This window comes from Cheilinus undulatus, linkage group 16 (genome assembly GCF_018320785.1).
Source record: "Cheilinus undulatus linkage group 16, ASM1832078v1, whole genome shotgun sequence".
Classification (NCBI taxonomy): Eukaryota; Metazoa; Chordata; class Actinopteri; order Labriformes; family Labridae; genus Cheilinus; species Cheilinus undulatus.
The window spans coordinates 10128563-10267979 of record NC_054880.1 but is presented as its reverse complement, the minus strand read 5'-3'; the positions used below and the strand labels follow the sequence as shown (position 1 = coordinate 10267979).

The 139417-nt window shown below is 37.8% G+C and overlaps 11 protein-coding genes across 15 annotated transcripts; 7 read left to right on the top strand and 4 right to left on the bottom strand.

Annotated features, from left to right (window-relative positions):
- The first annotated feature begins 12716 nt into the window (after positions 1-12716).
- Positions 12717-28673, top strand: flot1a (flotillin 1a). Of its 3 annotated transcripts, none has more exons than XM_041809530.1 (14): positions 12717-12859; positions 13045-13147; positions 13348-13411; positions 13712-13787; positions 16326-16416; positions 17754-17897; positions 18201-18320; positions 18617-18712; positions 19020-19172; positions 20976-21157; positions 21338-21383; positions 21553-21690; positions 23579-23743; positions 24248-28673. In XM_041809530.1, exons 3-14 carry the CDS (start codon positions 13369-13371, stop codon positions 24266-24268), a joined length of 1275 nt encoding a protein of 424 aa, XP_041665464.1. In that variant the 5' UTR covers positions 12717-12859; positions 13045-13147; positions 13348-13368; the 3' UTR covers positions 24269-28673. The 3 variants fall into 3 exon arrangements, with proteins under 3 accessions (XP_041665464.1, XP_041665463.1, XP_041665462.1); XM_041809529.1 differs by having other exon boundaries at positions 13045-13190; XM_041809528.1 differs by lacking the exon at positions 13045-13147.
- A 1046-nt stretch (positions 28674-29719) lies between these two features.
- Positions 29720-48052, top strand: znf384a (zinc finger protein 384 a). 2 transcript variants are annotated; one of them, XM_041809201.1, is made up of 11 exons: positions 29720-29848; positions 33141-33208; positions 33888-34212; positions 36561-36683; positions 39119-39288; positions 39836-39912; positions 40071-40295; positions 42564-42731; positions 43888-43966; positions 44286-44444; positions 45467-48052. In XM_041809201.1, the coding sequence occupies exons 2-11, from the start codon at positions 33146-33148 to the stop codon at positions 45875-45877; spliced, it is 1800 nt and encodes a 599-aa protein (XP_041665135.1). In that variant the 5' UTR covers positions 29720-29848; positions 33141-33145; the 3' UTR covers positions 45878-48052. The 2 variants fall into 2 exon arrangements, with proteins under 2 accessions (XP_041665135.1, XP_041665136.1); XM_041809202.1 differs by lacking the exon at positions 42564-42731.
- Positions 48053-50336: 2284 nt separating this feature from the next.
- kifc1 (kinesin family member C1) lies at positions 50337-60132 on the top strand. Its single transcript, XM_041808124.1, has 17 exons — positions 50337-50414; positions 51279-51359; positions 51744-51843; positions 52114-52167; positions 52442-52525; positions 53942-54140; positions 54267-54432; positions 54701-54868; positions 56160-56273; positions 56531-56617; positions 56762-56959; positions 57729-57893; positions 58000-58138; positions 58242-58381; positions 58525-58598; positions 58822-58897; positions 59656-60132. The coding sequence occupies exons 2-17, from the start codon at positions 51282-51284 to the stop codon at positions 59698-59700; spliced, it is 1887 nt and encodes a 628-aa protein (XP_041664058.1). The 5' UTR covers positions 50337-50414; positions 51279-51281; the 3' UTR covers positions 59701-60132.
- A 3366-nt stretch (positions 60133-63498) lies between these two features.
- On the top strand, positions 63499-80332 carry zbtb22b (zinc finger and BTB domain containing 22b). 2 transcript variants are annotated; one of them, XR_005993042.1, is made up of 6 exons: positions 63499-63644; positions 66631-66864; positions 67803-68549; positions 69228-69506; positions 73100-74372; positions 74495-80332. XR_005993042.1 is itself a non-coding variant. In XM_041808068.1 (5 exons), exons 2-5 carry the CDS (start codon positions 66631-66633, stop codon positions 74180-74182), a joined length of 2343 nt encoding a protein of 780 aa, XP_041664002.1. In that variant the 5' UTR covers positions 63499-63644; the 3' UTR covers positions 74183-80332. The 2 variants fall into 2 exon arrangements, 1 of the variants encoding a protein (XP_041664002.1); XM_041808068.1 differs by having other exon boundaries at positions 73100-80332.
- A 3645-nt stretch (positions 80333-83977) lies between these two features.
- Positions 83978-98702, bottom strand: daxx (death-domain associated protein). Its single transcript, XM_041808322.1, has 11 exons — positions 98373-98702; positions 96593-96847; positions 95075-95539; positions 93844-93975; positions 93626-93742; positions 93124-93355; positions 92826-92995; positions 91698-91851; positions 90499-91060; positions 88015-88150; positions 83978-85259 (listed from the first exon to the last, which is right to left on the bottom strand). Exons 2-11 carry the CDS (start codon positions 96827-96829, stop codon positions 85200-85202), a joined length of 2265 nt encoding a protein of 754 aa, XP_041664256.1. The 5' UTR covers positions 96830-96847; positions 98373-98702; the 3' UTR covers positions 83978-85199.
- Positions 98703-99226: 524 nt separating this feature from the next.
- On the bottom strand, positions 99227-109376 carry tapbp.1 (TAP binding protein (tapasin), tandem duplicate 1). Its single transcript, XM_041808323.1, has 8 exons — positions 109191-109376; positions 106506-106694; positions 105070-105318; positions 104602-104961; positions 102339-102662; positions 101703-101804; positions 101167-101195; positions 99227-101017 (listed from the first exon to the last, which is right to left on the bottom strand). The coding sequence occupies exons 1-8, from the start codon at positions 109249-109251 to the stop codon at positions 101006-101008; spliced, it is 1326 nt and encodes a 441-aa protein (XP_041664257.1). The 5' UTR covers positions 109252-109376; the 3' UTR covers positions 99227-101005.
- A 1693-nt stretch (positions 109377-111069) lies between these two features.
- psmb8a (proteasome 20S subunit beta 8A) lies at positions 111070-115182 on the bottom strand. The gene is made up of 6 exons (XM_041807931.1): positions 114893-115182; positions 114452-114593; positions 113959-114070; positions 113288-113417; positions 111582-111786; positions 111070-111413 (listed from the first exon to the last, which is right to left on the bottom strand). The coding sequence occupies exons 1-6, from the start codon at positions 115040-115042 to the stop codon at positions 111325-111327; spliced, it is 828 nt and encodes a 275-aa protein (XP_041663865.1). The 5' UTR covers positions 115043-115182; the 3' UTR covers positions 111070-111324.
- A 790-nt stretch (positions 115183-115972) lies between these two features.
- On the bottom strand, positions 115973-120653 carry psmb13a (proteasome 20S subunit beta 13a). The gene is made up of 8 exons (XM_041809523.1): positions 120521-120653; positions 120193-120280; positions 118675-118772; positions 117651-117791; positions 117416-117531; positions 116835-116893; positions 116432-116583; positions 115973-116321 (listed from the first exon to the last, which is right to left on the bottom strand). Exons 1-8 carry the CDS (start codon positions 120580-120582, stop codon positions 116210-116212), a joined length of 828 nt encoding a protein of 275 aa, XP_041665457.1. The 5' UTR covers positions 120583-120653; the 3' UTR covers positions 115973-116209.
- Positions 120597-124696, top strand: psmb12 (proteasome 20S subunit beta 12). Its single transcript, XM_041809524.1, has 6 exons — positions 120597-120727; positions 121203-121273; positions 121558-121689; positions 122026-122155; positions 122266-122410; positions 124223-124696. The coding sequence occupies exons 1-6, from the start codon at positions 120680-120682 to the stop codon at positions 124348-124350; spliced, it is 654 nt and encodes a 217-aa protein (XP_041665458.1). The 5' UTR covers positions 120597-120679; the 3' UTR covers positions 124351-124696.
- A 1324-nt stretch (positions 124697-126020) lies between these two features.
- Positions 126021-130212, top strand: psmb9a (proteasome 20S subunit beta 9a). The gene is made up of 6 exons (XM_041807942.1): positions 126021-126312; positions 126457-126524; positions 126726-126857; positions 128259-128388; positions 128600-128741; positions 129557-130212. The coding sequence occupies exons 1-6, from the start codon at positions 126262-126264 to the stop codon at positions 129682-129684; spliced, it is 651 nt and encodes a 216-aa protein (XP_041663876.1). The 5' UTR covers positions 126021-126261; the 3' UTR covers positions 129685-130212.
- Positions 130213-130590: 378 nt separating this feature from the next.
- On the top strand, positions 130591-136838 carry tap2a (transporter associated with antigen processing, subunit type a). Its single transcript, XM_041810038.1, has 11 exons — positions 130591-131147; positions 131435-131549; positions 131979-132109; positions 132336-132541; positions 132928-133125; positions 133231-133359; positions 133764-133952; positions 134107-134280; positions 134659-134818; positions 135162-135298; positions 135801-136838. Exons 1-11 carry the CDS (start codon positions 130634-130636, stop codon positions 136005-136007), a joined length of 2160 nt encoding a protein of 719 aa, XP_041665972.1. The 5' UTR covers positions 130591-130633; the 3' UTR covers positions 136008-136838.
- Positions 136839-139417: the final 2579 nt, after the last annotated feature.

Below are 139417 nucleotides of genomic sequence, written 5' to 3'. Positions count from 1 at the left end.
CAATTTATGCAAATTTCTTTTGAAATGTTAAGCATAAGAAGACATATTTTTGCAGGCTTTTGTTCATGAAACAATTAAAATCAATGTTGATTTTTGACAACAATCTATCACTTTTTAATTCCAGTTGGTCTCAGAGTCAGTTTTTTGTTAGATACATTTCAAGGGAAATATGGTTAGGAACCACACACACTGGTGGGCCATGGGAATCTGTAAAATCAATTGTTAAACTATACAAGAATTTGTGCACGTAGCGTTACTTCTGGCAGACCACGGTGTCAAGCACTGTCTGTAGCATCCCCAGCTGGAGTAATGGGAGACTCTCGAACTGTTGGTGTAAGACATCTTTTATTTTCCTTTTAAGCAGTGGAAATTGTCAAAAATACACCGTAAGAGCTGTGAGAAATAGAAAATGAAAATAGGATATTAGAAAGCTGAATAATGATTAAACATAACCCAAGAAAATGTCACATTTCCTATCAGTTAAAGGATTTACAAAAACTACATTTACACAATTATCTGTTAAAACCATAAATAATCATAAATAATCAAATCTATACGAAAAAGTGAATACAAAACATTAAAAAGCCTAATTAGTTGTGTTCAGTAAGTTGTAACAAAACAAAATCCACAGGCAAACCTACAGGCCTAGAAACAATGGGCAATGTTACGACAACTATACATGCACATGAATATATATAGGAAAAGTCACAGAATGCCACACATTTAAAAGATTACACACCATTCCTTGTGCACCTTCCAGCTGGTTGCTAAAGTGGCATGAGTTTTCCTTCAGTTAGTTCACTCTGACCACCTGCTGGTCTCTTTATATCCTGTTTGACCATGACTCACCTTCAAAATAAAAGCCCCCACAGAAACAAAAAAAAAATAAACACCAACCCTAGACCTTAGTAAAACTTGTACATTTTTTTCCCTCTGAAATGGTCCTTTACACCGTCATTTCATTGAGATCAGCCGACCTCCGGCAAAGCCCTCATCAGCTGACTGCCAGCTAATTCAGGCTAAGCTTCCTATTGGCTAAATGTACTCATGCTGCCATACTTAACTATTATGGCTGCCTACTCGAAGCTGTACCCACTGCAAGCTGCTTATGCAACCCTCCTCCACCCCAGCTCCTCCTTTCTATTACAACTGACTGAATCAATGTCGTTCTGCTGTTACCGATGCCTGCTCTGCTTTGGGATTTCGCTGCTTCTCTTCCTGCCTCAGGCTTTCCTCGTAGGCACAGGAAGGGCAGGAACACAATGCTTTTTATGAAGTCTTGTGAAGGGCAGGGGGATCACAGAACAGTTACAGTACTGTGAAAAAGTATTTGCCCCCTTTCTGATTCCTGATGTTTTTGCATATTTATCACATTTAGTTGTTGTGGATCATCAAACCAATTTTTATATTTCACAAAGACAACCCAAGTAAATAGAAAATAAAATGTTTTTTTTTTTTTGGGTGGGGGGGTGGGGGGTGGGGTCCATACCGATCTGGCCCTATGTAAAAAAGGATTGCCCCCTTGTTAAATCATGAGTTAGCTGTGATTAACCACAGTTCTTGGAAAGCTGAGTTCAGTTTTACTGGCCACACCCAGACCTGATTACAAACAGATTTGTTGATCAAGAAATCACTTAAATAGAAGCTGTCAGACAAAGTGAAGTAGGCCACAAGATCTCAGAAAGAAACACATCATGCCATGAGCCAAAGAAATTCAAGCACAAATAAGAAACAAAGTGATTGAAATCTATCAGTCTGGAAAAGGTTACAAAGCCATTTCCAAGGCTTTTGGACTCCAGCGAACCACGGTCAGAGCCATTATCCACAAATGGAGAAAACTGGGAATAGTGAGGAACCTTCCCAGGAGTGGTCGGCCAACCAAAATAACTCCAAGAGTGCAATGATGACTCATTCAGGAGGTCACAAAAGAACCCAGAACCACATCCAAAGACCTGCAGGCCTCACTGGCCTCAGTTAAGGTCAGAGTTCCTGACTCAACCATCAGAAAGACACTGGGCAAAAATGTGACCAAAGCTGGTAAAAAGTCCTGCAAATCGTCCGAGGTCATTTTTGAGTTTTTTACACATTATGAAAGCATAGATTCCAAGCTTTCAAATGGTGTATCATAAACCTTAATCTGGTCATATTTTACAAAGATATGCTAATATGAATGTTAACTTCTAGTTCCTGTTTGTTCTGAGAAAAAACAGGCTCAAAGTTTCGGGACTTCTCCTACCTTCAGGCAGACCGGGAGTTGGGCGTGAACAATAGGGCCACATTTACATAAAGTGCACCCAAGCCAAGCTTCTGAATTGACTGGTGACGCTCATCAAAATATTCCCACAGGAAATCCGCCGTCATCAAACTTGCCCTGTCGAGTGATCCTGAAGTTGTCCGAAGTCTGTTGATAATTCTTGCTGCTTCTTCATCGTCTCCTCTACTTTTCTTTGCTGCAGGGTGCATCTTGAGGCTTGTTGTTAAAGGTGATAACTAGAAACAGCTGTAGTTTCGTGCCAACGGGGGTTGGAGTTTGAACCATGCAGTGTTTGTTATTGTCCATCTCAATGGGTGAAACTGGGAACAATGGCAGACTGAGCGGCCAATTTTCACCCCGCAGTTTTGCTTTCCCCTCCCCTCAATATCCTTGCAGCAACTATGAAAATAGGGCATTTTAAAACACAAAATTAACGTTTTTAAATATCACATTTGTGTTACTTTTTTCATCAAATGAGTAGTTTAAATGTCAGACTTGCATAAAATGAGAAAAAACGAAAAATGATCATTTTGAAGAAAACGACTTTGTGTCCATTTTTCTCAACCACCGGAATGCCGACTTGCAGGAACTTTATCTGGCTTCAGTCACAAATGTCATCCATGGGAGAGTTCCAAGGCCAAAACCAGTGCTGACAAAAACGAACACAAAGGGCTCATCTCATTTTTGCCAAGAAACATCTTGATGATCCCCAAGACTTTTGGAAAAATATTCTGTGGACTGATGAGACAAAAGTTGAACTTTTTTGCTTTGTTGCTTCAGGACCTGGACCACTTGCTGTGACTGATGGATCAGTGAGTTCTGCTGTCCACCAGAAAATCCTGAAGGCCAATGTCTGGCCATTAGTTCATGCCCTCAAGCTCAAGCAGTCTTGGATCATGCAGCAGGACAACAACTCAAAATACACCAGGAAGTCCACCTCTGAATGGCTCAAGAAAAACAAAATTAAGGTTTTGGAGTGGCCAAGTCAAAGTCTGGACTTAAATCCAATTGAGATGCTGTGGTGTGACCTTAAACAGGCAGTTCATGCTCGAAAACCCTCCAGTATGGCTGAGCTAAAACAAAAATGCAAAGAAAAGTCAAAATTCCTCCAAAGCGGTGTGAAAGACTCACCGGTTATCACAAACGCTTGATTTCAGTTATGGCTGCCAAGAGTTATTAGGTTCAGGGGGCAATTACTTTTTCACATAAAGGCCAGGTTTGAATTTTTTCCCCACTTTAAACATTAAACAATCATTGAGACACTGCATTTTGTATTTACGAGGGTTGTCTTTGTGAAATCTAAAAATTGGTTTGATGATCTGAAACATTTAGGTGTGATAAATATGCAAAAAAAAAAAAAAAACAGAATCAGAGAGGGGGCAAATACTTTTCCACAGCACTGTACATCACCAAATAATGGCAATAAAGGCAAAACAATAGCTGCTACTAAAAATATGTTATTATAAATGCAAACTATATGTGTTTTTTGACTAAGTGGACCTGACTGACCTGAAGATACTGGTATGTGTTTTGAATGGACATGGATACGGTGTGCGTGTGCCCAGAGATTCTGGCTTGATCGTAGGTGTGCCTAGGGCAAGAAAAGGTTGAAGACCACAGATTTAGAGCATAGACTCACAGAGAGTTTTATCACTTTGTGTTTAGTTTTCCTTATCTTTCCTCTCGGACTAATCCAGTTGAGAACACTGGTTGATAGTCACTCTGGGTTTCATTATGTGTGTGAATAAAAGTGCATTGTTCCTGATATGTCCCATCTAATGTTGTGAAGGTAGAGTTTATTACCTACAGTATACTGCAGACAGTCAGCAGGGGAACTCCACATATTCTGGCTGAGCTCCTGTCCAGCTTTATCTCAGTCCTGACTGCACCATCATTTGGGTGAATGCAAACCCTGAGAGTGAATATTTTATTTATTTGTTGTTTGGTTTCATTTATTTTTCAGGATTTTAGCTCTTTAAATCAGACCTGTTTCCATATCTAAACTCAGTCAGCAGTGGTGTCAGGCTTGTTATTGCTCATTCTGCTCAAATTAGTTCTTATATATTGGGTTTTTATCCATACAGGGCTTTTGTCCACTGTCACTTTAAATGACTATTTAAGAAAACGTTTGACTTGACATTTAAACCATTTGAATAAGAAATTATTCCTTTTTACACTTCAGAGTTTGATCAAAGTGAAACTAAGCTCATATGTAGTGAGTCTATGTGCAAACACTTGTCGTCACACCCATCACAGTGAGAACGCCTGCATGGCGCCATTTTGAGAGTTTGTTGTGTAAAATGGCAGACACACAAACATCGACACTGGAGAGCAAACATGCCCCCGATATCTGATTATTATCATCAGATTTTATTCATCATCACATTAAATGATAGGAGACACTTCATGGCTTTTGTCTCAGAATCTTGTTTGAACTTGAGGCTCTTTTATTACATAATCTTGACATCAGATATCAGCATTCGACAGTACATTCAAGCAGACAGGAAGCTGCACTGATGAAACCAAGTATGCAGCTTTGTTTACACCCTTCTACTGTTTCTGTGCCGAAGTGCTGCTCCTATTTCAAGCATGAAGTGGATCAACAAAGAAAAACTGATAAATGCTGTGGCTGTGGAAAGATTTCTACTGCTGATATCTTCAGGAGTAATGTTCAATCTTAGAGCTCCCCTACTGGACAAAAACAGCACAACTTCTCTGAGCTGTTTCTTGGAAATCACCTGATGACTGAGTTTGGTTTCGTTTTGGTGAGATCTGGCATGACTCTTCAAAATTACCCTCTCCTCTTGTCCTCCCTGCTTTTCCACATTCCTCTAGTCAGGGTGAAAATAGTCTCTAGAAAAATAATCAAAGCTGAACATCAGTTAAACTTCAATGTTGACAGAGAGGAAAAATCACAAATGAAGAGGACAAACTTAGCCTATTGGAAATATGCCCAGCTTATGTCTAGTTTTAAATGTTGACAACATGAGAGTTCTTTTAAAATAACTCGATGGATGGGGTGATGATTGTAATGCAAGGCAGCAGACAAAATCAAAGGTCATAAGCGGGGGTCAAAGAACATTAGAGTCCACAGCACAACAGTTTCTTGTGTTGGCATCATACACTCACTAGATACTAGGTTATGGGTGTGTTTTATTGTGATGAATGTTATTTTGAAGTCTTAGCGAGCGCCAAGTCTGTGCAGACCATCAGGTTTTATGTTTTTTTTGTTTTTTTTTATTTTAAGTTCACAACTGTTTTTTTTTTCCATTTTTTGAAGGTTGATAGCTTCTCTGATATCCAAATGTAGATGCAAAAAGGTGGTTGTTTATGATGTTCCCGTTTCAACTAGAGGAGGCGGGGCTTATGGCCTACAGCAATGGTTCTCAGTGCAATGGTGGGTGGGGACCCAAAAGTAGGTCATGGAGCTCTTTTTTCAGAATTTCTTTTAGGAAATAAAAATTGTGCAAAAATTCAAAATCACTCTTTTAAAGCATGCTTTTTTCTTTTTTTGTACATAGCAGATTCAGAAGAGTTAAATTTGTGGTGTAAGTGAAATTTCAGCTGGTGCAGAGTCAATCATACTCTGGCTGGAGTAAAATCTCTCCAAATACTCTTTAGAGAGAGTCATACGGTAAAAATTCAGTTTCAGTCAGTCAGGTCTGTATGAGGTTTAAACTGAACCATTTTTATTGAACAAATTGGACTGATCAAAAAATAACCTTGCAAAGAAAATGGATTGGCTGTATTTCACGTCCGTCAGCAGGAAAATCCATCAAGCAGGCTCCAATCATCATCGACTATGCCAGGTCCGAAAACGGACCTGACCAACCAGCATCTTCTGGAGAGCAAGCTACAGGCAGGATTTAGTTATACTGAAAACTGATTGTAATGGCTGCCACTGGTGTAGTGATTAGCTCAGATAGAGCCATAGTAAGGCAGAAGTGTTATCAGAACGGGACCACATTTCTTTGATAAATAAAGACAAAAAAACAGCACTGAAGGCTTTGTGTAATGGAAAATTTGCTTTTGCTCTCTTCCCAACCTGCTTCAGCGTGAGTTTATGATATTTATGGGCCGAGTGTGTTGTACTGTAAGCCAATACCAATAGCTGCCTCCTCTGTAGCAATTTGCTGGGATGTAGCCATTATATGGCAGCAGTTTTACCTGAACCTCACCGCATTTCTTCATTAAAGTATAGGTGAACCCCGGCTCAGAGCTAACTCCGCCCACCTCTGTAATTCAAAAAATGCACAGAAAGTGGGCAGTTTGGTTCTGAGAGGAGGGAGGGGAAAAGAACGGGGCTTTCCAGATGATGCGGGAGTGACAGTGATGTCCCCTTGTCAGAGAGAGAAACAGACAGAGTCCCACAACACTCCTGCCTCATAGTGAACTTTTAAAGTGGAGGAGTTTTCCCCTCTAGAGTCCGCCTGACGCAGGCTATAGTGTCGTGGTGGACCGTGATGGTTCTGACCACGACCTGTTCGGTCCATCGGCTCCAGCAGCGGCGTTACTATAGTTGGAGCTCTCAGAGCCGAGACAGTGCAGGTGCAGGCAGGAGAGGATGGGAGTGGTCTCTGAATGGTAAAGTCAGTTAGAGGCGGTAACGCTGTACTTTTTATACTGAGTTTGTGACGTAGAAACCGATCGGTCGGTTTCTATGTCACATAAGCCCTACCTTTTCAGAAAAGGTAGGCTGCCTTTTCAAGGCAGATGTCTGTTTGAGCTAATTAAAAGCCGTAAAATCTGGATTTTTATCAGTTTGGTGCTAATTTCAGCTATAACACCAACACTGATGTGTTTTATTATTTGTTCAGTCAGATACCTCACTGTACAGATGAAAAAAAAATGTTAAAGTGTTCACTACCTCTTTAAAAAAAGAGCAAAGAGCCATGCTTAAAGCTTTATTTGGCAGAAATGATGCTTTTGCACCGCTCCCCACCGACATTAGCTTGAGTTTTATCCACCAATAACTCCTCTTTTCAAAAACAAAAAAAGAAGTAAGAAATTCCTCTTTTGTTGTTCTTCAGAGTGGATCAAAGTCAAATGAAGCTCCTTTTCACAGTGTGGATGCAGGTCAACATTTGTTTCAGAAGACCATCACACTGACACACCTGTATGGTGGTATTTATCAATTTATCAAACTTTATTTATATGGACCTTTTCATAAAAAACAATGAGAGTGTGTTTTACATACAAACAAGTGAATTAAAAAAGAAAGGAAAACAAGACCTCTCCCCCACTCCACCATCCCTGATGGCATATATGTCCAAAATAACGACTCTGAAGGAACAGGAGCTTAACTGAGAAAATGTTATCTTCATAATGAGGAAACATGAGTGATTGGGTTGAAGAATAGGAACAAAAAAAGATGAATAAGATGAAGTGAAACAAAGAATAAAAACAATGCTAAAATAATAATAAAACATTCACAGAGAACAGTTAAATATTATAACATGAGAAGGAATACGGCTTAAACATCATCTAGACATTAAAATAGGACGAGTTAAGATCTAAACTGATAAATTCAGATGATGACGTAAAATGTAGAGTAAATCCAGACTCAAAGGTTTGGTCTTGAGTTGCTTTTATGACTTTATTATTATATTATGACCCATTAACACTGTCTGTGTTGGAGGTCAGTGCTGAGCAAACACAGCCAATATCTGATTCTTATCACTCAGGTTTTTATTTCCTGTCACTGTAAATCATCGAGGATATTTTATGGATGTTTTATCCCCCATTGTGTTTAAATTTTGCTAGTTTTGCTTCATAAATAAATCTTGATAACAGATATGATCATCCAGTGGTCAATTTGAGGAGGCAGGAGGCTGAGTCCCACTGATCCAGCAGAGATTAGAGCTTGGTTTACACCCTTCTACTGTTTCTGTGCCAAGGTGCTGCTCCTATTTCAAGCGTGAAGCAGATCAACAAAGTAAAACTGATAAAGGCTACAGCTATGGAGGGAACTGTTCTGTTCTGTTCTGGTTGTGGAAGGATTTCTAATGCAGTTGTCTTTGTAGGAGAAATGTCCAGTCTTAGAGCTCCCCTACTGGACAAAAACAGCACAACCTCTCTGAGCTGTTTCTGGGAAATCACGTGATGACTGAGTTTGGTTTCGTTTTGGTGAAATCTGGCTTTATTTTCTAAAAATAACCTTCTCCTCTTGTCCTCCCTGCTGTTCCACATTCCTCTGGTCAGGATGAAAATACACCAAGCACGAAAACAAACAACTCTTAACATCAGTTAAACTTCAATGATGTTAAAGGGGAAATATCACAAATAAAGTGTATAAATGTTTCCTTTACTCCATAAGAAATGCCTCCATGAAGGAGAACTGTCACATTTGGTGAATGTTTATGGCTAGATTTGCTTTTATCACCTATATGTTTGACGTTACATGCCTGGTTACAATCAAACATGCAGCCCAAGTATCCGTCTCTTTAAATATGGGTCATGGTCTTTGTGTGCTATTATTAGTTTCATATCCTGACATCATGAAAGTTCTTTTAAAGGTACAGTCCCCTGTGGAATAAGTTAAACCTCTGTGCCACATTCTGGTCAAAATATAACATGGATCAAAGACCAAAGGGGGTTTTTGACCCTATATAAACCAGCTCTTTATCATGTTATAATGCCAGTCTTCATTCAGAAAAATCCTAATTTTAATGTTTAGCTCACTGGCAATTGGAGTTAGGCTCCCACTAACTGTACAGTTCTTGTATTTTAAGCTTTTTAATCTCTAATGACTCATCTTTTTCATTTACTGCAATTCATTTTGATGGGGTAGTTTCCCCCAGTCAGGGATGGGACAAGCATGACTTGGGGAAAGTACCCAGAAGAATAGCTCTTATCAAAAGTCCATGTGTCAAAACAGCCTTTAAGTATTTTCTGCATGCCAACATTTTATCATAAGCTGCATGTTAGACATTTAAAATGATATTTTTCTTATGAAATAACACAGACATATGCACAGAACAAAAATAAGCAAAGAGATAGACATTTTGCCATCATGAGAGATTTCAAAACATTAATTTTAATGATGAGGGAGGAATGTAGAAGGATAAATAACCTTATATACATGAGCGTGCCAAATCTGATTTTCTTTTCATAAATAGAGGTGTTCCACAAGGGTCCGTTCTGGGCCCCCTGCTTTTCACTCTGTATATAAATGAAATTGTTGTTTCTGTGAATGGTTGTCGTACCCATCTATATGCAGATGACATTATTTTGTATTGTGCGGCGGACTCTGTACAATTAGCTGTCAAAAACTTACAGCTCGCATTTAATTCTGTACAGGACTTTTTAATAAATCATAAACTTGTACTTAACGCAAGTAAAACAAAATTCATGTTGTTTTCCAGAGCCAGAAAGCGTGATTATGATGATTTGCACATGTATACTGTAAATGGCTTGGAAATTGAGAGAGTCACAGAGTATAAATATCTTGGCATGTGGCTTGATTAGGACTTTTCTTTTAAGTTCCATGTGAACTCCTTGACCTCCAAGCTGAGGCAGAAAATTGGCTTCCTGTACAGAAATAAATCAAGTTTTCCATTGTCTTGTAGGAAGAGAATAGTTGAAGCTGTGCTCCTTTCAGTTATTGATTATGGAGATGTAATTTACAGGCATGCAGCAGCTTCAACGCTCAGGCCCTTGGACACTGTCTATCACGCTTAGATTTATAACTGGTGATGGATACAGCACTCATCATTGTGTCCTTCATGAGAAAGCTGGTTGGCCCTCCCTTGAAAACAGGCGCAACAGACATTAGATTTAATACATTTTTAAAGCCTTCATTGGAAAACTAGCACCTTACATCTTAGACTTGTTGGAGTGGAGTTCAAGCTCTCACGTGACCCGCTCCACTGATTGGTTAGTTCTTACAGTTCCCCGAACTTTTACTGAACTTGGTAAAACTGCATTTTCCTTCGATGCTCCAAGCTCATGGAACAAACTCCAACAAACTCTAAGGATTGAAGTCCTACCCTCTCTTGCAGAGTTTAAGACCTTGGTTTTCAGTCTTTTTGTTTCCAATTGTGATTGTTTTAATTGATTCTGCTGGTTTTGACTGTTGTTTTTTCTTGCTTGTTTTAATGTGCTTGTAATCTCGACGACATTGGAAATGAGGGATACCTCAATGTCCTTTCGAGAATAAATAAAGGTTTTGAACGAAATTGTTGTTACCCTACTGTTAAAGAAAGAAAAACCCACAATGATCACTGAAATAACAGGAAACTGACAAAAGTAATAAGAAATGAAAAATGACTGAAAATGAACAAATGAAAATCAGACATGCGTTTGAATTGTTGTTCAGCAGAATCACTTTAAAATCGAACTAATGAGACTGACTAAATGAACTAAAAGATGGTACCCCTAGAAAAGATATAAACTAATATGACCATAGAGACATGTTAAACTCAGGTGTAATTAGCATCACAGGTGTGTTCAAACTTGTCATCAGTCAGTCTATTTTAAGGGCGAATAGTAGCCACTGTGGTCTTTGGTATCATGGTGTGGACCACACTGAACATGGACCACAGAAAGCAATATCTGATTTTCATTACTTAACTTTTAATAAATTTGATTTATTATTACTTTTGTCACTTTTGAGTTATTTCAGTGACCATTTTGGGGTTTTTTTTCTTTAATGGAAGAGTCCCAACAATTTTGTCCACCTGTGTACCTGAATCAATGTTTTACTCACATAGTAAAATCAAATATTTATGAGATTTTTTTCAAGGGGAGAGAAATATGGGGAGAAAGAGTGGGGGAAGGCATGCACCAAACACATGCTAACTACAAGAATTGATCCAGAAACAGTGCACTGAGGACCAACCTGCTGCTTTACCAGCTGAGCTAAATTAGCACTCATTTTAATGAGCTGAAAAAAGCACTACTAGAACCATTCATGTATTAGTATATTAGAATAAGAACATTCATCTTCCTAGTTGCATTAATTGCATTCTTATTTTCCCTCTCAGCACACTTCAGTATACCACTGCACCTTCTCCCTGCAGTCACAGTGATGTAAAATAAGTCCACCACTTCTCCCTACTGTTCCCTTGATTTCTTATCAATCCATAACAAGCTCCTTTTTCTATAGTTAGGCTTATGTCATAATCTTCAATCTATTCTAGGTTCCTTTTTTTCCTTTCAAAATAAAAGCAGGTCCATATCCAGCCAGATGGATGCTAAGATGCTGCAAAAATCCAAAATAAAACAAACACAATTATAAATGCAAGGGTGGAATTTCTCTCTCTTTTTTCAGGTCCATAAATGTTGTAACCAATTATTGCAAACTGCAATTGCACTTTTCAAGTTTTCTAATTACTTTAGTTTTGTCTGCTTTTTGTCTCACATTTCATTCCTCCTCCATCATGTGGTTTGATTAAATAAATCCAATCAAATGAAAACCAATTTGAAGACTATGAAACATGTCTGATTATCTGAATTTGGATGATCAAGAGAACATGTTATAGTGATCATATTATAATTATAAATATTAGAACTGCTTTTTGGATGTTTTATGAAGTTTTTTGAAAGTTGCTCTTTGGAAGTTGCCATCCCAAAAATAATTTTTTATAAGGCTGGAAAAACTACTCAATGTAATCAGATATCTAACTGAGTAGTTTTTCTGGGTACTTGTCCTTTTTTGAGTACATCTTAGAATCAGCATTTTTACTCCTACTTTAGTATGTTTTAACCAGAGTAACTTAAAAACAATACTCTTGTACTTTTTCCACCTCTGCTGAACACACAGCAGCATAAAGAGAGAATGAGTCCACATCACATCCCAAAACAGCTGTTGTACACAGCAAATGCTGGAGTGTTTGTATTTCTGGGTTACACATATCAGAGTTGATTTTTTTACAGTATTGATCCAACAGTGTGAGTTCAAATCTGTAAAGATTTAGTAGTTCTAAGCTCCTTCTTTAGCTCATATTTCTTGTGGATTGTTGTTGATTTGTGAGACACATTGCACCACGAGTGGTTATCAACTGGGTAAATTTGCTGCCTGTGACTAAGAGCTCTTAAGGGATGCAGAAAGCATATTCATCAGTATGCAATGCCTTGCAATGAGGATGACTCTGCTTTGGTATTGATAGAAGATGGCCATGTAGCCAAAAATGTTCAAGTTACTGTAGCTCTGTTATATCAAATATCTAACACTTTCTAAAGTATAGCTGGGTGAAGTGTAGTGTGAACTGACATTTCGTTCGATCTAAAAATTACTCTATATTTTTAAGGGTTTATCATGTATTTTTGTATGATTTTGTCTCTTTATAATTACCCTTGTGTGTTGTGTTGGAGCTTTCTGTCATGTTTGTATTCTCAACATCCAGTATGGTGCGATTAAACCACAGCTCTCCACCAGGCCACTAGATGGCGGTGTAGGACAGTTGGATTTATGAGCATGCTCAGTCCACGCCGCTAAGCTGCAGCAGTCACTGTTGTGTTTCACTGGCTGCATCAGCTGGTATCTGACGGGAATATTCGTCACTTGGGATAAAATTACATTATTTTTAACCAATACAAACCGCTTCTTCTTCCGCCATTTTTTCACCTTACTTTACCTGAACAGCATCGTTTATATACAAACCGGTAAGTGAGTGATTATGTTCGCCTTTTTCCACATTCATTCTCGATTGTAAACACAATGTGTGCAATATTAATGGAGTTGTTCGACGAATATCCGCTGTCAATTTGTTCAGAGTAATATTGATACACATTTTAAAGCGTTACTATCTCTGATATGTGTTTGTATTGTGTTTTTTTAATCCATACAGCTTTCTTGTGGATTTTACTGCGCAACATTTGTGTAAATTAGATTTAAGCCCTGCTGGTGTGCTGTGCTGTCTGCTGCCCACCACAACCCCTCCCTCCTCTTTGGTATCAGAGACAACATCAATATTTGGGGGGCTTCATATCAAAAGTAGGGGGATAAAATTAACTCCTACGTACCGGGGTGGTCTCTGTAGTACACCTGCCAGATTGCGCCTGTACTTCCTAAAGAAATTCTTGATTGATCAGTGAATTTTCTGGAAAGACCCCCTTTCTGTTTAATAATTTGCCTTTTCTTTGGTTTCCAGTCTAAAGGAGGAACAGCAAACATGTTCTACACCTGTGGTCCCAACGAGGCTATGGTGGTGTCAGGTAAAATTATGGCCTACATAATACATGCAACACTACATCAACAAAACAAAGATTTGTTGAATCATTGTTGGGAGAGTCAAGACAGTGTTTGTATTTTGTAAGCAGATGCAGTAGTGTTAAACTCTGTACACAAACCACATGACTAGTTTTCTGCAGTAAAATAAAACTAAAATGTTATCAAAGTTATTTGATAGTGTAGTATTGGATTAAATAAACAGTAAACTGCACCATTCTGTTCTGACTTTAACAATAATGTTGTTCCACTCCAGATTCACGGCTCTTTTCCTCTCTTCTCTCCAGGTTTCTGTCGCTCCCCTCCACTGATGATCCCTGGAGGCCGAGTTTTCGTCATCCCCTGCATTCAGCAGATACAGAGGTTGGCAAAGGAAATACTCACTGTTGACTCCAGATCTTTGGCTCAGCAAGTTGCTGTCTTACACTGTCTGCACACAGTTTTGACATTTGTCAGCTACTGTTTTTGTTGCTTTTATTTATTTATTTATTTATTTTTCCTGACATTTTGAAAGATGGGCAAGAGATGACAAGATTAACAAGATGGCCAAGGGCTAATTTGAAAACACAAACTTTGCACTTTTAAGAATGTGAAGATTAGATTTAAGTCAGACAGTGCTGCTCTGGGTTGCAGGCTCCATCTTTAAAGTGACACCTTGGTTTGTTTAAGGTCTTTACCTGTCATCTTTCATCTGTCCTTAAAAAATGTCTGAATGGCATACATATGAATCAGAACAGAGGAAATGGAGAAACTAAAGTTGAACGAAAATGGACTATATAAGGAAAACTAAATTTCAGTGTGAAACAAAGATAAATAAGAAATGCTCATGATAAATGATAGATCATATGAATTAGGAATTAGCAGCTCAGGACTAGATTACAGCCTCGGTGAACCACCAGCCACATATCTTGATATTTACTACCTTGTGATTGGACTGAGTCCTTACACTTTGCTGAGTTTAAATTATAAACTGTGAAAGCTCATGAGCAGTTTTGGAAATAAATCAGCAACCTCACAAACCAGAGGACTGCAAAAGCACAGCTGTATTCTCAAAACTAAGTTCACACTCTTTGTTAGTTAAACCAGACAAAATACAAAGCTTTAAACCCTAAACTTCTAGCAGAGTATAGGTGTGTGTTCAGTGTTTGAGTTCATGCATCTTTAGCTCCATGAAAAGGATAAAATAATTCTTAATTGACCCCCAGATGGAGAAAAATCAAGTGTTGCAGTGGCACAGATTCTCTATGTGTAAGAATAAAAAGCAATCATAAATATGCTTAAACTGATTGATATTGATTTTAAGAAATGACGTCTCCTCACCTCAAATTAATATCTAATGTCCCTGGGTACATAAACTATGTCTACATGGAGGAAAACAACCGCTTTGTTAGAACGCTTTGAGTTGTTGGTAGAGGCAGCAGTGTTTGGTCCCTTGGTTGGAAACCACTGTATTACTGTCTGGTTGCTGTACAGGAGCTTTATGTGTGTATCCCCCCTCACTCTGACACCTTTTCATTTGTTCTTGACCACTTGGTCCTGTTAGTGCATGTGTGTCTATCCCTGGTGTAGAGGTTGTATAATCTTTCTTGTTTTGCGTGTGAAACAGGCATAAACTTTAACTTTTGGCACCAGTACGCCATTACTCTGATGAAAGTTTCTCCCAGCCAATCTTGTTGTTATAAGCTCAAAAATGCTAAAATATAGAAACAAGTAATTTAGGTAACTGTTGGTTAACAGTTGCTGCACCACAGAGTTCAGTAGTGAGTCTATGATTTTAGCTGCGAAGCACAACAATGTGTGCTTGAATTACTCAAAAGTTATTCAATATTGTCACATAAATGTTTGATATTGATATCCAAGATTCTTACAAACATATCACATGGATAAATATTACTTGTACCTAGAAAAACAAACATCTTTCAAATTATTTTAGCAGAGTTATTTACAAATCAGCTTACCAAAGGGGGGCAGCCTGGTGCAGACTGCCTATAAGACATAGGGGTCAAAGCTTCAGGGGCTCCAGCAGGTTTAATGTAGGACAATGTACCATATATTAACTTACATATATTAACTTACATATTAAATACTACTTTAATATGTAAGTTAATATATGTACCATATATTAACATACATATTAAAGCAGTATTTACACAACCAAAATAGTACAAAAAGGGAAATGAGGGCACACTAAATCATTACTGCTGCTATGTTGGCCCTAGCATGTTCAAAAAAACAGGATGAAAAAATGAAATTCAGCTTTGAGGTTAATGTGATATGTATTCTTTTTCTTCTTTTCTTCTTCTTTATCTTCCAACCCTGTTGGTTAAATATACTCGACCTCCTCGGATACTAGATTGTACTTTGTGATCTTTTAATGCAAAAAAATATGCTAACAGTTTTGTTTTTAAGCTTAAATAAAATGAACTAAACTCAGAATACAAATCAAAGCAATACATAGAGCATTTAGTGTTATTTAGATTCATATTACTAACTTTTTTGTTTGTTTAACAAATGCACATATAACATATTCAAATTCTCACGGAAACTATCACTGTCAAATAAATCTCTGATTTCTTGCAAAGAATGAAACTTATATTAGTAGTATGGTAATATTTCTATTTTTAGTGTTTTCATTGCATTTTGGTAATGCTTAAAATAAGTTGATATTTGCAATGGACTTACAGGCCTTGAGGATGGGGGTCGCATGTTGTCCTCCATTAATTCTAACCCACTTCATGTTACCAGTCTTAATGTTTTTCTCTGACTGTGTGATGTAGTCGACCTTGCTCCTGCTCTCATAACATCCACCACTCGGTTTCCTTTGAGAGTGCATCATTAAGGCTCCAGGTAATCAATCAATAATCCCATTTCCTCTGTATTTCTTGCTCTGCATCTTTACAGGATTTCTCTCAACACTCTGACTCTGAATGTGAAGAGCGATAAAGTCTACACCCGCCACGGCGTTCCCATCTCTGTCACTGGGATAGCGCAGGTCAGTTTGCATGATTTACGGTAGTTTCTGTGACAAAAAATATACCATACACATGTAGCTGGAACTTTTCTTGTATCTTTTAATGGCTGATAAAATCTCCTTCGTGGCTGGCCCTCATCTCTTGGTGTTTACCGGACAGGGTAGAATGAATAAACAAAGCACATCTGCCCTTCACATATCCTTGAGTGTATTAATGTAATGAATCAGGCAGCCCTGGGTAGAGTATCAAATCTCAGCATCAGTGAACAGCCTTTTAGTATCTTAAAAATGTTATCTACATAATCCTAGTCTCTTCTATCAGTCCAAATGTATGTTCAGACACAACTGGTAACATTGAATGTTTTTTTTCACAAAGCCAGCAGCTGGGTTTTGTTTTTTTTACTTACACTCACCAGCCAATTAGCTAATTAGCCAGTTACACAGCAGCAACTTATTGCATTTAGGCATGTAGATTTGGTCAAGATGACTTGGTGAAGTTTGAACCGAGCATCAGAATGGGAAAGAAAGGGGATTTAATTTACTTTGAACATGACGTGGCTGTTGGTGGATGGGCAGGTCTTAGTATTTCCAAAACTGCTGATATACTACTGAGATTTTCACTCAAAACCAACTCAAGGGTTTACAGAGAATGGTTAGAAAAAGGGAAGATATCCAGTGAGCGGCAGTTGTGTGGACGAAAATGCCTTATTGATGTCAGAGGTCAGAGGAGAATGGGCAGACTGGTTTTAGACGATAGAGAGGCAACAGGAGATAAAATTTACCACTCGTTACAACCAAGGTATGCAGAATATCATCTCTGAACGTACAACATGTTGAACATTGAAGCAGATCGACTACAGCAGCAGAAGATCACACTGGGTGCCACTTCTGTCTAGGAAGAACAGAAAACTGAGGCTACAATTCACACAGGCTCACCAAAATTGGACAATAGAGGACTGGAAAAAACATTGCCTGATCTGATGAGTCTCGATTTCAAAAAGACATTCAGATGGTAGGGTCAGAATTTGGCATAGCCAACATTAAAGCATGGACCCATCCTGCCTTATATCAACGGTTTAGGCTGGTAGTGGTGTAACGGTGTGGGGGATGTTTTCTTGACACTCTTTGGCCTTGTAGTACCAAAGTCACCAGATCTCAATCCAGTAGTTTGGGATGTGGTGGAAACGGAGATTCTAACAATGGATGTGCAGCCAACAAATCTGCAGCAGCTGTGTGATGCTGTTGTGTCAATATGGACCAGAATCTCTGAGGAATGTTTACAACACATTGTTGACACTATGTCATGAATAATTAAGGCAGTTTAATCTTTGTAATAAACCAGTTGCTGTTTCTTGCAGATGAAAATCCAGGGTCAGAACAAGCAGATGCTGGCTGCAGCCTGTCAGATGTTCATGGGAAAATCGGAGGCTGAGATCGCTCAGATCGCCCTGGAAACACTGGAGGGACACCAACGGGCCATCATTGCTCACCTGACTGTAGAGGTGAGGGTGCCTAACCCTACGCTAACTTCAGGGTTTTAAGTGTAGTCAGTAATGAAACCATGTTGACCTTTAAACATTTTTCCTGCCTTATACTTGACAGATTTTCTCTGTTACAAATAGCTAGTTCTTGCAGTTTTCAGTGACTCTAAGGGAAAGTAAAAAAGTGAAAAGTTAAAGGATGTTAAAGGATTGTTTATTGTTTAACATTGGCTACTCGTCTATTAAGAGGCATTTCACCAACGACAGATCAATGACCTTATAGAACTGATCTTCCGTAACAAAGTTAACTTATTCCTCTTGCAGGAGATCTACAAGGACCGTAAGAAGTTCTCTGAGCAGGTTTTCAAGGTGGCCTCTTCTGACCTGGTCAACATGGGCATCAGCGTGGTTAGCTACACTCTCAAAGATGTTCATGATGACCAGGTATCAACACTTTCCCACTGGTTGTTCTCAGAAATTATTCTCTGTTAAACTGTTTCAAAAATTATAAATAACTTCGATGTGTATTTATTCAACTCAGCAGAGCATTTTATTTTAATGTAACATCTAAAAACACAATTCACGGAGCAAGGCGCATGTTTCTCCCACCTTTACTTTATGGCTTTTATTTTCTTTTGATGGATGAAGGAGCTGCCGTGAATACATCAGAAGCACCAAAAAAGTTTTTTGCATGTTGATTAAATCTTACTTTACTTTGTTTACCTCTTTTCGGTCTGCAGGATTATCTTCATTCACTGGGGAAGGCTCGGACCGCCCAGGTTCAGAAGGACGCTCGAATTGGAGAAGCCAAAAACAAAAGAGATGCTGTGATCAGAGTGAGATTTATCCCATTGTCTCCATCCTTCAAGATACAGTTTCCCCTATAAAGGTTGATAAAGTCTCACATTTCAACAACAGCCACAGCACCAGGAATCAATAGTTTGTTCAAATGTGAACTTTATTGATTGAAAAACTATGACTTGCGTGGTTCATGGTATGTTTTCTTTATGCACTTTTCCTCCTAGAAATATTTGTTTGAATTCCTATCTAAATTACATTTTATCTTCTTTATTCTTAGAATCTTAATTTTCTTAAGTGATACCCACTGATCCATGTTTCTCTTTCCTCTCTTTGTCTCTGCAGGAGGCTCACGCGATGCAAGAAAAAGTCTCAGCCCAGTATAAGAACGAGATCGACATGGCAAAGGCTCAGAGGGACTATGAGCTGAAGAAAGCAGCCTATGACATCGAGGTTAACACCAAGAAAGCTGAGTCAGAGATGGCTTACCAACTGCAGGTACACAAGAGTAGATAATAACGGTGTAGTGCTGCATAGGGTTGATCAGTGTCAGGCTGACTCTCCTGCTCACAGAACCAGAAACTGGGATAAACTGGTCAAACAAGAGAGCAGGGACTGTGAATAACCAGGTTTATACTGTTCAGTTACAACATTTTTTTAATTTCCAATCTTCTACAGGATTCTGTGTGGCAGAAACATTTAGTATGTTTTTAAAACATATTTATTGAATGCAGGAAGGAAAAAATAGCAGACTTCGCATGCATGCATTTGTTCTTTTTGGCTTTACAGACCCACCATCCTCTAAGAGCAAAATATCTCAAACCAGCTGCAGAAAGAACACATGGATGCTTTAATGGCTGAAAACATTTTTCATATCTTTAGGATCGATTAAGATAATCTAAGTTTAATGATTCATGATTGTTCTATGTCCCTTTTGTTTGCATAAAACATGCAATGAATGCATTTGCGATGGCATCTGTACAGTACAGAAAATGTATACATAATAGAACAAGGGGAACATTATACATTTGATTAGAGAATTCAGTACAAGTGTTAATGTAGAAAAACAAATTTGCAGGACTTGATTTATTGTTGACAGTAATGATGATTAAAATCACGGTGCTGGTAGATTACATGCAAAGAGGCTGTTGTCCTTGATGTGGGTGGTCCGGTTTTACTTTGAACCTGATGCTCCTGTCTTTCATGTCATTATTCAACACTCTCTATCTTTGTGATCTGGTCTCTTTGCCCCATCCTGTCTTTCTAATAGCAGCTTAGCTTCTCTAAACTGCACATTGGGCAAAAATCTTGTTTTTTATTTGAGAGTCTTTGTTTACATTTGATATCTCCTCTGTAGTTCAGAATATTTTTTCCAGCTTAGACTTTTAGCAAAATTAAACTCTTATGTTTGTAAAAGTGACTTTGGAAAAGCAGTTCAGCCTTCATAAATCAAGGCTGAGCTACAGTAGTTCTTTGTATTCTGGTTTAAACTTTTCTTGTTCTGTTGCATGTCTCAGTGTGACAGTGTAACTCCAGTCATAGCCTCTCTTCATTGGCTTTCTGTCAGATTTAGGGGCTGTTTTTTAAATAAATATATTTTGGGGCTTTTTTGCCTTTATTTATAGCAGAGGAAATGGATAGAATTGGAAATAGGCACAAGAGATTGGGGGAGAGATATGAGGTAAGGTGCCACAGGCTGCCAGCGCGCATGGAGCACAACCTAACCACAAGGCAGCCTGCGTCCCAAGGACTGATTTTAAGATTTTTCTGGTGTTTTAAGGTTTTGAATGGTTAAGCACCATCATATCTTGATGACACCCTGTACTAACACACTCAAGCTCAACCTCTCAGGTCAGCTGTTCTTGAGTGTCCTATGATCAAAACATAAAAACTGAGGTGATGAAGCCTTTGTGAGGACTGCTCTGAAGTTATGGAACAATCTTCCCATGAAAACCCTTATCTTCTCGATGGCAGCAGCCCAAACCTACCCTTTCCCCTCCTTTTACTCCCATTTTAAATGTTTTTAAATGACCACATAATCTTTTATCCGTATTTTTTTTTTAGTTTTATCTTTGCTCTTACTCAATTTTAAAGTTTTTTAAATTCTTTATTGTATATGCATGGGCTTTCTTACCTCAATTTATCGTCTCTTGGTTGTACAGCACTTTGGTTAGTGTATGTTGTTTTTCAAATGTTCTTTATTAATAAACTTGACTTGACTAAGGAATAAAAAGTCCAAAAATAAATCTTCAAAGAAGTAATAAAATAGATTATGCACACTCTGTATTTTCCCCCGACCAGGTAGCGAAGACGAAGCAGCGCATCGAGGAGGAGAGAATGCAGGTCCAGGTGGTGGAGCGGACGCAGCAGATCATGCTGCAGGAGCAGGAGATCACCCGCAGAGAGAAGGAGCTGGAGGCCAAGGTGAAGAAACCTGCAGATGCTGAGAGATACCGCCTTGAGAAACTGGCTGAGGCTCAGCGGTGAGTGAGTCCAGTTGTAAAGAAAGTCTGCTCAAAAAAATTAAAGTTTACGCTCTTCATTGAATATCAGAAGCTCTGCCTCATGCTGTTTGATTCTTCATGGTAAGCAGTATTGTTCTGTAGTCTGTTTTGGCCTAGCTGTCTCTGTCTTACTCTGCGTTTTTCTCTCTCTCTGTCCAGTCTTAAGTTGATAATGGAGGCAGAGGCCGAGGCCGAGTCCATCAGGGTGAGTTATTCGTCACAGCAGCAGAATCTCAACCCAACGGCCTCTAACAGACATCATTTTGATTATTTAATGAAATGTTGTCTGTATATCCTCAGGCTTTTGGGCATTGCTTTCTCATTTTAGGACATTATTTAATTGTTAAAGTAAACCCATGCTTTCCCTACTGCAGATCAAAGGTGAGGCTGAGGCGTTTGCAGTGGAGGCCCGGGGCCGGGCTGAGGCTGAGCAAATGGCAAAGAAGGCAGAGGCCTTCCAGCAGTACAAGGATGGAGCCATGGTGGACATGCTGCTGGAGAAACTGCCTCTGGTGAGAGATAAGACACTGATGTTCATAACAGGCTTTCATACTTCATACACAAAGTATAGTTATTTACATCATTGCTTAATGTGGCCAGTTTCCATCTGGTCACGAATCCTTTCCAGGCTTCACCTACTGTCAGTTTTTAAGTCAATATATTCAGTGCAGTTTTTGCAAAGTCTCATGAAAGGAATAAAAACAATCAAATACATAAACAGAAAGGCTGTTTTTTACGATAACTTTTCGTATACAACTCTGAATGATTCCGACAACCATAAACTGTAAAATGGCACGATATTTTCCTTTTTTTTCCATGTGGGACAAGTGTTAGAGGTCACGAAAAGTCATTTTGAAGTGTATATATTAATTGTTTATGATAGTTGGTATTAATATATTTATTACTTTTATTGTTTAAGTTTGCTCATTTGATTACTAACATATCTTTCCAAGCGACTTTTCATGTAATTACCATCACCTTTACATAGGAAGGTGCTACACACTTGTCACTTAAGTCTGATGAAGAGCAGCAGTGTTCTAAACGTCACTACTTTGATACAGTATACACAGAGTTTTCAGAAAAAACTCACACCCCCTTCACTTTCTTCAGTTTTTATATGTTGCAACCTGATGCTACAGTGGAAACAAGATCATTTTTATTATCATCAATCTATGCTCAGTACCTCATAATGACAAAGTGAAAACAGAATTTTTGAAATTCTTGCAAAATTATTACAAATAGAAAAACTGAAGAATCACATTGACATAAGTATTTGGACCCTTTGCCAAAACACTTGGCCATTTCTCTCAGTCATTGCTGAGATGTTTCTACACCTTGATTGAAGTCCACCTGTGGTAAATTAAATTGATTGGACATGATTTAGTAAGCCACACACCTTTCCACAGAAGGTCTCATAGCTGACAATGCACATCAGAGCAAAAACCAAACCATGAGCTCAAAAAATCTGCCTGCATAGCTAAGAGCAAGGATTGTTGCTAGGCACAGATCTAGGGCTATTTCTGCTGCACTGAAGGTTCCCAAGAGACCTCCATAACTCTCAAATGGAAGAAGTTTGGCACAACCACGATTCCTCCAAGAGCTGGTCGCCTGGCCAAACTGAGCAATCAGGGGGGAGCAGGGCCTTAGTAAGAGACGTGACCAAGAACCCGATGATCACTGTGTAGGTTGAAATCAGTCGTGTTTTCTTTGATTTTTTTATTTATTTATTTATTTTAAGGTTTAGAAGATATGCCCTGAGCTAACAAAGGCTCTTAAAATTCATCCTTGACTCAAAAACTGAAAAATTATAAAATTCTATTCTCACTCTCTCATTATGCAGTACTGAGAGAAGATTTATTAGAATAAAAATGCTTATTTTTTAAATGAAGCAACAGGCAGCAACTTAACAAAACTGGAAAAGTAAAGGGGGTCTGATTACTCTCTTAATGAACTTATATAACTCATTGAAACACTGCTGCGTGTGAGATTTTTTTTTAATTTTCTTCATGTTGTTCTTATCGACTCGGCACCTTTCAACCATGGCTTGGATGTTCAAGTTCAGATCCTCCTCTTAAAAAGGATATTTTGATATCTTTACTTTATTTTGAACATGTATGCCACATGAAAGGTTAAAGAAACAAAAATAAAACAAGAAAATAGAACAAATGTCGTTGTAGATTTTCAAACATAAACAAAATCATGCCAGATTGAAAAGAACAAATCAATATTTTTAATACTTTTAATTTTTTCAGTCCTGTATGGTGTGTGAAAAAAACTACCTAATGCAGTGATTTTAAATTTCACAGCTAAGCTTTCACACAGTTATATCGGTCTTTTTTTCTGAACATTTTAAAGGTTTGATGCCTGCTTTGTTAATTTGATATCTTTTTCTCCTACCAGATGGCAGAAGAGATCAGCAAACCTCTGTGTGAAGCCAACAAGGTTACCATGGTGTCCAGTGGAGGAGCAGATGTGGGAGCAGCCAAACTGTCTGGAGAGGTGCTGGACATCATGACCCGTCTGCCTGAGGCTGTGGAGAAACTGACCGGAGTCAGCATCTCCCTGGTAATACATTTACACACATATAATACAGAATAGTTTTAACTTGAACTGCTGTCTTTGGTCTAATAAATGTTTCTGTTGTATTATTGAGGGCACAAGAATAGAAATAGTATTCAAGCAGCTTCTTTTTTATCCTCATTTTACAGCATGTCTTCTGTGACAGCCGTGGCCACAGACAGTGGTTTACATTTATGTGTCTGTCCTTTCCTGTAATTCTCAAGAAAAGAGTGTTTATTTATACTTTTGTTTGATTTACCCTGTCTCTTTGTTCATCATGTTTTGCCATTTAGGGTCTAAACAACATTTTTTTTTTTTCAAATAAATTTGAGTGAACATTTTTTTAAAATGGTTGCAATTTCCCAAAGCAAGTAGTGGTGGGTCCTGATGCCTGTCTAGTTCAGAACCACTGGTCTAGTTTGTGTTGATAACACTGACCTGGTGATTAGCCACTGCTCTGCTTGCTCTTACCTCTGACACAGTCTTTCCCTTTTTCCCTCTCTTCCTCAGGCCACCACTCGTACAGAGTGAAGAGAATCATCCACTCAAATGCCTAGGCAGATTCACTCCATCACCGTCTCATCAGATCCCAGGACTTATGTACGAGTCTTAAAGCACTAACAGCCTCTTTCCTCTTCTCCCATCTGTCTAACATCATGCATAAATCTGTCTCCCTCCTGTGTCTAAAGTACTGTTTGGACTGGACTAGTATTACCTGTGGACCTCTGATAATTGTGAATTACCCCCCTGACGCCAGTGTTTGGTGTGGTGCGTTCACACAGGAAAAGAGAAGTCTGTAAAATTTACAGACATTTCTGAAGGAAAACAAGGGTTCTGCAAGGCTGCAGCAATGAAAATGCAGAGTTGATTTTATTTCTAAAATTCATACAAAAAATTAAAATGTCATTCACATTGCTTTCTGCAGGTGAAGTTTCCTTCATGTGTCCAATACATACTGTTAACCAGAGTTTCCAATAGACAACACCCACTTAAGTGCTTTTTCCTCTCTTTGTATATATATATTCTAAATTTTTTTTAGATTTATAGCAAGCTGTCAATGACTGATAAACTAATAGAAAAATCTCCTCTAGTTCTCCCATAATGCATTGAGGTGGCTTAAGTCACAGGTGCATATCGCAATTGATCCGACAGAGGAAGACAGAGAACGTTGAGCACTCTTTCTGCTAATGTATGAGAAAAGGAGACATCTAATGTGAAACATGAACCTCTCCTGTTACTTTTAACAGTTTTTTGTGCAGTCGCTGCTGGTGATGTTAGTCTGCGCTCTATAAATCTGTGATTATTACGCACTTACAGCGACCTCCTTGTGCAGATCAGCTGTTGCACCGCTGACTGTTGAGTGACACATTTCGAAATGTAAATTGTGTTATACATAAAATATCCAGCTAAATGGTACTGATGTAAGATCAGGCACTCACAGAGAGAAATTGTCTCTGTTATTTTTTCAATCAGAAAAAGGCACACAAAAGAAAATAGACCTTAAAAAACAAAATTACCAGCCTTAATTATAGAGATGCTGATTTGCAAAGGATTACAAATTAACTGTGGACCTATGTGTGCGCTGCAATATTTTTGGTTATTTGCCCTGAAATTTTTACGCCACAAATCATTGACATGGTTCATTCACACTGGATTAGAAACAGACGTCCTGCATGATTATTACAAATTACCAGAGGTCCCTAGGTAATACTAGTCCTGTGCGAACAGGTCATAAGACTGCTTTTTTCTGTGACATTCTTGTAGTCAAAGTGACAAAACGTTTTCCTCTGTTTTAATTATTTGATTGTGTTTTTGTTAGTTTTACCCGACTCTGTCTGGGCTGAAGTATTGTACTACTCTGGCTACAGTTACAGCTGCTGTATGTCTTTATAGAACAAACAGAAACATTTAAAGTACAATGCATCCCACATTTTCCATGAATCAAGCCCATGAGCAGAGTTTAACCAATCTGCAACAGTGACAGTAGCCTATTGGTACTCAGACTTTAAAATATTTCTCATTTTTGTTTACAGTCTTGTCCTTTCCTTGCTCCTCCCTTCCACATTTTGTCACAGTCTGTTCATTATCAAAGTGTATATTTGTCCGTCCTCTCCGTCTGTGTTTACATTTAATGTAACTGCCTGTGCGCTGCCTTGCTGCCAAACCTTAAGTGCATCTTAACCAGAGCGTTTAAAACAAACACCCATTCAAAACCTTAATTTACAAATAATCCTAACATTACCTGGTGTAATATAAGGTGGCTCCAAACTACCGCATGTCTTCTCATTCCTATCATATGTTAGACTTCATACTTAATTTATTAAGGTGTGCTGCTGACCTCATGGCCAGGTCACCATTATAAAAGAGATCTTGATCTCAGCGGGTCTTCATCTGGTTAAATGAAGATTAAACTAAAAAAAAAAAAAAATACGTTTTTAAAGCTTTTATGGACAGATTAGCCAAACATCTTTAAATTGGTATGACATAGCTACCTGAAACATTTTTTTTTATTTTGCTTTTTTTTTTGTTTCCATGTACCTTGAGGGTATTAAACCTAAAAACTGACTAACACAGTTCTCACTTTGTGTTTGCGAAAAAGTATAAGCTAACGTTGCAGATGTTAACTAACCTTAAACCCATGTTATCTTCCTAAATAAGCACTTCTCTACTAACATCTTTGATATTGTACTGTCATAGTTAAAACTATTATTTTGACACTACACGTCATAATTCTTAACAGATGTTACCATTGTTATAAATCAGGGAAATCTGCTCAATTTGCAGTTTATCTGACTGTCAGGATTATATAAATAATGATTTTATGCAGAGAGTTCGTGGGTGCACATAGATAATTCCCACTCTTCCCCTCACACCATTTTTTCATACACTTTGCTGGACGTGTAGCTTATGAAAAGTGTTATTTTTGTTGTTATAGCGGGTTATGTAGCAGCTCTGTAGCAAATGTAGCTTGTGCAATCACTGGGAAATGAAAAACAGAAAGCTTTGCCTTTCTGTTGTAGCAGAGGGAATACCACAGTGTAGTTGAGTGTTAATGTTAGTTGAATATTATTATAAGGAATAAAGATGAAATGCTTTATTAAAAATATGACAATAGAGGGAGTAAAGTTGTACTGAATATCACCACGGCTGTGATTTGGGTGTAGACACAAGACTGCAGGCTGAGTGCTGAAGATAATCACTACATCTATTCCTCGATTGTGATATTACTTTTATACAACAGTTCTACAGGCGGAAACAGCAGTTAAAAGGAAAATCAATTTATTATTTTAACTCTACCAACTCAACTAATTCCACAGTTTAACTGAAACTACAACATTTCTAAGAAACCCAAATGTTCTCCTGCACTATTAGTGCTTTGAACTCCAGGCTGAGGCAGACTGATGCATATTGTGAATACTGTCACTTATGGAATCCCCCTTTCTTATCAGATTGCTTATTTGGAACTAACTAGGGATGCACAATGTTTGATAACTGCCTATATCCAGTATTAACAAATCAATTTTAGCCGATATGATGTTTAAATGTAGTTCAGTCTTAAAACTTCAGTCCTGAAAACACACAATGTAAATATTAAGCATGAACGAATTACAAATTTCTGTCCTTAAAACAGGCTTGTAAGAATGGATAATGAATAAAGTGAAACACTAAAACTTTGAAAATTATTTGTGCACACAACGGGTATTTATGCCTGATACCGGCTGATGTCTATTATGGGTTAAATATCTGCAGAAGTTTTCATATCTGCCCATACCAATAGTTCGCTTTTAAAACTAAGATCTGCTGATGCAGATAATATGCCAATAATATTATGCATCCCTGTAACTAACTGTTGTATAAAAGTAAATAATACTTTGGTTTTAAAGATTTTGTTTCAGAAGAACTGAATGATTGTTTTTAAGGGAATAAAAAATCTTGCCCATTCACCATTAAACACTCCTCTTCTTACAATCAAACATCTGACACCAAAAATAAAAAGTTGGTAAAGCTGTACAAGCTTTATTTAATGTGTCAGTTCCTAAGAGTACTTAATCTTGCCTTATATATGAGCCCTATCACACCGCCACCCTCTACCTCACCATCATCCCCTATGGGCTGGACAGTCAAACATGTTTTACTCGATTTTTACACTGTTCACAGAAGATTTCAATGCATCAGAACTTGAACATTTGAGAATCACTACAGTCATTGTGTTATTTTGTCTTTATGTGGCTTTATTCTTTGCACTGCTGAATATGGTACAGCCAAATGTGTTTAAATGGCTTCTGGGATAGTTTTATTTATTCAAAGAAGATAACTACTGTTACCGTGCATGTATTAATATCTGCCAGGCTCAAAATACAACTATTCTATTACCAAAGTAGAAAAGGAAATGTGATCTTTATTCTCCTGTATTTGACTGTGTTTAGTATAGTGATACTATGAAGGGGAACTAGATTCTATGTAGATGTATTTAAACAGTATATATTTGATACAGCTGCACTGCTTGCTTCACTGTTCACAGCTCTACTAACTCTTGCTCACAGCATCTTCAGTGTTTCATTATACATGTATGTATAGTCTAATAAATGGAGTTTTCTGTAATATTTAAAATCCTGCTGTAGTTTGCTGATGGGTTTCTGCCAAAATAGTTGGTAGCACTTTGCTGGTCTGCTGTAGACTAAAAATGTGTAATTAAATTGCAGAGGGGAAATACTTGCATCCATTTTTACCGGTATTCTGGATATATGATTTACCACATTATTTCTGTTTACACATGTGATTAGTGCATGTTCCTGACTTTGTAGATATACCCATTCTTTATGTCCTCTAGTGTTGCAGTGTTGCTTTTGCATTTTTGACTGAACAGCTTTTTTCTTTGTTATCAGCTTTTACCTGTATAGTTTGGATCATAATAAACTGTTTTTCTCTGCATTTAGATCAGACAAATTAGATTTGCCTTTATTTATTTTTGTCCAAGGATTCCTTCAGCAGGTCTCCTCTTTTCACATGAATGCTAAAGCAATGACAAATGTTTGACAAACCCTGAAATTGGTGCACTATAAACCCCACACACTGACAGGGATAACAAACTCACCGGAAGGCACTGCACGGATCTCAGCAGGTGTGTCAAGTAAGATAGACATAACTGAACTAGTACAGGAAGTAGGACTTTTTTTGTATAGAAAATAAACTAACCCACAAACATCTAGATACTTAAAGATGGCTGACTGGAATCTGTCACTGCGTAGTCACCAAATATCACATAAGTCCTAGGACTGGAGTAAATTGAATATTTCTGATCTTTGTCATAATCTCCACATAAATAAAATCTCATTTGCTAAATTAAAGTGTCAGAAGCAAGTCTAAATCTATCTAAGTGTATAATGAATGTAATTTTTTTTTCACTTTTTACTGAATGAAGTTTCTAATAGAGTTCTTATATATGATCCCCACTTTGATTCTACCTGTGGGAGAAAGTGTTTCTTAGTGGTTTTGTTACTAACTACAGTCATAAAACAAAATATGTATTGTTATGAACTTGTAAATTAATGTCAGAGGGGTAGAATTATTATATGCTGATGTTTTTGAAATTTACATTTATGGTGTGATCACATTTAACAATTTTATTATGGTGCACTTGTCAAACAAAGATCAAATCAGCAAATTTTGACTTTCTCAGATTAATGCATCAACATTGCAACACTGCACATTGTCTTTGGGAAGACAAGAGCCAGTTCTTACCACTGAGTCGCTTTTGTCTCAGAATTCAGTTTTCCCCCATCAGCATAATAAAAGGGGATTTCATTTTTCTAAGTGGCCCCTCTTCTCTTCCGTATTTTCTAATTCAGGTGGAATTTCCATCATTTCTCTTTCTGATTGAACCACAAGGGATAGCAAACTATGAGTTTTATTTTGAAAGTACTGGCCGGAAACGTCATATTGTAACGGTCCAACTTGACTCAGCGAAGCCGAGCTGGAGGGAAAAAAAGGAAAAAAAACGAAGAAAAAAAGGCACATCTGAGGGGTTTGAGGGGCGGATTTGGACAAAGTTTCCCAACTGTCCCGACCCGAGGAAGCTCCGGGGGGGTTGACGGGGAATCGATTTGACCGGTAATTAACACGGGAGTTATTGGTTGGTTGTTAATTATCTGATATTTTCAGTGTGTCTGAGAGCACTGTCGTCCCAACCGCCGGAAGTCTGCATGAAGCTGCGTCTCCAACAGAGGCAGCGGCGTCGACGTTTTTTTCTGTCTTCGTTTTTTTTTATTCGAGACTTTTTTTTCTCTTTTTTTATTTTCTCACAGCGAGATGAGCAGGGAGTGAGGAATGGAGGCGTAGGCAGCGAGGATGTTTGTGTTTACTAAGCGACAAGCTAGTTAAGCGTATGAATATACAGGCCTCCTTGTAGCTAGAGCAAGCCAGCGAACAAAAGGAGAAAATTAATGGAGGCAAGTGAGCTAGCTCCCCTTGTCTTGTTGCGTTAACTAGCTAACGCTAGCCATGTTTGTTTACAACCCAGACAGCCTATGAAGCTATTGACAGCTGTTAAGGCGCATTGTCACACATGCTGTGTATTGAAGGGACCCCCTGCTTAAACCGATATCTTCCAAATAAGCATTTTAAAGATTTCATCAATCACAGCTAACGTCTGCTCGCTGCTAGCAGTGCCACAGTTTGGAGCCAGCTTGTGCCCCTCGTCAAAAATGGCTCTCAGGGCACTGAAACATTGACTTTGTGATGCACTTTTAACGGCCCCTAAGTTTCCAGACAGCTACAGCCTGTGTGATATGAAGTGTTTTGCTCTTAAACGTGTCTTTTAATTTAGTATTAGCTTGTGCTTCTGCAGAGGGGAGAGTGGGTTCATAAAAACACAACGTTAAATATTTATTAAACTATCCAGTGGAGTGTTTTTGCATGAAATATCTGGTTGCCTCACTTTTGGAGATTATTTACTCCATTGCTGTGTTTTTCATGGATCTACCCTGCCCTATTGGGCTTCACAATAAAACGCATGTTAACTTCAGCCAAATTCAATTATCATGTTATTACATGCATGCTTTCTCTGTACCAGAGCAGTTTGATTATGCATGGCAATCACAGTGTGCACATGCATACAGAATAAACGTCATTAACCATTTGTATGAAATAGTAGCAAAGTATGTGGCAAACAGTGCAAATGTATGCAACAAAAATGGAACCATGAAACTTCCATTTTTATGCAACAGAAAACATTTTGCCTCTCTAAGTAGAAGGAAACGAGGTGGGAGGTTTGATAATGAAAAAGTATACAGTAGTTGTCTTCAACAAGGGATGCACGATATCATCAACATAATATCTATATCAGATAATAGCTTAAAAAGTTCATTTTTGAGAATTCGTGGATATAATATTTAAAAATGTACAATGATACACGACCTTATAATGTGAAGCTGTAAATTTGTTGAGTTTTGAGCAAAACCAAATGAGCTACGTCAACTGAGCATGTTTTTCTTTTTCATCCTCATTACTCTACCTTAAGTAGCTTCCAAGGGCTGAGGTTAGGGCCGACCTACAGTTAATTTAACTTTTTTTGCTCTTGAAAAGAGTGTCTTCTGTTTATTTCAAGCATTTCTGTCAGGGTTTTCTCAGAACCACCCTACAAAGTTTAATCAGGAGAATTGATTTTAATTTTTATCTGAAAGTAGAAGCACCATACTTGTGAACATTGCTGTAGTAGCCATCAAGAATAAGAAGCTTGGTTTTAAAATTACTGATACAAATTATTCATGCTACTGTGGGCATATGATCCAAAGAAATTACTTTTAATTTTTCCTTACTGAATGTCTGAGTTGGAAAATAAAACCTATTTTAGGGCTGTCGTGGTATACCGGTATTGACGATCACCGTGGTATTAAAAAATAAAATTCCAATATGTTAAAAATGTGCATATGATAATATCGTGTAAATGATCCAGTGCCACTTGAACACAATTTGGAAACAGAAAAAGTAAAATATGCCAGGGATTGTTCAGTAGACAGTGGATTATTCCAAAGTTATTAGTTGTCATTCTTCAGTTACACACAAATACTGTGTCCACTGCTATCCACAAATGATTTTGTTTCAGTTAATATTGTAGTTATAGCAAATGTTGCACCTTGTGGATTTTCTGTTTATCAGTTCATCTGGTTACCTTTTAACTAGCTATTGAGTGTAATTGCACTTTTTATGTGCACTTGTATAGTTACTGTTTTCATATTGTCTCAGTATCTCCTTAGACAGGTATTTTGAGTGTAATTCATCTGCCACAAAAGAGAACACAACATAAATGAAGTCACAGAAAAATTTGATTGTCCAACTATTATTTAAATTTTTATTGATATCCTGATAATATCGTTATTGTGACAATTTTTGCCCACGATAATCGTGAAGTGAAAATCTGATATCGGGACAGCCCTAACCTATATCCTTTATTGTAGAATTAGATGTTGTTAATATAGTTTTATGTTTGTTTGTAGAACAAATAGGGTGTTACAATATGAACAACAGAACAATTCAAGCAGAGGAGACACTCTTTCTCTGTACAGTGAAAAAGTTGTGCATATATCAGTATCGGCTAAAATGAGCGTGGAAATTTCTACATATTGGATATCGGCAAAAATCCAAGATCGTGCATCCCTGTTTTAAACAGTGCATTTTCACTAAACCATACGCACCCCTTTGAAAGATGTTTCCATATGAATTAGAGAAGATAGAAAGGTAGCATGGAATAATAGAATAAGCATCTGTTTGACTTTTAACAGCAGTAAATAGATATAAATGTTGACATAGTGCCAGATTGCTGTCCAAAACTGGAGTCATAGCTGTAGGACAGTGGGGTTTTTTTCTTTTCAAAGTTATCACAACACGTCAGGGACTATTGAGGACTTTCATGGGCTTTGTCACAAGCCTCAAAGATTAGTATTTTCTTGACTCATGCCTCTTTTGTCCTCCTGTGATTTTTTTCTTAATTTCATCTCTCCAGAGATTGAACATCTTTACATGATTCCTTTCATATCCTCTTCTCCTCACATTGATTGATTAAGGTTAAACAACCCTAAAATCAGACACCTAAAAGCTCTTCCCCTAACATTTTAAACATACATGTTTCACTTTTGTAATGGCATTCCTAGAAATAGACAAGTTGCTGATTTTGTAAACACATCAATCAGCCACAGCTAAAAATTTGCCTGTCTTTGATAGTACTGCGCCCCGATCCTGAAACTGACTGATGGAGGAGAGGACACATGGAAAGGAAACAAACTAAGATGATTGAAACGCAGCCATGCATGGTCTCGTTTCATATGACAGTCATAAAAGCAGAGCACAGTGAAGAGGAGGAGGAGGAGGACAGGTGTTTTCTAAGTGTGTTGCTTTTTAATTACAGAAATAATGGACGATTCCCATTTCAACTCATCATACTTTTGGTCTCCCGTCCCCACTGTACAAGGACAGGTAGAGACAACCTTATTGTTGGAATTGTCTTGAAATATAAATGGTGTAGTGTTACGATCACAAGATAAACAGCATTAATGATCATTTTTATTATTAATGGAGATACTTTTAACATTATATTGTACAAAGTTTCACCCTGAAGAATGTTAATAACAACTCTGCAAAAATGTTTTCTTAGTTGGTGAAGTTTTTGCACATTAACAATGTTTGACTCTTGACACAGGAAGAGTTCACTGGTTCACATGATCATTCCTGTCCCTCTCCTCTCTCATCACCTCAACCCTGCTTTCTTATTTTTTATTTTCATTTACTTCTTGCATCTCACCATGCCTTCGTTCTCTGTTCTCTCCGATTGTTTTCTTTTCCTCCTTTTTTCCCCTTACATGGACCTTACCCATTGACAACCCCCACCCTCACTCTTGTAATCTGCAAACTCCAATCACTGCTTTTCTTCCCTCATATCATCCTTCTTCATCTTACAATTTACCTTGCTGTCCATCCATCTCCACTGTTGTTCATGATACCACTTTCTACCTCACCTTTTGTCACATTCCACTCATCTTCCTCCTCTCTCCATCCTTACCCTGCTGTCCTCTTACATCCCTTGTTTTACTGTCATCAATTCTGCATCCTTTTTTCCTCCTGCCACCATTCCTTCCCTCCACTCATCCCGGTCTAGATTGAGAACGCCATGTTCCTGAACAAGGCGAAGGAGCAGCTGGGTCCAGAGAAGGCCAATGCACCCTCCTTTCCTCACTCCTCTGCGTCTTCCACTTCCTCCCCGCACTATCCCACCGCTGTGCTGGCCATCCCCGGCTCAGTGGACACAGGGGCCGGGGTGCGAGTCGTACCCAAACAGGAAGGAGGAGGTGGTACTGCAGGAGGAGGTGGCGGTAACAGCGGCAGCACACCTTTAAGTGTAGTTGGGGGACACCTGCACCAGTCGCACACATCACAGAATATCACCGTTGTGCCTGTTCCCTCCACGGGTATCATGACTGCAGGTAAGTGAACTGCCTTATCCTCTATTGTGTCAAGGTCATTACACTTAGATTTCAATATAAACATAATCAACAATAGAACCATGCTATAGATCTGGGGTGTTAAACTCAATCACAGAGGGGTCCGGATTCTGAATTAAGGTCTAAACTGAGGGCCTAACAGGGTCCACTTTTAATCAAACTGTCAACCTCATTTTCGCCGGTAATACATTATGGGGAAAAAATTAGCACTGATGATAAATGATTTTGAGATCTTAAAAAAGTCAAAATGATGTTAAAAGGCTCAAAATCTGAGATAAAAAGTCAAACGAATTAGTGCAAAGGGTCAAAACACAAAATCAAATGTTAAGATAGTGCTTTTAAAAGGCAAATATATAAAAAGAAAGTCACAATTATGATTTAGATGTGAACCTAAAAGTTAAAAATATCAATAAAAAGTCAATTATAAATATAAAAAGTCAAAATATTAGACAAAAGTCAAATAATAAATTGACAAATATGAGATTAAAAAAAGAAAAAGCTTAAATATTAGCTATAAGCTCAAATAATAAATGTAAAAGGTCAAAATATCGGCTAAAAAGTCAAAATAATAAATGTAAAAGGTCAAAACATAATATAATGGTCTAAATAATAGAAGTCATAAGTGTGCTATGCAAATTCGAAAATATGAAATGAAAATAAATGAATTTCCCACATTCCTTTTTATGAAATTATTTTTAAGCTTCATATTTATCACAGTTTTATGACTTAAGGGTCTTTGATATCATCAAGGTTAAGTTTGCATTTTTATTCTGGAGGAAATCTGCAGAAATCATATTTTAGGGCCAGTTACAATAAGAATATGATGTGATCTTGCAGGCCAGGTATAACTGTACCACGGGGTGGATTTGGCCCCCAGGCCTTGAGTTTGACATCCTTGCTATAGATCATAGACTACCAAGCAATGCGAAGTGCAATGTGGAGTTGTGCAAATGCACAATAACAGTGCTAGAACAAGAGAAAATGCACTGGGAATAAATGAAATCTGGAGTCTTTAGTCCTCCGCACAGGAGCCCTAAAATGACAACCTGAGGACAAATGGGCAAAAAGAAGAGAGTTGCTGAAATCAATCCAGGCAGTGAGCAGAGTGTGAACTGGAGTGGTGTAACTGCTGGCCGAGTAACATTATTGGTATGAGATTGGAAAGATAGTGTGCTACGGAGAATGAAACCCAAACTCTTAATGTTTGAGGGTAGGAGAAACTGAAGAATGATCAGTTGTGTTTAAAGTGTATGTCAGGCCAATCAGAAGAACTGAAGTTACATCAATGTTCAGTCTGAGGACTTTGTATGAGAACCAGGATTTGATTTCCTGTAAACATTCACAGAGGGAGACGGGTGGGAGGGTGGATCTGGCTTTGGTAGAGCTGGGTGTCATCCACATAGCAATGAACGTTAATGTTAGAATTTTTGAAGATATGACCAAAAAGAAGTCAATAGATAATGAACAGAAAGAGGCCCAAGACAGAACTCTGGGGAGCACCGGCAGAGCCTGGAAAAAGGATTTGAATGCTTACAGTTTTATGAACTGTGTAGAAGCATTGCTGGGTATTTGGAGTAATCACAAACAGAAGCTCTCTGCATACTGGGTCTGCACAATCACTGGCACACTGTAGGATCATGTAGGAATAAATTACCTTTGCATGGCCACATTTATCTAGATGTAGCTTACTGTACAGATTTCAACCAAACAAAGTCTTTAACGGGGCTACTGTCTGACATTATTTTTGTTTGTTCCAGCTGCAAATGTAATGATTTTTTTCTGTCATTTTTCATGAGAGCGATACATACTTCTCAGGGGTTTGATGTTGTTTAATCAAAAGAAGAATGAAACTTAGCTACTGTGGATTGGAAGAAAATTGAGATGGTGATTTTGCACAATAGTCATTTTATAGACCAATGAATTCATCATTTAAGCAGAAAGTGATCAATATTTTGAACAATTAATGAATAGTTGGCTACTAAATCTGAAAAAACTCAACAAAAATAAAATGGTTTGTGTCTAATTAAGTCATTTTGTCATATCAGCTTGATATGAGCAGGTTATAAGCAAGTGTTTTTAAAGAACAGGTTGTTAAGTCATGTAAAATCATTTAAAAATGAGCTTTTTATAAGATTTCTGCTGTGCTGTTGTTGTTGCCAGGACCTATAGACACCTTAAGAACATTTTTCTCCTATGATATTGTTCGCTATTTTGGTCAGTGCACATATTTTAAACTTCTTTTTTAGGGAACCTAGATTAACAAAAAGATCAGTTTTAAATGTGTATTTTGACTAAAGGACCCACTGATAAAAGCCTCTCTTTCTTGTTAGCGGGGTTAGTGATTACCACCCCTCAAGGCACACTACTGCCTACGGCCTCCACGCAGTCATTTGTGACCGGACCTCCTACTGCCACCACCATGATAGTGTCTGCATTGCATCCCTCCAATACAGGTAAGACACAGATACTGTTCCTTTAATCTTGTTCTAAATCTGTGCACCAGTGCATCAGTTTAACATGAGTATCAGCTGTTAATGGCCCTGTTTTAAGGCATGGAGCCTTCAGCAAATAATGCAGCATGAACCAGTGTCTGTAGCCATTTTTATTTGTTGTGTTGCACCAATTTAATGCTGGTATTCAATACACCTTACTTCATATTCAAAGAAGAAGTTCTTGTATTGGGCAGAGAAAGTCACCTTTTGGACAAATTTTGATCTGTTTTCATGGTTGAACATGAGAGGAAATGTTGGCACAATGATTGCACCTCTAATTCGATGTTAACTTCAGATTGTTTGGTCAAAATTGTACAGGCATTGTCAAAAGGTTGCAGTATCATTTCAAACATGTATTGGTTGGTTGTGTTATAGAATAGCTGGTATGACATGTAGGGGTGTAACAGTAAGGAAAATTTTCTATTCCGTACATGCCTTGGTTTAGAAGTCACGGTTGAAGTCAACTCCTTCCAAAATGTCTTCAATTAATATAAATACTGAAATATGTTTTTTCGAATACAAAGCAATTAATTTTTTTGATATATTGCCGTATTGAAACCCTTTCCTCCAATCCTCAATTTTCCCAGCCAACCATGAACACATCATAATATAATGTGAGTTAGCTTGCTAAGTGCGCTAATTAACGTCTGTCCAGCTGATTAAAACACGGACTTAAGCACTGGATTACTTTTTTAATTGATGGGGTCTACTACAAAGTTTGGGAACTCTTTTCAAAGCCCGTCTGGGCAGAAAAAGAGGGCAGGGTCTGTCTGCAGTCTAAAAATAACTGTTACTATTGCTATGACACAGCTGTAGACATGACAGAGTCATGTCCGAGGGTACTGCATTTAGGTTTACTTTGATTTGTGAAACCAGAGCACCAGTGTTATAATAAAAGAGACCTCAAATCATTGAGAGTTCATAAAGGGCTGTTGAGACTTTTTGAAGGGTGAAGGATTTGAATTTCTTTACTTTTGCTTTGTAAACTTTATGGATGTTGAATCCCATTTCGCAGCAACTGACATGGTTATAGATTGGCTGCTTTAAAAATCTTTTTTATAACTTTTGTCCCCTTAAAAATAGCCAGAAAGAGGCTGTTAAACTTCCAAAAGAGGCTGTGTTTTTTCTCCTAGTCGTAGTGATGTTCATGTTGGTGTCGTATGTTTCAAATGCTTTGATTGATCTGATGGACATGCTGTCAGTGACGCACCTGCTGAATAATGTCTGCGCTACTTTTGTCTCGTCCTTGTCTTTGTCCAATGTTGTATTTCACTGGGAAATAAAGTGTTCCCAAAAAGGAGACTTCTTGCTGGGAATATTCAGGCTCGATGTTGTTTACTATGATTGTGTGGTCGCCAGGATGGTGTGGGTTGCTCTCCCATTTTCCTGTCTGTGAATGAGCTTTGCCTCACATGTATTCGTTCGGTAAACGTCTGTGCTGTACCAAAAAGCCGGTACCAAATCAGTACAGTATGAATACATGTACCTCAGCACCCCTGATGACATGGCTCTTTGATCAAGGGCACCATGTCACAAACTGTCAGTAAGACCAACCAGAAATATGAGTGTATTGTTGTTTAAAAATATATTACCAAAATTAGCATTTGCAATAAAAGTTGATGCATTGTGGCACGCTGTATCCTCCTCACTGCCATTTGGTCCCTGGTTCAAACCCTGCACAGACAGGGCCTTTCTGTGTGGAATTTCCATGCATGCTTGCATTTTCTCTGAGTACTCTACCTTCTTCTCACAGTCTAAAAATTGACCGCAAGTGTGACTGTGAGCATGGCTGCTTGTTTGCCCCTGTATGTCAGCCTTGTGATTGATTGGTGACTAGTCCAGGGTATACCCCACCTCTTTCCCAATGGCAGCTGGGATTGGCTCCAGCCCTTGTGACCGTGAATGAGATAAGCAGTGTAAATGATGGATGGATGGACATCACAAAAGCCTGGAGATAAATCAGAAAAAGAATATTATATGCAAATTAGCAATGCTTTCCTACTTAGGTTGTGTACATTTTATCTGCTATATTAATTGAAACCTTGCTATCATAATTGTGCTTCTTATAATGAATTACTCACACTTACAGAATGATAGTGTTATCATAATAATGAAAAATGCGCATTCATATTAAATGTTTTCTAATGTCTTACAGTCATAATCTCTTATGGAAACATAAGACTGACAGTTTATCAAGTCCTACATTTTTGTACTGTTCCATCAGTTGATGTCTAAGAATATGTCTGAAATTTTTAATAAGGCTTGTGACTGCTCATGACAAAGACCCTCCCATCATCTAGGCGATGTGCTGGACTAATTACCTCACATCTTTCCATCTAAATCACATGGTGTCCTCCTGACTTCCTTTTTGTTCTTTGCTTTCCTCTTGTTTCCAGACAAGAAGGAGGACATCACCATCCCTCCTGCTGTTGTCATGCCGACGCCATCAAAGCGAGGCAGGAAGAGCAAGCAGGTGATGGGCAGAGTGACAGGAGTGGGGGTGGGAGGGGTCCTCCCTCCAGGAAGTGACGCGTTAATATTGGCACACCTTGCTGCTGGTGGACAGGTGAAGTTCATTTTCATTTCTTTTCCATGCAGAACATTTGCAGACTCAGCTAATGCAGTTTTGTAGTATTTATGAGATATTTTGGTTTATTTTAAAGCTAAATATATAGGATATAATCATATCTTATTGATATAGTTTATGTTGCTGTTGTTTCTGCAGAGGACTGATGCCAGGCTCAATTAAAGATGTATTGTGTAAAAATCACTAATAGTGATATGCGTACTGACCACAAGCTAATCATTAAAAATTTTGAGTCTTAATAGGAAAATATTTCATTTATCTTATGTAAGGAACTTTATTTTTTCCACAAATGGGTATTTCATACTGTATTTAAATAATTTTTCATGTACATGTGAACATTGTGCAGCTGGCTAGAATTAGACTTAGAACTGATGTATGTCTTTTAAGGGAAGATATATATTGTGTCGCGTCAGCCAACTCAAAACTATTTTGATATGATATTTTGGTCCATATTGCCCAGCCCACCAAAATATATTGTCCACATGTGATCTTTTGACATAATTAATGTCTTATCATTTTATTATAGCATCACTCTGCTGACCCATATGATCTGTCCAACGATGAGGATGATCATCCCAGCAAAGAAGGCCCCAAATCCTACAGGTAATAAAAAACTTTTGAAATTTGAAATTAGACAAACAGTATTGTTGTTTGTGATATTTTAGATTTTATTGACCATAAACAGCTTTTGGCTCTTGCCTTGCCTTGCCTGCTCTCTGTGCCATAAAGGCTTTTTTCTCTCTCATTCCTCACTTGCTAAGGTGTCGGATGTGCGCAGTGACATTCTTCAGCAAGTCTGACATGCAGATCCATGCCAAGTCCCACACTGAGGCCAAGCCCCACAAGTGCCCTCACTGCTCCAAGTCGTTTGCCAACTCCAGCTACCTGTCCCAGCACATCCGCATCCACAGTGGGGCCAAGCCCTACTCCTGCACTTACTGCCAGAAAACCTTCAGGCAGCTCAGTCACCTCCAGCAGCACACACGGTACCGGGCTGGGCTTTGTCAAGTTTGTGTGTTTGTGTGCTTGCTTGTATATGGGGTCTCTTCAAGAAGCGTTGTCAGGGCTTTTGTCAGACTGCTGAAGGAAGGACTGGTTGTGGGATGCATGAGGGGGGTTTGGGACAGTGTTGACAGTGTGAAGCTCTTTTTGCTCAGTCGTGATATTTTCTAAGATGTTGCAAAACCTTTACCAAATTTAGATTTAATCCTGGGTTTGTTCGCGCAGAACTTCATGCCATGTCCTAAGTTTATCAAAATTAGCTTCTCTCTGTTGACTTGTTAACTATCAGGACAGAAAGTGAGTCTCATCATTAAATTTGACTGTTGTTTTGATCATTTAGAAGCTTTTGATATCACAGTATGTATAAAATTCTGGGTGGATGCATGCTTTCAGTGTTTGGCTTCTTCATTTAACAGGTCATTAACCTCTTCTTTTTTTTCATGTCAGAAGCTAAGCGCAGTCCTGCATGTATTTGAGTTATTCTGTTTTCTTTTGATTTTCTCTGCTTATGCACAGCTCCTTCATGCATCCCCAATTTGGTTTGAACCACCTTATTATTTCACTGTCATAGAAGCAAGTTGTAAAATTCTAATCCCCTTTAAAGTGAAACAGAATAGTGAAAGGTAAAATTCTGGTCGAATCTACATTTATGAGTTCTTAGTGCTGACTACGTGTACAAAAGAAAACATTTATAATCAAATATTGATACCATTGGTGACAGGAATGTCAAAAATATTTTAATCACACATGCTTAAAAAACTCTCACAAGCCTAAAAAATATCCAGGCCGACCCCCCCTAAGCCCATGGATGTCCTCTCTGAGTCTGCCCTGGCCGTTCCCATTACCTTTGTTTATAATTCTGAACAAGATTTAAACCCAGCTTTTTTGATAAGTTCGCTGTTATACTGTAATTAAAATTTTAACCTACAATTCCTTGTAGTACATTTCATAAATTGATGAAATGTTGATAGTTGGAGCATTAACAGCAGCTTATACTGCATTTAAAGGTTTTATAGTTTATAATAAACAAAGCAGTGAGGATGATGACTGGACATGCAGACATTCATGCATGCTTATGGCACATCAGAGCATTTTGTCAAGCATTAATCTGTCAACAGAGACTACAGTCAGCAGTGTTATTCAAACACTTCATCGGTAAACTGAGTTGCAATACACAATTATTCAATCGACGTTTTATTATGCCCAATTACATGTTACCTCTTTATGCTCATCCTCAATGTACTGTCACTATGTGCTCTTAGAACAGACCAGACTGTCAGCACCACTTTTTAATAGCTTCTCTCACTCATAACGCCAAAAACTAACCTTCAAAACAAACGGTTATATTATGCATAGCTAATAAATCACATGGAGCACAGTTTTTGTAAAGACAGTGTAATTCAGGCCATGTGAGTAGAAGACCTTGGCTGTGCATCTCTAATTGCTCGTACCTGAGAAGAGGGGGGCAGATCCTTGTCTGGCCCAGATCCAGGCCACAGGCCGAGTTGGAAACAGTCTGGGGCTCAGATAATCTAAACTCTAATAATAACTTTGTGTAATTATTGGCTCCTCTAATACTATAGAAACTCGTGTTTTTCTTCCTTTTACTACATTGAACCTCCCTGCATGTTTTAATCTTAATATCATGTTTCCAAAGCATATAAGCTGTTCATCAGATACTGACAAGAGCTTTGTTTGTGTCAGTGTAACTAAGTGATAAAAGCACCTGTCTACAGTCCATGCCATCATGAATTTTATGTTTGACCCTTCATTCACCTTTGTGTTTTCATTTACCTTATTGTCATGCACTTGGTTTGTCTTTCTGAGCTTCAGGACATTCATTTTAAACAGGAAGATGTGCTCCACTGACCTGCCACTTATCCTAAATTCACATTAAAATCTGACTGTAGCAGAGCAAGACAGTCATAGACACTCTGAGTCCACTTAAAGCAGGGCACACCAAATGGAGAGACTGCGAGAGAGAAAGAGAGCGAGAGAGAAAAGCGTGACTGTGCTTGCTGTATGTTTTTGTTCTGTGTTTTCACAACTCAGACACAGCACAAAGAGCACACTGTCAAACCTAATGATCTCTGATCAACGCCACTGATCGTAGATCTTGTTAACTTAAACGCATGATTTAGTCTTCAGTTTGACGGGAAGTTTGGTCATGCTGTAGCTTAAAAATCTCTCGCTGTTTCTCTCTCTGTTTCTCTCTCTCCTTCTCACTCCTCCAATCCCGTGTCCCATGTTAGAAACCACACTGAGGCCAAGCCCCACAAGTGTCCCCACTGCTCCAAGTCGTTTGCCAACTCCAGCTACCTGTCCCAGCACATCCGCATCCACACGGGGGCCAAGCCCTACTCCTGCTCCTACTGCCAGAAAACATTCAGGCAGCTCAGTCACCTCCAGCAGCACACACGGTACCGGGCTGGGATGGGCTGGGCTGGGTTTGAATGGCTGGATATGTGTGCATGTATTGGTATAAGTGAGTGGTGAATTAAGGCATTATGCTTTTTCTTTTGTCTTTATATGCACCCAGGTCTTTCTGTGTGTTGAATTTGGTGGCATATTTCATCTGTAGGTAGTGTTGTCCAGAGACTTAATGTTTTTAGCTTCATAAGAGAAGCACATGTGCTAGTGTTGTATCCCTGCATTCTTTTAAGTGGCCACTAGGAGCAATTGCACTGTTTTGTAAATAAATGGGCCCTACCCTTCACTGATTTACTCCTTTAGGACACAGTTTCTTAGGAGCTTGTGTCTCAGCAGTTTGTTTTTATTCTTCTTCAGTACATCATGTTGTGAATTTTGTGGACTATTTTTCTATTTACTGTGAAACAACTGATTAAAGAATTTGGCCACTTGTGATTGTCTGGTAGCTACCATGTTCATCTGGTCCGAGGTGAAACGATATGAATCAATCCTGCAGTCATCATGCATTCACTTGTGGTTCCAAGAAACTAAGATGACAAAGTGCACAATACTGAATTTAGGGTTTCAAAACAATAGTTTACAAACAAATGAGTAAAATTATTGTAGTCACTTTTGTTACATGGTCCAAGGGTCTGCCCCAAAATCTAATTTTTAATCATTTTAATCAGAATATCAGCTGTAGCATGACTTTTTCCCTCCACAAACATGTGTCACAGTTTTGTTTCTCATTAAAAAACCGTCTGAAGACGGGGTAAAGTGATCCTAAACCTTTGAGGTGGGAAAAAATAACCATATGGTCTCCTAACTCAAATCAGGAGCCATAATGAAACCACATACTCAATATTTCTTTTTATGGAAGTTTCAAGCATAATGGTAAGAAAATAAATGAGAAAGATGAGATACTACACCCGGCTTATAATCTCATGCAAATATAATTCCAGGTTGATTTGATTTGTGCTTGATGTTAGATGATGGGCAAATTTTATTTGACTAGGCATTGCCATTATGTGTTTACAGTATTTTGTCTTCAGTAAGATAAAACAAACTAAATACTCACAATGAGGCACCTACATGTTGATTAAATTTTCCTGCTGAGACTTTAGCAATAACGTTAAGCTGATATAACTGTGTTGTTTTTTTTTTTAGGATTCACACTGGTGACCGACCGTACAAGTGTAACCATCCTGGCTGTGAAAAAGCTTTCACTCAACTGTCCAACCTACAGGTACAGTTATTCACAGGCTTAATCTGACGCTAATGGTGAACAATTCTGTTTCATACTTACCTGTTTTATTTTCTCGTTGTTGGCCAAAACAGCAGTTTAACATTTTTATTTATGCTACATAAAGCCCTTGAAAATTACACAATTTTCTACTTATGCCACCCAAAAAACTTGTAACAGAGTGCGTAATGAAATGGCCAATAAGCATGAATGTACTTTCATGATCATATTTTTAAACACTATGTATTTGGTAAAAGTCTTTCATTAATGATTTCAGTCCAGTCAGTAATGATTTACACATTCAACTTTGCTCTCCCTACAGTCTCACCGTCGGCAGCACAACAAAGACAAGCCGTACAAGTGCCACAACTGTAACCGTGGTTACACGGACGCTGCCAGCCTGGAGGTGCACCTGTCCACACACACCGTCAAACATGCCAAGCTGTTCTCCTGTGGCCTCTGTAACCGATCCTACACCTCGGTAGGACTTGAGATATTTTTCAGTCATAAATCAGCCAGATATTCACATTTTTTACACACACTACGGATTATTCACACCTAACCTGTTGGGTTCAGCTGAAATGGACTTGAGTCTTTTTGCCAGTTTGATGCAGTTTGTTTTTGCTGGTGTGAAACCATTCAGTCAAAAACTGGTGTGGACCAAATTCCCACACAGAGACTTGTAAAGGTGGGTCTTTGTCTGCTTTTAATCAGACTTTGATGTGGTTGTAGTGAGAACATCATCCAAAGTTCAGACCAGATCACTCGAGCTATGGTGTGAAAATGCCCGAAATATGAAGAGTTATAACGATAGAGCTGTCTGCAAATACAGGCCTGTAGGTCAGCTTTTTCCATACTAAGCACAAGTACTCAGATTTGGGTACTCACTGTTACTGAGCACTAATATGAATACTTAATAATACCGTCAAAGATCTTAGAAGTATTTAAAGTTTGTGTTATTTTTTTATTAGATCTTCCTCACCCCTCCTTTAAAAAATTGTGTGTTGTTTGCAGTATGCAGCCATAGCTCCAACTACATATACCTACTCAATTAATGAGAGGCTAATGTCAGCCTTGAAATGATATTGAGTACAGTATCTGTAATGGTTTTGGTACTTTGGCACTTAGGTAAACTATCATGGCTGTAATAATCCACGACAGTTTGTAAAATCAAACTGAAAACATCAGTATGTAATGTTCAAACTAAAAACAACTGCATAATAAATTAATGAAAACTGTTTTATTAACACTACTAATGTTAATGTTTGGAAATAAACATTTTTCTTATAAGGGACATCCAAATAATTCTAACAAAGGAAATTTCTCAGTCAAATACTCATCAGCTCACATGAAACACAACAGCTGAGTTTGGCTTTACTGATCCTGTATACAAGTATTGAATAGAAACATTTTTTTCATATCATCCTTTTTTTAACAGATGATTTGATGCTGCTGTTTGTTTTCCCTGCCCTCATGTCTCCCTCCCTTCCTCTCTGACTCCAGGAAACTTATCTAATGAAACACATGAGGAAGCACAACCCTGACCCGCTAACAGTGGCCGCAACCGTTGCTGCTCAGCAGGCACAGGGCCTCACACCAGGTGGTAGGGGCCGAGGTCGTGGTCGAGGAAGAGGAGGTGGCACTGGCGGGGGCAGAGCGGGCCAGCTTCAAAACCAGACGAACCCCAACAACACCCAGAACCCAAACCCTGGACCCCCAGGCAGCTACCAGCCCCCCCAACAACCCACAGAAGCTGTGGTTCAGTGTCCATTTGACCTTCACCAGTACAAGACAGTGGCTGCCAGCGAGATCCAGTACAAACCAGTCACTGTGGGAGACCTACCAGTGACCCACAAAGACCTCTGCCTCACTGTCTCCACGTCAGCCATACAGGTGGAGCACATGAACTCATAGGTTGCGTTTTCCTACTCTGTTAGAGGGATTAATAATCATGTCTGAAGTGTAAAAAAGGTCCATAGAAGCAAGTAACTTAACTGCACTCAGTATTACAGCTGTCTAAAGCTAGAAAAATGCTGTTTAAGCTATACAAACTTTCCGGTAAACAATACAAGTGGAGTTTGTTCTGATTCTCTCCCTGTGATTCTGAGTTATCCTTTATTTTTAAAGGGGTTGATGCTCAAAGACATGTGTATTTCAAAAATGAACCCAAGGTCAGTTTTTTCTTTCTTTCAAATGAGCTTTAATGCTGAGTGCAACTTTAACTTACTTGTTTTAATACAGATATTTTACAATGTGCTTCTTGGTTCCTGAGCCTTCTTGTGCCAAGTATTCTCAGTAAAATACTGGTTTGTGTCACTGATTTAGCTGTTTACTATTCAGCATGGAGCCAAATTCGTTTAAAAGGCCTGGGATCAGATTTAGCTTTTATATCATTATGACTGAAATTATGAATCTCGAGTCTAACCAGCAGCTTTTCTCTGGCTCATTGTGTCTCTTTTTTACTGTATTATTGGCAGCAGGCATCATTGGAGGATGAAAGTGTAAAATATCTGTAAAGTAAGAAATGACACCATTGTCTGCACATTGATGATCCAGAGAATGGTGTTGTTTTTGACCTATCCAGATCACATTAATCTGAACATTCTTCACTCTTTAGTTCAAGCCAAAACAAGGGAGAGCAATGCAGACAGAAATCATTGATGGAAGACTGGAGTTTGGAAGAGACACAGAGAAGGATGGACAGAAGAATTGTTTCAAAAAAAACGGAGGAATGCCTCGGTAAAAACTTTTGAATCACATTTGAATGACACCATCAACGTGCCGTGGAGGAGAAAGGCTGAGTGAGTTAAAGCCCGAAGAAGACAACAAAAAAGAAGCTCAGCAAGAGAAGGATGTGGTGTGTTTTGGGATTAGGCTGAAACTGGACCTGAATCTCAAAGTGTGCATTTCTCAAATCATGATGTCCTTATTTACACCCACCTCCTTTCAAACAGAGAAGAGCTGAGAAACTGATTCCTGAATGGAGCCCAAAGTTTTTGGAGAAAAGAGGTTGAAGAATGCACTAAATGTGAGGAGTCTGCAGCAAAATGAGATGAAAAGAGGAGAGAAAAAGGGGGCTGGTGGGGTGGGAGGGGTCCTAAAGAAAGCACTTGATGAAGCTCGTACTTCACGCCTATGTTTGTCATCATTGTACTTTTTTTTATATATCATATGTATGTATTTTTCTACCAACAGAGGAACGTGTGAACAAACTCAGAGAGAAAGCAAAGTGAACGCATGAATGTGAAGGGAACAGATAAAAAAGTCCTAAGAGTGTTTTTTCCCCATTTTTTCTTATTATTCAAAGAGAGACCGTTTACTATCCTCCAATGAGTACAGACAGCCCAACTCTTCATTTGGTGGGCAGTTGTCGGGGGACTAATGATTGTGTGATAAAAATGGCTGACAGGTACTGTTATCAATCTTTTTTTAAAAAGAACTTTTCATACATATTATTACTACTTTCATTATTACTGTATTGCAAATGTTATCCACATTATTATCAATCTGAGGCATTATTGTATTGCAGTATGCTGTACATAAAATAGATAGAAAGTACTTTTTCATCCTTAAAAGGGAAGTTTGTCTCATGTAAAGCTATTATGGAAACTCAAAGGAACTCAATTTGACATGTATCAAAGCATCAGCTGTGTCCCTGGTCACCTCTATTGCCGATTCAGCTCCACTGAAGGAGTTTGGAACATTACCTACATTTTTATGAAGAAGTACAAAACTTTTATTATCATATCGTTCTCCACTTTTCAGACAAAACTGAAACTGAAATTTCATGCCAGATTTATTATGTTAACTTTGTAATAGTCATTCACAGTAACTATTTTTAAAGGACAATTTTAAAAGGTTGTAAAAGCTGCCTAAAGTCTTCTTCTCTAAATAAGTGGAAAAGGATAAATCATCCCCTTATTTAGAGAATCATAATTACCATGTTAGCATAAGATATTAATCGTATGTACAATGTACAGTGCTTAACAAATTTATTAGACCACCCTAACCCTAACCAAAGTAAAGTTTATGCCACAGCTGCCCTAAATTAACAGCATTGGTAATTACCAAAATCATTTTTTATGTTTCTGCAATGGTTAATACACCAATATGTAGAAACTCTTTAACCCAAATGATATTTTTAATGCTGAAATATAATTTTTATTGTTAGCCATGAATTTTCAAATTTACTGATTTACAAAAAAAACTGAAAAAATAGTAAAGAACATTAATATTTCTTGGTTAATATGTCAAATTATAGTTATTTACTTGCATTCCTGAACAGAAAAAGTAGTTTTAGTGGTTGAATGTTATGCTTGATTAATTTCTGACTTCTCAGAGAGGCCGAGTGAGCCGGCTCAAATTTGGGTGAATTCAGTTTGAAATCCCTCATTCCTGTTCAAAATGGTAAAACGTGGAGAGCTCACTGAAAATGAAAGAGTCCGTATTAAAGCACTTCATGATGCTGGATGGTCTCTGAGACAAATACAGGTGGTCTAATAAATTTGTTAAGCACTGTACATGTAACCTGAAACAGCTTTGCCTTATTGACTACATTTTAACTTTTAGGATTTATCAACAAACTTTGTTTTTTTTTATTTGGTTTGAAGACCACAATCTTTATAGGACGCAAAAGTCTGTTTGTTCTTTAGACAAAGATTTGATATTGCAGGACATCAAAAATCTGTTGTGATATTTTTTCTGTTTTTAAATACAGTGGCCTGTAACCTTTGAGACATGATATCTTAATAACTAATCACTTAAATATAAATAGGTAAAATAGAATTGATACATTTTTGTCTGAATTTTTATGTTTTAAAGCTTTTTAGGTTCTGAAAAATTAACAAAGCAAAATCGGATTTTCCCGCCGTGTGCTGTAAATCACCTAATATAACACCTACCACTTGGTAGCATTTACAGGCACATCTGGTTACTCTGTAGTTCTGATCAGCCTTTGGTGGTTTGGTTTGATTTTGTGGCTCATACAGAGACATCAGTTTTCATTTTAGTCTTTTTAGTAGGAAGCTAGAGCTAATAGGAGCTTCAAACAAAAAAAAAATTATATATATATATATATATATATATATATATATATATATGGACTGAACAAAAGCTGTCATCTTATATACTGGTAAGCATTTGTTTAGGATAAGATTTGAAGTGATGCTAATTTTTAACAATGCCACTGAACTGTTAATTACTGAACATATTTATGGCTCCATGGTGATAAATAATTCCCCCCTGATGTTTGGCCCACACAGCTGCTGTAATATGTGCAGAAATGATCAGCTTCCACTTGAAAACCAGCTCATATATATTGTAAAATAAGAGTGGGACATAGGTGACCTGGGACACTGCTGCCATGTTTTTGTGCACAAGCTTTACTACCCATTCAAAATGTTCAAGCAGCCTGTTCTGCTGTCTAATAGTCTTCATGTATACTCCTCCTTGTATTTCATTGTGTCTTTTATGGAAAAATAACACATTCTCAGTACTCTTGTTAATGTTATTACTGATGCTCCTGATAATAATACATTCATCATCTGCCCTCTTATGCTACACTCTTGCATACTGTATGCACAGTTACACCTCTTTGCTCATCTGAACAGACTGTTTCTTCCCATAAGGAGAATAAAGTTCCAAAACAGACTATAAAGAAATAAAAAACTGTGATTTATTTGAGTAAAATCCAGATTTTATTGCATCAATAATAGTGTAATATTTTCACATCTAATTCAGTGATGAGACTTCAGCATCATTGCCGTTAGTAAATTGGCAATGGTTGTAATCCAGCATTTCAACAAAACAAGTTTTCCACCATAATTTGACATTTTGAATTTGTTTCAAAACAAATACAAATCTGCAGTAAGAGATAAAAATGTACAGATAATAACCCAACAAATATCGAGAGACATTTGATTTTACAGTGAAGAAATGTTGCAGCACAGAAATGCTGTTAAAGAATTAAAAGTTATACCGTTATATTCTTTTTATTCAATATTAAGCAAAGAAAAACATACTTAATCAAAAATTTTTACAAAAGAAGTTAAAACGTGAGTTCTGGCATTTGCATCAATTAAAGTTGTAAGAGAATTTAAAGGCGTTTAATTTGCGTTCAATAAAACTATCCTTTAATTGATATCGTTTCTGAAAAATATCAAATTTAACCCATACCTTTATTTAGATTATTCTTGATTCACATGGATAGACTATAGTTGCATTCAGTAAATGCATTTAACACAGACAACTGACCGACCAGCGTGCCCGCCCAAGCAGGACTCTCCGGACAACTTATCAAGCACACCCTTAGACATAGGCGGGCTTTTACCTGGTTCAACCAATCACAGTCGTTTATGTGCGGTACCCACCAAAACATTTCAATTTGAAATTCAAACGGCTGAAGAGACGGTGGACTGAAGAGATCGCTTCAGAAAATAGAACTCTACTGAAGGTAATTAAGATAGATTAATGTTCATCAGTTCAGTCTAGTACTATGTTAAAGCTGAGCTGTTCAAAATGGCTCGAAAACGGTATAAATCTAGTCGTGCGTTCCAGTTAACAGTTTTATTGTTGTGGCTAACGGCAACGTAAGTAAACTTTGAAGGCAGCGACTGACTTCGACAATGCTAATGTTAATACAGATACACTTGATTATACAGCGTTCAGACCCTGTGTATGCCTGATTATGAATAAAATAGTTAGGTTTACGTATTAGTGCCCATGGACAGGATCGGCACAAGACATCTGGTTTACACTGTAGTATTAATCCCAGTTTGTACAGTGGTGGGTGGACGAGCACGAGACTGAGAAATGGTGACCAACGATACTTTCCTCAGCATAAAGTAATAGTTTACATTAAAGAGTCTCCATCTGTGCTGCCTGTATTTGCGCTTGATTTATTTGAGATTAAGCTCTGTTTATAATGGAAGAAGACACTGAGATTTACTTCATGCCAGTAAATGTTCACCAATGTTAGGGAATTTAACATGTTTTAATCCCACACAGTATACAGTTCCTGTACTGTAATCAAAATACTGCAACTTTTATTAAAGCCCACAGCTGTCCCACATCTGTCATCTACTATTTGTTTCTTAACGAAATCAGATGATAACTAATATAATCTTAAATCTGCCTTTTGTTATCTACTCTTCCCTTATTTGTTACTGTCAGCTACTACCTGTATATTTGATGGACAGATGGATGGATGACTTTATGCATCCCGTTTAAGAAACTTGAGTTAGAAGCAATGATGCTTTTGTTTTTTTTTTTTTATATTAGTCTGTGTTTATCATTATTTACCTCTTGACTCCACTAGATCATGTCTCGCTTGCCAGTCAGCAAGAGGGTCTTCACAAGCAGCAGCTCAGAGAATGGCCAAGACATGGGACCTGCCCAGGTTTGTACCAAAACCATCTGCCTGTAACATTTCATTAGCCTCAACACTTGTTGTCTCTGTCATGATCCCTAAACTTTATACAGTTTTTCTCATTTTGCATTGACAAAGATTGTTCAGGTAGATAATGTGAGGTATAGGACCTACCAAGTAAAATTAAATTGTCATTAAATGTGGTATAGATGGTTGGTGTGTTATCATTCAATATAGTTTTTGCTGATGCTCTGTGATTGCTTATTAGCATCAATCATTTATGTTATTGAAGAAGCAATCTAACACGCTAGGTAATCATTTCTTTGTTTCTAAAATATTTAGATCTGAAAGGTTAAAAAAAAAGATGATTTAATCAGAGCTCTTGTTTCATGCTAGTGTTTTGTGTATTTACAGAAAAGGGTTCGAAAGGATCCAGAGCCAGTCAGACCACAGGCAGCAGCTACGATCATTGGAGGCAGACGACCCCCTGTTGTAGCATCTAGGGCACCCATTTGTACGTAATTTTGAGTTTAGGTTTCTTTTTTTTTTTCTCAAAGTAAAAAAACAAGACTTCTCTGCAGTACATAATGACTATAATACCTTGTTCAGTCTCTGTGTATCAGTTTTTTATTTTTTGATTTACAGTACTTTCTCTGAGTCGTTCACAATATTCCATGTGTCTGATTATTTTCAAGATTTTTTTGTATGCTTCTGAAAATTTTTTGTGACTATCAGGACAAAACACATGAGACTCTTTTTCTTTCATACTTTGTTCCTCCTACAGCCAAGCCAGTCAGAAGTGTGGGAGCTGCCACTGTGGCTACTGCTCCTTCTAGAGGTAAGATGAGCTGCCTTATGGTGATGGAAAGTGCTTAACTGATTTTATTTTTTATTTGTGTGTCAGTTGCAGAGATGCTTATTTTATTTATGCTAGAATTAAGAAGAAATGACATTGAAGTGTAAGTAAAGATTGGAATTAACAGTCATTTTATAATAGATTTCATACAAGACTAACAACAACAAGCAACGCAATGATATCTAAAGGAAGAATTTAAGTGTTGGGTTTAACATGGACTGTTTTTTTCATGCATTGTCCTCTCTTTATGCATCAGGTGTCCTGAAACAATCTATTGCATCGACTGCGGCAAAAGGGGGCAATGTCAGACCAGCTGTTGCTCCAGCTGGCACAAAAGCAGGTGATACATCTGTCTTTTTTTTAATGAACAAATCCAGTAAATGAATGAAAAACAATGCTGCTCTTCAGCATAATAGCATTTTTTATGAGAGACCCATTTCATATAAGGTAGTAAAATGTTACAAACATAACACTTTCTTTGCCCAGAGTGTCTCAGTAGTTTATAACAGTGTGGAAGTGAGCCAGCAGGCACAAAAGTAGGCTGATTATCCATCTAAATCTTTAATTTGGTTATAAACACTTGTCAGTCTACATCGAATTTCTCAAAGTCGGACTAGATCGGTTGGAGATGGATTTACTCTTGCATACATGCAAGATTGAGAGTTTTGTGCATGCTTCATAGTTTCCATGCAGGACTTTGACCTTGAAGTCAATCTGCTAATAAATGCATAAGCTTGATTTATACTTCTACACTACAGGTAGGTCTACTTAGCCCTGAACCCTACATAGAGGCCTACGCACATAGCTAAAGTGCTCTTCCTCAAAAGTATAACTATGTGTTGAAACAACACAGACTGCAAGCCCTGTGATTGGTCTGCTGGGTGACACTGAGTGACTGCCAGTCTCTGAGTGTGTCTTCAGGCATGTTGTGTAAACTCTAGAGCGAAATGAATAGCAGAAGACTGCAACAGAACCAGCCAAATGTACTTGCTGCCATCCTAAAATGTCCAAATGGTATTTCCTCGTCTGTGTCTCTTGGTCATAAAACAAATTAAAAAAATCTCCCACACCCTCTGCTGATTCACCAGCAACAGATTCCATCTACTTTAGTATTTCTCTCTTTTCTCTCTTACAGTAACTGTAATCCAATGCTGTTCAATATTTATCAGCTCTAACTCTTTAACACACTCAAGCTTATTTGTTTTCAGACATAAAACAAGTCAGAAGTGTGGCTACAGGACAGAGAACTGGCATAAAAATCCTACTGCCTTAAAATGTTTGCGTGGAGTGTTGCAGAGCAATGTGAGCACACCAACCCACACGTATGTAGTGCTCAAGATGGCATAGGTCACTAAAGCGTAGATTTGACAACAAAGTATATCCCAGTCTTAATTATAGCAGAAGTGGCATAGTCAGCCACTGTCAGATGTCACCGTGAGCTAGAGAAATAGTATGCATCACATTAGTACCAAAAGTAAAGAGTGGAATGTCTAAGAAATGTACAGAGCTGTGAAGTTTAAACATTTTTCACTGCTCCAGTACGAAGTGTTTACATCCTGCAACAAAGACAGTAGTCCTCTTAAATATCCTGACTGTGCCATAACAATAGCTTGACTTGACTGCATGTAAAATACTTGATTATGAAGATTTCATCTCTAGAAAAGGTTTCATTCTTTAATAACCTGAAATGAAACCATGACAGATTCTGAGCAGTGATCAGAGCTCTCATGTATGGTTATGATGCTGTTGTTCAAAGGTGGGGGCGGTGTCGTCAAGCGAAATAAATGGGACCTTAAGGGGAAGGTCAGCGACATGGAGGACAAGCTCCGAAACTACCAGACCAAGGTCAAATCTGCCAATCAGGAGAATGAGGTTCTGAAAGGTTCGGTGGCTCAGAGCCAAACAAGAGTGATTGAGATGGAGAAGGAACTTCTGAAGCACATGAAACAGATCAGGTACAAAAGTCCACTCATTCAACACTTAAACTTCAAATGAATGTAGCTGTCATTGTGCTTTAATGGTACTTACATGTCTGTTTCTTTATGTTTTAATGTCATGTCCTTGTTTTACCATGACATCAGCGAGTATGAAGATGAGCTGCAGGCATTGTCAGGAGTCCAGGCTGAGTTGGAGAGAGTTTGCAGTGATAAGAGCACTCTTCAAAAGGAACTCTCTAACTTAGAGGAAAAATATAAAGTCATGGAGACACTCCGAGACAGCCAGGAGATGGAGCTGCAAACTCTGAAGGTATCAAGTCTGCTTGTGGATATCAGCTAAAACTGTATGTTTTTTTTTTTTTTTAAATCCTCTATCCTGGTCACCTAAAGAATATAAATCATAATGAAACAAGTGTCATATAATCAGTTAATGCAGGATGTTTGTTTGCAATAACTCAGGAAAAGAAAGGAGCTTTTTTTTCTAAAATGCAACAAAGATTGAGGTAGTTTTAAGAAAGAAAACATGGTCATCAGGTTTTTTTTAAGACAAGGATTATTTGTTTTTGTCTTTCCTTTAGATGAAGCTTTCAGTGCAGGAGTCAACTCTGGCTCGTGTGCAAGCGACCCTCAGAGACACAGAGGAGGAGGTCCGTTCTCTCAAAGAGACTGTGGCTCAGCAGAAGGACGAGCTTCACGCTGGGGAGATGGAGCGGAGACGGCTTCACAACACCATCCAGGAGCTCAAGGTGGGTGGCAGTGTTCACTCACAGCTCAACAAAGCAACTGTCTCGTTGCCCTTAAAGGCATTTCATCTGATCCAGGGGGTTCAGTTACCTAAATAAAACACTCAATACATACAATTAGTCCAAATAAAACTAACCTTTCAATACACATTAACATGATTTTAGGCTGAAATCATACTAAGTAGAATCCCTTTAGATTCTAATACACCTAAATATTGCACTTGGGGATTAATTTACTCTTGTGTGTATACACCTCAATCAGATTCAAATTGGTCCAGGAGTTTTGCACAAGCTCCACAGTTTCTGCGCCCAGCTTTGACCCCAAGGTCAAACAGCATAAATGCTAAACAAAGCTGCAGTTGCATTGCCGTTCAAGTATCACCATAAACTAGAGGAATAGCATACATCATATTTATACCAAAATTTAAGTGTACACTCATTATCTGTGAAATATATGAAGGGCTTAAGTTTTTTTTTCCCACCATTTGACATAGGAAAATACTGCTGTTTTCACCCAGAGTAACAGAGTTAAACCTGATTTACATTTACATTTTTATTTATTTATTTATTTTTTTATCTTTTTTGCGCATTTGGATACTGACTACACTTAAGTACGTGAGTCCAAATTATGCAGATAGATACCCCTACCTGCTGTGTGCATTGAAGCTGCTGGTAATGCCAATGACTGGCAGTGAGTAAGCCAGGAACTAGGAAGCTAACACTTCATTTTTCACATTTTTTTCACCCTAGTTGTCTCACAAACTGAGCCAAACCAGTCTTTTAAAGGGCTTGGTGGTATACTTTTTTAGTGTCATTTGTGGACAAGTGTGCTCTTTTTGAGAGCTCCTGTTTGAGAGGCTGCTCCTTTTTGTTTTTTTTTTTGTTGTTTCAAAGATATTAATATAAAGGCAAAATGGCACCAAAGGAAGGGCAGTTTGGAATGTTTTCAGTGAATTGTAATTGGTCTTTCCTCACAAAGTATTAAGGAGTTCCACTTGGCAAGAAAGATACAAGAAAGATATAAATCTCTGTTGGATGGATTTTCTGAACAGCGTATCAGACATACTGCAATCATGTAATTGTTTCTTACCTACCTACCTACCGTTAAATATCCTGAGTGAGCTATAACCCTTGCTCAGCCTTACTGTGTATGCAAATGTACTGAATGGTCTTTGAGATTATTTTGTGCCTTATTTCATCAGCTGCTGCCAACCAAATGTATCTTTTTCTTTTCTAGCAGCCACATAAATGTCTATGCGACAAATAAGTTATTTGTATCATCTTATTTTTGCAGGGTAATATTAGAGTGTTTTGCAGAGTGCGCCCACTGGTGGATGGAGGCATCAGCAAACACATTCAGCTCTCAGCCAGCGACAACAAGATGATAACACTGGCCAAAACAGAGGAGGTGAGAATCCTTCAGCATGCCAGATCCCAAGGAATCTGTTTTTCTGCAGGGCATTGTCCAAAGTAACACTCAAAAGTTCCTACATTTGTTTTTACTGTCCAACAATTCATTAAATATCCAAATCAGCTGAGTATCTGTCACCATTAGTAAGGTGTCCCAGGAGAGGGGAAGTAATCACAAATGTGCTTAAAAGAATTGACAGAAGTTACAGGATTTCACACACAACAAAAAATAATCTGTCTTTTCAAACGTCTCAGTCTCACACAGGCAAAACTGCAGACACTCAGAGAAACTACAATTTCAGTTTTGACCGAGTGTTTGGCCCCCAGGCTTCACAACAAGAGGTAAGCCATGCTACTTCTAGCATTATTTTACAATGAGTATAAAATCCTCTCAATAAAGACCCTGTTTTGGGTGCTGATACATGATGAAGCTGTTTTTATCTAACAGAACTAAATCTATGTTGATTTTGCATCTTTGTTTTTCAGGTCTTTGAAGAGATCTCATTGCTGGTGCAGTCTGCGCTGGATGGTTACAACGTCTGCTGCTTTGCCTATGGTCAGACGGGGAGTGGAAAGACGTACACCATGGAGGGAGCAGAGTATGATGAGTGCAGAGGAGTCATTCCCAGGGCTGTGCAGCAAATCTTCAAGGCAGCTGAGAAACTTGGAACCCAAGGATGGGAGGTTAGTGTTTATTATAATGCAATAGATAACCAGCACAGGTCAAAATGCTACTGAGATTTTTTTGTTTATTTAAAAACTTTTTTGTAAGATTAAACAGTTCCCCCTGGAGTGATAATTTTTTTCTTACCATTTTGGTAGAGCCCAATTATAAACGCATGATATACTTAAAAATCAATATTCTGAAATGGGAAAACAAATTATCTCCAGTTGTAAATGGCATACATAGCTGACAAATAATTGAATATTTAGTAATGGTTAACAGCTTTATTAATAGGTCGAGTAATAGTTTCCAGAATTAACCCATTTTTCAACAAAGCTTATTTTTTCTCAGTGATTTAAAAACATATGGACGATTACTTCAGTGAGACATTACTGTCTGACACACATTGGAAGACACAACAATGTCACACCACAGTGCGAACAGGCTGTCACACTGTAAGAACTTCACACTGATATGAGAATATTTTCCTGGAGTTACACAGAAATGTGTTAAATTTTTATGGCTTTTCTTTTGATCAAAAAGATTACAGATTAAAAACACTTTCTCCTGCACATACGCTGTTTTTAATACCTAACCCAGTGCGCTGCCTCACAGCTGATAAACTCACCACCAAAACAACCAAGATCTAGCTGTAGATCTGGTATACTACTACTTCATTTCTCCTGCTGCATACAGTGTTTGTGTACGTGGCACAAACAACATTTAGTTATTGTAATGATATAGATGAATGTTCAAGTCAACGTTGGGGCTGTCTTTGTTTTATTTCAGTTCAGCTTCACAGCAAGTTTTGTTGAAATTTACAACGAAACTCTGCGGGATCTTCTCTACACTGGGAAGGCAAGCAAGAGGCCTGAGCATGAGATCAGAAAGTCAACCACCAACGAGGTGACGATCACCAACCTCACCTATGAAAAGGTGTCCAACGAGGATCAGGTAGGCCAAAACCTGCAACAGGATTTGTATGTTTTTGAAATATTCATGACCAAAGACTGAAGGTTCTAAGAGGTTTATCATCTTTGTGCTCTTCTCCACTTGGCAGGTTCTGGGCCTAATTGCATTGGCCAATCAGAATCGCTCCACAGCTCAAACAGCTCAGAACGACCGCTCCTCACGCTCCCATTCAGTCTTCCAGCTGGATATTGAGGGAGTGAATGCTGGCAGGGATGTCAAATGCAAGTGTGAGTAAAATCCTACTGATTAGTGTCATCAGAAAGGTGGTTTCAGTGTTATGTAATAATGTTTGATTTATTTATTCTTTTTTTGTTTTTTTTGTGGATATAGCCACTCTGTGCCTGGTGGACCTGGCAGGCAGTGAGCGAATGTTGAAGAGTCAGTCTCAGGGCGAGCGCTTCAAAGAGATGACGGCCATCAACGGCTCCCTTTCTAACCTGGGCATCGTCATCGCAGCACTGGCCAACAAGGTCTGTGAGCAGGATAAAATCCTGAGTCTTTAAAGTTTAAGATGTAGAGTGTGGTTTATATACAATCAGAACTTGGAAGTTTAACATTAAAGTTGTCCTTTTTTTTTTCTTTTCTTTTCTTTTACCTTATTATTTTGTTTTAGGAGAGCTATGTTCCATACAGGAACTCCAAGCTTACCTACCTCCTGCAGGGCTGCTTGGGAGGAAACAGCAAAACGTAAGTTTTGAAGAAGCCAGATTCTTACTAATTGTCTCTTGCACAAGTTAATTTGCCATCTGCCAGATATAGCAGATTACTCTGAAATCAAGATATTAATGTTGTGACTTAGGCATCCACATGCATGTTTTAAATTCTTTCACAAGTAAACACAATTGGGAAATAAAACTCTGTGCCTTTTTTCCCATGATTTGTTAATGTAGTTCTTTTTTGTTCATTTCAGTCTGATGTTTGTGAACATCGCTCCAGAGCAAGACAGCTTTGGAGAAACTCTCAACTCCTTGAGGTTTGCCAGCAAGGTCAGTGTGATCTCTGAATGAACCTAATCAATAAGTTCAAGTAACTGGAAATGCTAAGATTTTTTTCTTTAGTTGTCTCATCCCATAAATTCATAAGCTCTGCACCATAAGGGTGAATTTATCAGGTAAGAATTATCTACAAAAAAACAACACTTTACCACAAAAGAGAGAAAATGATTCATTTTTTTCTTCATATCTAGGGATGGCCAAAAATGTTTTTAATCATCATAAACAGACCTGTCTCCTCTACCCTAAGCTTTATACCTTATCAAGTTAAGCTAAAATATATTGCATTTTCAGTGAATTATGCGCTCTCTGACCACTTCATTAGGCATACCTTTTCAGCTGCTATTTATATCTAATTATCCAGTCACACAGCAGCAGCCAATGCTTTTAGACATATAGTGCACATAATAAGGTAATCAATTTAAATTTGCTTTATTGGCATGAACAGATCCATTACTGCTAAAGCAGTGTACATGATTAAAAGAAAATGGCATTAAATATTTACACATAAATTTAAATGTTGAATAACTCCGCAATTGATCCATGTATAATGAAAAATGAAAATCTGATTAATGGATAAAACCGTAAGACTATATGTGTTCTGTATGTTAATAGTCAATGAAAACAATGGAAAAAATTCAGTGGGCCGGTTGGGAGGAGACTGAATGGATTGAATGATCAATGAGTGTGTATTAATACACCTGTACAACTGAATAGTACAATGAGTCGTTATGATATTTCTTGTTCTGCAGGTGAATGACTGTGTTATTGGGACTGCCAGCGCCAACAGGAAGTAGAGAGATATCCTTCCCCTGAATTGTTCTGTGTAATTGTTTTTGATGTCTTTTTTTGTAAACATTGTACTGTGTGGCACACTGTAATGCCTGTATATAAGAATCAAAAACTAAAATACTAGTGCATATTCTCAGGGCCCTGAGTAGTGGCCACTAATACAGGCTTTTAAACATTTTTATGCCTTTGTACAAATCAAATGGGTTGTACTGTACATATACACATTTCTTGTCAGTTTTTTTTAACAAGTATATATATTTTTTAATGCATGCTTAGGAGTTGTTCTTGATTGAAGATAATATTCTCAAGATGAAACATTTAAGGTCCTTTTTTCATGATATATTTTTAAGAAAGGACATTTATTTACATTCTTGCTCCCAATTACATATTACTCATAACTTGCACAATAATTGCTAATAAATGTAGTCAAAATGTCATTTTTGGTGGTTATCTTTTGTTTGGTGGATTGTTTTTCTGTCTCCACTCTTGCCCTGCAGGTATATTAATAAAGACATTCAATAACAGGGCTACTGATGGTTTTTGTGCTGAGAAAGTCTTTCACAAGCAATAGCTGCATATTTATGATTATTGAGACAATTCTCCAAATAACACTTTTACTTTGAGTGACTCCCATTTGTTCTAAAGGTGCATCATCACAAGTACAGTTGTGCAAAGGCAAAGTGTAATATGGTTGTGATTATCACAAATACCTTACATCATATTGTGTGTATCAGAAAATACTTTGTTTTATTATTTTGACAAAATTTTCACATAAGCAGTAATAAAGTAATAAATAATTGAAGTTACATTATTTCAATCAGGTATGAATAACAGAAAAAAGGCTTTATTGGACTTTATTTTGGGGAAGTTGTCACACCCATTTATGTACCAGCCCTCCCAAAACTGAATCTCTGGTTGCGCTATCATAATACATATTACACTTAGGCCTATATGATCCTTTCTATTGTTGATAATTGGAACAGTCTCAAAAGTTTCTACAGCTCTACACTTTTGCATGGAAGGAGGGTCAACTTAAGGTATGTTAACAAGTATAATGGTGTTGGAATGTCAAAAATTATTTGACCATGGTGGAGTGTGACACAAAGGTTGTCCCTGTGTGACTGATGAACTCAGGTGAGAGTCATGTTAACAGGTGGGATTTTAGTTTTTGCAACTCTTCAGGGCTCACTGTGAGAACTGTTTTTTGGACAGATTTTGTTGATTCAAGGGTGAAAACTTGAGTGTTTAGTAAACATCAATTCAATCAAGTGCATTTCATGTATTTTATTAGCCCCAGGGAAACACTTAATTATCCCTGTTGACTCCAATAACTTCACATTTCTGATTAAGGAGGTTATTTTGAATAAGTGGATTAAAAGAGAAAAGATGCCAGACCTGAACCTCAGTCAAAGGATTGCTGTAAGAACAACAATAATAAGTAATATTCTCACTCACCACAAGTAAAATAATTTGATATGACCACCCATTTCTTTTTTTCTTTTTTTATTCAGTGAGCTTTTTGTCTCTAATTTCTACAAACTGGTAGTACTTAAGTGTCGTTCTGCTGACTTTGATAATGAAATGTTGATAAAAGTGCCTGTAAAGTATGGGCTCATATGGATTTGGCTTTGACCTGGCTTTGTTTTTGTAAAGTCTTTACAGAAAAAAATATTGTGTATTTCTCTTCAGCTAAAGGAATATGACTTTTGGTCCAAATTATTTCCTACCTTACAAGTGTAAAATGTATTTTCAACAGTAAGAGTCGACCCAAGCTTCATGGGCTTTTTTGAGAGTTACAAACAGCACTGGTCCACACAGCAGGAAGGTTCCTGGTTCAAATCCTGGTTGGGCGGGGCCCTTCTTTGTTAAGTTTTCATGTGTGTATTCTTTCCAGGTATTCCAGCTTCCTGTTCAAAGACATATCCCCTTAGTTAACTCTTACGTAACTAAATTGCCCGTAGGTGTGAGTGTGTGTGTACCTGATTTTCTATATGTCAGCCCTGCGATTGACAAGACGACCAGTCCCAGGTGTACCCTGACACTTGTCCGATGACTGCTGGGATTGTTCAAGCCTCCCACAAACCTGAATGGAAAAAGTGGTGTAGATGATGGATTGATGAATGGAAGATGAATGAACAAACAGTACTGTAAGAACCTGCTGACAGACGGCGAGCGCTGTAGAGCATGTAATAAAAAATTATGACCTATTTTTATTCAGCTTGTACTATTCTATTGAAATTGTGTCTCCTAACTGAATAACTGGTTTGCAGGGTTTAAAACAAATTTTAAAACATTTTGTAAGGTGTGAGGTGATTAATTGAAGTCCAGACCTAAAACTTTATTCCTTGGAACAAATGTTAAAGGTAAAAGAGCCAAAGGTAGGTCTCGTGACTTGCCTTTAAACTGCATACATTAGTGCTGCCTGGGCAATTAATCAGTTTTTAATTTCTGTCATTATTTTGCCTTCTAACCATTTTGAAAATAAGATAATCAAGATTCAGCTATTACTGAACCACATGGCGTGTTGTTCTTCCCTAAGTTGTCATGTCTGGTAAACATGTCAATGTAATGTTAGCCACATCACTTAAAAAAACAGTCAGTTTGTAAATATGTTACTGTTATATGTATTTTTTAATATGTATTTTATTATTGGCTGATTTACTGTGATGTATTGCATGTGAAAGTGTTAAAAGTATTTAAGTTAATGTATTCATGTGATGCAGATGTTGTAAAATCATGGTAATAAAAGGGATATCAATACATTTTAAAAAATACTGATTAAAATATTGCCAAAATCAAGCAGACCTCAAATAAAGTTATTCATATATCCAGTCAATGAATTGGCTGATTTATCTTATTTATCTTCTGAAATTACTGTAACTGCCAATGTAAGAATTCACAAGGGGTGAAAGTAGCAAAAAATCAAATTATAAAAGTGGAGCTGCCTACAATTCATATGAAGACAAAATTAAATAAACAAAATTAAGGCTGTTAGAGGATTAAAATTTTTATTTGCCGCTGATCTCAAAGTATCTGTGGTTAATCTAACTCTAAATTACACTGTGTTGCTTTTGGATTGTTATACTGTCTTAAGTTAAAAGTAACTGACACCCTGTGTGGACAAAGATCTGCTTTTATTTTGAAATATAAAAGCAACTGTGGCTAGATGAACTTAACCACAGTAAAAGTGGTGATAGGGGCAGTGATGGTCTTATTAACATCACTGTGGCTGCAGGGAGAAGCTGCTTTAGCTTCCCCAAAGTGTGCCGAAAGGGACACTAAACCGTGTGATTAATGTAATTTAGAAATAATGCACTGTTAATCGGCTTTAATTTTATCGCCATAAATACATTAATGTTAACCGCTCTGATAAAAATATCGGTGAATTACCGCGGTGAAGTTAGTTTTAAGTTGGATATTTGAATGAGTGATACTATGAAATGATTTTATTCTCTTGGAATAATGAAACTTTTAAGCTTTTGACTGCTGGGACTGATGATGTACAGATAAATCTTGCATCCCTGTGATGAATTTTTATTCCAAATGATGACCATAATAAACAACAGTACTTGATAATTTTTCAGTGCTAACATGCATATAAAATGCTGATGTGTAACATAAAGTTCCATTCCTATGGTGTTTTTACAATGAACAGTGCCTTATTTTGTCCGATCTTCAGATAAATGTGCTGCTTTTATGATATAAATCGCTGTATGTACATTTAAATATTTATTTAATGTATTTCCTGTCGGCTAAAGTCTGGCTCGTCTGTCTGGAATCCTCTTAAAGGGGACGCGTCTCTGTCTGCCGCTGCAGGAGAGCTCAGATGGGAAGAGGATTTTGGAAAAATGGTTCTCAAACTTCAGAGCCAGCACAAACCAACATGACACCGAGCCGGCAGCTCGGCCACAGACTGAACTGTTGAAGGCTGCAGTGTCAACTAAACACGGTGAGTTTAAAGCCTGCAGGGGTTACCGGTTTATTCAGCCAGCCGTCTGAGCTAATGTTAGCTAGCAGGCTAACGTCACATCTGAACCGTGTGATGAGTCTGAAGCTGTGACGGGTTGAAAATGTTTGTCGTTAAGGAGAAGAAATATGCCGTTAAACACGTCCATAAAATTGCTGCTCCAGTTGTCACTTCACAGCTTTGCTTTCTCAGCTTGTTCACTAAAAGTGTTTGTTCTCCAGCTGTTGAATTTTCACTATTTACACAGCAGCAAAGTGCTGTGGGCATGTATGTGATATGGACATGTTAACAGGCGACGTGATGTGTTCAAGTTCTCCCGTAAAGTGCTGTTGTTTTGAGCCTCACATTAAGTCTCATTTTGTCATAAAATCATAACCCGTGCAGGAATAGTGTAATAGGCTTTACTCATGTAAAAGGCATGTTACAATGCTCCAAATACACATGAAGTTTGACTGTCTAAAGCTGAATGGCGTGCAGCAGGAGGAGCTGGCTGCACAAAGACACTCTGTAGCTGTGGGCTGAGGTCTAACAAAGACTCTTCAATGGGGCACTTCAGGGTTTTCAGTTGCATAAGGCTGTTAAGTTCTTGTCTTTCTCAAGTAGGACTAATTTGCAGTGTATTCTGGGTAAATTGAGAGTCTTTTCTAGGAAGGACCAGTAGCAAATCAACTCAGTTTCTTCCTTGATTGGCCACTGTTCCCTCTGCATGTTCAGCCTCCCTCCTCTCCAACGCACAACGCTCTGGGATAAAAAATAATTCATTAGATATATTCAGATAGATTTGACATTAAGTACATCCATTAAGTGGTGGAATTTATCTTTCAATGGTGTCCAGGGTCATGAATTTACTGTGAAATAGAAATGCACAATATTACTGGCATGATATCAGGGTTAAAAAAGACAAGTACACAACTGTTGTACTCAAGTAAAAGTACAGTTACTCTGCTTAGAATTAGCTTAAGTAAAGGAAAAAGTACTGGTCTACAAATCTACTCAAGTAAAGATAAAAACTATTTCATTTACATGTTAAGTACTGAGTAGCTACTAGGGCTTAAAGATTTGGGAAAATAATCTAATTGCAATTTTTTGCATTTGTGATTTGACATGCACTCAATCGCCCAATGACAGCTGGGATAGGCTCCAACCCCCCAAACACATTATTAGATATATTAAATAAGCTTTTTTTTCCTGTAGACTGGGCAGGCATATATGTAATATGACATAACATGATGCTTGAATCAGTATGAATAAGATATCTTTATTTATCTACTTTGATCACAGAATTAGATTTACTGATTTATTTAACCTAAAGCATTGAAGCAATCATCTAACTGAAACTATTTTTACTCATATTTCAGATGCAATGTGATGTAATTAAGGGTATAAGTAGTCATTTTCATTTTACTCTGGTTAAAAATCACTAAAGTAAAAGTAGAATTGCTGATTTCAAAATGTACCCAAAAAAGTACAAGTGCCCCCCAAAAATTATTTAGTTGCATTAATTTGAGTAAATGTAATTGGTTGCTTTCCACCTCTGCATGATATCGGATAGGCAGATAGGAAATTTTCTGTCAATAAAATCTGCCTATATCATCTGTAAATATTAGCAATGCAAACAAATCAGTTGGTTAATTTTGGGCTGGACCAACAGACCTGCGTAAGCTGCAGTCTTTTCCTTTATTCATCATTATCCCTTACACTTTAAAATATGTTAAAAGGACTAAAATTTGTTCATTTGTTCCTCCTCAAACTTTAAATTTTGTGTTTTAAGGTTTGACGTTTTTAGCTTTGACTACAAACTTGTTTCTTTTTTAAAGAAGAAATTATTGGAATTTGTTGTTGAAGAACTTAAAAAAACAAGTGTTTAAATGCTTCATATAACACATCAGAAAATAACAGTAGTTTATTCTTCTTTGTATTGTATTCTAGATAAAATTTCTCTCAACTATATTGTGACAGAACCCCTAAATGTTATCAACAGCACTAATTCTAGCTAAATTGATTTAATAAATTAGAAAAATAGTGTTTAGTTTAGCATGTTTGTGAATATTTGATTACTTTTGTTCATAAAAGTGCCTAAAATAACCAACAAAAGTTTAGAAAAATACCTAAATTTTCAAGAACGCTGTTCATATAAGTTTGCAAAAGATGGGAGCAATGACCTGCCTGTATACTTGTCAGTAAAAGTCCATAATATAGATGGCAGTCAAAACTGAAGATCCGAGGCACTCTGATGTAAATAAAAATCCTTTATTAAACAGGGATGTCTTCGCGTTTCGACTCCAAGGAGTCTTCATCAGGACATAATGAGCAGATAAAAACACATGTTTAAGTGCAACAGGAGCATCATGTGACACAATCACGTGACCGAGGTCAACACAAAACATAAAAACATAAGTCAAACGCCAGCAGTCGTCATGAAGCCTGGAACTTGCATTTCTGTAGTACTATAAATAGCTCATAATAAATACAGCAAAAAGGGCTCTATTCATAAGTAATGAAGGCCACCACAAAACATTTTAAGTATTGACTAAAGAAAACATGACAACAAGGCCACTAGAGTTTAGCACACTATAATTGTTTTTGAAAAAAGTCAGGAAACAAATCTGAAGAGGAGCTATGATGATGATAAGCCTTTAAGTGTTTTCTCGTCCATTTCCTGAAGAGCACCTGATTCTTATGACACAGCGTTGGATACCTTGACCCCATGTAGCACTCACCCACCCCCCTTTTTTCTACACTGTTCATATAAGATTGAGATATGTAGGATTTGTATGTTAGAACAAAATGCACTTATCCTTATGTTATCAAACTTTCTCTTGACATGGATATCAGATTTTGCAGATAAACAGCAGTTAAAAAACAGACTTTCCTTTTATCGGGAGTTGAACTTTTCTAGAAACTTAATTAAGCTGCTAAAAGTCTTGGACTTTTTGCTTTGTTTTGTTTTGGTTTTTTTACCTCATAGATGCAGTCTTTGCCCATGGAAGTGGGAAGCAGCAGCAGCAGCTCGGCCCCTGGTGACACTTCCAGCTCGGTGGTTCAGGTCTGCTTCCCCAGCGCTCAGACTTCAGTTCTAGACAGTCTAAACAGACAGAGAGAAGAAGGGCGGCTCTGTGACCTCTCCATTCATGTCCAGGGACAAGTGTTCAAAGCCCATCGCTGTGTCCTGGCTGCCTCTTCACCTTATTTCCACGACCAGGTGGGAGTGTTTTTTCAGCACTAAATCTCAGAACAGGGGTTCTCAGGTAGTGAGTTAGGACCAACAAGGGACCCTGTAGCTGTTTTCAGCAGGTTGGAAATATGTGGCAGACTTGGATGTTTATATTGTGGATAAGATGTTATTTGACCTGTTACAGAGATTTTTGATTTTTGATTTTTGATTTTTTATACAGGTATATGAAGATGTTAAGATGCCAGTGTAACTGTTTCAGCAGTTTCTGTGCAAAACTCCCAAATAAACATATTAATGGAAATATGTGCCTGTCATACAAACTGTAGGTACAAGTTTTGGGAGAGATTAAAACCTGGCACTGTTAGGACCCAATTCTGCATTTCTCAAAACCTGAAAATCAGTCAAGGTTTGTTTTACTGTTACTGATGCTGCTATTGAATCTCGGTTTCTGTGCATATTGCCATTTTGTCATATCACAGGTGAAAAAAAAACATACATCAGTTAGTGCAAGTTGGAAAACAAGCTCAAGGCACATCAGCACTGTAAATCAAATTAAACCAAAATGAGGAGCCTTCTAGTTTGACAACCTCAGAGCAGACAAAGCTTCACAACCCCCCCCTGAGATCTTTGGCACCCCCAGTAGGGGTCCCAGGGGAACCAAGGCTATAACAGATGTCCCCACCAACAAAATGATAAAAAAAATAATGGAAAGTTTTATTAAAGTTTTATATTCTGAATATGTATTTGATATGTTTTTTTTTTAAGATTTAGTTAAAACTTCAAATTCAGGCTTTGTAGAAAAGGGAAAACAAAAAAAAAAAAGAAAAAATGAAAAATTAAGTTTGGTGGGAGATGAAACTGATACCAAATAGTGGTGGATGGATAGACTAACACTGTTCTTTATCTCTTTTATATCCTTCCCTTATTAAAAATAGCTGTAGTGATGTATCTCCACCTATCCACAGGTACTACTGAAGAACATGTCCACAGTCTCCATCCCTGCTGTAATGGACCCTCTGGCGTTTGAGAGCGTGCTGAGCTGCGCCTACACTGGTCGGCTCAGGATGCTGCGCGATGATATTGTCAACTACCTGACGGTGGGCAGCGTGCTGCAGATGTGGCACATTGTGGACAAATGCACTGAACTGCTGAAGGAGGGCCGAGCAGGAGCAGGGAGCAGTGGAGGCGGCGGCTTGCAGGATGGAGCAGGCGTCAGAGGAGGTGAAGGGTCAGCTAACCTCGGGTGCAGCAGCAGCAGCAATGGTGACACTGATGCAGGAGGAGGCAGTGGAACTGGAAGCAGTGGTGGAGTTGGCGCTGGTCAAGCCCAAGTGGTCGGGTCCAACGAGCCCCAGCGTGCCTCACAACCTCCCAGCCGGCCGTCCGTGAGTGAGAGCCAGTCGCCCAGCAGCACCAACTACTTCAGCCCCAGGGATGGGAGCAGCTTCGGAGGGAGTGGTGCAGCCACCGCTGGAGCTTCAGTGGACGGAGGTGGGGCCAGCAACACCCCCAGCTACTGCACCCCGTCTGGAGGAGAGGAAGGATTCCTTATTGAGGAAGAGGAGGAGGAAGCAGAGGAGGAGGAAGAGGAGGTGTTGTACAACCAAAGGAAGAGGGGAAGAGGAAGCGGAAGTGCTAGGAGGAAGAAAATGAGCTCAGTGTCGGAGCAGGAAGTCGGGGTCAGTGACAGCTTTGGAGTGTCATCATATCAGGTGAGGAGATGCTGTCAGTGTGAACCAACAACTAACGCATCTTAGTCCCTGAAGTCTGTCATACCAAAGTCATTTTTCATATAAAATCGCATTTATATTGAAATTCAAAAATGTTTTTGTGTTGTTTGTCAGTTACTGACACAGAATTTCAACATTGTTGAAGATGTAGATGTAGTTTCTCTTAGTCTCACAGTCCTAAAACAGCAGCTTCAGTAGAAACATTTTCTCTTTGTATTTGCAACATAAACCCAAAGGAGTGTCAGGGAGATTGGTTATTAAGTAATTAAATAGGTTTTGGAATTATTAATAGAGCTTGGGTCTAAATACTAATTCAAAAAATGCGAGCATGTGATCTGATCTAAAATGACATTAATTTATCCGCCTTAGAGCCAAAAAGTAGAACTTTTGTTTGCAGAAATTTCCACATTTTTGGTTTGTTTGTTTTTAATAGCTTTGGTCCTTTTAATGTTTACTTCTGCTAAAAGAGACTGTTGATTTTCCATGTTTACTTCTGCTAAAAGAAACTGTTGATTTTATGAGACATATTTGAAACAGCATTTATGTTTGTCACGCTGCTCTATATGAATCCTAAAAAGATATTCTCATTCAGTTTGTTGTCCAGAAACATAAAATATTTCTCATTACTGTGTTATAAACCTGGAATATCTTAATTGAAAGGATGGAGAGGAAACAGCGATGCCACCTCAGAAGCGTCCCACATACAGCCAGCCCAGCATCATGCCTCGTAAACAGTGGGTGGTTGTGAAGACCGAGCGGATGGAGGATGATGACCTTATTGTTGTGTCCGGAGAGGAAGGAGGAGAAGATGAGGACGATGAGGATGAGAGGGAGATGGAACTGGCCAGAGAGAGAGAGAGAAGTGACTTCAATATCTCCAATGTAAGGAGTCTTTCAGCCGAGCTGGGAGGCCGAACGGAGAGCGACCTGGACTCGCAGGTGAGCTGAGACTCACTATTTTTATTTTATTTATGAATCTATTGAATTTTGACAGCACATGGGAGATGGGAAATTTGGACAAAAAGTCAAATAAAGATGGTAAAGAGCCTCTTGCATATTAATCCTGTAAAACTTGATTTTTTTTTATAAAGTCAGTCAAAAATGGTGAATGATGGTTTTGTTTAGTGATGATGAACAACAGCAAAACCAATTTGGTAGGAGTGGGTTTCTGTAGGAAAGGATCTTGTTATTTTTAGTGACGCATGATAAGTATTCTTTTGAACTGATACTGATAACCGTTAATTTCCTACTCCTGATGGCCGATAACCGATAATAACCGATATATTTTTTCAATTGTTGATTTTTTTTTTTTTTTTTTTTTTAAGATTTATTTTGGGCATTTTTGTGCCTTCATTAGATAGAGGAGGACAGTGGATAGAGTCAGAAACAGGGTCAAAAGTGGGGGAGAGACATGCGGTGAAGGGCCTCAGGCCAGATTCGAACCCGGGCCACCCGCATACATGGGGAGTGCCTTTAACCACTAGGCCACCTGCTCCCCTTCAATTGTTGATTTAACAAAAGAAGTTTATTTGATGTGCTTATGCACATCTGGGGGTAAGAAGGGGTTAATATGTAGTGAGCAAAGATATTTATAGCAAATTTTATCTAATATCACTTGTGTTTTTCAAAAACAAAGAACTATTCTGACTTTATAACTGTTATTATAGTTCAATTTTTTTAGTTAAACATTTGTGTACCAAGTATAACATACACAAACAACTGACACAGGTTTTCCCCCATAAAACCAAATGATGACAGGCTGTTATGCTTAACAAATGGAGATATTTGGGGCTCTGTTTTTTTTTGTTTTGTTTTGTTTTTTGCTGCTTATGCCAGAATTAAAGCAAGCTGATGTTTTACATATAGATTAAAAATATGCACTGACATAAGTCGTATCAGAGATAGGTTAAGAATGGAAAGTCCACCATGGTCTGTGGCTAAACTTCTGTTCCTAATGTCGATCAGACTGAATGAAACTACATCAAACTGAGCAGGCAGGGATACGTCTATGAAAGTAGCAATGGATCAGGAGTCTGTCAGACTGATTTTGTTATTATAACGTTGCACCTTTTGGCTCTGGCAAACTTTCTGCAGTTTTCAATGCCTGCTTACGATCAGCGCTCTGCCTGGTATTAGCCGTTGGCTCGGTCCTAATGCCCGCGGCTGAGGTTAGTGGCTGCTGCCACTTCATTTTAACGTTGTTAGGATGATGACTCTAAAGTAACTTATAAGATCTGTCGAGGACTTCTTTCTACTCTTTGCAACCTTTGCAGGTCAAATTCTACACACACGGTCGTGTTATCCTCCCTGTAAATACTGAATAACGCCACCGTGTTTTTAGCATTTTAGCAGTGTTGCCAGATACAGCTGATAGTTTCCAGCCCAAAACTTGTCCAAAAACCACTAGAATGCACAAAAAAACTGCCCAATAATCAATATTTAGTGGTTTTTCTTTTGACAAACGTACAAAACTGTATAAAAGTCCACTGACAGCTTAAGTTCACCAAAATAACTCTTATAACGACAAGCAACAACAGTCAACCATCACAACATACTGATTTTAGGTGCATGACCACCACCTGCATCTCTATTCCTCAAAAAAACGCCAGATCTTATGAAGCTCAACAACATAACAGAATTAATCTGTATATTTCATATCATCGACACAGCAACTGGTTAGGGTTATACACACACTCCACTTTCAGAGAGATAAACAGACTTAATATCAAAATTATTATAATTTACAGGTGACAGACATGATTGTATTATCTCACGTTTAGATGCTGGGAGTTGGGAGTCCTTTAACACACCGATGAAGAGCACAGAAACATCTGATCATAACCGCTGTCTTCATCAGCGTATATGGCAGCTGGGTGTGCAATACAATAACATGAGGCTAATTTATAACTACTCTTACCAGAATGTTTTGCAAGCTATAATGTAGAATATTGAAGCGTTTAACTTGTTTATTTTTTTCAGGACAACAGGACATTTTCCAGCTTTGTATTGCTTTTGCTAACTCAGTGCAGGCTACTGTGGGCCATAGCCAACGCCAAAAACAACAAAATTTGCCATCTTTATTGGTCTCCAAAAGTTTAGTTGGTATTAGTATTTAGTATTAGTATTAGTATTGGAGTTTAGTATTTGCAGACACGCACGCACACACATAAAAACACACACGGCCCGACGTGCACACCTATCTCTCACTCTTGCATCAGGGCTCCCTCCATTAAACTCTACAGGATACTCAGAGTGACTGACAGGCTTCAGAAGTGCTGCAGCAAGTTTGATACATTCACTGACATCAAGGAGAACTCCCTTACTGTCATAACTGTCATTTTACTTAACTAAACAAAACAATTAAGAATGTCAACCAGTCTGTTAAAATGCAGGTAAAAACCCGCCTAACTTAAGGAAAACCAGCCCAAATCATATCAATCCGCCCAAGCCCATTTTTACCCGTGCAAGTGGCCATACCTCCAAATCTGGCAACACTGCATTTTAGTACAGGGGCTGCTTCCTCTTCTTCTCTGGTGCTTATGCTGCTTTCGATTGTACTCGGAACTTGGATAAATCCGGGTCTGAAATTCCAACTTCCGAGGTAAATGCGTTTCATTGCATAAGCTCGGAAAGCATGGCCGGCCGCAGTAAGCTAATGTTTGTTTTGATGTTTTTCGAGGATCAAAAATGATTGTTGGGGAAATATATTAGCTACTTGAGGGAGAGAGAGAAGGAGAAACGTCATATGCTGTAAGTATGACTTGAACGCACCAGTGAGGGGAATCCTGCATCCATCACTGAACTTATACGGGCATCAAAGCGAGCTGTGCAGAGATGAACATGAGACCCAGTGACCATGAGCTTTGACCCTTGACCCCCCCATTTCTAATCACTTTATCCTTATGTCAGAGTTGACATTCGTGCAGAGTTAGAAGAAAACCCCTCAAAGCATTCTTAAGATGTTGTGTTCACAAGAAAGACAGACAACCAGAAAAACATAAGGCCTCCAGCCCTGGCTGTCACTATTGTGGAAGCATACAAGCATCACTGGTTGCTTATAAAATCTCAGAGTCAGAGAAGCTTGTACATGCCTCACTGATGTCAGTAATTTATTTCATAACACATGATACACGATATGGTTGAATTATAAGAAATATCAAATGTCTTTCTGTCTGAAAGTAAGTGCAAATCTCAATTTTAGATTTTTTTAAATTTACTGTCCAAAGACTAGAGGATCCATAGATTGCACATTTTCCTATGGTAAAGGTACTTCATGTGTGCATTGTTCCTTAAATTCTATGAGGCTGTAAAAATAAAAATGGAATAGCATTGCCCTTTTCTGTTATCCGCTAGAAGAAAAGGGTTTGAACGCTCTGAAAACCTTCAACATGTTTTCAGATCAAGTAACAAAAATTTTTCTATTTAATTCAAAGAACTTTATTTGTGCCCAGGGGACAGTTCAAGAAAGGAGGCAATATAGATTAATTTTTGCATTCATCATTTATCTAAAAGTCGTTCCTGTGTGTCTGCAGGTTGACTACTGCCAGTCATCAGAAGACTACCTCAAGTTTGAAAGCAGTTTGATGGACCAGACTTTAGCTCAGCATCTTCATGACAGCGGAGCTGGTCAGAGCCAGAGTGCTAACCGTGCTGTTTCAGCACTACTGGGTCAGGTTCAGTCTGCAGCCTCTGCCCGCGCTCAGCTCTTCCCTCTGGACATGCAGGGGAACCAGATCCTCCTTTACAGCCAGGCCTCCAGTCTCTCTCTGGATGCCACAGCCCCTCCTCTAGGGCTGACAGGAGGCATGATGGGAGGAGCCTCCTTCAAAGGACCCGGCCTAGAACACGGAGCTGTGCACCTGTCGGTGTCTGGAGGTTTGGGGGTGGATGGTTTGGACAGCGGTGGGGTTGGAGGTGGAAGTGGGGGTGGGGGTGGAGCCAACAGCACTGGGGGGTCAGGGAAAGTGTTTATGTGCCACTGTGGGAAGACCTTCACTCACAAGAGCATGAGAGATCGCCACATCAACATGCACCTGGACCTGCGGCCTTTCCACTGCCCAGTCTGTGCCAAGAAGTTCAAGATGAAGCATCACCTCACCGAGCACATGAAGACGCACACAGGCCTCAAGCCGTACGACTGCCTCGGCTGCGGCAAGAAGTTCATGTGGCGAGACAGCTTCATGAGGCACCGTTCACACTGCGAGAGACGTAGCGGGCTGGGAGAGGGCAGCGAGGGCGGGAGCAGTGGAGAGGGAGGCAGGAGAGGAGGAGGTGGGGGTGAGGAGGGAGCAGATATGATGTCCTCTCCTCATTTGCTCCTGTCTGCAGGCGATGCAGGAGGAGGAAGAGGAGGAGCGTCTGTTACGTCCCCTCATCTCTCTGGCTCTGTTCTGTCACCACAGCACAGCGGCGTCTCAGCCGCAGGAAGTAACAGCAGTGTGAGCAACAATAGCAGTGCTGCTCTGAGCAACAGCATGACTGCTGCAGGGGCACTTCTCGGGGTCGTTTCAAGCCCGGGTCAGGGGTCAGGGGTGTTTGGTGGTTTGGGGCTGAGCCGAGGTGTGTGTGATGAAGATGTGTGTGAAGTTAGTGCCAATGACAGCAGTGTGACTTAAACCAAAAATGTGTATTATGTCCAACAGGAAGTTGTCATATTTGTGGTTCCTGAGGCTGATTTCATGTAGACTTGGAGCAAGTAAAGCACTTTTAATGTCCAACACTCATATCAAGCAGTGATATTGTGAACCTTATCAAGTCTTTGGAAAAAAGGCGAACTTTCTGACGGACACACAACCTGAAGAACCTGTAAGTGTTTATAAAAAATGCCGTTCTAAGATTCCACAGTTGACTATTGTGCCGTGAAGTATGTGAAATCGTGGTCATTCTGACACCATCTATAATTATTCTTCAATCCTCTTAACACTCAGACTTTGGGAGACCTGCCTCAAGAAAGTGGCCTCATTTAAATGGACCTTCACTCTCAGTGAGTAATCTATCAGTTTAAATATCAAAGATGTTATTACAGTTTGTTTTTTGGTTCTGTGAGAACGCCGTTTATGTTGAGAGGAAACCAAAAACAAGACGATTTTCCACTTACTCTTACCGTCTGTATTAATGTAATATCAGCAGAGTAGAGATAAGGTTTTTCTAATTACTGTGATTTTCTGCAGTGTTGTGTCGTAATATTTCACTACAATAAGAGTTAAATGAAAAAGACTAATCTGAAAGGGAAATTTACTCTTAACGCATAAATTAATGTAAGAAAGTAGAAACAAAAGTTTCTTTTATTTACATTGGTACATATTCACCTGTATAACAAACCATGAGCACTGCCATGTTGACTTTTATCAGACTACACAGCTGTTTGCTTGCAGACAATTCTGTATAACAATAAAGGCACAATAATTTATCCTCTTAATAAGACACGTTGGATAGATTAAGACGTGTACGAAGGGACATTTCCCTGACACCAACTTAACAATCTTGACTTTTAGCTTCTTCTTTTTTTAGCTTAAATACAATTTTCAACCTAAATGTTTGTTTTTTGAAAGGGAAAAAAACAAAAACAAGTTGTATAAAGTCTCCTGTCCACTATGTTCCTTTATAAACATTAAAACTAACGTTAATTATCCTGGTGAACTCTAAGAGCAGGAGGCGACTCATCTTCTCGTGCGTTTGCTGATTTCTTTCTTGCTGTTCTTAGTTCTCGTGCTTTGAGGAGTTTATTATGACTGTAAATATGTAGAGATTAATATGTTGTATGAACAAATGATAACTTGTTATACTGATGTGTTTGCTGCCATATGATCAGCTTTAATCAGTTGATGAGAAGTTGTTCAGTTCAGGATTTCCTGATTAGAGTGTCTCTGTTATCGTCCTGTTTAATGAAGGATATTCAAACCTTATTATGCCAGATGTGGTCTAATAAGCTATACAGTGTATAGTGTGTTTACAAGCTTACCTCCTCTGAAACCAGTTATGGACCTAATTTAAAAAAGCCTCACTTTGCTGTAATGTTTACACACAGAGAAGATATTTACTTTTATTTTGCCATGAAGTTCCATTTTTTTTTAATGGAGAAAATCCTCCAGATTAGAGTTGTCATGAAACCAGAAACTGAACCTCTGTACGGTAGTAGAAAAGGTTAGCGAGGAGATGATACCACTTTTTTCAGACCAAGTACAAGTACTTACATTTTTGTACTCCATCTTCCTCACACTTCCTTTAGACAGTTGATCAGTACATAGTTTGTAGTCTGCTCTGCCTTTGTCATCCTCATCTATGTTCATCAAACTGCAGACATGGCTTCAACTGCAACTACTTGCTGAAATAATTAGAGGAAAACATCATGCTGTTAAATGACGCTGTCTGCAATGTTTTATGAGTACAAGTACTAAGGGTTGGTATCTTCACTGATATATACTGGGTATTTGCATAAGTACATCCCAAATAAAAATCAAACAATATTGGAGCTGGCTTTGATACAACAGCAACAAAACATGAAGTCCAATTTACCCAGTATTCACAAAGCAAACTGCTGCGCGCTGCACAAATTTGCTGCAAAGTTTCAGTATTTAAATGTTGCCAACATATTCAGTTTCAACAGTGCTCTATCTTTGAGGCAGCTCTCAGTAAAAAAAATGACTGAAAATCTGACTTTTTTTCTTAAGTTAGGTACATCCTCTTTTTTGGATTGAAAGTTAAAACAATGATTTTATCATTTAAAAACTTGTGGTATCAAAAATTTTGCAAGTATCAAAAAGTTCAAATATTTAATTTCATTTTTTTTTAAATGTGTGGAGATTTATTATTTAAAGATTTATTTTACTGCAGTCATTTTTAAAAGCATGGTAAAATGGCATGTTTGCAGATCCAGACATCTGTAGATGTTTGATTTCAGTTTTCAGTCTTTTTAAAAATTGGAGTTGGTTGACATTGACTAGCAGGGGTTTTGGTCCGACATCTGTTCTTGTTTTGATCCTGGATGTTCATACGAAGTTTATGTAAATAAGGTTCTTACTTATGCTGAAGGCACTGGTTTAAAAAGCTCAAGATTGTTTTTATTTAAATTCAAGCTTCATAAAACTAAGGATTGGTTAAAACAGTTTTTAACTGAGTTAAATCTTTAATTTCAGATTGTTGCACAAATCGATATAAAATAGCAATTCTTTTAGATAATAATATTTGGAACCATAAATGACTGATATCTTTCAGGATAAGCTGAATTACAGATAATCATTCAGGATGTGTAATTCTTCATTGCTCACTCAAGATTAAAGAAAAAAGGGAACTTGATCTTAAATGGCCAGTGAAGACGCACACCAGTTTGTATAGTTGTACCTCAAACTATAACCTCAGAGTTTACTCACAGTAAGCATATTTTCTGTCTTAAACCCACTGTGGATAAAAACTGTTCGTTCAGTGCTGTTTATTTATAATGGGACTGTTGAAACCAAACAGTGATATGAGAGTTATGAGATACTTTTACAGACCAAATGAAGCATAGGAGGATATGACTGCATATTGTTAGTTATTCCAACTCTCTACCTTGTGTTTTTTTTTTCTTTTAAACCTTTGGTTGTTTTTGTAGAGCAGGACATTTTTGTCATTTTGGTGGCATTGTTTAAAAACATGACATTGTCAAATATGTTAAGGTGCCTTAAAGTATTTGAAGTCATTTGTGTCATGCTAATTACTTCTGTTACTAAAGATTTAATCACATAGTGTGGTTTATGCAGTCACAAATATACATACTATGATTCCAGTTTGCAGAACACTGTGTTTTATTTTTATTCACATTTTACACAACAGCCTACACATGAGCCTTTTTAAGAATGATGGTTTGTTGATATTGATGATGAAGAAACACCTATTAGTCTGGAGCAGCAGAAGTGACGTAAATGTCGACGATAACTCACAGATGGTTAAGAATGAGGAGTGAACACGGCTGATAACAGTGAACTGCAGTTCTCTAGGCGGCTTACTCGCTGAGTCAGTTTTATTTACAGATACCTCTGAGGGGCTTACAGTGGAAAGTTAAAGGACCAGTTTGTAGGATTTATCAGGATGCATTCAAACAATGATAACATGTTTGTTACTGTGCTGTTTTGATCCACTCTGGCTGTACATGGCAGGTATTTGGCCCCTGAGAGCTTGAGCTAAAAAAGTGAGTGGTTAGAGCTAAAAGATTTCCAACCTGGTTGGTTGGTTGTAGCTTTTGTTTCCAAAATGACAGCAAACTTTAGAAACTTAAATTGATTTAAGGTGAGTTAAGAGACAATGTTTTACAGTAGAATGTTTTCTAAAATTGCACATTGATCAAAGATATTTGTTGATGGAAATAATTAAAACAGAATTCTAATCAGATGAAGGATAATTGAAGTCAACAAGGACTGTTGTCTTGCATACAGTTGGCGCGGGTAGTAAATTCAACAGCAAGATTAAGAAATCCCAAACATTTTAAGAAATAAAATTAGCTTAAAAGAAGCTCAAGAAAAGTGTAACTATTCTAAATTAATTTTTAGAAAAAGGAAAATTCAAGTTGAAAAAGGAACAGCTTGTCAATAAATGTACAGTATGTTTTAAAAGATGATATTCGAAATATAGATTGATATCCCTTGAAACATAATAACCATATGTTTCGACGGTAGCCCAGAATGGACAGTTTCTATTCAGAGGTTGTTTTTGTTTTCTGAGTTTCAAACAAACCTTAATGTAATGAAACTGTAAAAGGAGTTAAATGTGTCATGGTACTCAACCTCACCACTAAATACCACTGAATGCCACAAGCTACTTCATTAGACAACAGGAGGTTAAGACTTTTTTTTTTTTTTTTTTGCTTACAGATTTTATTTTTCTCCTTGTTAATTCATATAAATGTTCTTAGCACCGCTGTAAATTAGATGTACACGTTTTGCACCAGTGCAAAGAACAAAACTGATATTCAAACTTAGTACAGTCAGGAAAAAGCATGATCCTCTGTGAGAGAGAAGTACGGAGGAGTATTAAGGAAAAAACAGGGAATAGATAATGTTTTGTGCTTAAAGAATAAAGTTGAAATTTTGAGAAAAAGGTTGAAAATTTGAACACAAAGTCAAACCTTATAAGACCTTAACAAATAGCAGATCTTGACTGTCTAAATGCCTTTATTAATGAACTTGTGCAACTACACTTCAGAATTTAATGGAACAACAAATAAATTCTTTCTCTTTAAGCTCATGAACAGTGTGGTTGTCTAAAATCTGCTGTTTGTGATTATGTAAGAAGGCTTTACTTATTCTCGGTATTTTGACTTTTCTCAACGTTTTGACTTTATTTTGGAAGAACGCAGTGTTATTTTTCCCTCACCCCTGGTCCTGATGCTCTTCTGAAGAAGTCATTTTTGTGATAACTGTCAGATTGACCAGCAGCCTTTGTGTTTATGTTTCTATGACTAGAGAGGTTTGCCCCTTTGTGGTCACTGCTGGTACTGTGATTAAAAAAACTGCAAATCATCTGTGATGTGATTCAGATATAAGTTATGGCAGTATGAAGCTGTTTTTCACTTTTTTTTCGAATCAAACTGTATATAAAACATATTTCAGTGTGCCGGTGAAACTGCAGAATAGGACATTTGTGGAGGAAGCAACCTGACACGTGACCTCTTGGACATTTTGCATGCCTTCAGAAATGTTTTGACATTTCCAGTCAAAGAAGCCAATGTAGAAGTTGAATGTCTTTACCTTCTGTGAAGGTTGAGTTTGGATATTTTTATACGCAGGTCTGGAGTTTTTAAAGGACTGTTGGTTTTTGTACGTTTGGTTTTCTGTAAAGTTACACCTCCAGGTTTGCTCTGTGACTGCTCTAGATGTGTTCGGGTCATTTCAGCCACATTTTCATTTAAAACACTCAGAAAAAGAACAAGAAAACTGATGATTGTAAACACAGACCACGTGTGAAATTCAAAATTATGTTGTTTTTTTAGGTGTAGAGTTAGACACAGCCAAAGTTAAAGACAACTTGATTGAATGTGAACATTATTTCCTTTAAAATGAAGTGAAGAAATATTTGTGCTCTGAATTGGGAACCGGTGTGATTTGCAGGCAAGGGCAGAATTATAATTTCACTTTTTTACATCCAGTGTTTGAAGTTGTCACTATTTTCTCCCACAGTCAGACACATGCACAATGTGAGGTTGTGTTGAACTGCTTGTAAAAAATGTACATTGTGCAAAATTAAACACTAATTTTAATTATTTGAAAAATCAGTGAAACTTAAATAAAAGGTCTTTTTTTCTTAAACTTATGCCAATTCCTAAAACAGTTCTCTAAAATAAAGAATAAGGCTGCTGTGCTTTATTCTTGGAATATCAACATCAAATCTCCAAATTAAGAAATCCATAAAGGTTTGCAATCTGCACATATGACAAGAAATTTAAATAGTATTACAAAGTTAAGAAAATCCATCCGAAACCAAAGAGATATTTTTAATTTTAATTTTTTCCTTATGCCTTTAAGTGTCTTTTTAAATGATCAGACGTCATGATGGGTGGTCTGAATGAGTGAAAGAAGAGCTCAACATTCCTGTTACAAGAATTAAGAGAATGTAAGAATGAAAGAAAAGAGCGAAAAGCTGCTGCTGAACTTGTAGATTGATGTATTTTTATTATTTTTATACATTCCTCAGACGTTTCCATGTTCTCTGATGACCAGTTGATTGTTGAATAGAAAGGGACCGCCGTCTGTAGACATTTAATGTAAATCCTGAGTGTTTATAGTAATGTAACAAAATGCAGTACATTAATATTTACATCTGCCCTGTATCAAAGTAACAGATTAATAAATTATTTGGTGAGAATAATCGACTCTGTGTGGAATCTCCTTCAAAGTCTTCAGAAATGCAGTTAAATCCATGAGTATCTGGACAGTGACACTACATCATGACAGCACTGTTGTAATTATAATCTTATCATTAATGATAATCTTATCATTAATGCTGGTATTTATTATAAAAGGGAATAATCATTATTATAATATTAATGATAAACACTGGTCTATTATAATGGACCACAACAGAGAGTACGGTCTAGACCTGCTCTCTTTGTAAAGTGTCTGGAGATAACTTCTGTTACGAATTGGTGCTATACAAACATTGATTGTTGATTGAAATGTTCAGCCCTGCAGCCCTGCCCTCCATAGGTCCTGGGCCTTTGGAAAACTACCCCCCTGAAAAGGGACTCTTCAAGGGGTAGGTTTTTAACCCTGCAGTCAAACACAGCATTCCCCAAAAGGTTCCTCACTCCTGAGAAAAGTTCCTGCTGTCAAAAGTATCTAAAGGGTCAATAAAATATCTTTCTATTGAGATCATCTTTGAAGCAGATTTGTTCAAAGCTTGAAAAAATAATCCTCAAAGCATTCTTGACATGTTGTCTTCACAGACAGTGACAATGAAGCCCACCTTGACCTTTGACCTCCAAAATTTAATCTGTAAATATGTAAGTAAAACTATTATTATAGATAATTTTCATCTTGTGTTTAAGACTTGTAGGCATTTTAGTCCCTTACTTTTTGTTTTACATTGCTGATTACTTGCCCTTTACTGAGCTGTTGTGACAGCCAAAATTCCACAAATGAGGGATCAATAAAGGTTTCTTATCTTATCTTACTTAGTTGATCTTTGGGTAAGAGGACATTTATGAATAGTATGATGAAAATCTCTCAAAACTACCTTGAGATATTGTGCTCACAAAATGGCCCAGATGGACAGACAACCCAAAAATGTAATGCCTCTGGCCCAGGTTATCTCTCTCACTGAGGCAGGTGTGGATCTACAGTATCTCTCCTTAGCAGGGGTGAAAAGTAACTAATTACTTTGATTTAGATTAGTGTAATTGAGTATTTTTGGGGTACTTGTACTTCTTAAAGTACATTTTAAAATCAGTAATTTTACTTCTACTGAAGTTTAAATCAGGGTAACTGTACTTGTACTTGAGTACCATACTGTTGTACTTTTTTCCATCTCTGACTATACAGTAGCACATAGAGAGAGGGAATGATTCCACATCACATCCCAGAAAAGCTGTTGGACACAACAAAAACTGGAGTGATGATTTTATCTCCATACTGTGTGAAATGGTCATCAGTGTTAGAGTTGTGTGACGGTGTTGATCCACCAGTGCTAGTTCAGTTCTGTAAAGAGTCAACTGATCGAAGCATCGCCCACTGTGATTTCAAATCTGAGGGAGGTGTGCGTGAAGTTTCCCATCCTGCCATGGGGCAGTGTTTAGGTGTTGCCTATTGTATAGTGATCCCTGCTGCAGTGGATTGTTGTTTTTGTTGTTAGATAAATTCGCACCATGAGTGAGGCTATCCACTGAGTTAGAGTTCCCACCTATGACTTTAGGTGCTGCTAAGAGACATATAGAGCATTTTCTTCATCATTGCCTTGCTAAGAAGTTGACTCTTAGGACACCCAACTTGCCATAGATACTGAAGAGTTACTGCAGCTGTCATAATGTAATGTAATGTAATGTATTGTCAAATTGCCGTTAACGATATGTAGTCTCGACTGATACAAACACTCTTGAAGTGTTACATTTTACTCTATATGTGTTTAATTAAGAGTCGATTTTGCTGTGTATTTATTTTATTATGGAGGCGTAACTTTACCTGAACCAAGGTTATAATAGTTTTGGGTTTTTCATTAGTTTTTATTTTCATTTCATTTTTACCTTTTGTTTGACATTGCAGCTTAGTTTTAATAAGGTTTATTTCCTCCTGGATTTCTATTTTAGTTTACTTTTTATTTTGGAAAAATGCTTCATTTTTTTAGTTCTTATTAATTTTAGTGTTAGTATTTTTCGGCAGGGGCTAGATCCAAAAGGGCTCGTCACCCTTGATTTCATTAATTCAATTTTGATGTCTGTATACAACTTAAGACCAAAAATTAACATTGTGTGAAGTCTTCTACAATCAAATCAGGATATTTTACTCCCTGAAGGGTTGGGCATAAATGTCAGTCAGTATGCTACTGTCAAAGACTAAAACTAAGATTTTGTCTTTAAATTAATGTAATTTTAGTTAGTTTTTTAAGCACAGAATTTAGTTTAGGTAGTATTTGTTTTTTGTTGTTGTTGTTTTTTTTCCTTAGCTTTGGCTTCGTTAACTAAAATGATTTTTACAATTTAGTTTTAGTTATTTAGTAGTTAGTTTTAGTTCTTTTCTCTTGTTGTTCTTGCCATTAAGGAAAGATCATATTTTACTGTACAACTCCTCAGTAGCTACTCAGAACTTAAAGTTAACTTAAAATTCAATAATTTGTGCTTGAGTAGAGCTGCAGACCAGTACTTTTACTTCAGTTGAATTTAACCAGAGTAACTGTACTCTTACTTGAGTACAATTATTGTGTAGAGCCTCCTTACATGGAAGACTTTTTGACTTTTTTTTTTCAGGCACACATTTGCCTTCCAACTCAACAGTTGAGAACAAATGACAAAGAATTTCAACATAATCAACCACAAAATGCTGCTTAAGTAAATTTCTTACTTGAAACAAAAGTGTTTGTTTTATAAAATCTAACTTGTTTTCTGTTAGATAACTCAGTATCACATTTGCACAAAACTCAGCATTATCTTATTTCACCTGGGTGAGCGCTATGTGGCACGAACAGCAGTTTTTCTTTTCTTAAACTTCTCTTAACTCATTCAGGGTTACATTGTTTATATGTGTGAAAAGGGCTGATACGTTCATGAAAACGATAATATTCTTTAGGCAACAAGCAAACAAGATAATTGTACAGATATAGATGTTTATGAGAATAAATACATTCAATCACCTTCATCTGCAAGATAAAAATCTGTGCACTATCTTAAACTTGTGCCTAGACAATGAGCAGCACATTTTAGTCTTGTTGGTGTTTAGTTTGTCTTAATGTACAGCAAATGATAAGTGGACATGAGTTTGTATGGCACTTTTCCAGTCACCTAACTCAAAGCTCTTTTCACGCCACATTTCCACACTGATGATGAAGGCGGCCCTGTAGTCTTGGCAAGATTCCACTCATGAAGGTCCATTCACATTCACACTGATGCAGCAGTTGTCCTAGGACACATAAGACCGTGGATAGGGCCTCAAACTTACAGTCAAGACCTGATAAGCCAAAGCAACCCCACACAGCAGACTTTACTCTCAGAATTGCAAGAGTAAAAACAAACAGGAAGAGTTTTTACCAACCACATAACTGTGTGCAATGACATCCTGGTGACACTGACCAGCCTGTTTTCTGGAGCACCCCACAAAGTTCTGCCCCTCTCACATGAATACAAAATAATTTCTTGATATAACATCCACACCAGGCTCTAGTAAAATCCAAATCACCAACATACACAGGCTGAATGTAAAAAAGTATCATTTATTATCAAAAAAATGAAAAGGAAAGAAGTCACAGTGAGACAAGTGTCCCTCTTCTGCATCCATGAAGCCTAGCAGGCTACAAAACTACATTCCATATCTACATTTCTGAAGAGAATTAGCCCAAAGATTTATTATTTTAAAAATGTATTACAATGAGATCAGCAGGAAAAAGAAGAATGGGTCATTAAAAGATTTGATGCTTGGCCCTCCAACTTTTAGCCAAAAATGCCATGTATGCACACAGGTCAGAAAAATCTGATCACTCAAGAAACACTGCCTGTAAGAGCAAATAAAAGACACTTTAATGGTTAAATACATCTGAAAACCCAGTGTGTTGACAAAAGGGGAAACACTGCAGCAGCCGTGTGTTTTAAGGTTTTTTGAAAAAATAATCAGAATGGTACAGTGAAGAACAAATTTATGGCTGCCAATAAGTGAATATAGTATCCATTAAAATTTTGAACTGGCTTTGTTGACTGATAATTCTTGACTTATCTTTTAAACTGCTGTGGGGTTGGTTGTTTTCCTTATTTAAACAAAGAGAAACTATTCATCTGTTCTGTAGCAGACAGAGCTCAGAATTAAAAAAAACAACTTTACATTAAAACTAAAACAGAAAAGTGTAGGAGGGACATGAAAGGAAAATTTTAAATATCATGTTCTCCATCATCACTACTCCAGCCCACAAATTGTGTCAACTGTGGAGTGGTTTGTGGATTCAATGCATAAATATTGACAGCAAATGTAACATAAATGCAAAACTCTATCTATACAAACCAATGCTAGCTTCCACTTTTTGGAAAAAAATTAGGATTGAAACACAAAAATGTAAACAAACTGGCAGTGAGCCAACCCAGCCCTCTCCAGTCGAGTGTCTGAGAAAGCAAAGCTCCCCCCGATCCAAGCTGCACACCCCACTGAACAGTTTGTGTTTTCAGGCACTGATTACTTTACCAAACCACATAAACACAAAGTTCAAGTCAAGCACTGATCATCCTACAACAGAGAGCTTAAACCCTGATTTTTCCCCCAAAAAGAACATCTCGTTAAAGCAGCTTTCATTCAAAAGTTCGTATTTTATTTAAATCCTTAGCAAAAAAAACACTTACCTCAGCTTTTGTACTACTTTCAAAAGCTGAGACTAGGTGCTAATTTCATAGATTTCCCTGTGTTTCACAGTTTCGATTTGGAAAGCATGGATTGATCTTCAACAAGTCTTTACACGGCAGAAGACAAGCGGACGTTAATCCGAGTCAGAGAGGACGATGGTCTCCTCAGGGTCACACTGAGTTGCTACGTTGACCTGTGAACACAAAGAGAGGAGCAATCAGCAAATGTGTGATCTCTGACCCAGGATTGTGACTGACGAAATGTGAAAATGTCACTTAAGACACAAATTTGTATCCGTTTGCCATTTATAAAATCTATTTAAACAACAGTTGGGAGATTTTTCTTTGTTCGATGCAACTTGAATACTCCCTGTAACTTCATGGCGTATCTGAGTGGGTAGTTCTGTTACGATTATGAAAAGGGCAGAAACTGCATGGAGGGATGTGTTGTATAGGAAGAAGAGGAGAAGCTAAATGACCCGGAGGAGATGAAGTTACAAGCAGATACCAGATAAGAGGGCCTCAAGTGACATATTTGAGTAAAAAAAAAACAACTCAATAACATCTTAATTTAACGTTTTAGTTACTCAGCATTTAACATTGCTGGGTAGCCTCTGTTATTTTTTTCAACTCCAAAAAAGGTGCAGAAAAAGTTGTAAGGACTGTAAAAAAAAAGGTAAAATACAAGACCAAATTACTACTACCTGTGGATCTGTGTGTGCTCAAAAATGGTCTGTAATTGGCCCTTGGATTTTTCTTTAAAAACTACAGACACTGTTTATTCACTCTGGATTAAGACTACAGACATCCTCCACGACTATTATAAATGATCAAAGGTGAATATGGGGAATATGTCTCCCAAATGCTCCCTTCTGATGTGGATGGCAATTTTGGAGAAAACAAAGACATTTTTCCAAATAGATTACTCTTGTTTTTGGATCCAAATGAAAACCATTCTTTTGGTGCATTTTTCCCTGGTATACTACAATATCACTCTGTCCCCTGTAATCACCTAAAGACTCAAGGAGCTTTTCAAGCCATAGCACCAAAACTGCAATAAGCTGCCCCTGTCTTTGCACTCTTCAACATCTTTAAATGGCTTTAAACAGCTGTCAGACAGGCTTTTGGGTGATTATGATCTGTTCAGATTGTGTGAAATGTGCTTTTACTCGAGTATGCTGCTGTAACTACTAATGTGGAGATTTTATTATCATTACTTTTTTTATTCTCTGTATACTGTGTCTGTGTAAAGCACTTTGTGACTATTGTCTGTTACAGTGTGATATAAATACATTTACAAATTTAGCAACAAATTAATTTTTGGTTGCAATTCGTCTGATACCTCTTATAGCATGAACAGGAGCTGAGCCTTTTTGTGTGTTGTCATGAACTTTGAAGGATTAAAATGGGCTATAAGGAGTAATTTGTTACAGATGGAAATTCATATTTCTGAATTGATCATAAATCAGGAAAGGGTCAAATTAAATCTCCATTTTAGTTGTGGTTTATAATAAGGGTGGGAATCACTAGTTGCCCTACGATACGATATTATCACGATACTTGGGTCACGATTCGATATTATTGCAATTTTAAACATTTTGCAATACAGTGAGTATTGCAATCCATATATTGCAATATATTGCAATCTATAACCTTTTTTTCAACTGTTAAGCTGATTTAGCATCAGTCTTGCCCTCATGTTTGTTGTATTTCCACAGTATTTTATTTTCATCTAGCGCTTCTTGCAAACCTCATGACTCATATCTCATTCCTGCCCTGCTTGCATTCCTAATGTCCTTCCCCTGGGGCTGCCATGTTTGTTGTACTAACTTTCTCCTGCTCTATGACCGTCACCTCTGCCGACCTCACTGGACAAACAATTTTCCAATTAATTGATTTTATTTTTCCATTATGATATACTTCAGTTCATACTAGCCATTAATTTGAAAAAAAAAATCTATACTTGGAGGACGAGATGGTACAATATATCACCAGACAAAATATCGTGATACTATGCTGTATCGATTTTTTTTTTCCCCACCCCTAGTTTATAATATTTTTTAGAAATTTAACTTAACACAAAAAGGAAATTTGTGTTTGGTCTATTATTTATTTGTTGTAAAAATTCTTCTTGGTAACAAATCTTACACAGTCGGAGAGCCTTTTTTATTTCTCTTTTAAAAGGTGCTTAATTTGTAAGGAACATGTATTTTTGGGATGAGCAGCAGAGCTGAGTATGTGGGTTGCACCCATGAAAAATTTGCCAAATCTCTGCCAGTACCAAACAGCTTATTCTGCCATTGACTCTTGTTTGGTGGACTGAATGAAAAAGTCTGAACAAACAGGACATATTGGATATTTAATGATGTTTTCATTTAACAAACAGGAGCCCCAGTAGCGTATGGAAGAACAGCCACAACAGCCTGGCACCTCCTCCTCATGCTGGTCACAAACTACTGTGAGATAGCATGCCATTCTTCCAGCATTTGTTGCAAGTAAATTAATATGGTTGAATAAACTGTTAAATATCCGATAAGCTGTTTGGCATTAGCAGAGTTTTCATGGGTGCAACCCACAAACTCAGCTCTGCTGCTGAAATGCATGCTCCTTACTAATGTGGCACTATTTAAAAGTGAATAAACAGGCTTTCCAATGATATTACATTTATTACCAAGATGCATTGTTACAACAAAGAATCTACCACTGCACAGTCACAATTCATATTTGATAATAATGAATAATATTTGTTGGAATTGTTAACTGAATCTTGTATCTTGAATCAATGTAAATAAAAACAGAGGAGTATCATCATCTCAAAATAAAGACTTAGAAATTTACAAATGTCACAAACACAAAGCCAAATACTAAAAACTTTAATTTTTTTTCTGTTTATCTGAAAATTGACAGTTTGGTTTCAACTTTAGAGTCTGCCTTCCCATGTGCCCTCACCTTATTTTTCTTGGGAGGCGGCGTCCTCTGTGAGCGGCTGACCATTTCCCAGGTTGGAGTCTCTGCTCGGGTGGACTCGGCCTGCTGCGGGGAATTGCAGCTATAAACACCCATGTCCAGAGGGATGTCGACCTCACTATGGACGGAAATATGGAGAGAAGGTAAGAAGATGGCAGGGAGAAAAATGAAGAGGTAGATGGAAGTTAAAAACAAAAACTTCAGACATGTTTATATATACACTAATATGCACCAATATCTCTAGCTTTTGTGACAGATGTCATACAGTAAAGAGTATTCTAGGTCATGCTTCTAGGCCATGTCCCCTCTACTGGATGGACATCTTAAGGTGGTTCTCTAAAATGTAAAACTTTAACATTGATTGTACTGATATGACACTGATTGCCTTGTCTGGTTGCTCCAAAGCTTCTCCCACACTACCAAATATGCGGCAGGCTCGTATGACTAGCATGTCAGAGTCTTCTTTAAAGGAATGGAGGGCTGCCAGCATTTTTTTGTCTTCCTAGTCCCTGGGAGCTAGTGTCAGGTATACATCTTAAAAGTAGGAATGCACCCAGTTAAACAGTTAAATTAGCTAATTAAATTAGCCAGCACAAGATTTAAAAGTCGGTTAAACTAATTACCAATAATTTTTATAAACATAGGCCTGAATAACCAGTCTCTAATGCTCTGTGATGAAACTCCCGCCACTAGAAGCCGCTTTAGCTTCAATTATTGGCTGCTGCCTCTCTGTCAGAGCTCTTCAGAAGAATAATCATAAGAAGTGTAGCAGTTAGCGTGTAGTAGGAACAGTGGGGTATAACAGGTTTTTTTTTTTTTGTGATAAATGGAACTTAAGTTGTATGTAGGCTGTTGAGGGTTGAACTCATGTATAACTACTCAACCAAATTGAGAAGAGGCCACATATCAGACCACAATATGAATATGCAAAGGACAAAGGCTGGTGGAGCTGGCTGCTAATGTTACCAGGTGTGATGTGAGCCTGATATACTCTGTACAGTGTGTTTTTTTTTTAACATGTCTGTGTAAAACTGAGTTTTCACTTTTTAAATGTGAAATATATCATGGTTTATACAGAACGTCTGGCCATAAATTTAATACTTTCAATACCGTTTCAAGACCCTCTTCATACGTTTTAAGATCCTAAGTAGGGGTGAGTATTGGCAAGAACCTCACGATACGATACGATACGCATCACGATACTTGGGTCACGATATGATAGCATCACGATATATCAGGATATCATGATATTGTGATATATTGCGACATTCTACAGAGTTAACTAAGAAAAATATAGAGATGATGTATATGTAAATCATACAGTACGTTGGTGGTGTTCGGGCTATATTTCATGGCAGCAAGACAGAGCTTGCAAATGGCATTTCCTTTCTTTAACTCGCTGTTTGTGTGAGCAAGTCATATTTTACTAACAACTCAGCTAAAATATGAATTCTTATTTTTTACCAAAAAATCGATATTAAGAGTTGAAGTATTGATATTGTATTGGATGGCAAAGTATCGCAATATCTTGCTGTATCGATATTTTTTCACAGCTCTAATCCCAATACAGCTTCAGTTTCAAACCCGTAATATTAGCAGCAGTTACGCATGTATCGTGTGCTGATTTCAATGTAGACACATTTTTTATTTCAAAGAAAATGTTTGTAATATTTCTTATTGAAGTATGCCCATTAAACTTTCACTGGGCGTTTTTAGATCAACACCATGAGAAAAAAAGACACTGGTTTGATACCATAAAGCAGCAGGCAATAGAAGATCTTTTTCTTAAAGTTTTACACTGCACTTTAAACTTAAAGGTGGACTTTATATTCTTGAATTTAAGATTCTTTAATACTTAAAAAACCCCTTAATTTCACTGAATTGACTATCAACTTTTAATACTTTTAAAGACCCTGCAGCACTTTTTAGCTTCATCATATTCATGTCCATAAACTATTTACTAATGTAGTTTTTAAAGGAAATGATGGTAATAGAGATTTAAAATTTCAGTATTTATGGTGCAAACTATGGAGGTTCATCATTTGACATATGGATTTAAAAAATACAGAGATGAAATTGATATTTATAGATGACAAAATGACGGGTGATGGGAGCATGTGTTTAAAATATGTATATTGGTAGTTATTTTGTGCTTGCTTAAGCAGTAATAAATGTAAAAAAAAGTGCCTTGACTTCATCCCTGTGACTTCAGTCTGTGAAAGCAAATGAAAAAGTGGTCCAGATGGTCTAGTAGTTAGTTTGCACTACATGTACACGGCAGTCCAGGTTCAAGTGCCATTTCTTTTCCATGTCATTACCCACACTCTCCTAGTTTTTGATCCCAACCACTGTCCTCTTTTTATTTAGCAAAGGCATTAAAGTCCTAAAATAAATCTTAATTAAAAAAATTAAGTCAAACAAAGTTTTTCCTATGTCACTGACATCTTAATCTAAGCCTTGCAGTACCTGTCATTGATGATTATGTGCTTTGTATTTATGGAGTTCCCTGAAGTAGAATCCTCTCGCTTCCTCTTCTGGCTCCTCGTGGTTCGGGGGCTGGGTGGCGGTGAAGTACTTGTTGTCATCTGCAAGTCGCATTTTTCTATGATGACATCCTGCGATGGAGACGCCCCATTGGCTGCTACTGGGGAGACTTCTGAGGGGTTTGCAGAGCCTTTGCTCGTGCTCACCAGCACAACTGAAACATGATTGGAGGAATCCACAGGTTCATTTAACCCTATTGAGTTACCATTAGACAGCGGCCTGCTTTCATCAGTCTGCATGGCCTCTGATTGGCTGGGGCTGTGTCTGGGGGAGGGGATGTCAGACAGTGGAGAAATTTGAGACTTGGTTTCAGAAGAGAGAGGACTCAGTCCACTTGTGGGAGGCTCCTCGTCATCATATTTTATTGTTTCTTCTTCCTCTGCAGAAACGCTTCCTGACAGCTGGCCAATCTGATCATCCTTGTTGGCGTCATCACACCCTTGTTCTGCCTCATTGCTGTCGTCTTCCTCATTTTCATCATCATCTACAGGAAGAGATATAATAATTTAATTTATAGCCTTATAAGTCTTTGCTGATATGGGCACTGGTAGTATTTTTTAGAGCTTCACTTACCAGCTCCAATTATTTAACTAATCACAAAAAAAGAAAAAAATTCCTCTGAAACTAATCCTGAGGAATTTCAACATGCGTGCAAACATACACACAACAATATTCCCCCGATGACTGCAGTGTTACAAACACTCTAATAGCACCTGTTACTATTTCCAATGGTGGATAGAGGTGGTCTGATCTTGTTTCATCATTTAATCTCCTTACAAATTGCAGGTGAGGTGTAACAGGGGCATAGATTTCAGGTATTGTATTCCTCAACAGAATACTAGATTTTTCTCACAATATTAAATTGTGGTGCAGATAAGGGTGAGGCCAATTATTTCTGATTGTATTTTTACAGCCTAGAGAGGTTATCTGCATGGTAAAAAGCTTGGGTGATGCTCAGGAGATAGTCCGTTATGTATACCATAGTCTAAATACCACATCTTTATCAAAGTACTGCCTCCCAAAAATATTTTAAAATTCCTTATGCAATTGGCATTATTTACCATTGGCAGGAACCTCCAAATCTACCATTAGAACTTCTTAATTCATTCCTCTGCACTTACCTGGTCCATCCTGCTGAGTGCTGGCCTGAATCTCCTCTTCAATGTCAGGGTCTGAAGATTCATCATCATCTTCATCATCATCATCCTCTATCTCTTCTTCTTCCCCCTCCACTCCGTTTGCCTCGTTTTTCTCTCCTTTCTCAGATTTATGACCCTGAACACACAACATGTGGGGGTTGAAGAGAAACAGCCAGGAAGAGAGTGTGTAAGATGAAAAGAAGGAAAGAAGGAAAAAAATGAAGAAGCTGGATGCAATGCAATAACAGCCTCCCTCAGATGCCCTAAAGATCAAACAAGCTGTCTGTCGAACCCTGGTACAGACCACACAACTGGACCAAGACCATTTGAAAAGGTGGGTCTCGGTCTGCTTTTATTCAGACTGGTGTTGTTCTCTTGTATCCAGAGCATGAACAGAGTTTGATCCAACATGACATGACGGCAGTAAACACCATGCTGTTTTTTTGTTTGTTTGTTTTTTGTTTTTTTTTATTAAAGCAGCCACCATAGCCAGTCAAACATGTGAAAATCCACAGGTAAACCTAGAGGATCTCAAGTGTTTTTTTCTTCTTTTAACTAGACGGCTGTCTGTATGAGAAACATTAGGGTAAAGAACATCCAGCATTTCCCACACAGACCTTACCTGGGCATTGCTCTGAGGTAGGATATGAAAGGTCAGTTTATCTAATACTTTTCTAGAGAAAACACATCCAAAATCAATTAAAACACACAAGCTCTGCTCACTCGCTCCTTTTCTATGACAAACAGATAGGTCAATGGAACTGTAGCTGTGAAAATATTTTAGGATAGTTAGATGTGAACTGCTGAAATATTAAAGGAAATCTTAATCATCACAGTATAACAGATGCCAAGGGTATGTGCATTAATTAAAAATATGGCTCTGTCACCTAAGTAAAACTACTACGATAAGGTAAAATACCATTATGATCAAATCTAACTACAAGAAAAGAAAATTAAGATTTGTGCTAGAAACTTGCATGTGCAGAACGTCTCATAAAAATTGCCACCCAGCCTTAAGTTGTGAGGAATCTAAGTAGTCAGTAATCCACAACAACAGCATCATAAGAAACGCTGACAGCAGTGATTCCCGTAACCTGTGAGCTCTTGTACCTCTTTCTCCTTATTGTCTTTGTCCTGTCGTCTGAGCCTCTCCTCCTCTTGCATGTCCTCTTGTTTGACGGCATACTTGGTGATGACCTCTTCCAGACGGGACAGAGCCACCTCTCTGTTTGAGCGCAGCTTCCGCAGCAGTGAGGTGTCCAACAGAGCCGGGTCAGTGGCTTTAGAGGGGAGAAAGAAGAGGAGAATGAAAAGGAAGTCATTTTATGTGTTTAAATCCCTTCAGGCAGTCAGCCGGTCAGGTTCAGTTACAAGAAGGAGGACTTTTGATTCCTGCCTGGAGCCTTACCTGGCTTGTAGGGGTCAGTGAGGTGTGAACCAAAGTTGTACACCAGGTCAAGGTGACGCCTCTCCTGCATGCGGCTCCCGGTCTCTCTGAAAGCCTCCTCAGCGATCTGGTTCAGCTGTTTCCTGCTCAGGCATAGGTTGTATCGCTCATTGGCTCGCAGAACCAGCTGGAGCATGTCTTGGTAATCTGGAGGATTCCTCTGCACCTCAGGGCTGTTGATGAAACGTTCAATCTGACAGAGGAGAGTGATGTCAGCACAAGATCAGGAATAGATTCAAAAACATAAAAATGTTTGGTCCTTTGGCCCAGTTTATGTCTTTAACATTCAGAAATGTGTGCTGCTAAGCCCAGTTCAGATCAAGGATTCACCTCCATCTGCTTGCTCATGGTGAAGTTACCACCTGCTGCGTTCCCACCCAGAAATATTACTCAGGAGTTTTGTTTGTATGAAAGAAATCATGGGACATCTGACTGTGATGTTCTGTTATGTATTGATGTCTACCTTCTTGTTGATTTCAGGGTAACGACTGCCTTTGTAGGAGATCTTCTGCTCAATGACTCTGCCTGTTAGAGTGTTGCATCCCTTCAGCTCACACAGCTTTTCATAAATCTTCATCATCTAGAATAGAACAACACAACAAAGAGTGAATCATTTTTTTTTTCATCTGAGTACATTTTTTGTTGTCTGACAGAGCTCTGTGCTGAACTAAACTGCCTAACCTTGCGTTTGAGTTTGTGCTCCTGGATGTATGAAGAATCCTCGGTTCCAAGCTCATCCAAACTGAGCTCAGCTCGCTGCAGGCGGCAGATCTCATCGTTGTACACCTTCAATAGGTTCTCCAGGTACGCTATCTGAGAGAGATTAAAAACAGCCATGATGAGGTGATGTGCTCACTGACATGAAACTATCAGCACAGATCATTTTTGAAAAAAAAGTAATTTTTTGTGCTTTTTGCCTTCATTTTTGATAGGAAAGTTGAAGAGAGACAAGAAATATAGGGAGAGAGGAGCACCAAACAGCATCAGGATCTAGAGTCGATAATGACCAGTGCGTTTAGAACTTAAGCCTCTTAATTTGTGTGTCAATAATGAAAAGGAGGGAAAAAAAGAAACACACAGTATGTGATGTGAAATTGCTGATAATAATTTTGTCACTTATCAGTAAGTGTTAGGACTGAACCATATTGGGAAAAAAGGCGATACTGCAATATCTCACCTTGCTGCGCTAAATATTGCAATACGAGTAAAATACATAGTGTTTCCCCTACTATTCAATTTGGATGATACTAAATCCGTTTAAAAAGGCTGATTTTCTTTTACACCTTTAGCCATGCTAAACAATGTCTCTGCTCTTTTAGCTTGTTCTTTAGGCAAGTTTTCATCGTTAACACAATCATATTGAGTCAAACATTTCCTTTATGGTTTGTCTGACACAGCAGCACCATAAAGTGAATTATGAGAAGAAGTTACTGCTATTTCATTTTCTCATCTCATGGTCTATATTGGCTTTTCTTAAAAATATTTCTCTGAAACCTTCCCACTACTAAATCAGCTGTTTAACCGCTGAATTTCAATCTCTTAACAGTCACACACAAGTGAAGCAGGCTGCTCTTACAGTGAAACTATAGTAGGTTATTGATTCTTTTGCAAAATTAAACATTTTTGTTCACAATGTGATAGAAAAGAATTTGTAATTTCTTGTGCAGCCCCAGGATGTATTGTCTTTTGTTTTATCCCTATAGGTTATTTTCTTTTGATTTCCGTTGTAGCTCCATGTTCTCTTGTACTATAATGAACATCTCTTGGTAAACTCAAAAGCTGTTTTTACAAATGGACGGAAAAATTCAAACTAAAAAACCCTAAATTTGTTGTGTTCTCTCTTATTGCCATGCATCATGTTTTGTTAATTCACCAATTAAAACCAGTCAGATCAACAGTGCCCAGGATATACCTGTTTCCTAGTTGCTCTTCTCTCTCTTCTCTCTGCGTCCTGCTCCTCCCTCTCGTTGACCTCTGCGCCCTCCTGCAGCCCAGACGTGGACGGTTGTTTATCATCTGTAACCAGTTCTCCACTTTCCTCCTCCTCTTTACCCTTCTTATCTTTAGTCTTGTCTTTACTTTTGAGTGTAGCAGAGGTAGACTGGACAGAATTTGATGTTGAGGTACAAGACCCAGTTTCAACCTTGGTGAGGGTCTGTCTCTTCTTGGCTGCATGCTGCTTGAGTACGGTGCACAGTTCATTAATGTAGACGAAGGTTTTAGAGCGGTTGGCCTGAGCACGAGTCAGACACCGTCCTAAAGTGTTCCTGAACTCCACGGATGAAAGAAAGTCAGGGGATGCCTTTGAATGCTTGGCTTGGAGGAAAGTCAAGACCTCAGGGCAGTCCTTAGTGAGAGCTGAACAGTGCTCCACAAACTAGAGAGACACAGTAAAGAAAGAAAAGAATGACATGGTATATGAATTACTGACAAACACAGCTTATGCACAGTGAGATTCAGGTTTTTCCCTCTCTTTCTATATATTTTTTTCCTCTCTTTTTGAAATGTGTTTTTCTAACACTTGAATCTTGTAACTTCTACATAAAAGGTTTCATGCCATCCATTTATTACATTGCATGAAAATAAAGAAATGTGTTTGCACCTCTGCAAACTTCAGTGGATCAGGTTCTGATCAGATGCAGTGCAATGTAAAGGCAAAGGTAGTGTTCTTACTTTTATTCACAGATATTATACCACCAAAAACATGTTTGTCTTGGAATGGAACTTTGAATGCACAGAGTTGTTTCCCTTATTATTTCAACAGATAACCAGCTGTTCTCTGGTCGTACCTAAATAGAAGTTAGTTGACTGGTAGCAACGATGTAATAGTTTTGGATTTCTCTTTTTGTTTTTATTTTGTTATCACTTTATGTGTTCAATTTCAGTTTAGTTTCTATTAGTTTTGACTGCAGGTTTGTTAGTTTAGTTTGGTTTTTGCAAAAAATGCTTTATTTTAGTTCAGTTTTTAATATTTTTGGTGTGAGTTTTGGTTTTTTACAGATAGATGTTGGGGCTGAGTGAGAATCATATTTTTAAAAACTTATTAAAAAAGGCTACTCTTCACTTATATTATTTACTAAATGATGATGTTTGAATACAACTCCAGACATGAAACTACCACTACCTGAAGTCTTAACCAGTCAGATCAGGCAATTTTACACTTCCCAGATTTGTGTGTAGATGCCAGTCAGTATGGCTGTGTCAAAGACTAAAACTAAGGATATTTTGTCTTTATTTTCTTTTAGTTAGTTTTATAAGCGCATTATACAGTTAAAGTTAGTTTTCGTTTTTTTGGTAAAGGTTAGTTTTATTTAGTTTCAGTTAACTAAAATTATTTTTGAATTTTAGTTTGTTATTTTGTTAGTTATAGTTAACTTTAACAACCTTGACTGGTAGACAATAAAGACACTACCTCTTTATGAGAGCTTACCTCAGCGAACAATCTCTCATTTTCCACCTGCAGAACATGTGCATCCTTCTTTGCAGAAGCAAAGGGTGACTGCGTAATGTGTGTAGGGGCAGACTGCTGAGCTTTGAGAGGTGAAACATTTTTGGCTTGATGCTTCGATGACGAAGTGGAGGCAGAGCAGGAGGGCTGGGGAGAATCCTCTTCATCATCATCAAGGACTATGATCTTATCCGCCATCGAGGCGGGCGCCACCGCCATCCAAAATGGTTAGTGTGTCTGCGGAGAGGAAGTAGAATCATGAGGAATGTCAGCCAGGGACACTTTCAAAAAGTAGTGTGTTTCTGAGACCCTGAGATTAGGAAATAGCAAGTGTTATGATGGAACATGGGGAGTTTGGACAATGTACAGTACTGGAGGCCAAAGACCTGGATCTTGATCTGGATAAGGGACTATAAATATTTGCCATTAGAATATTACACAGATAGACTGGCAAGACTATAATATAGCTGGAAGAACCAAGACAAGTATGTTTGTGTTTCTAAATTACAAAGCTGAGAAATATTTATTTTTTAAATTCAGGAATACAAAATACATTTAAGATTCTCAATATTCTCAGAATGCTTTCAGTATCAGCAGATATGGGCTTAAACAATCATTCATCAGTGTTAGTAGATAAGAATATTTCTTTCAGTATTAACAACTGATAAATTGCTGTAAATATGGGTCCTATGTACAGATGAGATTGTAGCATTTAAGACAGGACCAACAGACCTGCATCTGCTCAAGTCTTATTCTTTCTTTACCCTCATTCCTGAAACTTTACCATTTGTTTAAGGGTGACATTTTCTCTATAAAGCCTTAAATTTTAGGTGTGAACTAAATATATATGCCGGCACTGGATAAAATTATTTTGTAATAATTGGCATATTGTATGTTGTCAAAAATCTAATACCTTGTACCCCTAAATAATAATTTTCATTTAACACCATGTTCTGACTTCAGCCCTCAAGACTTTGCATAGTTTCTTTAAGAAAAAACTGTGAAAAAAAAACATGAAACCATGATGATGCAAAGTGTAAATCAGATAGAACAAATGTTCATAGTCAGCCAAAAATGTTGGTATCTGATAAATAATAAGAAGCCATTATCAAGGGGAAAAACTATAATACAACATTTTTAGTTTAAAATTCTCAACAGTGACATTGTGTGGTTATTATTCAAATATGATCAATATCAGAATATTTTATGATTTTCTGAAAAAGACATCAGATTGACCAAACAGATTTATCACTTCTGTCTAACCACTTATATCTATCATGAAAGAAAAAAAAAGGCGTATTTGTATTTTATTCTGTAGATAGATAGATACATAGACACATAGAAAGAACATAAGTTACTAAATGAGAAGCATGGTGATGGCTGAAACTCCTCCTCTTCCCTTTTACCTTGTGAGAAATCACTAAAAGGGTTAACGTGTTTAGTTAAATGGCATCAGCCCTAAATTAAAGGGGACCTCCTGAAAAGTTGTGACACCTCTGCTTAAACAGACCGTGTTCTTGTGATGCTGTACTGATGTGAGTATTAATTCACCATTCATGAGTAAAACAGTATCTTAATATAAATACGCTGTCTGTGCCCTGAATACTTAGACTGACAGCTAAGTTATAACGAACACTTTAGAGGAAGTAAATTTGTAACAGCGATACAAATTCATGACAGCACAATAGGCAGATGGCAGATCTGACAACAGCAATTTTACTTAAAGAACACAGTAATGCGCAATAACTGTAGATATACTCACACTTGTCGACCTCTCCTTTATTAGATAACTGACGTGAGAACAATCGAGAAACTGTTTCATCGCTATTATTCGTTAAATATCCTGGTGTCGAGTTAGCTTACATTAGCATTAGCTAGCTAGTTAGCATTGTGACTAAGAACGATGGGGAACAAATCCTCAAAACATAAGGCAAGCCCTGGGCCTATCTCTTCAGGACACAGGTCATTAGTTCCGGAGAAGGTTCGGATTGTAAAAAAGGTAGTTTTAAATCGAAAGACTCCCCGATGACTAAAACAATGCGCATGAACTTAGATACGCGGTCGACTTCAGAACGAAAGTCTACGCGCTAAAACATAAGAACATTAACGCCTCTGATTGGTTGAGAGATGAGTAACAGTCAGTAATGTCGATTGCTATTGGATGACTTCCTTCCGTTGACTACCGGCGGTGTGCGTGTTGTTAAAAACAACGTCGACAGTTAAGAGAAACATTCAAACAAATAACTAATAAAAGATTTATACATAAGAAAATATAAAACAGAGAACCCCGCCTTACGCACTAGTTCCACCTCTGAGGCAAAAACCATGGTGAATTCAAATTATTTTCATAAATCATGGCAGTTGTCTCACTTTAACTAATAGATGACAATCATCTTGAATCAAATCTAAAATGTAAAGTTCCATAGATTAATCGTGAAAATGCGTATTTTCTAGACGTTGAGAGAAAACAACACTAAGCTTTTCATTTACTTTTACTTTGAAAGCAATAACGGAATTGTACTTTCTTATTAATGCGAACTTGAAATCGGTTGCCTCTTATCTTTTTTTCCCAATTGACAAAGGAACGACAAATATACGAATATCACCACACCATCGAAATAATTCAGCTCTTTATAACCATATTCAACCGAATTTTGGAGCCAGTAATTATATCAAAGGGATCCTCAATATCTAACCATATCTAACCAAAATAAACAAACATGGAGACACAAAAAAAGTAGCAGATATAACAGATTCGAAGTTACAGAAAAAACTTCTTTCTACATTTCTAAATCTTGCCAAGCCTGGTTAACAGGAAACATTAAGTAAATGATTTAATTTATTTAATCAAATTAGCCAATTTTGAATTAACAGTGCTTATCAAGAGATGTGAGGCAGCTGTTAGTAGCATACAAGTTTATTTACAATTAAGTTGTGTTTGAACTATTTCCTTCACATTTTCAAAGCATAGTAAAGCATTTCCCCAGATTTGAAGCATTCTGTAAATGCTGTATTAAGAGTACCACATATACAAACAAGCACATATACCAAGAAATAAAGTCAACATATTCATACATATGTAGTTTTGTCTTTATTTACAGTGAGTGGATTCATTCTGTGGGGTTGAACCTTATCTTTTAAAAACTTCCAAAAAATTTCTAATTAATTTTGCACCCCCCCCCCCACACACACACACACGCTCATCTCTGACCTTTAAGGTATGACGGTTAAACACATACAGGGGAAAATATAAGCTATTTTAGCCCTACTACAGGTTTCCTCTCCTTTTCCAGTGTTTGAAATAATGTACAGTGTTATAACATAAACTGTGAGAGACCAAGTGTTACAACCAGCTCGTTGTGGGTAAAGGAAGTAACATAAAACCAGATGTAGTTGGTAAATTTAAGGTATTTATTACAAAAGTAAAATTGCGCTTAACAAAAGTGAGGCAAAATGACAGGACCTACGAGTGCTGCTCAACTAATAACCAAATAAAACAGTGTCTAGCTAGTGTTTTAAAGCTAACTAACTGGTGGTACAAACTGAACATAACTCTTAACTAACTACACTAACTAACCCAAATCTAATAACAAAAGAACAGCACCCCTAAACCTAGTGTGACTAAACAAATAACAAAACCTACATGTGAGTGTGTACCTAACTAAACTACAACCTGGCCCAGTGCATGAAACGAGTGCCTCAAACAGAATCTTAACAGAAGTTCAAAACACTAAACAAATCAAACACAAAGAGGCACAGTGGTGAGCTCAAAACTAAGGTGAAGCTGCGCGTCAACTGCTGGCAGTCCAGACTTTTATGAGGGTTGGGCTTATTGGTGTTGCTTCTCATTGGCTGATTGGTTCTGCCGCAGCTGCTCACCGATCACCTTCACCAGCAGCACAGGTGTCGGGAATCAGCCTAGAGAGCACCCAAGCCATTCACACACACACGCACAGACACTCCACAGAAGTAATTAGTTACACAAAGGGGGGGATGCGGCTACGGCCGTAACACCAAGTTATAACAACTACATATCTTGTGAAATGATGATCTAAGAATTATTTAAAAACTCTAAATTTAGTAAAGGCCCTTTACAAAAACACTCTTCTCCATCTTAGAACATCAGTATGTGTTCTTCTAAACGTTATTTATGTTTGCAAAAAACGGTTAAAAAAACAAATAAAAAAGAACCATCCATGTATGGGCATAAGCTCATGCATAGTTCCCAAAAACATACAAAAAAAAAACCCTTGAGAACATAAGCTCTAAAAATAAAACCAACTTTTTGCATGAATCATTGGACAGCTTCTTTAAAACCCCGCACCAAGATGCAAAATATAAATTAAAAAAAGTGGTATGGTTGATTCCCCGACAGTTGACTTTCCTCATTCTTCTTTACTTGTCTTTCTATAAATAGAAACAGTGGAAAGCTGTTATATTAAACAGTCATGCCAACACCCAGGAGCAGATCCAGGGTTATAAAATAGTTGAACAATTATGTAAAGACATTCAAAATCTCACATTTTATGCAATATTTAATTAAAAAGCAATGTTACCTTGTCTTGTTTATCAGCCTCATCTGTGCCTATGTACAGTGACATAAAGGACACAAAGTTACACACAGGAATTTTGTAAAATATGTCACTATATCAATGCTGCTGGTCCAAAACCTCCTAACTCCAAATTTACCACTCCTGGGAATGAAAAAACCCAACATATTCTTCAAAGAATATACCAGAGTGATCATTGTCAGCATCTTTTTTTAAATTGTTTTTGCAGATTTACAAATTGCAACAACCCAATGACAGATGTATAGCTTGAGCAATAGCACTGATTTATTGATTCATTTTTTAAAAAATGGAGATACAAGGTTTTGGCCCAACATGTTTTATAAAAGACAGGACATTAAAGGCATACCTTTAGTCCCATATCAAATCTGTTCTAAACTTTCGACAGCATTTTCCTACAGGGTAGTTTTAAGTCTCCATGCAGCATTGATGTTAAAAAAGTCAATTATGTGTCAATTATGAGTATTACCCTCAGCATTCAAAGTGGGTTGTGAGGTTACTGTGTGATCAGTATTTTTTAATACCTGAGCCGGTGAAAGTCCAGGAGACAAACTTGATAAGGCCATAGAGCACCAGTGCAACACCAACCATTGCCATTGAGTCCTCAATGGAGGGAGTACTAAACCCTACAAGGACAAAAGACAGAACTCAAATCTTAATTTATTGCTATCAATACAGCCTATGACGCATTTGTTTATCAAATTAACAGCATTCATAACATAAATACTATTGAGTATGTGTGTGCAGAATTAATATAAAGGCAAGTTGTGTTATTGTAGTGTAAGATTCTGTTGCTTTTTCCACCATCTTGAATACGTTATAAACAAACAGCATCTTCAGCATCTTTTCCACATTATATCTTATCTCTTGAGATTCTTTCTGCCTGATTCTGACAGGGAAAATATCCCTCTGTGACTCACATGTTGTGAAAGAGAAACTCTGGAAGGTTTCAGGGACAGGCTGTCCTGACATGTACTGTAAAAATTTCAGGATTGCATGTGTGAAAAGGACCATATATTGTGTGTTTCTTGGGTAGAAAGCAGTGGTAGGTGATGTCGTCTATAAAAAATATTTTGGTCAGGTAACTCCAAACTACTTCACTGAACTGTCACCATTAGAGTGCATTAAATGTATTTATCACCAACATTCATCCACTTTACCAATGACATTGAGGTTCGCACTGGCCCGTCGTGTGCCTCCAGGATGGACAGCCACACAGGTGACCTCCCCTCCTCTGCCCAGGTCCAGGTTAGCCGTGTCCAGCTCCAGCCGGGAGCTCTGACCATAAGTCCCATCCCAGGCCTGCCTGTGCCCGGTTACACTGCCTGATCCAAGAGGTTTTGACTTCCCATCTGCACCTTTAAACTCCCAGCTCAGCTCCAGGGAGAGAGGAACAAAACCAGACGCCTCGCACTGAATGCTCAAAGCCTGGCCAGGGACAGCCAGGGGCAGAGGTGAGGGGTAGATGGAGAGGGATGGAGGTTCTGTGTAGTAGGAGAAAAAAGGGAAGGAACAAAAATGAAAATAATGAACTATTAATCATAAAGATCTTAAGTAAACATAAGATACTTGTGCCTCACAGAAGGGTTTCTTGTACGCTTAGTTTTCTATCAGATTAAAAAGAAACAGAAATCTGGCTGGGAAAGGAGGTCATTATGGATGAATGAATGGCACATGAGGAACTGTAAAATTAAGCATTATAAAACACACTTATAGAATATTTTCCTTCATCAAACGTTAGCTTCATCCTATATAGTGGTATGGCCAGTGCACCAGAAAAAAATAATGGAACATGTGATGTCATGACCAAAAATACAGCCATCAATGTCAAACATAGCACAAGACTTGATGCCATTGTATAGAAGCCCCGCTTCACGGTGTATACAAGCAGCTGCTTCACAGTTCACTAGATAATAGTGACGCAGACCAGATCTGTGGGGTTGGTGTGATTTTCTTAACAGGTTTTCTCCGTAATTTGGTCTTGATCTTTTTAAAACTGTGGTATACTGTAAAGTAAATAACTCTTATAAAGTGCTAAGTGAAAAGGCCTCTCAGGAAAACACAAGTGATCTCCAAGTGGCTGGCAAGTTGTGGGTCTGTACTTCATAATGATCACCACAGGCTGGGAGCTCAACTACTGTATCATATCTAGCAGGATGGTAGAAGAGCTACTAAGATGCACTTTGCAGTAGGGCTGGGCAATCACAGCAAAGATCAAATTGACGATTAATTGCGCGTTTTACCTTGATTACAATTAATGAACAATTATTCCACCCCCAACCTCTGACTCCGTTTGTTCTGTAAATATTTGTATAATTTTAAAACAAATAACTGAAAGGAACGTGCAGAGATGAACAATTTATGGTTATTTATTTGACAAGTGAAATCAAAATACACAGCTGAAATGAAACTACCTGGCTTCCTATTGCGTGACTACACAGCTAGTAGTTTTTTTTTGTTTGTTTGTTTGTTTGTTTTTTAAAGGTTCATTTTGGGCATTTTTGTGCCCCTATTTGATAGAGGAGGACAGTGGACAGAGTCAGAAACAGGGACGAGAGCAGGGGAGAGACACGCGGCAAAGGGCCCCAGGCCCTTACTGAACCCGGGCTGTCCGCACACATGGGGCGCGCCCCAACCGCTCGGCCACCTACGCCCAGAGTAGTTTGTTTTTAAGGGGGTGGTGCATTAGTAGAGAGAGATATTACAAGGGAAAAAATTGAAATAATTGACATGGCAGGTTTTTGTCAGTTATACGCTCTAAATGTCGGTTTTGATTATTTTTGATTAATTGCCCAGCTGTACTTTGCAGAATGCAATCAAAACTGTTGCACAGGAAAACAGTTTGCCTTTATTTCCTTTGGAATAACAGACTACAATTTATGTACCAGTGCGAGTTATAATCTGGATCCGGATTCATAAATATTCTAAGAATCCTCTCTGAAAGCTCCTGACTTAGTTCTTGTCCACATGTTGGCATGTATTTTTAAAAAGAGAGGTTTTCCTCCTCTGTTTAAAAAATCTTAACCAACTACTTTAATAAGGATATCCCAGATATTTAATTGCTTGTTTTATCACCTTTCTCTCAATCTTTCTATTTCCTCCTCTAAGAAACTCCAAAGATTCTTAAAAGTCTTTAAAGTCCTCCTCATTTCAAGCATTTTTCACCTTAGGGACTTAGATAATTTGTGAATACCTTTTATCTTTACAAGAACCATGTCTTATCTTCCAGGGAGAAGAATTTCTTCCCCAGAAGAGACTCTTGGTGCTTAGGAAGCATTTGAGTACAGGCCCTGGATTTTATCATACTTTCACATTGTATAAAGTTTCATATAAGTTTCATCATATATACAATTGTTGTTCAAAGGATAGGTCCAGTAAAAATGTCTTAAAAATCATTTCTAAAAAGTCAAGCTTTTCTCTTACCAACAATCTCAAGTTCTATCGCCACCTGAGCCACAACGTACGGCAGATACACAGTACAGATGTACAGCCCAGAGTGACGCACTTTAGCCTGCTGCAGAATCAGGGATGCATTTCTCTTCTCAAGCAGACCCTCGAAGTCCAGCATGGCCCCCTCTTCCTGTGTATCAGCAAAGCGGTCTGTCTTGCCGTCATATGCCAGAACAAGTCGCCCATCCCCTCTGAACTGGTAGCGCCACTCTACTGCAAAACCAGACCCATAGAGCGGCCAGGAGGGGTCCACCCAGAAGCTGCAGTCAAGCAGCACTGGTTCCCCGAGTCTGGCCTGAACGGAGAGCGTTCTACTGGTCACACTCAGGGCGACTGGGAAGACAGACAGAAGGGAGGAGAGAGTAAAATCAGCACACATTACAGTGACAAGATAACATAACTATATCCACTTCTCTTCTATAGAACATTATAAATTATTACCACTGTGCTCTTTGGTTCCTGTAGGAGCACGCATGATACTGGAAATGCTCCACTGTCGTTTAAAGTCCTGATTGGAGACTGTGATCCAGTCTGCCTGCAGATGTGAGGGGCTAAGATTGGACTCTGTGAGTGAAGTGACCCATTTGAGGTCAGAGGGCTGTGGCAGGAAGGGGTTGATCTCACACTGCGACTTCTTTACCGGGCCTCTGGGGCGCTTGTGAGAGGGCTGGCAGAGAGTGCCAGCAGGGTCTAAGAAGGAAGAAAGAAAGGTAACAGGTTAACATTGTAATAGAAACTGGCAAAGAAAATAAATAACAAAGGGGGAGCAAATAGAAAACTGGAAGCAAAGAACTAAGTCCTTTTTCCCTTTTATTACAAAGCAATTTCTAATGAACAACCCATCAACTGTGGAATTAGAAAAAGAACCATTTCTATGTCAGAAAACAATAACTGCAAGTAAATTCTGAGCTCAAATGCAACAATAAACAACAATTTTTTAAAGAACACCAGTTTAGTAAATAATTTAGAGCAGCAGTTCTCAAATAATGTGTTTTTTACATGTGCTGTGATGATTTGTAAAACCATTTTTACTGTTATGACTATAAATCAAATAAAAATACTCTAACACGTGTTTAAGAGACCACTTTTCATGGATGGTGTACTTTGAGATTTAGATGATCTTAGCTGTTCCTTAGGCAAACAAGTTTGAAACCACTGACTTAGAGAATATGCAGCCTTGGTCTAAAAATTTACATCACTTCTTACTGCTGTGATTTTCTAAGCCATACAAATAACTAACTGAAACAAAATGGATATTCTGCCTTGTTTTCTATCTGTACAAGAGGTTCTGTTATATTTTTGATTCTCCCCTACTGGAGTAAATTTTTCTTACAAAGAAATTAACTTCATCCATAAACGTATAAATATCAAAATAGATACTTAGAGCCAATGTCAGAATAATGCAGTAGCTTAAATTTAAAATTAAAATTAAAGATACTTCAAGTCTCTTCACAGCAGAGAATGGGAGCCAGATTCAAGCATGCATGCAGAATAATTACATATATAATTATTAATACAAAGCATAATCACTCTCAGAAACAACTATATATTGGTCCAGTTACACATCCTTTTCAGTGGGGATGCACAGTATTATCTGCATAATTTTATAAAGTTGACAGAGTCCATGCATAAAGTTTGTGGATTTTTAGACAGGACCAACAGACCTGTGTCAGCTGAAGGCTTCTTCTTTGTTCACATTTAAGTGTGTTACAAGATTTTCTATCCTTAAGCTTTTGAATGTGTTTTAAGAACTTAAGTTTTAGGTCAGAAATACCTAAATATCTGAATGGATAGAGGTATAGGGTAAAATGAATCTGGTATGAGCAAAATTCCAATATTTTGTATTCCTACTTTTCATTGGATACTTTTGCACTTACCAGTAACAAAGTAGACTCTGTCAGGACTGATGTCAGATGGAACTTGGTCAGACTCTGCAGGGTGTTTGTGTTCATCTGTTTCGATGTAAATCAGGGATTTTTCTTGGTTTGCACCGGCAGTTAAACCTCCTCGACCTGTTTTCTCGTGCACATACCAGCACTCCAGGGGTGGACAGCTGCTGCTGCAGGCTTCAGAGAACAGATTTAAGAAATAACATGATTTTAAAAACCAATGCAACATGAACAGAACAAAATAATTGACACTGCACTGGTCCAATTCTCTTGTGACACTATACAAGGCTAATACGGTGAATCTAAAAGGAGATGCAGAATGTAAAGGAAATAAGACATAATAAGCCACAAGTGCCTCATAAAAAAATAAGACCTTGTAAGGATTAAATCTTAATATAAAATTACGCAATGATAAAGAATGTCTGAATTAAAGGTTATGATTGACTGCTTCCTTGTTTCATCCCTTTTCTTAAATATGTCCAGAGGTGTAGTGCATGGTATAGGCAGATGTAGGAGTCATGATAGGGTATACCCATTTCTTTTGTTTATCTGACATTATTTAACTTGGAAAAATCTCATTAAGATTAAAAATCTTGTTTTTACAAGAGTGTCCTGTCCAAGACAGGCAGCAACACATTTAACAAAGACATAGACACAAAAAAACAAAACAATTACAATCAAAGAGATACCAAATCCTGGGTCACAGATCAGAAAGTCATCAGTTAAAATTTCTACAACCTGAAGCATCTTCCTGTAATGCCTGCAATCTACCTTTTAAAAGATTAAAGGAGACCAGCTCCTCAGGACATAAAGTGTGCAGGAGCAGCGTACCTGAAACTCCTTTTACCCATTTCAAGGCGGACTTTGGGCACAGAGTGCAAAGTTAAATTTTGTGACTGAGTCACAGTGAAGACTGTAGCTTCCAGAACTTTTAACATGAATGAAGTCACACAGGTATGATGGAAGCAGATTCAGTAAAGCCTTATAAATAAGGATATGCCAATGATTTAGCCAATGTGTGGTCTAAGAAGGCTACCCAATTTGATCATACAGAATAAAATGATGAGTTAAGGACTTAAGGTAAGTTAAAAACCTAGTGGTAGAAAAGTTGTAGAAACAAGTCTTTCCTTTGCAACAAAAGAAAAACAAGACTTATTCCTGAAATTAAAACACAGTTGCAGCTTTAATTTCTTTCCAAATACTCAATATGAAGCCTGAAAAGCAAATAATCATCAGTCAAGAAACAAAGATATTAATAAGATGACACAGACACATTCACATCACCCTGTGATGTAGTGACAGAGAAAGGTTCATCTCCTTTTTCTTTGAGTGTGACAACATCATCAGTTTGGTTTTGTCAGGATTCAAAACCAGTTACCAGAGGTACTCCATTTTTAGCATCAAATCTTCAGACTGACTTTTCTGACAGATCAATAGCCTATAGTGCTGCCTGTCTTTTAAAATGACATGATCAACAGTATCAAAGGTTTTGGACAAATCAATATAAAGAGCAGCACAGTGCTCCTTACTGGCCAAGGACTCGATAAAATCATTGATTACCTTTAAAGCAGCTGTGGTGTTATGTGCTTTTTCTAAAGCCTGACTGATAATCAGACCAAACACTGTTGGTCAATAAAAAAAAGTTGGTCACACAAGTGATTTGAGCATCTTAGCTAGGATGGACAGTTTAGAAACTGACCCATAGTTGTTAAGAACTGTCGGGTCAAGTAAAATTTTGTTTGTGACCAATGACAAGTTAAAAAGACATAGAAACAATAATGGAAACAGGAAGCTAGCAATCCTTTTTATTTCCTGACAAGGCCTTAACTGTCTTCCAGAACAGCCTTAGATTTAAAGGTTATTGAATCTGAATCCCCTCTTCTCAAGTGGCATTGGCAACAAGAAGGTAATTTGAACACACAGATGGATTGCTTTAAGGCATTACCCCTAAAACTATCGATGAATATGATATAGTTGGTTTGCTCTACCTAAATCTGCTCTTCGTTGGCTGTTAATTTCATATTGTCCTTTACTCTGTGAGGCAGCTTAAGTGACTGACGATAAGAGTATCCATACTTCTGCAGATGCTATGCTAATTTTTCATTTCATGTGAGAGATAAGACTTTGAACACAATTTCTTATTTGAAAATGGATGAAAACACGGCTTTGTGAAAAAATATCATCTTGTGTTCTCTTTCTGTATACCCGTTTTTGCACATTTTGTGTCACAATATGTGTATGTGTATCAATGAATGAGTTGATGCTGTTTTGGATTCCGCCATAGGATGGCGCTTCTGCACTAAAGCCTGACACCAAACCTCTGTGACAAAAATTACTGAATTTGGAGTATCCACGGTAATATGGATCAATGCAATGTCTAGTAAATGCACATAAACATTACTCAGGGCAACTGGACCTTTCATTTAAATCGGCCCATCTTACGTGATCTCAAAAGCCTCACTTCTGAAGTTTGGAGTCCTTTTGTACACAGCTTTCCTCTCAACTCGAAATAAAGTGGCTATTTGCTTTGACATCCTGTTTGTAAAATTATGAATCCTTAGTATATCCAGCGCTTATTCCCAGTACCTTTAAAAGTTTTGTACCAAATGGCATATGTAAACACTAACTACGCAGCGTGTTTTCTGGAGTTAATGCATAACACAGGTATCTTACCTTGGATTAGGTAGAAAACAGCCACCAGAGACAACTTGTAGATTGTAGAAAAGTTAGTCATGTTTGCCTCTTCTCTTCGCCCCTAGAAACTGCTCGTAAATGTTACCTCACGAAGAAATTAGAGCTTGTATGGCTGGGTTTCCCCTTCAACTCCCACTTCATTTTAGTTTCGCTTTCACCTGGAACTCTTCCGTCAAGTTTGTCATAAAAAATAGGTATATCCGGTCACACCTTCAAAATAAACTCAGCATGATAAACGTTATGTGACCTCGAATGGGATTAGAATTAGAGTTAGAGCAAATAAAAACTGATTGGAAACGGATTTTCAAGCCATTTAATGAAACTTGAAGTCACACACTGCTTTTTCATTTTAGTGTAACTATTGAATCTGAAATTCCACTGTTCAGCCAGTAGATGGCGCCCCATGACAAGGAATATAACAGTAAACGTGCATTATAATAGTGTCCCAATACCATATGGCCTCTTGTTCTTAGTGTGCCAAACGTTGTTTTTAAAGAAAAGTCATGCTGTCAACATTTCTGATAGTTTAGTAAAGAGAGTGCGAATGTTAGTTTGTTTCCAACATTTATTCCTAAAAAGGCAGACAACTGAGTAGCCATTTGACATTAAAGGGTTCAGTGTAACTTATACTTCGCAAGGTCGTATAAGGACAAAAGTAACCTAAACAGGATTATAGTATACTGCATACAAATTGTTTTTTTTCTACTGCAGGGGTGTCAAACTCGTTTGAGTCTGGGGCCAGATTTGCTCCAATGAGACATCCTGGGGGCCAAACTATTTAGGTGAGGGGTATAAAGATCAATTACAGCAGGGGCCAGATTCTAAAACAAGGCCTAACCTGAGAGCCTGACAGGGTCAACATTAAATCATAAACTGTCAACCTCCTTTTCACCAGTAATAACATGAAAAAACAACTTAACACAAATCATTTTGAGATTTATAAAAGTCAAAATGATTAGTTAAAAGGCTCAAAATCTGAGATAAGTCAAATGCATCAGTTCAAAAGGTCAAAACACAAATATACAAGGCATATATATGAAAGGAAGTCAAAATCATGAGTTTAAAAGGTAAAAATATAAAATTAGAAATCATGAGTTTTAGAGGTAAAATATGAGATTAAAAGTCAAAGTTAGGAGTTGAAAAGGTAAAAATATTACTTTAAATTTCTTATTGTTAATCTAAAAGGTCAAAATATGATATAAATAGTAAAACTTATGAGATGAAAATGTAAAAATATTAAATAAAAAGTAAAAATCATAACTTTAAGTCAGAATTGTGAGATGCAAAATTGAAATTATGAAATTAAAACATTACCTAATATTTTTTCCCACCTTCCTGACTTTTTATCTAATTATTTTCACTCCGTACTTTTTCAGTTTTGTGATTTAACAAGGATATTTTAAATTGTCATTGTTAAGTTTACTTTCATAGTGGAGGAAATTTGCAGACCTCATACCAGTGGGCCTGTTTTAACAGAAATTCGAAGTGATCTTGCAGGCTGGATACAACTGTGGGCTGGATTTGCCCCCCAAGTCTTGAGTGTAACACCCCTGGTCTACTGCATTGCAAAATAATCATCATTCAAAAACAGCTCTTTTTAATGTAAGTCAAGAATACAGATTGTTGTCAAACAGCATATTTGAGCCTTTTATTTTAGTGAATTGTTAATTCAGCACAACATTGTCCGTGCAGTGTCAATTAAGACGGTCCTGCTTGGTTTAAAAGGACTTCTTAAACTGTCCAGAGTTATTAACCCGATCATTACCCCATCTCCAAATGAATGCTATGTATCTGACATTTTCTATCATAAAGTAACATAATACATCAGTCAATATGAATATCACTACAGAGCAGGAGGTTGAGCAATAGTTTTTATTTTAAGTTTTGTGTTATGACGATGCCTGGTTAATACAAACCATAAAGGACTACAATGAACCATGTGTAAGTTTATCAACATTCGTCTCCACTGGCTCTCACTGATACAAAATCAGACAAAGTAGGATCATTCATTTCTGAAATAAGGTATCAGCTTACAAAAACAAATTACAATAAGTAAGGCATCATTTGGGCATGTGCTGATTTCTGATGTAGGTCTTCGTTAAAGGTGTTGAGCTCAGAACATTCCCTTCCTGTAGCGATGAATCAACTCTGATACATCCTCCTTACACACCTTTATCCAGCCATCCTCACGCATGTGATACACTACACAAACACAAACACAAACACACAACTGAAATACATATCCACATTTTTCCTATCATCAGTTGTGCCATCAGTATCCATAATGAGTTCATCCCTATTTGCATCTTACAAGAGTTATAAACTTTACTCTAAAACTAAATACCAATAAAGAGCTCTAGATATACTCACTGTTGACCACCCCTCCAGAGTAAGCATCCCTGTGTGTAGCGTGAGCAATACCCCGACGGCCCAGCTCATATGCCTCCTCCACTGTCATGTCTTCTCTATAACCGCTGTCCACCACACCGTAGGCATAACTGTTGCCACAACCGGTAGAGAACATGCGACCAGGCAGACGAGTCCCATTATCGTCCACATAATACAGACCAGGACCCTGTGGAAAAAAACATCATTTCCATGTGTTTAGAAAAGTTATTATCTTACATTTAGTATAAGCATCCTTACGCAGAATACAACAGAACATTCATGCAGGGGTAAAAACATTATAATTACCTTTGAGTTAAATTTTATGTAGTCTAAAATGAAACAGTTTTTTTGGTTAGCATAACTAGCATAAAGAACTAATCAAAAAATGTTATTTTATGTATGAATCTTGACAAACAGGATAGCTGTTGCTTGCAAAGCCATATACCACCTTTTAAATTGACAACATATGAGTCATCAATAGCTGTGAATGGTAAAATAGGAAAAATAATGGGATTATTTGTTGTTAAATCCGACAGTCATCAGACTCCTAAAAGTCTATTTCAGACCAGTGATTCTCAACACAACATGACCATTTTAGAACATCACAGTTAACAGCTGGAGGAGTGTGAATTGAGCTGCTGCAGCTGGAATTGTGAACTATGATTCAATTGTCAAACTGTCAACAGTTGGTTTTAGGATGCTGCAAGCAAGCTATAAAAGCCAACAAATGTGTGTTCACAGCAGACTATTTCATTGGATAAAAAGTAGTGGTTTTTGGAAATGATTTCATTTTTTTTAAAGATTTATTTTTGGGTCTTATATTGATAGAGGAGGATGGTGGATAGACTCAGAAACAGGGACAAGAGAGGCATGCGGCAAAGGGCCACAGGCCGGATTCGAACCTGGGCTGCCGGTGTACATGGGGATTTTTTAAAATACAGTTTTACATGGAAACTTCAGCCCAAAAGCACACCCGCCCCTTCCATCAGCTAAGCAGGAGGCCTGCTGCAAAAAATGAACTGTCAAACTGTGAGAAAATACACAAAGAGAGAGCAACAGAAAGTCTGACAGTGTTTTATCAACATAAATCAATGTCAATTTCTGTTTTTAGCATTTTTTATTATATTACTCAAATTAATTTGATTATAAGCATTGCTTTTACATTGGAATCATCCTTACTTTATTTTTGATTATATGATGCTTTTGACGACCATGCTTTAGCAATATTGCTTATTTATGTTCATGCCATGAAATTTACTGAACTAAAACAGCTTGAATTGAATTAAACTAAAGGAGAGATGGAGAGAGAGAAGTGCTGCAGTGTCTGTGACTGCTCTGTGAGCACCACTGGTGTGTGAACATCAGTGAGACTGCTGTACTGTCCTTCATGTAGAGACACAGTAACTAAAACTATATTACTTTAAATTCAGCGACTATGAGAGTCATGGTTTTGTAAATGATACATCATCTCTCCTAAATACAGAGGTGTGAACTGGTAAGCTTTCAGAGTGTTGTGGCGCAGCCTGTCACAAGCTACTGTGAGTTTCAAACTCATCAAACCTTTGGTCTAAAGTGGACTTATGTTTTATGCTACTTCACTGAAATTGACAAGAAAAAATATGATCTTGTAGGTTCCAAACAGAGCAGATTCTAGGTCTATTGTGCATCAACACATGTCAGCAGCTCACCTCTTTGTCCCATCCACAGATCATACTTCCCATAGAGAGACCCATGCCTCTGTAACCCAGCATCATGTTAGACAGCAGCTTGGAGGCAGCAGCCACGGAAATCCTGTGGTTGTTTCTCAGTCTGTACAGCCTGGATAAAACAAGAAAATACAGGATGAGAACAACAATTTATAACAAATATTCATAACAAATATTTCTACGTACACATTGTCCAGGGTTTGCCTTAACTTGCTGCTTGCCAATTCAGTAAAAAATTCCTTTATACTAGAATAGTGTTTCTTATTTATAAAGAACACCTAAGTACAGAAAAACTGTGTTTAACTCTCAGAGTAAAACATAAAAACCCATGAATTTACAATTATTTCAGCTTTCATAAGGTGAATTTTAAAACTCACATATTGAAGTGTTACGTGTACATCAGATATGACATTATCCAAAAAACCCCAATAAAACATAAAAAGAAATAGTGTTTAAAAAGTAAAAAGCAACAGCTAAATAATAACCAAACACAGAGGGAATCACAGAAACACACATTAATTACTTAAATCCATCACAAAAATATCTGTGATGTTATATGTGCAAGTTTATTCTAAATGCCTTAGAGTGTGTGCCCATTTCCAATCGCAGCATCACGCTCTGTGTCTGAGGATGCACCTACTGATTGCACCCACCTGCACTCTTTGGCCAGGAGTCTCTCCCAGTACTGGCAGTCTGCAGCACTGCCCGACATGGTGCCCAGGAGGTAGGGGTTGATCTCTATGACCTTGTTGACATCATTAGATGCTGCAGAGATGCAACACATTTAGGAAAAAGAGACAATTAGAGGCCAATATTATGTAAACACTAGGATGTAGCCCAGGGGGAAGTCACCATTGTCACTTGTCTCTTCATTTCACATTTTCTGACCACTTTTTTTCTAGTCTTAAATGCATCAGTCCTTAGCTTCCCTCCATTTTGAGACACTTATAATCATTTTATGTAATAGTGATGAGGCACTATGATTAACAGGGCCATTCTATAACTCTTTACTTTATTTCATAAATACATGACAATGACATAATATGTAGAGATTTCTTGTATACCAACTTCTTAAATAGTTTTGCCTTTTTTCCTGAGCTACTAATGGTCAGGATGACAGCATTCTTACCAAACATGAATATTTACCTAAATAACGACCAGCTGACGCTCTGGAGTCCACAGCCACGATGACTCCATGTTTGAACTTGAAGGCCAAGGTAGTGGTACCGTGGTTCATTTCAATACACACCCCTCCATCACGATTGCAGGACTTGATAAACCCTGAAGGCTAGAATGACACAAGAGACTCAGCAGGACGCATTCCTCTTGATGGCACTTAATGTTTGTGAAAGAGAAACCAAGAGTCAAATAGCTACCCTAACATCATAATACTTGACTATAACACGTTAAAGTTATTATAAATGTTCATGAGATGTAATAAGAGGCAAAGTGCACCAAGCACTCAAATCCAAAGACGCGTAAAAGCGTGTCACTCACCGCGGTACACTTCCTGCTTGTAGCAAGTTAATCGGATAGGATTCACTGTATTCATTCACCAAACACCAAAACCAAGTGAATGATACTCACGTCTACACCCAAAGGTACAGCAAACTCTTGAGTTTTGGTCCCAAAATTGTAGTGGTTGGTTCTGTCGACAAGGTGCGTCTGTCCTGTTGGAAGAATCTGCCGCCTAATTTCAGAATAAGGCTTAAAACCACTAATATCGAAAAGAGCCATCGTCTATTATAGTAATTAAATTATATATATGAAGTGTATTCTATATTTTAGTTCTCTAGTTTTCAAAAATGTCGACGGTGTGTGACAAACCGTCAAGGATATTTCCTTGTACGTAACAAAGAAGTCGAAAGTGAAAGGGTTTATAACCAGTTTGTAGTCCAGTCATCTCATTATTAAAATTCAACATTTATCGGTGTTAACTACGCAAATTCTCCGTTTCAGTGGGGCGAACCTTGCAGTGTTATGACAATACTGTTTAAATATATTTTACAAAAAAGAACACACCAAAACTTTAAAATGATAATTTTCAATAAAAAAAAAAAACTTGTTCGAACGGACAAAACCCAATAGGATGGCTTTATTTAAATGACGTCATCAGTCTCTACGCTGAGATGCCATAGACAGGTTATGGGGCACTCTTCAGTGTATTTGCATTCAATTTCAAATAACGTATTAAATCTTGGACCAATAGATATTTTTAAAAGGCCTACATATATGCAGGAACTTTTAATATGATTTTCATGTTGGAATAACAAAATGCTTTCCCAGTTTTACACGTATTTTCCAGCCATTGATGTAATTTGTTTGCCCTATGTCAAGTTTATTCTGATCATTCTAAGTTTATTTTTGTAAAGTCATCTCTTCATCTTTTGTCTATATTTATTTAGGCACTTGTCTTCACGAATTTTATACAGAGAAGAAAAAGTCAGGTTTGGGCAATCCAGAAGAGGTAAACCTCATAATAATGTGTGTTTATACACTTCATTACAACAAAATACATGATTCAATGCAGTAGGCCCAATGATGTCTTAATAATGCAGTTGTTATAAATTTTTTAACTTGCAATATGTAATGCTCAGTTTTCTGGTTTTGTCTCATGTTTGTTATACAATGTCTTCATTAGGAAAAACAAAAACATAGAGTCTCTTATTGGTAACACATTGTGAAAATAGTTTAATAACAGGCTTATTATAACGTTTCCACTGTGGCCTGGTAGAAGTCATCCTGCTTACAGTGGGGCTGCAGAGCAGAGTTGAAATCATAATGACAATGCCAAGAAAATATCTGAGATGTTTATTAAACAGATGAACTTATCTAGGGTAAAGTAGTGAAATAAAATCAACAGTTGTGTTACGGTAAAATGTGATGGAACTGTTGTGTTTAGTATCAGGCTGTGTCCATCTGTTGTACCGTCTCCTGCACGACTTCCAACTTCAACGGGGTGACTTTTTCAGATAGAACTGGTGTAGTGCCATGGCGGTATCTATATTTTGTTTTCCTGACAGACAGACAGACAGACAGATAGATAAATAGATAGTAAATTCAGCATTACTTTTGAAATTAATCTGTCTAGAAATCTTGGATAGCGACAGTGTCATCCTGTCATACCTGATGTCTTTGAACTCTGACTCCTGATAAGGTCTGATGTAGTCCACTCCTTCTTTGGTGATGACACATATGTCAATGTTGTGACCTGAAGCAAGGTCATTCATGATTCCAGCTTGGATGGCAACACGCACAAGCTCTTTTGCCTTCTCCAGCTATGAGAGTTTGTGATAAATTGAAGAAATAATATATAAAATAAAAACAAAACATAAAACAGAATACAAAAGCAACTATCAATCTTAAAACCCATTTGTAAAAACTTCCAAACACTTTAACATTTTCAGGTTTTATTTAGCACAAAGCGCAATGCACTAGGAAGGAAACTTCATGTTTGTTTGGCACTTTGACAAGCAGTGGTGCCCATTTATTGTTCCCTTGTGCCCCCCCCCCAGTGGTCCAGACTTACCTCCATGTTGGGCCTGAACCCATCCTCTAGAATTCCAAGAGCAGCCAGATCCCCAGATCCTGCACAGACATAATATGAAGTCTTATAAAAATATATATATTCAGAATAAAGTGCTAGATGAAGTACATTAAAATGCACATCATGATACTTGAATTGTGAAATCCCTGAACCATCATTATTATATTTTCATATAAAATTAATCATGTGTTGATGAAATTTGATGCAACAGAGAAAAAGCATCCAAGAAAGTTGAGTACCCAGAAAAAGAACATTAAAGAAACAATTCTGCAAAAAAACTGTACAACCAAAAGAGTCAAATGGGGTGGTCAAAAAGAGTCAGATGGCATAGTATGGCATGTGCAATTACTTTAGCAGTATCTGCCCTTAGTATACTGAAATGTGCCTTGGCTGATGGCATGCTACTAAGAGGGCAGCAGCATATATGGGCCACCTGACTGTACACCAGTTTTTCATATGTACTGTATATTTACTCAGCCCTTGTTTTTGAATTCAGATCTTTATTTGACTTGCTGTAACACAAAAATTGTAGAGTTAAGTTACGAAAACAATCATTTGCATACCCATTGCAAGGTAAGGCATCGTATTTACACTCCCATAAGGTCCCACTGTGTACAGGTGGTTCCCAGTGCAATCAACACCTCCCAGAATGAGACTGGCACCAATTTGACCATGATACCTGAGGACCAAGAGATCAAACCACATGAATTCTGATTAATACTATTCTTTATTCATGATTATAGCCTTTAAATTATTCACACAACCTCAAATTTAAGGTCAGATTAGTGTCCAACAAACCTGTACAGCATATCCTGAAGTATGTTGACGGCCATAATGACACGAGGGTTCCTCCCGCTGTTCAGAGAGAAGATGCTGAGGTTGGAGGAGAGTAGATCTGTGGTTTTTTCTGTGTCTGCGGCTGTACCTGCTCCACAACAGCTATGGAAAAGGAATGAAATGTTTATCAGCTACACACATTAAGTTGATCAATACATGATTGAAATATTCATTATTATTTGTTATTATGTTTTTGTTATTCTGGTTCAGGATGATGCTCCCATGAACACACATCCCTGAATGCCCCTTACTCCACCAGACATCTGGATTGTACCTAGTTGGACTTTTATGCAGGGGAGGATGTAAGAGATTTGGGGCTTTTTGTACTTTATTTTAAATCACCCAAAGTAAAATTAGCTCTAGCTTTATGTATGTTTTGCACAGTCATTGTATGTTTTATGTTTTTTGTCTAAATGAGAAACACGTTTCTAATAGTTGAAGAGCTCTAATACCATGTGTAGACTTACCTTTGTTAGCAGCAATAGCTTTAACCAATAAGTATTTTTAAGTGTTGTTAAATTCACACAACTTTTTCTCAGTGGCTGAGGGCCCCCTTTTAGAGTGAGTTACCTCTGTTTTCTCATTCTGTTCCTTTATGAATGAAGGTTGATGCTGAATCAAGGAAGAGCAGAGCGCTAAGAGAAGACTACTGTGATCATTTAGTTCTGCAAATCTCTTAAAACTGCTGGTGACCTCCTGTTGAAAAGGCTTTGAAAGCCATACCCAGTCAGGATGCTTATTTGCTCTCTTTTTCTTTAAGTTGGTGTTTTTTTCTGCTTTGAACAAGACAGTGCTACAGGACTATTCACTTTCTACCTTTAATTATTCTCAGTGATTTTGTTGTAAGTATAGAAGGCTATTCATGTTTGAATGTGCAGCAAACCAGGAAAAAAAATCACATCATACATCCTGGAGTAATAACAGAGAGCATATCTGGAGTTAGATTTCTCTACTCCTGGCTTTAATGCACCATTCAAAAACTTACTATATATTGGGAGAAATATAATGGATTTTGGCACACATCTTGTCAGCAACCACTTCGCTGGATGTCGCTCTGGTGTCTGCTCCCAGCACCACCCCATCCTGTAGCAACACGGAAGAATCAGGATAAGTTTTATCAATCAGATTACTTTGTCTGCCTGATATACATTATAACAACAGCCTGGTTTTATTCTCACACAGATACACTTCTGGTCTCAGTTGGTCCTGTGGAGCTATAAGCTGGGACACTCATGTCAGAAAATGACTTAAACTGTACAAAACATAGAAGAAGTTTCACATATAAGATGTGTTTCTGAGAGTTATTACACTCTTGAATAAAAACCTGTGTCCAATTATTGTCTTGTTAAAAATGGATATAAGACAGTGAGTAAGACAGTAAAACAGCAGCTGGAATGGCCTATCACTGCTGGACATTTAAAAAAAACAGAGCCATGTCTCAATCACCTATTAAATCAAGATCATAATTAATAGTAGAGCTTTTAAACTACTGTGATGTGGTAAATTTGATCAGTTTAAGCATTAATGTTGCTAATGCCTTTGACAGGAAAATACATTTTGTCAACACAGGGACAAATGGAGACTTTATCAAACACTCCCTCTCATGTTCACTGATTATGTTTACTATCTGACGTACGTTGATGACTTGGTAATCCTGTCATCTTACGGTGCTGGCTTACAGCATCTTCTCAGAATCTGTTCTGCTTATGGTGTACATTATGATAGTAAACTTATAATTGCAATAAAAAAGTGCCATAAGTAAAAGCTGAAGATGATCAAAAGTATAATTTTCTGTCCTTATTTAACACTGGTGAGGCTCTTAATGCAGTATGCAGAGGTAATATTTGGGTCATATAATAAGGAATAACTTCAGGTGATGATGATGTGCAGCATTAGTGCTGTATACGCAACTTAATATGCTGCAGTACACATTTCTAATGTGTTTGGAAAATGTTAAAGCAGAGCTTTTTACATCTTACTGTAATCCACTTCATACCACTCACTTGTGGTGCAGTTACAGTAAGTGAGAAATGTATATTTATTTTATATTTTATTAATCTGCTAATAAATTGGTTCAGAAAAATAAATAAAAATGTTGATTACTCAGCCCACAATCAGTGGTACAAGGATTTTGTCTTGTTACTTGAGACAATGAGGCAAATGTCTGTTTTAATTACTGAAAAACAGTGAACTGTAGTGATTTTATCCTTTTATTGTTGTGTTGTAATTAAGTTTCTTATGTTTTTCATGCTTTTTTGAAGCTGACATGGGCCTTTGGGTCTGAAATACTGTAAAATAATTTTCAATTTTAAAAAATGTACAGATTTTCAGCTAAAATTCAAGATATTACAGCATTTAACTACTTTTTGTGTTATGTTACAGTTATTATTCTGGAAGAGTTTGGGGGAACTACCTGACATGCTCCAAGTGGCAAATAGAAGCCAATTAATAGTTTATGGGGTGAAATTCAGAACATCACTTTGTGTTGTCAGTGTATACTCGCCTTGAACACCACTCCTGCAATCGTTGTGCCTGTTTTCAGAGCTTTAGGCTTCTTTCCTCCTTCAAACAGACCCTCTAAAGCAGCATTTCTACAGAGAGGGATGAGGGGTCACAGAGAAGAGGTGCATTAGACATGAATTTATAACTTGTTAAAAATATATACCTGGGCACACGTCATCACTATTGTTTGATTAATAAAACTCACAATGAGGAAAAAGTTACTTTCACTTTTGATCACCGAGTACGCTCCGAACAAAATAGGGCATATTTGACCATTCTTGATATCATTTATATTTTTTGTTGCTTAAGACACAAACAGAAGCCCATACCTCGCTGCGTTGTCGAAATTAAAGCCGGCTGCTGGGGGTTCGAAGACATTTGATAGCGCCATTGTGGATGTGTCTGCGGCGTCTCTGTGCGTCTGGGTGCGCCTGAGGTCGCTGTTCTCAGCGTCAGCTCTCCTTTTTCCTTTCGATTTTGGAGAGAAAATGGAGAAACACTACGCGGACACACGAGTCAAAGGAGTCAGCACAGGGGTGAGTAAATCCGTACAAATTCACTGGTATAGTGGCAATATAAACTTTTAAGGGCACTGTGATAAAAACAGGAACAGGTGATGCTTTACCATAGGAGTAACGTAACACAAATTAAAATGATATCTCCCGGCCTTCTGCGTGCTTTCTTGTCAGTATATTATTTATCTGTATGCTGTGAGTGGGTGAATTTGTCATATTTCAACACAGAAAGCGACTTGCTAATCTTTTGAGTTCGGTCAATATCGCTGTAAAAATCGTTGCTGCAAAGAACTCTGTATCCCAGAATTCATTGCTGTCTCAGTCAGACATAAAGCCATGAGGGAAAAAATGGTGCCTGTCTGTGGTGCTTTGAGTTTGAGTGTTTTTTTTTTCCTGTCTGACTACAGAGAAAACTTCTTCTGCCATATCTGAGTAAAAGTTTTCTCTGAAATACTGGAGCAGAAAAACTCATCACCTCTCGACCTCTCTCCCACAGACCACCATCCTGGCAGCCACTTTTGATGGAGGGGTCGTGATTGGGTCAGACTCCAGGGCTTCTATTGGAGGGTGAGGATGCTGGAAAAAATCACTAAAGCTGTCTTATACCGAACTGGTTTAATCACAGAAACTTGAAGATAGTGATGTTTAAGAAACGACTCAAACTCAAGATGAGACACAGACACAAAACTGAGCATGCAAGGTAGATGATTTTATCAGGACCTTTAAATATGGACTAATGATTCAGAGTTGAAAGTGATATTTCTGTAAGCATTTCCCATGAAATGCATAAAAGAGCAAGTGACTTGACAAATTGAGAATAATTTTAACACTTTTTTTGCCTCTTTCTCCAGTGAATATGTTTCATCAAAGACCATCAACAAGGTGATCCAGGTTCATGACCGGATCTTCTGCTGCATGGCTGGCTCACTTGCTGATGCTCAGGCTGTCACCAAGGCAGCAAAATTTCATCTGTCCTTCCACAGGTGATAAATATATAACTGTATCTTAAACAAGCATGCACACGGGGAAAACATTTTCACATCACATCTCACAGCGAGAATATATTTTGCTAAACACAGTAAGTTATGTCCAACAACTTTTAAGTCAAACTTTATTCTTTCATCAAGTACAGAGTTTGGTGTGTGTAAGCTTACTGAATGTGTGGCAGCTGTTTCACACACACTGTATAGATATTTACTCTGCTCAGAATAGTTTCAGAATCCAGCACATTAAATGTTAAAATGAAAGGCTTTTGATTGAAGCTCGAACATCAACCCTGAAACTGCCTGTTTTCTCTCTGTGCCCCCCTTGACCCATAGTATCCAGATGGAGACCCCCCCTCTAGTAATATCAGCAGCATCAGTGCTGAAAGAGTTGTGTTACAAAAACAAAGACGAGCTTCAGGCTGGTTTTATCACAGCAGGCTGGGACAGGAAGAAAGGAGCACAGGTAGGTGGAGGGTTTAAAAAATGTGCAAAATCAGAAACATTGATGATTGCTTAATGTTTTCAGTCCACTGTTCTAAAAAAAAATGCACCTCCTCCATCCTCTATCCTCAGGTGTATGTCGTGTCTCTTGGTGGGATGTTGGTCAGGCAGCCGGTTATGATCGGTGGCTCAGGCAGCACCTACATCTACGGCTATGTTGACGCCAAATATAGACCAGACATGAGCCGAGAGGAGTGTCTACAATTTGCCATTAATGGTACTTTTACTTCTGTCATCTTAACTAAGTTTGTACTTCATTTTACAGAAAGAAGGTTGAGATGCATGCTGTGTATGTTTAGGCTGATAACTACCTTATTCACCAATATCCTCTTAAGACTTTAGTGAAATGTATTCTTTGAAAAGTCCCTAAGAGAAACTTAAATCAGATCCATGATTATTTCTGAAACTGTTGAATTGTTCTCCCCTGAGTTTCCTAAATTGATGGATACCATGTACCCATAAGCTGGAAACTCAGGTGTATTTTTTTCAATTTCGCATAAAAATTCCCCTTTTATGCCAATTTAATAGCATGACATTGTAGAGCTGTGTGACACACAAAAGTGAAAAAGAAGTAGGGAGATGTCAGTAATGTCCAAAATTTTAAAAATATATACAGTACATCATGCTCTGGACTCCAAGAACAGGAAATACTTGGGCCTAGACCAATCTAAAGTGGATGTTTAGCTGCCCAAAACAAAACTGAAAAAGGCAGATTTAATAATAGTTCTATTACATGCTGGTGACAGGATTAGATGTATGCCACAAAGACATAAACTGGATAGTATCAGTCTTTCAGATAGTGGGCTTTTGTTCAAAATAAATATGAGTTGATGTTGACCTCCACTTATCCTAAAAGCTGACACTGTTAAATGATAGAACACCATTTATTGTAGGTCTTGGGTACCATTACTCTGATATAACTTTAACTTACAACTTTTGATAAAATTTAGTTTATTTTTCTTGTTTAAAAAATGAAGCAGTGTTAGGTAAATTGAGGGTGTAATCAACCACTGATGGTGTTAAGACAGCATGCTTAGCTACTTGAGAAATTATTTTTTTCTACCTCCACTGTATCATTGGAAACCAAATCTACAGAAGAGCCCCCAGGAATAAGGTGGATAAAAATTTAGCCTTTCATATCAGCACTAAAATGTGTGTAAGGGTACTCTTGAGTGTTCTCAGATTTAACTCCTAGTCATGAACAAATCACAGATAAGAAAACTTTGGTGTATGTCAGAATCTTCTCAAAATCTGCCTAAGTGGGTTTTCAGAACAAATTTCCTCTTAAGGATGGTTGGTGAATGAGGCCCAGTGAGTACCTAATTATCATGGCTACTATCAAGATGACTAGTCTGTTCACATTATGCACACCTGAGAACGGGAAGCAAAATGCTGTGAGAAGCACGTTTAATATATCATTGAACAGCTCTCTGACCTACTGCTGTGCATGTTTTGCAAGTGCAAGAATGTTGTCTTACTCTATCATTTTTGGCATAATGCCACATGTGTATTCAAATATGTGCAAGAGAGCTGTAGAAAACGAGAATAAGCATGTGGGCAGACAAGTAAAATTAAAGTTCAATATAATAGATTTTACAAAAAGGCTGCTGCTGTTAAACTAAAGCTTTCTCAGTTTAGAAATAGTGCAGTTGTCCTCAGTGTTACATTTTGACCTGTACATTTTTTATTTTACTTTTATTTCATTAGTGTTTGCACATGAGAAATTACAATTGATATAAGCACAACTTTCACAAAAAAAGTACAAAAGTGAGTGAGCAGGTGAGGTATAAGGAAGCCTTTAACCTCATCATGTCATGTATTAAGCATTGCAATATCAGGAATGGTTTATACATTATATAGAACAAAACAGAATAAAAAGAGACTGAGATTGGATTGGATTTATAAGGGGAATAAGTTTCATTTGTAAATGTCTTACATTTCCTTTCAGTGCTTGATAAACTTGACCTATATTTTATCTGCCTGTTGTCCCCTCCCTCTTCTTCCTCCCTCTGTCCTCATGTGCTCTCAGCTCTTGCTCTGGCCATGGGCAGGGACAACGTCAGTGGAGGCGTGGCTCACTTGGCGGTGATCACTGAAACGGGGGTGGAGCATATTGTAGTACCTGGTGACAAGCTGCCGGTCTTCCATGATGAATGACACCTTTGAACAACCAATGAATTTATTTTTGTTTTTATTTTTTACATTATAAAGTATATGTATTCAGTCCTTCATCCACTGTTATAGCTCCTTGTTGAAATGGGAAAAATAAACAAGTTGCTTTTCAATAAGAAATGTAATATCACTAGGGGTCATTCTCTTGTTATGGTAGCATGTCAGCCAGTTCATAAATGTCAAAGAATTAGTCATTACAAAACCAAAAAACAATTAATTTTATGTATCAGATTTCCTGGTTTTCATAGTAGCTGTATGTTTTGTAAAGATTTATTTGTCTTGAAATTAAGAAATATAAGCACCAAAACAGGCTATGTGTTTTTTTGTTTTATTTCCAAGGTGGAAAGTAACTAATTACATTTACTCAAATTACTGTAACTGTTGTTTCTGGGGTGCATGCACTTTTTTGAGTACATGTTAGAATCAGAACTTTTACCTTTTACTGAAGTACATTTTACCACCGAAACTCTACTTTAACTTGAGTACATTCATCTTTTGCTTTTTTCCTACTCTGTTGGCTACACAGCAGTACATAGCGAGAAAATTATTCCACATTTCAATCCACAGCATCTGTTGTATTTCACTTTATTATGAAGATGTGGCTTTACCCGGACAATCTGGTTGTGGATCTATACTCTCATGTTGTTACAGCCAATAAGGAACGATCATATTTTACATTTTTTCCAATATTGCGGTTGTAACACAGTATTCGATAGATTAAACATAAACTGTTCTTTCATGTAGGTCAGGCCTGTGTGTTAGAATGAAATTAGATAATGCATGGATCAGAATGAATTACATATATTTATCTACTTCAGTCACAGCTGGTAAATTTTCTGATTATTCAAATAACAATCTTGTAAGCAATTATGACAACACAAAGCTCTGCCAAACAAGTGTGGTGTAAACATCAATATGAAAGTCAGTGACAAGGGCTGAATGATTTTGAAAAAAAAAAGTCTGATTGTGATTATTTGGGCCCTTATTGCAAATTAAATATGAATTGCACTGAAGGGAATGATCATTAAATATCATTTTCATTTGCAAAATTATGGAAAGTGGGTTTTATGCACTTTATTCTAACAGTTGACGTTAGAGCTTGTATGATGTGTAGAGTACAAAATCACAGCAACAAAAAAAAGTTAAACTGGTATTTTGAATTCTTCAGTTTAAAGAAACACTGCATCCTCTGCAGCCTGAAAATTGCAGTGGGACTTACATCAATGAACTTCTCAACTTACAGTTACTCGGTACTTATAGTCAACTTAAAAGTAAATCCTTTTTTGCTTTTACTTGAGTAGATTTATAGTCCAGTACTCTTTTACTTAAGTTAAGTTTTACCAAAGTATCTGTACTGTAACTTGAGTTCAACAATCTTGTACCCTTTCCACTTTGGTTATTTTTCCCATGTCTGTGGCTCAAATCAAAACTAGCTGTTTTTCTTTAACTTCTGTTTTTTTTTATGATTTAACACATTTTTAATTTAAAGTCACGGTTGCGTCTTCCCAATTTTTAAAACACAGTTGTAGAAATAAGCATGCTGCTTCACCAGGCTACATTATAAATGCATGCATTTGCAGTAAAACTCTTGTTTGAAATACTAGCTGCTTCACGGCCTGTGGTGGTGGGGGGAGGGAGGGCGTCAATTTAACTTTCAATTTCGATTACACTTGGTCCAACATGGCGTCGTTCTGATGTATGATTAAATTGGTCGACAAAACGTACCCAAAACGGGTTATTTAGGGTCGAGTATTAGATTCCCCAAACCAGGAAGGCGTTAGAAAATCGGAAACGTCTAAACAGCACGTCTAGCCTTACGTCTGGTGTCACCGTTTACGTCCTTAGCAAACAGACACAGTTGTTGTCGTCGTTAGAGAGTTTAGCAACTGTTTCAGCATGATGGAAGAAGCTGGACCCCAGTGGTTGACTGAGGAGGTGAAAACTGGGGTAAGTTGACCATTAATGTCTTTAGGAGAATTGATATAGTGTTTGTGTTCGCAGCTCTGTATCTGATCACTGTACCACATGCGGAGTCGCTATTGTCACCTTTAAGCGAATAAAAATATTGGTATCTTCATACTGTGCTTGCAGACAACCATTATTGCCATTGAATATGATGGAGGGGTCGTGCTGGGGTCTGATTCCCGAGTGTCTGCGGGGTAAGTGCGTGTGTGTGCGCTCACGTGCGTAACGCCTATAGATCAGCTGCACCATATCTGTATGAAGACACATTCATTGTAAAGTTTCTCAGACAGACATGACGTTACAACTGTCAGCTTTCCTCACATTCTCTGTTTGTCCACCTTCCTCTCTCAGTCAGCCCCACACAGCCTCACTCTCCTCTCCTTTTCTCCACCCAGGGAGGCGGTGGTGAACAGGGTGATGAACAAACTCTCTCCTCTCCATGACAAGATCTACTGTGCTCTGTCAGGATCTGCAGCAGATGCTCAGACAATAGCTGAGATTGTCAATTATCAGCTTGATGTCCACAGGTAAAAAGTACAGTAATAGTTAGATTAACTCTTGTTTGCCTTTGATGAGGTATACTCCAAATATGTATTAATTATCCCAACAGCACCATCGCAGAAAACAAAACCATTTCTATTGCAAAATGTGATATTAACAGCTCCTGCCAGGAGTTTTAGCTGAGCAGTTTTTGCTGATTGAAACACAATTCCCAATATGTGCTATTAAGGAAATTGCATTTTGTTACAGTGTGATGAAACAGGCTTTGGTATGGTTTGATTTTTACTAAAATGATGAAGCAGATGATTATGGCACTGTGACAACCATTTGTTATTTTTGTACAGAAAAAATATCCAGGTATATTGTTAACCCCTTAAAGCCTGAAAACACAAATAATAGCCAGAACATTCTCATTTTTTGGAACTGAAGTGTTTATTTAACTTTCTACTGAAATTAAAAAAAAAATAAAAATTTCCATAAAATGTAACAAATTTATTCTTAGTATCTCAGGTCATACATTAGGTGTTATTGGTAACTGATAATCTACTTGAGGGCATTTTTATCATTTATCAGATTGTATTCATATGTTTTTTTGAGGAATTTATTGAGCATATTGATTAGATAAAGGTATCATAAAAGTATTTATCAAATATGATACAACAGGCGTTAAGGGGTTATGCCTAGTCACGCATTTTGTAGTGTATGCAGTGTGCAGCAGATATGTTCATGAAGACATGAAGACTTACTTTCGTAGCCAGTTAAGCTGAATTCTCACACAGTTGTTGCAATAACAGTAAATGCTTGTTCTTAAATGTGTATACTTCCCCCACATCTCCAAACCTAGTACAGGTCTATAGAACAACTGTCTCAATAATTATCATCAACAATATAGTATAGATCAAAATATTAAATATGGTCTCAATGTTCCTTCTGTTTCTTTGCTATGGAGTTTGACAACTGCAAACAAAAGATATAATTTTACATAAAAGTTGACCTCTAGCCTTTCCTCCACCTTGACCTTCTTTCACATATTAACTCTAAATTTAAAGACTTTCTCATTCTTTTTTGTCTGATCAGTCCATTTATGAGTCCAAAAGTATAAACTGACAAAATAAGAAAATTGCTTAGGTTGTCGGCATGAAAACAATTGCTTGTTCATAAAGTCTAGTTATCCTTTTTTAAATCACATGCATTTAAACAGTAAGATCATTCTTTAAGTATAAGCCATTTTATCTTACACCAGGCTGCAAAAGGTCATCATTATCCTGTAACTAAATCTGATTATACTTCTTTTAAATGCAATTTTACATGTGTCATGTAACAGACAGGATTTTGGTATGATTTTCCAACATTTACAAGGAAATTGAAACATGTAATGTTATGTAATGAGCATATTTGAACTTCATATTTATGTCTGCCTATGTCAGCATAGAGATAGGTGAAGACCCACAGGTTTGTTCAGCTGCCACTCTGGTGAGAAACATCTCATACAAGTACAAGGAGGAGCTGTCTGCACATCTCATCGTGGCCGGCTGGGACAGAAGAGCTGGAGGACAGGTCAGTTAGCACGTGTGGTTTGCTTCTATCTGAATTTTTAAAAATCCTCTTTAAAATAAGGATTATCACTGGGTGACTGTAAGGTAGCACAGCTGATGAAGTTATCCTAATTGTGGTGGATGATTTAAATAAAATCTGCTTTTTAGCGAACAGTCTTGACGCCAGGAATAACATCCTCTCGTCTGTTCCTGTTTTCTTTCACTTTTCCCAGGTTTTTGCGACCCTGAATGGTCTCCTGACAAGGCTGCCGTTTGCAGTTGGAGGCTCTGGCAGCTCGTACGTTTATGGGTTTGTGGATGCAGAGTATCGCAAGGGCATGAGCAAAGAGGAGTGTCAGCGGTTTGTTGTCAACAGTAAGTTTTTATTTCTCAGGGAGCTATCTTCAAGTCAGAGCATAGGATTTTGAGAGAGATGCCAGGCATTAGGTGTATCATGGATGGCATGCTATTTCTTATCAATGTGTTTCTATGAGATTTAATGGAAACTAGAGCTGGCTTCACACTAGACATGCTTTTCATCTGAAATGATTTTTAAAAAATATGGGACGTAACGGACATAAGGGCGGGTTTGGTTGATTTTTAACACTGTGATACTCTCAATGCACACACTGAACCATTTGGTCTGACTATGAGCCTGCACACACCTGCTGCTTCAGGTAGTGATTTCACAGTGGTTCAGCAGGCATGAATTCTCACTAAAACTTATATGATCAAATATGACTAAAAAAATAAATATGGAGGACGGTCAAACTGGCTGTCATGGTGTGTGATCTGTTTTGCCGTACGAAAAAATGAGAAAAAGGATACGTGAAAAATCTTGGCATAGTCTTGCTTATTTTCCCTGCCATGTTTGAGATCTGTAAAAGTATGCAACATACAGTTGGTACTTGTTGCCTGATGAGAAATCTTGAATATCATAGTTTGATATTTACTATTCAAGAACAGGGAGGCTGTGACCCATTCAAGAGCAGTAAAATAATCGCATTAACACCACAGAGGATTATTTAGACAAACTATCAGCAGTGACAAGTCTCAAATTTGACCATGACCCCTCTGGTCATTTAGGAGGGCAAAATTAGGCTCAAAATCATCTAATTATCTAGAGTATAGCCAGCCAAACTTTCTCCTCACCTGTCTCAACCTGTCTTTTGTGATTTTCTCTCTTGTAGCTCTCTCACTGGCAATGAACAGAGATGGCTCCAGTGGCGGCGTCGCCTACCTTGTCACCATCGATCAACACCAGACAGAGGAGAAAGTCATTCTAGGCAATGATCTACCCACTTTCTTTGACCAGTGATCAGAACGGAGGATTTTCATCACTAGTCTAAAAAAAAATACTATTGTTGATGCAATTGTGTACTTGTTTTACCTATTTTTACCATTTCAAACACTTTTTATTAACGTGATCAAGTTTGTAGACCTTCTTAGGAGACTTTGAAATATAGAAGAGAAGATAGCTGTCTCACTTGAGGGATGTTAAACATTTTGACAGCTTCTAGCCAAATAAGTTCAGGGGAGCTTCGGGTAGAACTTTCCCCTGACTATAGGTCATCTTAGGACACGTCCATTTATCAAATTTGCTGCAGTTCAAGTGGAGCTGAATTGCAGCTTCCCCTTTTATTGTCCACAGCAGTTCACTGTGTGAGATTCAGCCTGACAAACAAGGCAACAAAAAGTGAAAGTCAATTTTGTTACACAACGAAGGCATCATGACACCTACTTTATGCAAGTGATCTTTTTGTATCACAGTTGTAAAATCAGATCAAGATGGCGGGTTGATTTTTTGTTCATTTGCCTCTAAACTTAATTAAAGCAAGTTTAAATATATGCTGTCTCATATGCTCACTATAAGACAAAAACATGCTTTTTTGTCAATTATATGAAATTTAAACTGCAATAAACTTTAGTTCTGAAAAAAAAGAAAAAACATCTTGATTCCTCCTTTTTACAATGAACTAATTGTGGTTTATTTTCATATCCTTCTCATGCACCGTTAGTGTGTGTGGTTCAGCACCGTTTTCATCCAGGTACCAGAGTTAGATAATGGTGAACACAGTAATTATTACCACTCAAAATATCAGAAATGGTCAGTACAGTTGAAGAATCCCACTTAATCCCACATTACAATAACGTTGGTTACAGGAAATCCCCTGATCTGGTAAGAAAATGAAACCGAAACTGTTTGAAGACTTCAACACTGGTACTCTCTACGCAGTGGGTCAAATGAGGATAAGCGTGCCTTAGAAATGGCTGGTTTCACAGAGACAGTGATCCGCAAAGCTGTTGCTTTATTTTCATCAGTTTGCGTTGATCTGTCCTTGTTTTACGCATCAGGATGTATAGTGTTTCACAGCGTCTTTGGACAACTCGCGCGTCTCTGGATTTTCGCGGCTGTCCGATGTGTGGCACTGACTGTTGTGGCCCTGCTCAGCCTAGGACACCCCAAACAGTTGGTGTTCCGTTTTATAGCCACGCACTGTCTCCTGCCGGCGGTGTTGGAGACCGGGACCAAAGTGCTTCATGCTGAGGAGACAAACTACTGCTTGTTGGCAGATTTGTCGTGCTGGCTGATGTGCGCCGCAGCATCGCTGGCTGCTGCTCTGTTTTGGGAAATCACCATCCCGGATAGTGACGATGCAGCCGCCGGTAAAGAGATCAAGCAGAAATCCAGAGTGCTGCTCATGAGGGTCTTGTGTCTCTACAGACCTGACTATCTACTGCTGTTAGGAGGGGTTGTGTTCCTGTCGCTGGCTGTTCTCTGTGAGTATAATAGTAATGATTATTTTGATAGCTGCAGAGATCATTTGAACCGAAGGAGACTGATACTGGTCATTCATCAACATTGATAATAATCTAGAGTGTTAAAAATACATGTAAATTTATTGTAGCCCACCTGATATGATTTATGGAATAGAAAGAGAAACCTTGGAAGAGATAGGCTCTTGGGATAGGGGATAATATATTTGATGGTCATTATGATGATCTAGAATATATTTACTCAGCTGATTCATCTGTATGTGTGTTTCTGAATATGTGTCTCTCTTTAGGTGAGATGTTCATCCCATTTTACACTGGAAGAGTTATTGACATACTCAGCAGTCAATATCAACACACTGAATTCATATCAGCACTAGTTTGGATGGGTCTGTTCTCTCTGGGAAGGTACGGGACAATGTTTTCCCCTTCATACTTTCACTGACCACAATATTAGGTATACCTGTTCAGTTGTTTATTGATACAAATATCTAAAAAGCCAATACAAATTATACATTCAGGTAGATAGACATGGTCTAGATGATATGCTAAAGTTTAAACCAAGCATCAGAATGGGGAGTAAGGTGATTTTAGTGACCATGCACCAACAGTTTCTGAAATATTCAGACCAATACAATAACCTAGAAATAATAAAATCATCACCTTTCTTCCCATTCGGATGTCAAGTCTGAATTTCATCAGATCATCTTGTCCACATACCTAAATGTACTCGTTGAATGGGCCAATTCAATATTTGTGTTAAACAAGTGCTTTGTTGAGTGTATATTCTCCAGCATGTTGTCTGTTACTAATATTACTTTCTGTCTGATTGATTAGCTCTGTGAGTGCAGGCTGCAGAGGGGGATTCTTCCTTTCTGCCATTAGTTCCTTCAATTGCAGAGTGAAAGTCAAATTGTTTGGGGCTTTGACCAAACAGGAAATTGGATTCTTTGAGACCATAAAGACAGGTAAGGATGAGAGAAATATATAAGAGTTCAGTCATTTTGTATCTGCAAACAAGCATAGGCCAAGATGTTACACAGACAAGTCCAGACAAGGCATTTCTGGAAAGGATGGGACATGATAAAGGACAGACATGATGTTTTATCAAAGGGAAAGCAGTCTGGAGCAAAAGAATGTGGAAGAACTTAAAATCAGAGAACAGAAAATAATTCTGGTTCATATTCTGTGTAGGTGAAATCACAAGCAGAATCTCTAAAGACACCAACCTGATGAGTAGAACAGTGTGTCTGAATATCAACGTGCTGCTGAGGACATTGATCAAGACACTGGGCATGATCTCCCTGATGATGAATCTCTCATGGAAGCTCACGTTCCTCGTATTGATGGAGACGCCCGTCACGGGCCTCATTCAGAACATTTATGACACACACTACCAGGTAGAGGCTTGAAAAGGTTGAACACTAAGATGCACTTACTCACATCTCTGTGATATTCATTTGCAAGAAACTATACAGAACACTTCAATGGACCGACTGATTTATATTTAAACCAATAAAAAAGGTCCTAATGACATTAAAACTGTAATGGCACACAAGGAGGAAACTGCATTTAGACCTTATTTTTAAACATCAGAGCTTTATCACTGTTTGGTAAATTTAAAGCTGAGGGTTTTTTTTTTAGCATTTTAACCAAAAGAGGGGAAAAGCTTCAATTTATGTATTTTAACTTCTCCAACACACAACAAACTAATCTGTTTTAATTAAGCAGAACTGAAAAAACTTGAGTTTAATTTCTCTAAAGTTCTGTTTTATTTCTTCCATAGCGGTTATCCATCGCAGTGCAGGACTCAATTGCCAGAGCGAATGAAGCAGCAAATGAGGCAGTGTCCAGTATTCGTGATGTACGGAGCTTTAAAGCAGAAAAACACGAGGTTTGCCGCTATGACAGCTGCCTGATGGACACACACAAACTCAAGACTAAACGGGACACAATCAGAGCTGTTTATCTGCTCGCTCGGCGGGTGAGAAGTTATTATTATTTTATTTTGTAAAATCAGATTATATGGAGTCCATGTGGTATTCTACAAAAAACTGCATTGAATGTAATTGTTTCTGTGTCATTACAGTTGACAGGGCTGGGCATGCAGGTCTTCATGTTGTACTATGGCAGGCTGTTTATCCAGAGAGGACAGATGACCACTGGAAACCTGGTTTCATTCCTGCTCTACCAGTCAAACCTTGGAGACAACATTAGGGTATCCAATCATGCTGTGTGACTTTTTGTCAGTTAGCAACAGTTATTGTTGGATTTTTTAATTAGTTAACAAACTGTTTTGTAGTTAGGATAAACTAAGCTTTTACAGTGCATTTCACTAACAGCAAAAATGTGCTATATATATATGAGCATGACAGAAGAAAAAAAGGCACTTTATAAATGAATAGGTTTGGCAGAGGGAAGACAAGAATATTTTTTTAATTACCACTACTCTTGATACTGCAGCATAATGAAAAGAAAACATAAAAGTTTATGCAAGAGGAAAGTAAATTGATCATTTCCGTACACAGTGTTTTTCATTGGCACATCCAAGTGGGCATGCTGTTTCTCTGTAGATTACATTTTTCATGCTGCTAGTCTGACTCTTTAAATGTCATCCTCCAGACCCTCACCTACATCTTCGGTGACATGCTGAACTCAGTGGGGGCTGCAGGGAAAGTGTTTGAATACCTGGACCGGAAACCGCAGGTCAGCACAGAGGGAACACTGAAACCTGATCAGCTGAGAGGGCATGTCAGCTTCAAATGCATCAACTTTGCCTATCCTGCCTCCCCCAACAAAAAAGTGCTGCAGGTAAGGTCCAAACAAGAGTTATACATGAGGAACTCTTTGGTTTAAATTGGAAATTTATCAAAATTAAAAATGTCTAAAAAGCCCTGTCTACCGTCAGTATGTCCAGTGAACAATTTGCAGTGTTGTGAAGCCCATTTTTGTCCTCTTTTCTCAGGACTTTTCTTTGGAGCTGAAGTCGGGTCAGATGACAGCACTGGTGGGTACATCTGGAGGGGGAAAAAGCACCTGTGTAAGTCTGCTGGAGCGGTTTTATGAACCACAGGATGGAGAAATCTTATTGGATAATCGATCTCTCAAATCCTACGAGCACCGGTTCCTCCACAAAAAGGTATTCAAGCATTCTGTCTTTCTCTTCTGATTGCCAGTATTTTTTATCTCAAAACATTTCTGTCTTTAGTAGATTAAAGTCAGACACACATTCTTTAAAAATGAATCTATCAGTATCATCAAATAAATAGAAACAAATACTTTGGCTCTTCAAACTATAATGTAGATTAATTTATACATGAGGTGCATATTAAGTAATGGGTTTGGTTAGCTGCATACAAGTTAACTGCGTAAGTTTATACCACTGCTAAAATCTGTGCCTTTATTTCTTTAGTTTTTATTCAAGTGTCTCAAACGTTTTGTGCATTCTGCTTTTATATATATATATATATATATATAACATGAGTGACTATTTGAATAATGAGACTGTGTTTAACAGATTGCTGTGGTGAGCCAGGAGCCTGTGCTCTTCTCTGGCTCCATCAGAGATAACATCACCTACGGGCTTGATGACTGCTCATTGGACGAGATACAGGCAGCTGCTCGCAAAGCCAACGCCCATGACTTCATAAAAAGGCTGGAGAAAGGCTACGATACAGGTGAACTCATCTGACAAGTTTTCATACTTTTGTATTTGTTTCACACGGCTGCATGCCCAAATAGAAACCTGCTCAGGATGTTTGAGGCTTATTAAATGCAGGAATAAATCATCATGGTATGTCAGATTAATGAAAGAAAATCTTTTATTCCTTATTTTGATTCTTATGTTTATTCTCTTTGTACATAATAAAATAGATATAAATACAACGGAATGGGGAGTTAGTGTCAAACAAACGCTGTAATATTTGATTTTTATTTCTTTTTTTCTTTTTTTTTTTTTTTGGTTGTTCTTAATTTATGCTTATATCAGCATCAAATTGTTCTGATATTCTTATTTTTCAGAGGTGGGTGAAGGTGGCAACCAGTTATCCAAGAGTGAGAGGCAGCAGATCGCCATTGCTCGTGCTTTGGTCAGACAGCCACAGGTCCTCATTCTGGATGAAATAACCAGCTCACTGGACATGGAGAGTGAAAATAAGGTAACTTTCCGAACATGTTCAATCATGTATAGAAATCTACAAATGTCATTGTTCACAGAAGCACAATGAAATGAAATGAAATGAAAATGACTTTATTAGAGTTTCAAGCAAGAGAATAACTGTCAGAAATTTGTATCATTTTTTTTAATGCTAAGAGCACAAAGAAAAGCCTGTTACATGTTTAAAATCTTTTGTCTGGACAGCTCCTATCTAATCCATAAATGATATGCATGCTGCCTTAAAGGTTGTTTCCTCCTTAAATTCATACTGCATTTAACTCTCCAAAGTCCTAAAACAGTGAAACGTTGTTTGTGAATAAAGCTACTGAAGCATGAAATTGCACCAGCCAGGCAAAATTATCAAATGTCAATGAAAATTTAAATATTTTTCTCTGACTTCTATTGCAACTTCCTCTTCATCCACTTCCGTGTCGAACAGAGATTGATAACATAAGCTAGATGATATAATGACAAATATCTCTGCTGTCCTTCTTCCTGAACAGGTTCAGCAGGCCTTGGCTAACTGTCCCAACCAGACCCTGCTGGTGATTGCTCACAGGCTGAAGACCATTGAGAAGGCCGATCAGATCATTCTGATTAGTGAGGGCAGAGTTCAGGAGCAAGGCACACACCAGGAGCTCATGGACAGGAAGGGGAACTACTACAAACTGAGAGAGAAGCTCTTCACTGAGGGAAACTCACCGCAGTGACAGCTAGAGCAAAGCTTGATGTACACAGAAGTCTTCTTCATGAAATTTGCACATTAGTCCACAGCTAGCCTGAAAAATGAGAGAGAGCGGAAACCTGGTGTTGTAAATAGTTTGTTTTGATTGAAACTCAGATAACATACAGTTATGTGCATAAGTTTTAGACATGTAAGGTGCTAAGGATTCATCATGGGGAAAAATGTGCAAATACTCAGGGCTGGAGGGGCAGCCAAAGTCAAGCTCCACACATGTCGACACACATGCGTGTCACCTTGCAGCCAAGTCAAGTTCGATGGCATCTCTTTTTCTGGGCCTTTTCACCCTTCGTAATATGCCTGGAGACTGCCAGTGGGTTTCAGGCCTCGGGACATCCACGGCATGACAACAGGCTTGTGGCAACCCTACTAGCCTCTTGGACAGTACCCTGGGCCTTGCTTACTTTCCACATCCACTCCTTACTCTACCCTAAAGGTGTGGACTTTGTTATTTTTTCAACAGATTATTTCCCCATATCTCTTGTCAAACGCAAAGGCATCTAGACAATAACCGGGGTTGTGTCAATCCTCCTTCCCACCTGATAGTGGCCTCAGGCAGCTTACTCACCACATCTACACCTTACATCAGCCTTAATTTTTGGCCCAAACATGCCTAAAGGTTAGCACAGTACTTTATATGTTGGAGAAGTTTATGTATTTTGAAACATGCAGTCCTAAAACCACTTCTATAACTTTGTAAATACTGTGCTTATTTATTTTGCTGGCTGAAAGTGAATGTTGTTGGTATTGTTTATTTTTGTCATGATAATTTGAATGAAATAAACTGTATCCTCTTTCACTTCCTGGTATTTGATTTGAGATAATATAAAATGGTTGGCACAGTTCTGGACAGAGCACACCATAAACCTTCATTTGTAATCGGAGTTGCCAAAGGTTACATGTGATATGTCCTAATAAAACACAGATCAACATCATCTGGCTTTTTGAACATACTCTGTGATCTCAGTATGTGCCTGTGAGAGCAGATCAAATGTTTTCCAAATGTTTAAATATGCCTGAATACATTATTTAGTCCGTTGCATAGTTATAAAGTTTTTTTTATCAAAAAAGACTGCTTATGCATTTGGATAAAAAAGAACTTCATAAGAAGCTATTTATCCTAATGTGTAAGTAGTCTGTGTAAATTGTACAGATTCATTTTGCAGTGAACAGGGAGGCAAATGGAAGTTTTTCTCAACATCTGGTCTCAAATGCATTTTTACATGGCATGGCAAGGAATTGGTTATGACGAAAACCATTGTTTTCTTAATGCAGAGTTGTGCTGATAGTCTTAGTTAAACTACAAACTGTATAAACTGAACCATGCAAATTTAGTTTGTAGGTTTTTGCATAAGTGTAATTGAATTGGTTTATATTCACCATGGCATGAAAAAGGCCTAGTAAACAAAAAAACAATATGAAAAGTGAATTGGCAAATGTGTTATACAGGCTGTACATATGAGGGTTGTAGGGGTTTACTGATGATAGCAAGTCCCTTTGCAGCATGATCAGTAGTGCAGACTTGGGTTTCTGGTTTGAGCAGACCTGGAAAGTCCCTGTCAGTGTGTTTCTTTTTGGCACTGAAGCTATTTGGAAGGTTGCCTGTTGATTCGTGTCATAAAAACCAAAGGTACGGAGGAGTGATATGGAGCATGATGTCAAAAACACCAACTCCCTCTATCGACAAAGTTTAGGCTGAGCTGAGGAAACAAACACCAGTCACCATTTTGTCTAGACATCCATGCAGCCACAACATGGCGACAGAAGTCACGTGATAGAGACGAGTACACGTGCAGTTTTCCATTTTCATTTCAAGATTTAACTTTCTCTTTGTGAACACTGTTTTTTGTGTCTTCCTTAAATCAGCATATCACTACAAACAAATCCTAAAGTACATTTTTAATCAGGCTAAACTGCTGGAGAAGCATCAGAATTAGCGTTTTGGTGTTACAATATCAGCAAAACAATCGTATGGTTTATATTCATATGCATAAAAACATTAAGTTAAAAACTTCAGTCAAGGAATGGTCAGAAATGGTTTAGATATAAACAGGACTACTTGATTTACTGCAAAGAACAAGGTATACGTTAGACGATGAGGAAAGAAAAGGTTGAACAGGAAAGGTGTGAAAGGTGTGCTAATGAGTAAGACGATGAGCTTAGCTTGCTGGGAAACAGGCTGGGGGTTTCTGCAGGGCAGGGGAGAAACTGAAGGTCTGAACCACAGAAAACAAATATTATTTACTGAAAATATGTGACACAGGGAAAACATTTTCGAAATTACTTAATATAAGAAGCCAATTGACATTAAATTCTTTTTGCAAGACCTTCTATGTTGTCATTAAATTTGTATAACTTAGATGTCTTTGACTAACAATACACAAATGTTAACATGGCCAAATGATTATGTTCTCTAAGTGAAAATTTGCTCCACTGTTCACTGTTGTTGCCTGATCACATATGTTATGTGTTATGTGCTGATCCAGCTGAACACAAAAGAAAATTTTCATTGCTGCTCAGAGGCAGCAATGCAGCAGAGAGGGGTTCAACAGACACGGTGACTTGTCTGATCAGTTTTATTGGCTGCCAGCCATCAATTATTACGTGCCACCAGCAGGCCATGAAGGCTGGAGGGCAAGAAGCAGAAAAACAAGCACCAAAAGTACCGCCATCTTAGGATGAGTCTAATAAATATGGCACAAAATGGCTGACATAAACTGAATGTAAGAAAAAAGAGTCATGTTAAGGCAAATGAAATCTGTTATAATGACAGTCTTAATCAGTCTTAATCTTTAAATACTGTATACGGTTGGGTACATGTGCCGAGTAGTGTTTGCCTAACCAGTTCTGCACCATACTACTGCAGCACCACGCCGCCGTGCTGGAAAGTCCCTTCTCTTTTTCTCTTTCACTTTCTCTCCTTTGTGTTGTGCTCCTGGTGGGTGCCTGACTCAGCCAAACCCATGGTGGTGTGACTGAAATCATTCTGCTACCTTTCAGATTCGTAAACTTTTTTTTTTTTTAATTCAAGAGCAAAATAGTGAAATTTGATATGAAGCTGGCACAAATCCTTGGCATAACACAGTAAAACTGGGCTGTATGCTTCTGAAATTTACTAACATTCAGAATTAAGAGTGTTGATTTCATCATAAGTAATCATTTTTATGTAGAAGCCTTCATCAAGTGTCATTGATGTAGAAACTCTGACTTTTATGGTGATAAAATTTAAGTCCTTTCAATGACAGGAAATCCTGACTTTCAAATGGCCTGATCTAACAGATTAAAGTGGATTTAGCACCAGAAGGCCAGACTTCTGTCAAATATGCTATGTAACAGACATTTCACTGATCTAAAAGAAATAGACAGCACAGTGTGAAG

Coding starts and splice junctions, on each gene's coding strand:
- flot1a (XM_041809528.1), top strand. CDS start 13,369: ATGTTCTACACCTGTGGTCCCAACGAGGCTATGGTGGTGTCAG. Junction 16,417..17,753: donor CTGTCACTGGGATAGCGCAG/GTCAGTTTGCAT, acceptor TGTTTCTTGCAG/ATGAAAATCCAGGGTCAGAA. Junction 21,691..23,578: donor TGCTGGAGAAACTGCCTCTG/GTGAGAGATAAG, acceptor TTCTCCTACCAG/ATGGCAGAAGAGATCAGCAA.
- znf384a (XM_041809201.1), top strand. CDS start 33,146: ATGGACGATTCCCATTTCAACTCATCATACTTTTGGTCTCCCGTCCCC. Junction 34,213..36,560: donor CACGGGTATCATGACTGCAG/GTAAGTGAACTG, acceptor CTTTCTTGTTAG/CGGGGTTAGTGATTACCACC. Junction 44,445..45,466: donor GTAACCGATCCTACACCTCG/GTAGGACTTGAG, acceptor CTCTGACTCCAG/GAAACTTATCTAATGAAACA.
- kifc1 (XM_041808124.1), top strand. CDS start 51,282: ATGTCTCGCTTGCCAGTCAGCAAGAGGGTCTTCACAAGCAGCAGCTCA. Junction 51,360..51,743: donor AAGACATGGGACCTGCCCAG/GTTTGTACCAAA, acceptor GTGTATTTACAG/AAAAGGGTTCGAAAGGATCC. Junction 54,141..54,266: donor AAGCACATGAAACAGATCAG/GTACAAAAGTCC, acceptor CCATGACATCAG/CGAGTATGAAGATGAGCTGC.
- zbtb22b (XM_041808068.1), top strand. CDS start 66,631: ATGCAGTCTTTGCCCATGGAAGTGGGAAGCAGCAGCAGCAGCTCGGCC. Junction 66,865..67,802: donor CACCTTATTTCCACGACCAG/GTGGGAGTGTTT, acceptor ACCTATCCACAG/GTACTACTGAAGAACATGTC. Junction 69,507..73,099: donor AGAGCGACCTGGACTCGCAG/GTGAGCTGAGAC, acceptor GTGTGTCTGCAG/GTTGACTACTGCCAGTCATC.
- daxx (XM_041808322.1), bottom strand. CDS start 96,829: ATGGCGGTGGCGCCCGCCTCGATGGCGGATAAGATCATAGTCCTTGAT. Junction 93,356..93,625: donor ACCCTGAAATCAACAAGAAG/GTAGACATCAAT, acceptor CTCCTCTGTCAG/ATTGAACGTTTCATCAACAG. Junction 88,151..90,498: donor CACATAATCATCAATGACAG/GTACTGCAAGGC, acceptor TTCCGTCCATAG/TGAGGTCGACATCCCTCTGG.
- tapbp.1 (XM_041808323.1), bottom strand. CDS start 109,251: ATGACTAACTTTTCTACAATCTACAAGTTGTCTCTGGTGGCTGTTTTC. Junction 104,962..105,069: donor AGGAACCAAAGAGCACAGTG/GTAATAATTTAT, acceptor CTGTCTTCCCAG/TCGCCCTGAGTGTGACCAGT. Junction 101,196..101,702: donor CTGGACTTTCACCGGCTCAG/GTATTAAAAAAT, acceptor CACTGTACATAG/GCACAGATGAGGCTGATAAA.
- psmb8a (XM_041807931.1), bottom strand. CDS start 115,042: ATGGCTCTTTTCGATATTAGTGGTTTTAAGCCTTATTCTGAAATTAGG. Junction 114,594..114,892: donor CTGTACCTTTGGGTGTAGAC/GTGAGTATCATT, acceptor GTGTCATTCTAG/CCTTCAGGGTTTATCAAGTC. Junction 111,787..113,287: donor TCTGTGGATGGGACAAAGAG/GTGAGCTGCTGA, acceptor TTTTTTCCACAG/GGTCCTGGTCTGTATTATGT.
- psmb13a (XM_041809523.1), bottom strand. CDS start 120,582: ATGGCGCTATCAAATGTCTTCGAACCCCCAGCAGCCGGCTTTAATTTC. Junction 118,773..120,192: donor TTGCAGGAGTGGTGTTCAAG/GCGAGTATACAC, acceptor GTGTTGCTACAG/GATGGGGTGGTGCTGGGAGC. Junction 116,894..117,415: donor GATGCCTTACCTTGCAATGG/GTATGCAAATGA, acceptor ATGTCTGTGCAG/GATCTGGGGATCTGGCTGCT.
- psmb12 (XM_041809524.1), top strand. CDS start 120,680: ATGGAGAAACACTACGCGGACACACGAGTCAAAGGAGTCAGCACAGGG. Junction 121,274..121,557: donor TCCAGGGCTTCTATTGGAGG/GTGAGGATGCTG, acceptor CTCTTTCTCCAG/TGAATATGTTTCATCAAAGA. Junction 122,156..122,265: donor ACAGGAAGAAAGGAGCACAG/GTAGGTGGAGGG, acceptor CTCTATCCTCAG/GTGTATGTCGTGTCTCTTGG.
- psmb9a (XM_041807942.1), top strand. CDS start 126,262: ATGATGGAAGAAGCTGGACCCCAGTGGTTGACTGAGGAGGTGAAAACT. Junction 126,313..126,456: donor CTGAGGAGGTGAAAACTGGG/GTAAGTTGACCA, acceptor CTGTGCTTGCAG/ACAACCATTATTGCCATTGA. Junction 126,858..128,258: donor TATCAGCTTGATGTCCACAG/GTAAAAAGTACA, acceptor TGCCTATGTCAG/CATAGAGATAGGTGAAGACC.
- tap2a (XM_041810038.1), top strand. CDS start 130,634: ATGGCTGGTTTCACAGAGACAGTGATCCGCAAAGCTGTTGCTTTATTT. Junction 131,550..131,978: donor GGTCTGTTCTCTCTGGGAAG/GTACGGGACAAT, acceptor CTGATTGATTAG/CTCTGTGAGTGCAGGCTGCA. Junction 134,281..134,658: donor ACCGGTTCCTCCACAAAAAG/GTATTCAAGCAT, acceptor TGTGTTTAACAG/ATTGCTGTGGTGAGCCAGGA.